Genomic DNA, 111,458 nt, shown 5'->3' on the forward strand with positions numbered 1-111,458 from the left:
GTAAGGCTAGTGGCACAATCCTACATTGGTTTTGTGTAATTTATCATCTATGCACTTTAAAGTGACATAAAGGGCTTCAGAAACCATGATCTGGCCACCACGCTCATCATAATTTGGGTGGTCTAGCCATCTACAAAGTGTCCAAAGTTGATACAGCTGAACTTGTTTGAGGGTAGTAAGTATCACCAGACATCACTGAGAGGTGCTGCCATAGCTGTTACCAAGTCTTCTTGCTATTTCAGAAACTGCTACTGCTTTCTACCTTCCCTCCCTCCCCCACAACTCCAGCTCCCATTCCCTACTTCCCCAGGCTCCACCAAACTCTTCTTCTTCCCCAGTGACCCTTCCAATTCCATCTCTTCACTGAACTCAGGCTGACCCCTGAGGACCCTGTTTTCCTTTCTACCCTCTCAGGTAGAGGATGTATTTTCAATCATACATACTCCAATTTCAGTGTCGGGAGCTGGGGTTGGTGTCTTCCAGGGTGCTGCCTCTGGACCACTACTCTCTTTTTCTTTCTAAAATACTGTAACCTCCTTGAGGTTCACACCGTCCACCCCCTTACCCTGACTCCACTAGTCACTGAAGGCTTTAGCCTCTTGCTCCATGTCTTCCTCTCCATGCCATCATCCTAAGGCACTAAATGTCCTTATGGCTGATCGAAGCAACATCCTGGCTGCAGAGTTCCTTGACGATTATACCTTCAGTGACCTTCTCCCTCCAGCTCAGCACACTCCCAGGGGCATAGCTCTGAGCTTGTCATCATCAGAAACTTCACCTCCTCTGGCATCTCATTCTCTCACCACCACCTTCCAGCTCATTTGCTTAAGTCCCCTCACTGAAATAATTCTCTAGCCTCATTGAGATCTCCGAGCCAGTGGCCTCACCACTTTCTCTATGTCCGTGAACCTCCTCCTATCTTTATTTTCTTCTGTATCTAGCTTAGAGGCCGTAGTTCTTCCTACAGTGTCCTAAATCCATTGTGCCCCTCTTCATTGTCCTTGCCTGGCAAAGCCCCACAGACTTATTTATGCCTGTGCTGGAGTACATCAGTATTACTGGAGAATATGGCACTACTGAGTACTTGGGCATAGCTCTAACTTCGTGTTCTCCAACATTGTTTGGTCTTCAACACTGCTCAGCAGTTTTACCATGCTTTGCTAGAAGCTCCTGCCACTTTCACAAATTTTATTTCCTTTTCTCAGAGCTTTATGCTTCCAACCCCTTTATTCCCAGATAAGAAGCATGGCAGAGAAAACTGATGGACTGAATTTGCACCTGTCCTCTCCTCCCATGTACAGTACAATGGAGCACATGTCCTTCTTCCAATCAAGGCCAGTCCCTCCACACATTGTGCCCCGGATCTCATCCCCTCCTACCTAAGCAGGGGTCCTGTTCCATTAGGTGTACCTTCTCCTTCCCCAATCTTCAACCTCTTCTTCACACCTGGATTCTTCCCATTAGCACTCAAATATATGCTGGAATCCTTCATTACCAATAAAGCCAAGCAAACAAAACTTCCCTTCATTCCACACATCCCTCAAGCTCTTACCTGCTCTTCTTTTATTAATACAGGATTCTTCTTTCTTCTTTCCATTCTGGCTTCCTACTTCACCAGCTTGCAGAAACTGCTCTTGCTGGGACCACCAGTAGCTTTCTTGCTTTATCCACTGTGAAGTTCCTGCCTTCATTGGTCTTGATCTCTTGGCAGCATTCAATACAATTAACCACGTCTTCCTTCTTGAAACCCTCTCTCCTCTTGGCTTTGGTGACAAAAATACTTTTGTGGTCATCTTTATACCTTCTGACTGTTCTTTCTGAGGATCTTTTGCCTGTTCCACCTCCTCCCAAATTCTAAATTCTTGAGTTCTTTGGAAATTCTCATATCATACTCTCCCTTGGCAATTTCAACTTTTTTCCCAAGGCCTTAAATCCATCCCTATCCTGGTTTAATCTTTCCTGAATTCTTACCTTTTCTATCACAGAACTGTCATTAAGTACTTATTAGGGTGATGATCTATTTATCATTTCCTCTGCTAGAACCATAAGCTCCATGAAGGTGAGCAATGTCTTCTTTATCTACCATTCCTATAATCCACTGGGTCAGCCTAGAAAAAAGTGACTGAGCTTCAATGCAAAGTTCTACCTAGTGGGCCTGTGTCTGCCAAAAGAGGAAGCAAACATCTTCCCTCATGGGATTGTCTAATAGTTAGAACTTCTCACCACAGTCTTTTCTCCCAGATTTGCATTCAAACTATCTTTTCCTTAGTGCAGAATAGGAAATCTAGATAATTTCTTTTGCCAAAAATAGAGGAATCCTGTATTAATAAAAGTAAAGTGAACACTGAAGAGTGAGGGAGTCTTCAAGCTTTGAAGCAGTGGAGTGATATGGTGAGTTCTGTATTTTGGAAAGCTAGCTGTCAGCAGTAAGGAGGGAGACTTTGTGGAAGGAGAGAATAGGGGCAGGGGCATTCGTGTGAATCTGTTCCAGGGGAGAGCTTATGAAAGCCCTAGGTCATGGGTGGCATTGAGAATAGGAAGAAAGAGGGAAGGTGAGACTTTTCAGAGATAAAATGACAATTGAATATCAGGGTAGGATGATAGGAAGTGAGAGATTGCCCCGAATCAGAGGATTCTCATACTGACCCATCATCCCCTGCAGTGGGCCCTCACATACATGCTGTTCTTTTTCCTTGGAAGGACCTGCCCCCACATTTAACTCCTTGGAATCCTGTTCCTCCATCATGATCTTTAGAAAGATCTCCTGGATTACTCCAGGGAGAATGACTCTTTCCCTCCTCTTCATCCCCACAGCATTTGATTCAAATGGTCAGTATTACTGCCAGTTGTGTATAACATGAGTGCTTATGTAGTTGACTGTATCCAGGCATTGTGCCATCTCTGATGAAATAGCTACTTCAAACTAAAACAGTTGAAAAAAATCATAAACTGAAAGAAGCATATTTACTGTATTTTCTTGGCTTACAGTTAATTAAAAGCATCTTCTCATCTTTAATTTTTAAACAAAGTTCTGGTGGGGCAGGTTAATAATGCTTATAACTCATTTATCTTACAAGATTTATATAAATGTCTTGGATGAGCCTGGCCTGTTCCTTCCTTTGGTTTTGGAGGAAACAATCTCTTAGTTCCACAATAGCTTGAGGCACCACCTCTGAGCTTCTAAATGACTCATATCCTGAAAACCCATAGTAATCTCATTCCTGCCCTGCTGATTCAATTAACCTGTTTGTAAGCTATTTATGTGTGCATGCTTTAGCCTTTTAAAAGGTGCCAGGCATTTTTAGTCACACTGGATGAAAATAATAACATGGTTTAACTCATATATGATGTGGGTTGGCTTATACAGACTTCTTCATATTTAATGCCTTTCCTAAAAATTCCCAACATTGACTAGGGCTTCAGCAGCCCTTTAGGACCAACGCTTCCATGAAAATACTCAAAATATGTTTGAATACATGTCCCATGTTGTCACCAAGAGCACCCTGCCATCTAATTCCAGTGGAACCCTGGATACCGCAAGACCAGAAAGACTGCCTCCTTGGGAGACAGCTCCCTGATCCCCATCTTCCTCCTCTGAGCAGAGTGTAATCCGTTTCCTGTTCCACCTTTGTCATTTGCATACTCATTCCCTGTGGAGTTTATCACATAAAACCTTGCTATTTTTATTTGTATTCATGTCTTCCTCTTTAGCTGTATCAGAAGCTTCTTAAAGGCAGAGAAAACATTCTCTTAGTGTCCTTCCTACCTGCCCCCCACACCCTCCACCCATGCAAACTGGAATCCTAACACCTTGCTTTGCACTTAGTTGGAGTTCAGGGTTCTAGAAAAGTTAATGAGTGAATGAATCATAAACATATTTTGGGTCATCTTCCCCATGTGGTGCATCACCTGCCTTTGCCCGCTCTGAAACCCTCAGCCTCTTCTCTGCCCACTCCCCCGGCCTTCTACAGTTTCTCCCCATCTGTCTGACATTTATGTCCACCTCTAAAGGGCTTTCCAAATCTGCTGAAACGCTGCTGCCTGCACTATAACTCCCTCTTTTGACTCATTTTTAAAGCCATTTAGTAAGACTTAATTCTGAGGCTTGGCACTCTTCCATTTGGAGAACTGTCCTACCATTTCTGGTTTCTCCAGCCCTGATAACACTGCCCCCTCAACGCTCAACCTATGGCAACTCTGCAAGAAAGCCTTATGAAGTCTCCCTCAGCAAACGAGCTGGTTGTCTTAGAACCAAAAGAAGTTGTGCGCAGTGTCCAATTTACTCCCTAAAATCCCTCTTGGGACTGAGGAGTTGAGCAGAATGTGTCTCGTTCAAGGTTCTTTCCTTATACCATCTTTTCTTGCACAGAGCAAGAAATTTTTTTTTTTTTTTTTGCTTTAGTGATTGCTTGACAGATGTTCCTGGCATTAGTGACCCTAAATCCTAACTGCCTACCATGATTTTGTAGGTGTTTTCACTAACTTCTATCTCCTCTAATGATCACATTGTCCTCTGAATGGTGGGAGGGCAGGCATCATTAGCCCTGTTTTACAGATGCACAGTCTGGGGCCGGAAGAGAGATTTTGTGATTTTCCTAAATTGCCATGGTTTGTAAATGGTGGTGGTGGGCAGAGGCAAGGGTACTTAACCCACAGCTTCCTCAGACTTTCCCACTTTCTCAAACTTTTGTCAAAGTTGTCGTGAGTAGCATTTGCTGCAGCCAACTTTGGTTCCTTAGACATTTAGTCATCCACTCAAGCTGGCTCCCCTATTTTTTCAGATTTAAACTCTTCTAATTGAATAAACCAGATTTACATTTTAAAGGGAAAACCACCCTTATAATCCTCTTACATTTTGTAAATCTTTGTAACATTTCAACAGGCCCTAGCTTAGAATTACAAGCAGCCCGACAGATATGTACGGAGTACCACCTTGTTAGACCTTCTGCCAGACACAGGGAGGTTGGTTCAGGGTGGGAGATGGTGGGGGACACGGTGGGGAAGGAGTGTGGGGAGCAGGAGGGCCTGGAATCCAGTCCAAGCTCCACTGAAGGGACATCTTTTCCAAAGTTTATCCTCCCAGAGGTGGCTTTCTCTAAATCACACGAATGTGCTGCATAGACTAATAGGGGTCCTGCTAGAAGGGGAAGGGGGAGAGAGGCAGGATAGTTTACAATCTAACCTGAGAGTCAAGCCACACACCACAAGTCACATGCACACAGAGGCCTGCACCTAGGTTGCACTGGGATAAAGCCATGCTAGAAATGTCACCAAGGATGTATACCAAAAGCTGACTGTGGTCGTGGGCAATAAAGGAAAACAAAGGCAGGAGAGGTGATTGTAGGCTGGGAAGATCTGGAAAGCTTTATAGAGAAGAGACAGTGATTTGGAAAGCATGCAATCCTAGCTAAAAGGAGGAAAACATCATCCCCTTCCTTGGCAGGGCCCTGGAGTCCTACCCAGTGCCTGCTTAAAGAGACTCCAGCCCTCTGGAAGTAGGTAGGATATAAAATGCCCAGTACAAAGGAGAGGAGAGAGAAGAAAGCAAGGGGCAGAACACTGCCTAGATCTGAGTCTTGTTCTACCACTCAGTAGCTAAGTGAACTTGGGCAAGCTGCTGGTAGATTCTGGACTTCCATATCAGTAGTACCTACCTCCTAGAGCTGGTATACAGATTAAATGAGAATATTACCTACAAAGTGCTTAGAACAGTACCTGGCACACAGTAAGTGCTCAATAAGTGTTAGCTATTATTATGATCACACATGCATGCATGTGTGTGCATTTACTGATATGTACACACAGGCACAAACAAAATGCCTCTGGTGATCCAAAAGTAGTATTAGGATCCATAGATTGAGAGTAATTCTAAAAGACACCAGGAGAGGTCAGAGAAAGAGGACTTGACTTTCATGTGTTGCTGCTGTTTTTACATGGTTTAGCACTTTGGAATAACACTCAGAGGAAAATATGGCAATGAAAATGGTGCTGTTTGGGACTGATCTTATGCCCTGGGCTCAGACACTGGGGCACAGGGTCCAACAAGCCAAGGTCAGTTTGGATTCCCCACACCACAGCCTGGAGGCAAAGCTGCTATTGGCTATGAACTCAAGAGCCAACAGTCTTTTGAGCTGCACCCTTCCCAGAGGTTTTTGTGGTCCAGGCCCTGGAGGTCACAGAGACCAGAATCATTGCTAAGGGAAATTTCCAGGGTGGCTCTCATCACTCTTACAGAGTCACCACCTGCTCTACCCTGCTCCAGACTGAAGGGCACATGGAGGCATGCCCCAAAGTGTAGTTAAGTTGCGGCCATCACCCCCACTTTCTACACTTGGTGAAATCTATACTCTTGGGCAAGCTACTTAATCTCTTTAAGCCAAATTTGTAAAATGGGTATAATAATAAAATCGCTATGGGACTGGTTGTGAGGTTTAGATATAGTAAGGTAACGTTTAGCATTCTATAAAATGTAGCCATTATAATTATTAAACAACCACTGTTGTTTTGATGCTGTAGGCAGAGAGAAGGGGGTGGCCACTGCTGAAAGCACACCTGAAATTCACATATAATTTTGGCGACCATAAAATTTATTGATCATATGGAAAAACTTTTGAGAGTAAAGGGAGTGCTATTAGTGATGGCGCTGGGACAACAGGCATAAATTGGGACTGTCTTGGGTAAACTAATCCATGATTCTCTACCCACTGCCCACCACTCATTTCCAAGGCCACGCTATCTGACTGTACCTCTTTATTCAAAACACAGTTCTTAGTGATTGAAGGAACAAAATAGGAAATCTTTTCTCCTTTTTGACATCTCTGTCTTTTGGAAGGTGTTTATTTTACTGTTTAGGTTAGCTGTCACTGATTGGGGAATGAATATGTGTTAGCCCTCGTGCCCAGTGCTTTAAGGAAATGAGCTCTAAAATCCTCATGACCACTGTGGGAGGCAGGTGCAACCTCTACTGCACAACTATGGAACCTGAGGCTCAGGGAGGTTAAGTAACTTGCCCAACCAAGGTTACAGGTCCATTCAATGGTATGCTGGGGATTTACCTCATAGGCCAAAGCCTATGACCTTTACTGGATCAGAATGTTTAGAGGTGAGTCCAGAATGCTTTGGGGGAGCCCTCACTCCCACCCCTCACCTGCTGGACTTATAAGGTGGGCTGCCAAGGTGTATATCTTCCTCCCATGTGTATGCCAGTTCCCAAACCCTCAGGCCTGAATAACCATTGGCTGCCCTCTGATTTTCACAGAAAGGGGAGCTTCATAAATACAGTTATTAAACCTACTCCTAGTTTCTTTGTAAATAGAATCTTGTGCAGTTTTCCTAAGACCTAAAGAGTATATAGCTAAGCTGGCAGCAGATTTTATCCTTATTTTTTTCCATTTCAATATTCCCAGGGTGGGGTGGGAGCAGGGGTGGGGAGCAGCATCTCTAGACCCGATGCTCTTCAGAGAGAAGCTGTACAGAAACCCTTCTTTCAGGAATGCCCACTTCCAACTCTGCCCTGGTGATACACATGCACTGCCTTACCCAGTAAGTAGCTATTGGTGGAAAGCAGTAACCTTTGAATGCCTGGTTCCATGGGAGCAAAGCTAGGTCTCCCATAAAACTGGGAATGATACTCAGAATTCAGCTGAACTATTTGGGCAACTTTATCATTTCTGGGGCCCTAATTTTCAGGAGGATAGTTCCCACGGTGTAAGAAAATGACTGCTTCCGTATAGCACCAGCGTGGGTATGAAAAGAGCTCTTTGGCAAACTCATTACTCATCCGTCATTACAGAGTCTGTCACCTCCGGGGTGCTTGTCCAAAAGTAATCTCATTACCTACATCCTATCGTAACAAATGCAAGTTTTCCTCTGTATCCCCTGGGGCTGATTTCTTAGGACTACTGATAACAGCTTCCATGTAGATCTTGGCATCACCAGCAGGCAAGTCACAACTTTTGTCTCAACTAAACTTGGGCCCCAGGGACAGTTTTCATCCAGGGGGTGAAGGGTTTCCAAACTTTCAACAGTGGTGTTGATGCCAGTCCTGAGGAGTGGGAACATCAGAATGCCTCCCTCCCCACCCACTTGCAAGCATACAAACTGAAAATTACGTTTATTCTCAAATATTCTGTTAAGATTCCTTTGCGTTACTTTAACTGTTTTTATGGAGACAGGGATTCATTTTTGTGTCCCATGTCATGAGTGACTTTAATGAGAAATGGTAGAAGTCAATTCAGGGGAGCCCACCTGTACAAGGGTCTAGTCCCATACTTCACTTCCATGTCAGGTCAAGAAACCATGTGAGATAAACGAAATTGAGTTATTTGTAGTGAGGTGGATGGACCTAGAGTCTGTCATACAGAGTAAAGTAAGTCAGAAAGAGAAAAACAAATACCGTATGCTAACACATATATATAGAACGTAAAAAAAAAAAAAAAGGGTCTGTAGAACCTAGAGGCAGGACAGGAATAAAGACGCAGATGTAGAGAATGGACTTGAGGACACGGGGAGGGGGAAGGGTAAGCTGGGACGAATTGAGAGAGTGGCATGGATATATATATATATATATATATATATATATATATATATACTACCAAATATAAAATAGATAGCTAGTGGGAAGCAGCCACATAGCACAGGGAGAGCAGCTCAATGCTTTATGACCACCTAGAGGGATGGGAGACGGAGGGTGGGAGGGAGACGCAAGAGGGAGGAGATATGGGGGTATATGTATATGTATATCTGATTCACTTTGTTATACAGCAGAAACAAACATACCATTGTAAAGCAATTATACTCCAATAAAGATGTTTAAAAAAAAAAAAGAAGAAACCATGTGAGAAATTACAGCCCAGCTCTTCCAGAGACCTTCTGCACAGATAATGTCTGCTCCCAATTACTGGAATAATGCTGCATAATTTAGAAAGAGGGAGATTTCCCACTTTTGGTAAGAGCCTTCTCTTCTTAACCATCAGGGTCTTTGTACACACTGTTCCCTCTCCCTAGAATAGGTCCCCCCTTTGCCCTTCTTTCTCCCGGTAAACACCTACTATCTTTAACACTCAGCTTAAGGGGGCACTTGACCTCATCTGGGGTAAACTGAAAGAAGTTTTCTGTTACATAGGACCCAACATGCTTCCTTTGATAAACCTCATCTCATTTTTACACTTACTAGTTCTTTGATAAACCTCCTCTCATTTTTCCACTTACTAGTTCAAGGCCTGCCTTCACTACTGGGTCATGAGATCTAGGTCGACCTGGACCTGTCAGCCATGTTCCTCACGTGCCCATCACCTGGCAGAAGCACAGAAGGCCCTCAGTGAAGGAGTGGAGTATTTGAGAATGTGTCTGGTGCACTGGTGGTGGCATATTAGGACCTTGTAGGGACCCCTTACCTGAGGCTGGAGATGCTTTCTATCTCCCTTTCAAGGGTCACTAGATGGTTCATTTCCGCTTTGCTCCTAAACTCCAGGGGAGTTAGAAGGAGCCTCCAGAAAAATCATGCCTGCCATTTGTATTATATCACTTTATGGTTTATATAGATATTTCATATCTCAAGGCAAGGAAGGTTCTATTATCTCCATTTTACTGGCAAGGAAACTGAAGTCTCAGAGTTGTATAGTAACTTGCCCCAAATCACACAGTACGGGGCAAAACTGTAAAGGGAATTGTTTCCTGCTATGATACAGCTACATTGACAATACAGCATCATAAAAACTGTAACAATGCTATTTATGTCTTACTTCCAAGTTCCAATTGGTCACAGATCATTCAGAGCCTTTTTCAAACTGTCTACCACTTATTAAGGATTCACCCAGTCCCTGTTTGCAAGTTTACCCTGCCTTATAGAAATTTTGATTATTTTATTGGAATTCTCATGCCTGGCCAAAATCTCCCATGTTCTCTGTTCCAACCATTCTCTGAGAAGCCATTTTTATGCACTTGCTTTTCTGCTTGCTTTTCTTTCCTCCATGCCACTGACCTCCATGTCTATACTATGTTTGTTCTTCTGGGTTTCCAAGTATATCTCTTTTCAATATTTATCCCCTGACACTTCCTTTGTTACCATATCCAGCTCTGGACCCCTCCTTAGGTGGTGTCTAGAGCACCTATGACATCAATGATGCTTCTTTAGTGTCACAGGGTGTGGCCTCAGAGCCCCAATGACTGATAAGTTAACTATACTGCATCAGACATTTCATGACCAAACAAGTGATTCTCCTGTGAGCCTAACTGCTCATTTCAATGATAACGCCAAAACATCACTGGAGCCCCTTCTTTAGAACTGCTTTTGGAAATCTGTGACACCTTATTTTTAATATCCTCAGTAAACTTCTGGTTCAAGATGGTGGGTGAAGCACACACTACAGCCTTCCCTTGTCACCCCAAATCTCTGGAATTGATAGATATTTTTAAAATTCACAACTGAATTATAAAACAAGCAGAGGAGCCCTCCTTGGGCCAGAAATTCCGGCAGTATAAAAACTGATGGGATCAACCGATAAAGGAAAGAAATCAAAACACATACAGGAGAGAAGAGTCTCCCTACAAAGCAGGACAAAACCCAATGGGGGTCCTCTCCTGGACAGTGGATAATGAAAGCAGGAGAAAACTGGGGCAACCAGCAGATTGTGAACTGGCCTCAGGAGCTCCTATATATCTTCTTTCCCCTACCAAGCAGCAGCTGAAGTGGGGCTCTGCCCAAAGAAGATTCGGATAGGGAGGGTTGGAGCGGGAGATGCAGGATATGCCCAAGCCCAGAAACCTAACTGCTAAGGTATTCTGACTAGTAGCACGTTCCACTCCTTCCTCACTCTTCCTGAAAACAGATTGGAGTATAATCCGCAGCAGAACATCCAGCTTCTTTCTGTCTTTCCCCAAAAGGTGGCCAAACAGAAGCAGCCAGCTGACTGATAAGGAATTTCAGCCCCAAAAATGAGCACATGATTAAGACTCACCAAACATTTGATGAATGCCAATACCATGGAAGGGAGTTTGTTTCACAAACTGTAAGTAAAAGATGAGTTTATACCCAGGGAAAGAGACTTAATGATCTAGGGCTCTAGAATATGCTGAACTGATAGCGTCAGAGACACCAACAGATATTGCATCCATAAAAAACTAACAGATAATGGACATTAATACTTTGATTTTTGAGATATAAATCTGAATGAATGGACTGAAAAGCCAAATAGATAACAGTTTAAGTGATGGCTGGGAGATTCAGTCAAGGAATTATCTTAGAATGTGGCACAAAGTGATAAAAGAGATGGGAAATATAAAAGAGCAGGTAAGAAACATGAAGGATAGATCTGTAAGACCCAATACTTGTCTAACTGGTGATCCAGAAAGCAAAAATAGTTAGAATGGAGGTAAGGCAGTATTCAAAGAAATATTAGCGGGGGCTTCCCTGGTGGTGCAGTGGTTGAGAGTCCGCCTGCCGATGCAGGGGACACGGGTTCGTGCCCCGGTCCAGGAAGATCTCACATGCTGCGGAGCGTCTAGGCCCGTGAGCCATGGCCACTGAGCCTGCGCGTCCGGAGCCTGTGCTCCACAACGGTAGAGGCCACAACAGTGAGAGGCCCGCATACCGAAAAAAAAAAAAAAATATTAGCGAAGAATGTCCCAGAATTGAAGAGGACCTCCTAAATTCTCAGCAGTATAAAGAGGTCACATACAGGTATCTCAGCGGGGCCAATTCTTCACGCATTGAAGATGGACTTGATTCGGGAAGCACAAAAAAGCCATTTGAAGCCAAGTGTGGTGGAAAAGTTGATCAAACTCAGTTCTTATTGACGATGAGATGTAAGTTAAATTAGATATAAATTTAAAATATTGTTGCAAGGCTCATAAATTAGTTCTGAAGATGCTTGCCTCTACTATTAGCACCCACACAGATAGTTTAGCTAGTAGAATTTCCTGTTTTCTCAAAACTGCCTCTAGTTTCCTGGTATAAGGGTACACATATGCTACTTCCTAGCATAAGAGTATGTAAACAAATTAGAAGCCAGGGAGTCAAGTAAGAGAGCAATGTATCCTCTCATGTATCCTCTCTCATCATCCCCACCCCTACTTTCAGTTCTACCAGTGGATATTAATGCTTCCCAACATGAATCCATCTTCTTTGGTCTCGTTATCTCCAACCACCTCACTCAGTCCTACCTCCAAGCATTGCCAAAGCCCTCTCTTCTGCTCATCATCAAAATCCTAACCACATTTCAAGGCTCAGAACAAGTCCCACCTTTCATACAAAGGCTTGTTTGGCCACATCTCTATGCCAGTATCTCATCATGCTTGTGACGATATCAGGCTTATTAGTTTTTCCTGCTCCTAGCCTGTAGGCTCCCCCAGAGCAGAAAGAGTGCCAGACATGTCTTTTGTGACCTCCGCAGAACTGCTCCAGGTGCCTGTTAAAATGAGAATACCCCCAGGAGAGAAAACAAGCGGAAGGATTAGCCCCCAGAAACTATTTTGGTGAGATGATTTCCTCTGACTGGGGAGAACGAAGTGGGTGGATAGGAAATGTGGGGAAATAACACAGAAAAGAAGTGTGGGTGAAGAGGGGCCCTAGAGTTGTGTTCATGCCACCTCAGCATCTCACATGATCCCCAATTACTCTATGACACCAGGGTCACAGAATCGCTGACCTCTAGACCACCAAGGGAGCTTAGAGACTACCCCATTTCCCGGATCCTCTGAGTACCCAAGAGAGGTGCGGTGACCTGCCAGCAAGCACACATTTCTTCAGTGACCCTCAAGGACACTACCCTAGTCCAGAGCCTCTGCTCTTACCCGCTATTCCCAGGACTGTCCCTTATTAACCTATGCTCTTGTTGGAGACTGAAGACTAATAGCAATAATGACGTTTATTGAAATCTTACTGTGTGCTTCATATAGCTACTCTGATAAGGCCTCAACATGCTTTAACTCATTTCCTCCTCATAGTTACCCCATATCAAGAAACACTTTTAGTTTCACAATTTTTCTGATGAAGAAACTGAGGCAGAGCTGTAGCAGTAAATGCACATAGTGACAGGGAGTCCATCTGAACCCAGGAAAGCAAATGGCATGGACAAGCATGCAGAAGGACCTTTGAGTTTCCCCTGTCAATTCTCTTCTCATTCACTCAACCTGCAATGCCTTTCCCTCAACTTGACGTCTTGTAAAATAATAATCCTCCTTCAAGGCCTGCTCATTAGGCCATACCCAACCTTCCCAGGATAAGTTTCTCCTCTGTCCTGTCATTGTTTATGCCTCTGTTTGAATACCTGTAATCTGACTTATATTAATAGTAATATAGGTGACTCTGTCGGGTCCAAATTAACTCCTTGCGGGCAAGGGCCTCATTTTGTTCATTGCTATATTCCTAGAGCCTAGAACACTGGCTAGGTCACTGCAGATACTACATTTTGGAAGTGAATACAGTAGTCTGCACATGCACTTGCTCTCCATGAGATGGGCTCCTCCGTGGCAGAAGCCCAGAGACCCCACGAGTCTTGATGCCCACTGAGGCTAAGTGCAGCCATGGATAGTGCCAATGTGAAGTGGGCCACAGATGGGATTTCAGGGATCAGACATGTCCCCCATTCTCCCCGTAAATATTTCTCACTGGCTGCATAATCTACCACCATATCATCAAGGCTTCATCTGTAGATTTGGGGTCCAGGTGAAAAGTTAAATGCCCAAAGGAAAGTTCATTCACTTGCAACCTGGAAATCATACTCTACTGGTCAGTGAAGGTGGTTTTGATCTGGAAAGAGCCTCTGGAACATTGGGAACCTGAGGTGCAAGGTGGATGAAGGAACCTGACTTAGGAGTTGTTAATTTTAAGTCTGTGAATGGGCTGCAGTGGGTCCAGAACCCAGTATTGTATTCAAAGCATACTGATTACTGAGTGTGTTTCTCCACAGCTTTCATTAGATTCTCAGAATGTGTCTGGGGCTCTAAAGAGAATGAGAAGAGCTAGAGAAGATGGCCGTTTGCACCTCACGTTCCCTGACATCGCAGATCAGCTCAGGGCACCTGGGCCTACAGATGCCACTGGCTGGCCAAAGGCAACGGTGCTGAAGGAAAGAACCAAGAAAGGTGAAGAGGGCAAAGGCATTGGGGAGGGCTATGAAGGGAAGCTAAGACAAAGGGTAGGAACGTTGGGCATCAGATACACAGCTAGAAGAGGTCATGTGGCCCAATACCCTTGTTTTACAGATAAAGAAAGGAGTTCCAGAGAGGTTAAGTAACCCCAGCATTTGGGGTGAGCTGGTGGCTCCCTTGCCAGAGATTGGCCCTGCTCTAGGCCATCTCTGTGGCCTCACAGTTTGTTCATTAAACAACAGATAAGCTCACAAGGAGAGGCCAGTATTGCTGCTGTTATCTGGCTCTTTCGGTGGCAGCTGCAGGCCTTTTCATTGCTGGAATTCGGCATTTGGAATCAGAGATAGGGTAGGGAAAACATTCCTCTGGGTACATGTGAACACATCATTCTTTGATGACCCCAGGCCTAAAAAGTTTAACTTGCCAACCACTCATTCATTCACTTCACCAACATTTACTGAGCGCTTACTAGGTACAGGCACTCATGGTAGCCTCCTTGGGGGCCCCAGAGAGGAGTGAGATGTGAGGTTTTGCCTTGGAGGAACTTGTGCTGTGGTAATTATGAAAGGACGTCCCACTGCAGAGGCAGCTGGGGCTTCTGTGCAGGAGGTGGGTTTGTTGCTGCCCTTAGAAGGACTTAATGACATCCAGGTAGGTGAGCCAAAGCAAGGTCACTTGGGACCTCGGTGTGGTAAATCTTGGATACCAAGGCTCAGGTATGGCTCTGAATCTCACCATAAGAAAGAGGTTCCGTGGCCTCTCTCACTGGTGGTATTGGGGTTGCCCTGAGTAGCCCCACTTGAGAACCTCCCACTGTTGCCCCCAGAGTCATGAAGTCACATAACTCCATGTGCCAGAGAGACTTTGAAGGCTGAAGAAAAACTGGTGCCCAGTTCCAGGGGTTTCACTTTCACCCTCATCTCAGTGTCCTGAGGTAGAGAGAATTCACATCCTCAACCAGGGCTCAGGGAGGCTTTGGCTCACAGGGCTGTTTAACCACAGAGCCGAGACTTGAACTCAGGTCCATGACCCAAAATCCTGTTGCTGTGAAACTGTCACTTCTGCCTTTTCTCACCTCAGGTTAAAAGCCAAAATTGTACTGAAAAATCCCACTACTGATACCCTCTGATGCCAGACAACATGTAAGATCTTGTACAAATGAGCTGAAAAGTGAAGTGGTAGGAAATCTCTTAGAGAAATGACTGCTGCTGTGGGAACGATACCCAGCCTGGGTATCATTTCTGCCTCTCCATGAGACAGGCTCAGCCTGCTAGTGAGAAAAAGTATGGTTTGGATGTCAGGCAGCTCCTGTACAATAGGCTCTGAAGGCCCCATGGCGGGCCTCTGGTCTTTCAACATCCCCTCCCCTTGTCTCATGGCCTGAAAGGGCCATGATCTAGAAGGCTTTTCCAGCGGTCACTGCTGATTATACCTGAAAACAAACTCTCTTGGGACAGAATATCAGATACAGCCCATTGGGAAGACAACGGATTAGGTATCTGAGGGACAAGAGGGCACCCTCAGAGGGGCAAAGGTGAAAGCTGAAGTAAAAGAGCAGCCAAGGCCTGCTGGTGGTTGGCCAGTAAGCAACTGTGAAGAAAAGCTCATTTCCACAGACATGCACTGAAGTCATGGGACCTCAAAGATGAGTAAGAAAGCCCCAGTCCTGCCTGATGCCCAAGAGCTTTGGGCCTGTGTGCTCACGTGAAATGTGGATTTTGGCAGCCTGTGCATTTACCGGAGAGGGAAACTTGCCTTTCATGCACCATTAATAGTCTTCTCTATGTGTTTGGAAAGCTAGTGGCTGAGGTTTCCCACTGGTGCCCTAAAGGGGAGTCCAGGCCAACCACATAATGTTTACCCCACCAGATTTCCCTTGTTGGTTTCTACAAGCTCTCCTGCTCCAGAATAAGAAATTCCCAGGGACTCACTTGGAAGTGTGTTGGGAAAAATGACTAAACCACCAGTGTCATGACCCCAATGCCAGGGCATGGAAGTCAGATAGCAGAATGTGCACACGGTAAACCTTTCCCACTTTTAAGTGACCACTGGCATGTTACCTTACTTCCCCAGATCTCATGTGGTTGGTTCCATTTTCAAGTGAGAGAACTGTACTACTGGAAGATCTTGGAGATTTTTTCCAGCTCTGACAACCTGTGTTTCCACAATGTAGGAGTTCATGGGCAGTTCTGCCTGTCACCTCAGAGACCTGTGGTCCTCACATGATGTCCTGGCTTCCAGAACCTTCCTCGGAACTTTCCCTACATTCATGCCTGAATGTAGTACCTTGCTCAGACAGGGTCCTTAATAAATGTTTGTTTAATGAAAGTCTCCACAACTCTGAGTTATAGAGTGACTTGGCAGTCGAAAGCAAGAGTATCCCAGGACCCATGTCAAAGGGAAAGCAGGAGGGGTATTTACGCCAGGGAAGAGAAGGCTCAAGGAAGGAAAGGAAAAAGCAGACCTCTCCTGGGAGGCTTGCGGGGCAGAACCAGCAGAGCTGGGGTGACATGGGGGAGACATGAGAACTCCTAGATACGATGCCTGTGGTTCAGTGAGGAGTCAGAGTTTGGGTAAAGAGAGCCAAGAAATAAGGCTGACTAAGGATAAATCTGGAAGCCTTGCAGTAACTGGAAGCAAAAAAAGGGTTTTTAACAGGGAATTGATGTAATGAAAACTGAGTTAGAAAACAATCTGGCAGCAGTGTGCAGGATGAACTGAAAGGGAAGGTCTGAGAGGAAGAACATCAGAGAGGTTACAATGGGGAACAAAATCTGGACAGAGGTGGAAACAGTACAAACTCAGGCAACAGGTTTGTACCGAGCATATGCAAAGGCCTGGACACTGTTCTAGGAGTGGGATACAGTTGTGAAGGAGGTAGACCCAGATCCCCAGCCTTGGGAAACTCATCTTCCAGGAGAGGAAAGAGTAGGAAGGAGATGACTTTTAAGAATTAATGCCTCATTTTATTAGGTAAGGGATTTGAGGAAACATACACATCCAACTCAGAAGGATAAATATAAACGATTTAATCTATTCTCTTTAACATCCCTTTAGATGAAACAATGAATTGTGTAGGGCTGATCCTATAAAGTCACTCATAGTCAGCTTAAGGCCTGACACCAGAGCATGACTAGGCACAGGCAGCTGCAGAAAGGACTCCCACACCAGGTCCAAGCGTGCAGCTCCTTGAAGTTTGTGGCACTTGATTCAGATAATTAGTAATGGCTGCGAATGGGCTGGAGTCTGGATTGGGCCCATGGAGAGGTGTTTTGTTTGGCATCATACCTGAAACTTTGAGAGGAGTTCTGGGCTCTATAACGCCTACCCATCTCCACAGCTGTGTCACCCGTGTAGCCCTTAAAGTCAGTAAACCTTGGGAATGCCAAGAGTGGAATGAGGGTCCACCAGGAATCCCCAATTTGGGGGGAGTTTTCCCAACAGGGGCTTTTGAAAACAATTGGGTATTAGAGATTTCGAGGTAAGTTTTGGAAAAACTCTAGAAGGCAGATTATGGATTTGTCTTCAACTGTCCACTGAGAATAGTCTTTGATCATTAATGGAGCAGAGGGTAGGGTTATGGTCCATTACAAAAATTAAGATATGGGCCTGAAGGTAAAGGAAAATCTTGTTCAGAGACAAGACATTTTTAGGGAATATCCCTAGAACTTTGTGATGACATTTTTAAAAATTAATTTATTTTATTTATATTTGGTTGCGTTTGGGTCTTCGTTGCTGTGCGTGGGCTTTTCTCTAGTTGTGGCGAGTGGGGGCTACTCTTTGTTGCGGTGCACGGGCTTCTCATTGCGGTGGCTTCTCTTGTTGAGGAGCACAGGCTCTAGGCGCACGGGGTTTAGGAGTTGTGGCACACAGGCTTTAGGAGTTGTGGCACACGGGCTCAGTAGTTGTGGTGCACGGGCTTTGTTGCTCCGTGGCATGTGGGATCTTCCCAGACCAGGGCTCGAACCCGTGTCCCCTACATTGGCAGGCGGATTCTTAACCACTGTGCCACCAGGGAAGTCCTATGATGACATATTTAGGCTGGGACAGCGGGTGAATATTCCTAGGGGGTAGGAAAGTAAGGGGAAGGGGTAAGCAAAACAACAACAACAACAACAAAAACCCAATATTTTGAAGTTGAATGACTGGGAAAATGATGCATGAGAAGGTTGGGGTGGGAGGAGGAGGTTAGGAGGAAGTCAATGGTTTTGGTTTTAACCATAAGTGTGGAGTGATGGTGAGGAATCTAAGTGCTGATGTTCATAGGTACTTGAGATATGGAGTTAAAGAAAGAGGATTGGGCCAAGAAGGGAATTGGGGGTGGGGCACCCACACAGCAGCAAGAGCTGAAGTCAGGAAAAGAAACGAGTTCTCAAAAGGAGTATGAAGCAGAGGGCTAAGCTCTTAGGCTGGGAAATTCTCAGGGTTCAGGGACTGCAGGGGAGGTAGGAACAGGTACAGAGGAATAAGAAGGAGCAATGGGAGAAAAGGAAAAGCCTACCACATCAGCCACGGGCAAACCGATACAAGAAGGAGAAATGGCCAAATGGGTCCAAAGCCACAGACTGAGATCAGAAGAACAAAGATGGAGGGGGAAAAAGTATGGATTAAGAGGTGGGAAGGTTGCATGTAACCTCTGAGGGACTGGTATCATGAGTGTAGTGAAAGCAGAAACCAGAAATTAAGAGACAATGGGTATAAAGGAAATGGTAACAGTAGGCATGGGTTACTTATCTGGAAGAAAAAGAAGTTAACCTGCAAAGAGGAGAGGAGGAAGCCAGAGATACAGAAGGAAAATGAGGAGAGGCCTGTATCATGGCAGCCAGGAAAGGAACCAGGCATGTAGTGAGGGGAAGCAGAAAGTGGTTTGGGTTAAAAGAATGGGCTTTCAGCTCCCACAGATTGGTGCTCACCTCCCACTTTACCACGTGCTTTGACATGCTGAGGCTCAGTTTCCTCATCTGTAAAATGGAGGTATAATGTATTGAACTCATTCCAGAAGGTCATTGTGATGACTGAGCCCTAATGCATGTAGAGCACTTGGTGAAACATTCCAGGTGAGAGTGAAACTGATGCTACAGGCATCAGGTCTTGGCCACACTCTTCAAGGGACTGCTGACACCACATCCAGGTTGTTTGTTCCCCTTGTAAAACAGCAGTAACAGTTGTCATAATATTTTTTAAAAAAGAAAAAATTACTTTTTGGAGATTTGTGCCTTTTGGACATTCTCCATCTTCTACCTTCCTCTCTGTCTCTATTATTGTAGCATCCCAGCCATGCCTCCTTGTTCATTAGAGATGCTGGCACTTAGCCATGATCAGCCTCTTCTGGTCTCCTGATAGCTCTTGGGCCAATCCTCCCCAGCTTTCTTTGTAAACTCACCTTTTCTTACAAGATTTATCCTCCTCTATTCTGTCATCAAATTTTGGTGTCCCTTAAGACACCCTTCTCAGTCTATACAGTCTCCATAGCTCATATGTCAGCTCAGACACCTCCCCTGAATTATAGACCGTATATCACCACTTTGATGTTCCAACAATTCCTCCAGCTCAAAATTTCCAAAATCTAAAAGAATTCTCCACACCTCAAAACTGGTCCAGGCTCAGAGAATGGCACACCACCCTTCTAGGTACACAGTCTGGAAACTTAGGAAATATACTTAACACTTTCCTCTCCCTTATATCATTAGATTTAAATCATGAGAGTCATGCCAACTTAGTGAACCTATTTGTCTCTATTTCGACCTCCTAAGACCATGGTGACTCCCTCTCTTACCTGAAAAACTATGGAAGCCTCCCAGCTGCTCTCCTTCACCCACTCCAATACCCCTCCCTCCATCGTATTCTTCCCACTGCAGCCAAAGTGATTCAAATTTTTAAAATGTAGATATGACTTTGCTGATCCCCTGCTTAAAGCCCTTCACTGGCTTCTCACTTCTTTTAGGACAAATCCTAACTTTTCTAATGCACCTGCAAAGCTCTGCAGAGGTGTCCCCTGTCGCCATCACAAGCCCCAATACACCTCATACTGCCCCTGCTCTCTGGGGCCCAGGTCACCAGCTTTCTTCCTGTTCCTTGCTGACCCTTCTTTCTGCTTCGCATCATGCTCACCCTCCCCCTGCTCCCATCCGTCCCAGGCTACCAGTTCCATTCCCCAGCCCCTCCCTGGGACAGGACACTGCAGCCACAGGCCTCCCTGCCCCCAACTGGATGTTCTCACTCACTTGGGGAAACATTCAGTAAAGATCTGTAACTCCTCCTCCAAGACCCTGTCTGTTAGCCCCTGGGGGCTGATCACATCTGTCTTGTTCCTTGCGAGAGCCCCAGGAGGCAGCCCCCTGTCTGTGGGGACCCAAATCAGAAAGTGTGGCAGGGAGAACCAAGGTGGCTGGGTCACATTCCTCTGGGAGTGGGGGCAAGAAAGAGAGATGGACCAGGTGTACTGGAGAGAATGAGAAGAAGGGCAGGCTTGGCACCCGGCCCTCAGACCCTGCTGGATAGGTCGCCTCCATGCTGCAAGGTAGGATTTGGTAGGGTCTGGCCAAGCCGGGCAGCACTTCTGCAAGGTGAGGGCCTGCCTTCCCACCCTGGGAGAGGGTCAGGGCTGTATCAGGGCATCTGGGAGCCCCTTTTGGTACTGCAAGGCCCAGAGTACATCCTGACCCCAAAGCACTGGGATACCCAGTTTCTGCTGTGCCCCCAGCGGACTTTGCCCTGGCTCAGACTGGGGACTCTGGCCTGGCATTTCCTTATCCTGAGGTTGTGGGGCATTAAGGTGTCAGGATATCTGTGGTACACATAGCATGGGAGCAGAGGCCTGGTTCATCTGGAGGCCAAAGCCCCTGCTTAGGGCCAGGCACCTAGCGTGGGATGCCCCAGTGAATGAGACCACTTTGCAAACAAATGCCTGGAAAGCCAGGTATTTGAGATGGCTTTTGAAGGCCTGTGGCACTTTAGGGCCACATGTGTGTATATGTATGTTTGAGGGTGAGGGGAGGGTATTCCTGACACAGGGGATATATAAGTAACCTCTCTGAAGTTCTAGGACCTTCCTCCATTCCTGTACCACACCTCAAAGGCCTATGTTCAACCTGTCTGTGTGACCCATTGGAATGTTCTACTGGACAGGAAAACCAATGTGAAAGGAGGAGAGAATCTTTAAGGATCTCTCCAGCTGTGCATTCAGAGATCTGAAAATCTAACTCCTTTAAAGGGAGTCATTCTGAATAGCCTGGAAATGAACATAAATGACTGAAAAGTCCCTGAATGTTGAGACCAAATGAATCCCATAACAGGCACCAAATGGCATGATTCAGAGCACGGGCTCTGGAGACAGACTCCGTGGATTCCAATCCCATCTCCACGACAAACAAGCTCGGTGCCCAAGGGCAAAATATGTACCCACACTCCAGTTTCCTCATTTGTAAAATGGGTACCATCATACTTAGCTCACAGGGTTGTTTTGAGGATGAATGACTTAATATTTGTAAAGTGCTGGGAACAATGTCTGACACACAGCAAATGCTATGTAAGCGTTAAAAAAAAAATTCTTTTTGGTCTTTAAATACTGCTCTTTTAGGCATCTTTATGACATACTTTTGAGCAAGATGAGGAACCAGGCTTCTTTGCCCCATCAAACTTTTCGAAATACAGGCAGTGCTAACTTTGCACAGTAGTGCAGGACAGTAAAAATGACCATGCAAACTGAAACTATGCAAGGTAATCTTAAAAATCAAGAAAAAAAATACAACTGTACTGTGACCTTTAAAAATTTTGTTGAAACATGAAAAACTCTCTTAGTATAGGTTTTAAGCGTATATGGAAGTGAAAAAAATAGTAAAACCAATATTTTAATACACTGTAATTTAAAACATTAGAAACATTGCAATTCTTAGTGTTTTTTTTTTTTCTTTGTAAAAAAAACTCAGCTAGAGTATTTGAACAGTTCTTGCTGCCTTCTTTTTGTAGAACTTAGAACACTGAGGGAATGTCTTTTCTATGCCTTGGTGAACTGTCATACTCCTTTATAAAGTTGCATCAGCTTCCAACATTTTATACTTTGTGCTTTCAACATTGTAACATCTCTCTGAGAGTTTGTTAAACGTGAAGTTTTTGCCCGCATCACTTCCTCTAGGATATCTTCCTCCTTTTTGTCACAACCACTTTCTTCACCTAAGCTTTTAACACTGGTTTCAGGTTTCATCAATATAAACAGAAACAGTGAGGGTCCTGACTGGCAGAAAGTCACAAGGAGCTTACTCAGAATGACGTAGAATTCCACTCTGGAAATTCAAAACCTAAAAACTCAACCTGTTCAAAGAAGCTGTTCATTAGCAAAGGAACCAGATGATAGCAGACACATTGCTGACATTTCAGTCTCAACTTATATATATTTAAAAAAAGAAAAAAACTGCCCAACATATGTGCAGGCAGTTTTAGTGCCTTGCACTTAACTGTTAATGATTATTTAAATGGTAGAATAATAGGATGAATCAATAGAATGAATCAAGCAACTGAATGAATTCAACTATGTCATGAAATTTCTGTACTTGCCAGAAATGGATCTTTGATTGTGTATCTAAGATCTCATATAAATCAGAAGAGAAATGTAATTATATATTCTTCAGGAACCTGATGAAAGTTACGGTTTCTTTCCCCCATAAAAGTGCAGCTGAGCAGATACAACATTTTACGCAGCATTTCAGGGAGTTCACAGAGCCCCCGAAATCCACTTAGAAGTCCTGGTTAAGAATCTAGAACTCTATTACTACATAAAACCCAGCCAAAGTCTGTTGCAGAGACATTGCAAGTCTTGGGAACTTAGAGCACTTTCCAAGAGAAGGTAATCCTTGGAGTGGTCACCTGGGACCAGGAACTGAATGGAATGGTTGCTCTTTCCTTTACACAAGGCTATTCGTTCTAAGTCTCTTCAACAAACCACCATCCCTGAAACTCTCTTCTGAGAGTATAGGTATTGGAAAACTTTACTGAAAATAAAGACTCAACATTCCATTGTGGAAAAACACAGCAGAGGGGAGTGGCCAAGACTGACGGAATAGGAAGACCGTGACCTCACCTCCTTCCATGGGCACTCCAAAACTGTAAATATTTACAGAGCAACTATCCATGAAAGTGATCTGAAGGCTAGTAGAAAAGATCTCTACAGCTAAAGATATAAAGAAGGAACTATAATAGGACAGGTAAGAGGGGCATATATGGAGTATAGTCAAGACCCATACCACCAGGTAGGTGACCCACCAACAGGAGGATAATTAAAATTGCAGAGATGCCCCCCAATAAACCAGTGGTCTGGGGCTCACACTGGACTCCCCAGCCTGTGGTGGGGGTGGAGGTCCTACGCTGGGAAGACAAGCCTCCAGAACATTTGGCTTTGAAGGCAAGTAGGGCTTGCTTTCAGGAGACCCAGAGGGCTGTGGGAAATAGAGACTCCACCCTTAAAGAGTGCACACAAAGCCTCACATGCCCCAGGACCAAGGGCAGAAGCAGTAATTTGAAAGGAGCTTGGGTCAGACCCAATGGCTGATCTTGGAGAGCCTCCTAGAAAGGCAGGAGGCAACTGAACCTCAACCTGGGGATGAAGACAACCAGCAGCAGCCATTTTGGGGAGCACATCCCACCACAAGGACGCTCGTGCTGGTAAGCACAGTTTTGGAATTCTCCCTCTAGCTTATTAGCACCAGGACCAGGCCCATCCCCACTAGCGCATTGGCACTAGTCCTGGAACCTCCCAGGCCAGGAAGCTAGCTGGGTGGGGACACAGCCTCACCTACCAGCAGGCCGGCAGCCCTAGGAACCCCTGAGCTTCTAGCCACCCTGGGATCTGGCCCTACCCACAAATGAGCTGGCACTAGCCCTGGACCCAGCTTCACTCATCAGGGAGGCACCAGCCCTGGGATCACTTGGGCCCCAGCCCTGCCCATCTACAGGCCAACATCAACTCTGGGACCCCTGGGGCCCTGCAGCTAGAGACCCCAGAACCCATCTCTGCCCACCAGTGAGCTGGCAGTAACTCAGGACCTGGCTTCACCCACCAGTGGGTGGACAGCAGCCTTAGGACCCCCTGGGCCACAGCCCTGGGACCACCAAGGCCCTGAAGCCAGCTGTGTCAGGATCCAGTGTACTCACCAAGGGGCCAACACCAGCTATGGGACCCCTGGGCCTATAGCCAGAGAACCCAGGACCTGGCTCTGCCCATCAGTGGGATGGCAGTAGCTCCAGGACCTGGCCTCACTACTGGGTGGGCACCAGCCCTGGGAAACCCTGTGCCTGAGCCCCACCCACCAGCTGGCAAAACAACAACTCCAGGATCACAGCAGCCCCACAGCCAGCCACGTCAAGACCCAGCCTACCCACCAGCAGGCAGACACCACCTCAGGATGCCCCGGGCCCTGGCCCCGGCCAACAGCAGACCTACAGCAGCTCCAGGTCACCTTGAGCCCCTCAGCCAGCCATGTCAGGATTTGGCTATAAAATATATGTCAAAAACAATAAATTTTGAGGGGAGGGAGAAAATGCAGGGTTGTTAAAAGGCATTCAAGCCTTTAAAAAATCAGCAACTTAGGGCTTCCCTGGTGGCGCAGTGGTTGAGAGTCCGCCTGCCGATGCAGGGGACACAGGTTCGTGCCCTGGTCCGGGAAGATCCCACATGCCGCGGAGCGGCTGGGCCCGTGAGCCATGGCCGCTGAGCCTGTGCGTCCGGAGCCTGTGCTCCGTAATGGGAGAGGCCACAGCAGTAAGAGGCCTGTGTACCGCAAAAAAAAAAAAATCAGCAACTTAAAATGACTATATATATATATAACCATATACAAACCTTTTCGTAACCACAAACTAAACATCTATAACAGATACACACAGAAAAAAGAGGAAGGTATCCACACATAACACTAAAATTAGCCATTAAATCACAAGGGAATAGAGCAAAAGAAGAAAGGAACCAAAAAAAACAAAAGAAAAAAATCCTCACAAAACAAGCCAAAGAGAATTAACAAAATAGCAATAAATACATACCAATGAATAATTATTTTTTTATCTTTTTTTTTTTTTTTGGCTGTGCTGCGCAGTATGTGGAATCTTAGTTCTCCAACCAGGGATCAAACCTTTGACCCCAGCAGTGGAAGCACGGAGTCTTAACCACTGGACCGCCAGGGAAGTCCCCATTTTTTTTTTTTAATAATTACTTTAAATGTAAGTTGACTAACTGCTCCAATCAAGACACAGAATGGCTGAGTGGATATGAAAACAAGACCCATATATATGCTGCCTACAAGAAACTCATTTCAGATCTAAAGAAACACACAGACTGAAAGTGAGGGGATGGAAAAAGATATTTCATGCAAATGGGAAAGAAAAAGAAAGCGAGTGCTTATATCAGACAAAATAGACTTTAAAATAAAGACAGTTACAAGAGACAAAGAAGGACATTACATAATGATCAAGGAATCAATCTAACAATAAGTCATAACAATTAGAGATGTATATGTACCCAACATGGGAGCACCTAAATACATAAAGTGAAATATTAACAGACATAAAGAGAGAAATTGACAGTAATACAATAATAGTAGTGGACTTTAACACCCCACTTACATCAATGGACAGATCATCTAGACAGAAAATCAATAAGGAAACACTGGCTATAAATGACACATTACACCAGAATAACTTAACAGATATATAGAACAGTCCATCAAAAAGCAGCAGAACACACATTCTTTTCTAGTTCATGTGAATCGTTCTCTAGGATAGATCACATCCTAGGCTACAAAACAAATTCTCAGTAAATTTAAGAAGATTGAAATCAAATCATGTATCTTTTCCCACCACAAAGCTATGAGAATAGAAATCAACTACAAAGCAAAAACTACAAAGAAAACAATATAGGGCTTCCCTGGTGGTGCAGTGGTTGAGAGTCCGCCTGCCGATGCAGGGGACACGGGTTCGTGCCCTGGTCCGGGAGGATCCCACATGCCACAGACCGGCTGGGCCCGTGAGCCATGGCCGCTGAGCCTGCGCGTCCGGAGCCTGTGCTCCGCAATGGGAGAGGCCAAAACAGTGAGAGGCCCACGTACCACAAAAAACAAAACAAACAAAAAAACCCACCACAATATAGAGGCTAAACAATATGCTACTAAACAACCAATGGGTCACTGAAGAAATCAAAGAGGAAATTTAAAAAATACCTGGAAACAAAGGAAAACAGAGCAGAAATGAAAGAAATAGAGACTAAAAAAAAAAAAAGAAAATATCAATAAAACTAAGAGCTGGTTCTTTGAAAAGATAAACAAAATTGGAAAATCTTTAGCCAGACTCATCAAGAACAAAGAGGGCCCAAATCAATAAATCATAAAAAGAAGTTACAACTGACACCACAGAAATACACAGGAACATAAGAGATTACTCCCAACAATTATATGTCAGTAAGATAGACAACCTAGAAGAAATTAACAAATTCCTAGAAATGTACAATCTCCCAAGAGTGAATCAGGAAGAAATACAAAATATGAGCAGACCAATTACCATTAATGAAATTGAATCAGAAAAAAAAAAACCTCCCAACAAACAAAAGTCCAGGACCAGATGGCTTCATAGGTGAATTCTACCAAAGAGTTAGAAGATAGTTAACACTCATTCTTCTCAAATTATTCCAAAACTTTTCAGAGGAAGAAACACTTCCAAACTCATTCTACAAGGCCAGCATCACCCTGATATCAAAACCAGATAAAGATAACACACAAAAAGAATACTACAGTCCAATATCACTGATGAACATAGATGTAAAATTCCTCAACAAAATATTGGCAAACCAAAGTCAACAATACATTAAAAGGATCGTATGTCATGATCAATTGGGATTTATCCCAGGGATGTAAAGATGGTTCCATATCTGCAGATCAATCCATTTGATTCACCACCTTACCAAACTGAAGAATAAAAATCGTAAGATCATCTCCATAGAAGCAAAAGATCTTCTGACAGAATTCAACATCCATTTATAATAAAAACTCTCAACAAAGTGAGAATAGAGGGACCATAACTCAACATAATAGGCCATATATGACAAGCCCACAGCTAACAACATATTCAGTGTTGAAAAGCTGAAATATTCTTCTCTAAGATCAGGAACAAGACAAGGATGCCCACTCTTACCACTTTTATTCAATATAGTTTTGGAAGTCCTAGCCACAGCAATCAGAGAAGAAAAAGAAATAAAAGGAATCCTCATTAGAATGGGAGAAGTAAGACTGTCACCGTTTGCTGATGACTTGACACTACACATAGAAAATCCTAAAGACACCACCAAAAAACCAAAAAAAAAAAAAAAAAACCAACAAAAAAAAACTAGGGCTCAACAATGAATTCAGTGAAGTTGCAGGAGACTTCTGCAAGAAATCTGCAGAAATCTGTTGCACATCTATATACTAAAAAGAAACTAACAGAAAGAGAAAATTTAAAAAGCAATCCCATTCACAATCACATCAAAAAGAATAAAATACCTGGGAATAAATCTGACTAAGGAGGTAAAAGACCTATACTTGGAAAAGTATAAGACACCAATGAAAGGAACTGAAGATGACACAAACAGATGGAAAGCTATATTGTGCTCATGGATTGGAAGAACTAATAATGTTAAAATGATCATACTACCCAAGGCAATCTACAGATTCAATACCAGCTAGAAGGGTGGGATAGGGAGGGTGGGAGGGAGGGAGATACAAGAGGGAAGAGATATGAGGATACATGTATATGTATAACTGATTCACTTTGTTATAAAGCAGAAACTAACACACCATTGTAAAACAATTATACTCCAATAAATTGTTAAAAATAAAATAATAAAAAATAAATTAAAAAAACCACACCCATAACATTCTTCAAAGAACAAGAACAAGTAATTCTAAAATTTGTATGGAAACAAAAAAGACCCAGAATAGCCAAGACTATCTATCTTAAGAAAGAAGAACAAAACAGGAGGTATCCCACTCCCTGATTTGAAACTATACTACAAAGCTATAGTCATCAAACTAGTATGGTACTGGTACAAAAAACAGACACATAGATCAATGGAACAGAATGGAGAGTGCAGAAATGACTCACACTTATATGGGCAATTAAGCTACAACAAAGAGCAAAGAATATACAATGGGGGAAAAGACAGCCCCTTCAATAAATGGTATTGAGAAAACCAGACAGCTACATGCAAAAGAATCAAACTGGACTACTTTCTCACACCATATATAAAAATAAATTTAAATGGATTAAAGACTTCAAAATAAGACCTGAAACCATAAAACTTTTAGAAGAAAACACAGACAATAAACTCTTTTACATCAGTTTTAGCAGTATTTGGGGGGATATGTCTCCTCAGGCAAGGATAACAAGAGCAAACATAAATAAATGGGACTACAGCAAAAAATCTTTGGTACAGCTAAGGAAACTATCAGCAAAATGATCACCTACTGAATGGAAGAAGATATTTTCAAATGACATATCCAACAAAGGTTAATCTTCAAAATATACAAAGAACACATACAATTCAACATCAGAAACACAAACAACCCAATTTTAAAATGGACAGAGGACCTGAATAGACATTTTTCCAAAGAAAACATACAGATGGCCAACAGGCACATGAAAAGATGCTCAACATCTCTAATAATCCAGGAAATACAAATCAAAATCACAATGAGATATCACCTCACACCAGTCAGAATGGCTATCATCAAAAAGAGAACAAATAAGTATTGGTGGGGATGTGGAGAAAAAGGAACCCTTGTGCACTGTTGGTGGGAATGTAAATTGTTGCAGCCACTATGGAAAAAAGTATGAGGGTTCCTCAAAAAATTAAAAATAGAAATACCTGTGACCCAGCAATTCCACTTCTGGGTATTTATGGAAGAAAATGAAAACACTAATTCAAAAAGATATATGCACCCGTATGTTTATTGCTGAATTACTTACAATAGCCAAGATATGGAAGCAACCTAAGGGCTCATCAACAGATGAACAGATAAAGAAGATGTGGTGTGTGTGTGTGTGTGTGTGTATAAAATGGAATATTACTCAGCCATAGAGAAGAATGAACTATTACCATTGGTGACAACATAGATGGACCTAGAGGGCATTATGCTAAGTGAAATAAGTTTGACAGAGAAACACAAATACTATATGATTTCACTTATATGCGGAATTTAAAAACCAAAACAAATATAACTAAGCAGAAAGAAAGTCATAGGTACAGAGAAAAGACAGGTGATTGCCAGAGGGGAGGGGTCTGGGGGAGGAAAAATATAGGTGAAGGAGATTAAGAGGTACAAGTAAGTGAATTATGGGTATGAAATGTACAGTGTGGGAATATAGTCAATAATTATGTAATATCTTTCTATGGTGACAAATAACAACTAGATTTACCATGGTGATTATTTTGAAATGTATAAAAATATCAAATCACTATGCTGTGTACCAGGAACCAACATAGTGTTGTAGGTCAATTACACCTCAAAAACAAACAAACTCATAGAAAAAGAAATCAAACTTGTGGCTACCAGAGGCAGGGGGTGGAGGGATGCGGAATTAAATGAAGGTGGTGAAAAGGTACAAACTTTCGGTTATAAGATAAATAAGTACTAGGGATGATAAAGTACAACACGATAAAGATAACTGGGAGGGAGACGCAAGAGGGAAGAGATATGGGGATATATGTATACGTATAGCTGATTCACTTTGTTATAAAGCAGAAATTAACACACCATTGTAAAGCAATTATACGCCAATAAAGATGTTTTAAAAAAGATAATTAACACTGCTGCATCTTATATGTGATAACTGTTAAGAGAGTAAATCCTAAGTGTTCTCATCACAAGAAAAAAATATTTTTTTCTATTTCTTTAATGTTATATCTGTATGAGATGATGGATGCTCACTAAATCTATTTTGATAATCATTTCAGGATGTATGTAAGTCAAATCATTATGTTGAACACCTTAAACTTATACACTGCTGTATGTCAATTACATCTAAATAAAGCAGAAAAAAATATGCTTTCCAAGAAAAAAAAAAAGAAGAGAAAACCACATCAGAATCAGCAAATCAAACTGAAAATTGTCCTGCACAGGAGACCAGCTGTCGTAGGGAGCTCGGTTGCTGAGTGGCACCTGAGCCTACTGCTAGTGGCATCAACTATGTCCTCTCTTTTCCTCCTGCTTCCCCACTTCTTTTTTCTTCCTCTCCTTTTATTCTTCCTCTCCTATTCTTCTTTCCTACTACTTCTGTCATAGGCCCACGTGTACTGCTTCATCAAGTCCATGGTGCAAGATTTAAGCTTCGTCAAAGCCAATAGGAAAAGATTGTCCTGAGTGAATCATGTTGAATTCAATAGACAACCTGAGAATGCCTCAGTGATGCCCATGAAACACCTTCTTACTGAAGAAGCTTACCCTTTGGGGGAAGTAATTTTGAGCAAGGAAGAATATTGGGGAATGCTTTTTTAAAAAATTTATTTGGCTTGAAGGGAAAAAGATTGCCTAAACAAAATCTGCTGATGAAGTCATAGAATGACTCCACCTCTGGAATGAGCTTCAGTTTCATGTATTTTGGTAAGAAATTTGGCTCTCAATTGGGAATTCAGTCACTCTACCCACTCAAGGGCAAGATGATAAGGTTCTATCAGACCAAGCGTCTAAACGAACCTGAGACTCTACCAAGGTCAGAAATGCTGCACTTCAAGCCAAAAGATCTGTCTTGGGCTTGCTTGTTTTGACTTGTAACTATAAATTTGTCTTGTCTAAGTGTCCAATCACATTATAAAACAGAACGTCCATCTCTACAGTACAGCATCCTCTGAAGTAAGAGGAGTCGTAAATGTACATTTTGGGGCATTCTCTAATTTTTCTGACCCTCTGATTTCCACAGGACTTTAAGTTGCTTCCCCTGAGTTCAAGCAATGCAAGATGGTTTTGGAAGTGCTGAACCCAAGGCATTATAACATCACCAGCATGGTGACCGAAGTTGCACCTGTTGCCAGCATTGCAATCCTGCTGCTCACTGGCTTTCTTCTCTTGGTTTGGAATTATGAGGACACATCCTCAATACCAGGTAAGTCAGTCATTTATTTCTGTACCTAAGAAGATTGTTTTCTTGGGCTTTTGATCCATGAGGGTAAAGGAAATTTTGCAAAACGATGAAGAGCAAACTTGGGAAGATGGCTGAAGCCCACGGCACATAAGCAAATGAGGACTCAGGTGAAAAAACTTTAGCGAATTATCTGCACACGTTTTTTGAAAACATTAAAACAATACCTTACATAATCCCTTCCAGTCTCCACTTTGCTTTGGTAGAATAGACTTGGCACTAGTATCCTTTAAAGTAAGTTTAAGATGGAGTGGAGCAAGGTAAAATTCCAGGATTGTTTTTTTTTTCTTTTGATTCAAATTCATTCCAGTTTTGCTCTAAAGGTGAAAAAGTCTCTGGAATGCCTTCTGTACAGATTTCTGTCTCCCTCCCACTTTACCTCATCCATGTCCTCTGCCCTCTCTTTTTTTTGAACTTATTCCTTCTCTTTATCCAATTCTTCATTTTTCTTTTATTCTTGGGCATGGTGGTGATGTTGGTGCCACCATGAGGGCTGGATGGGACCTGGACAGAGGGAGAAAATTGGGGACCACTATAGTTCCCTTGAAAACCTAAAAAAAACTTCCACAAGCTCTGTGGATCAATCAAAAGTAGAGTATAATATAATTATCCAGATAATCCCAGTAGAAACCCCATCCCTCCACATTACCAGATTAACTCAGAATTCTTAGAAATATCAGACGGTTTTTTAGTTTTCAGGGAAAACTCCTCATAGCAGGCATCTGTCCCCAGTTCCATAAGATATCCGATAAGGCTTTATTTCAAGAGCAGAGTCATTACACACTTTCAAGCGTCGTGGGCCTCTTCACAGAGTGATGTCGAGTGGGAGTGTGGCGCTGCTGCAAAGTGCCCTGGGTCTGGATTCTCTATTGTTTTCCAGAGAACTGACTGTCTCTCTGCCCAATTCAGCCTGGTATTTTAGTTTACTTTAAGGCCCAGTGGAATGGAATGTTTAGTTTGTTTTGTTCTCTACTCCTGATGGGGGTCTGAAGGAAGACTGTTCCACAGTCTTTTAACTTGAACCCCTTCCCCACCACTGCTCCTTCCTCACTGGATTTCTCCTCCCCCAGTGGGCACCCAAGTCAGGGTCGATGAAAGGTGGAGGTGAGGAAGGAGGTATTTTTTAACAACTCCCCCCAGATGTTTATGTTGCAGGTGATGGTAGAACTCCCTTGGACCTTTGGGGAGGGGCAAACACAAGAACTGGCATCCCTGAAGCCCTGGACCAGGAGCCTAGGTGGTAGCTCACTCTGTCCACCACCTCTGGGCTGGGGACATCATGCTGTCATACACTGACAGTCTATGACACTATCACATAGTCCTGTGGTTCTCAGCCCTGCCTGAGGAGGATCCCCATGTGGGTTTTTGTTTTTTTAACATCTTCCCAGGTGGCTTTCCTGAGCAGTCAGGGTTGAGAGCCACAGAATGGAGCCCAACCCATTCCTTTGACAGAAGGGGAAACTGAGCCTCAGAGAAGGGCTCTGCCTTGCCCAGGCAAACCACTGTGACAAGTATGAGTAACTGTGGAGTTCAAACTCCTCATTTCATGGGGGAGGGGTTAAAGCCACAGAAGGGAGATGGCTTGCCAGCATCTCAACTGGAAGGAAAGTGGCAATAGGGGGAGCAGAGGAACCACCAGGAAGACCTAAATCCCAGGTAGATGATCATTTTGCTACCAGGGAGCTTCTAGTTCCATGCTTTCCTTGGGAAAATGTGAGGTCTGGTCAGAACCTTCTAGTTCTAGAAACCTCTGGCCCAGGCTGAGATCCCGCAACTCCTGGTTGGGGAAGGGAAGGTGAGGACACTGGCCTTGTTGGATGGGTCTTGCTGACCAATACTTCTGAACTCCTTTTGCCAGATCCCTCCAATCACTGGCTCTCTGGGTTCTTAGCTTTATACATATGGGAAATCTCAGGGTCAGTGAAGCCAAAGAGTTGAGAGGGTACAATGAGCCAAAGCCCTCTAGTAAGTTACAGTTTTCAAAGCAGTTTCACACCCACTTTCTCTTGTGAACCTCTGGGTTCACAAGTGTGTTGATGCCTATTTTACAGATGAAGAAACTGCGACTTAAAGAGGCAAGGTGTCCATAACAAGTAAGTGATGAAACTGGGACTCAAATCTAAGCTCCTGAGAGGCCCTGCATTATCAGGTGATGGGGACAGGGGCGTCGAGGAGTGTGCAAAGGTGACACACATAGGCAGAGGACTTAGTGACAGCGAGGGCCATGAGGGCTCGGAGAGGAAAGAATCATTCCTATTTGGGGGTTTTGTAAGCTTCAATTTGGGGAAACTGACCCAGTTCACTGATCTCTGCCAGGACTACAGTTGCCTGGCACCTGGCAGCTCTCCCTTCCCCAGTGATACAGGGCAATGCCCAACCTTGCACGTGGGTCCTCTCCCCCAGAGGCCCTCTCTGCCCTGGGCACCACATTCTTTATGGGAGCACTGGAAAAAAAGGACATGGCAATAGTCTCCTTTTGCTCATTAAAAATACAGAAAATACACAAATAAACATGTCATCACAGACAGGACAAGAAGTAGGATGTTAGCAGCATCCTGGAAACTCCTCTTGTGCCTTTTCAATCATACCCTCTCTCATTTCCAGAAGTAAATAACCTTCTATTTCTTAACGATCGCTCCCCTGCTTTTTTTTTAATATAGATTTTTCACCTAATTTCATATTCCAAACAACATACTTTAGTTTTGCCTGGTTTTACATGCTTTAGCAATAGAATCCTACATTATTCTTCTGTCTTGCTTTTTTGCTCACTTTTTTGCCTGTGGGTTTCATCCAGGTTGTGGCATGCAGCTGCAGTTCATATGGTATGCAGTTATATGAACACCCCATGGTTTAATCTCCCATTCTACTGTTGATGGACATTTAGGGTGTCTCCAGCTTGGGGCTATTGTGAACAGCGCTGCTATGAACATTCCTGTGCACTGGATTCTCTAGGGTGTACACCCAGCATGGAACGTAACAGCTTCTTGATTAGGACAGAGGGTGGGAGGCCCCAGCTGTTGGCTTCATGGAGGCCATCTCTGCACAAAAATGCAGTGAAGTATTTACTGCTCCTCTGAGGGTGTGCAAGAGACTCCTGTACTCACACATGCCTAGATGAGCATTCCCAAATCTGAGAAGCAGAGAGCAGTGTAATGTGGATACAACCAGAGTATTTCCCTAATATTCTACCAAAATTTCTCCCCCCCACCCCCAGAGCATTCTTCTCTCCAACCGGAAGGTATAAGATATACACGTTAACTGAAAGGATCATATTGTGTGATAATTATTTGATTTTGTGCTTTTTTTCACATTCCTTTTCCCTGCCCAGGATCTGATGGGGACCTAGTTATACTTACCATACCATCACGGGTCCCTAACTTGGAGCTAGTGTCTATACCTAGTAAGATTTCAGGGTTTGTTGGATGAATTAAGTTGAAATACGATTGACTGCTGAAGACTCAAACTCTGATTCTCTTATGGTTAAAACAGTCCGGTTCTCAGCCTTAGCAGAGTTCATCACAATCTCCCTTTTTCAATAGATACAGCTCTTCACTGTCATATTTTAAATTTGATTGGCGGTTTCCAAATACTAAGACTTTCCACATAGCAACAAACATTTAGATAAAACATGGAAAGTGCAGCCTTTCATTTGTATGTCTTTGTGCCTCATGGCCATAGTATATGAAGTAAATCTTTGTTGAAAAAGTCTATTCCCAAATAGACTGGTGTTTGACTTCACATGGATTAAATGTATGAGATATAAGATATTTTTCCATTTTTATCAAAATGTAAATACACCTAAACTATTCTAAATAAGGATGACATTTAAAACTTCATTCTTTACACATGTCTAATAAATTGTAAAAATTCATTCAGGAAACATTTATTGAGGATCTACCATGTTTCAAGCTGTAAATACAAAGTGTTTTGTTAGGGCTTCCCTGGTGGCGCAGTGGTTGAGAGTCCGCCTGCCGATGCAGGGGACGCGGGTTCGTGCCCCGGTCCGGGAGGATCCCACATGCCGCGGAGCGGCTGGGCCCGTGACCCATGGCCGCTGGGCCTGCGCGTCCGGAGCCTGTGCTCCGCAACGGGAGAGGCCGCAACAGTGAGAGGCCCGCGTACCACAAAAAAAAAAAAAAAAAAAAAAAAAGTGTTTTGTTATTATGCATATTTGTATTGATAAAAGGTCAGTATGTCTGATTAAATTTTAAGGAAATATGTATACAATCAAATCAGCTTATTTCTTTTTGAGAACTCAATGAAATTAGTTTAATATAGAGTCCGTCATCTGACTATATAACTGTATAATGTAGTGTTATGAGAACAATCTTAAGATTAAGAACCCTTGATCCAAAGAACTCAAATTCTTATATTGGTTCTATAGACATTAACAAAGAACTTTAAAGACAAAAGAACCTGGTAGTATTTGCTACATTAATCCTGCTAATGCAAAGTTATGGAGTAAACCCTGTTTGCCAAATTTGGGACTGAACTTCCACTTTAGATGAGTCATGCAAAAAGTCAGATTATCTAAGGAGTTCACTGGTGGCCTAATGGTTAGGATCCCTAGCTTTCACTGCCATGGCCCACGTTCAGTCAGGGAACTGAGATCCTGCAAGCCATGCTGCACAGCCAAAGAAAACAAAACAAAACAAAACAAAAACTTAGATTATCTAAATTATTATAGCACTGTACTGTCTCAGACAGTTGTGTGAGTTTTGGCTCCAGGACTATTTCACTGACAGAATGGAATTAAAGGAGTAAGATACAGAAATGGTATAACTTTACAATAAAACTCGTAAAACCACTCCAAACAAGCTTCTGACGAACTTTTCACCACCACCACTAAAATCAAGCTACCAAGTTTGTTCTCTGATACAAGCAACAGCAACTCCCCTGGCTGCTCACCAGATTCACACTCCTCACAATTCTGTCATTGCCTACGTCAGCAAGGGTGTAAGGGCCATGGCTCTTCACTAAAACCACATCACTGGACTCAGACTCTGGTCTAGACACAGATCAGACCCACTGCCTCATTCCTCAGTGCTTAGCTTTATTTCGTCTAATGAGATTTAGCTTAAGATTCTCTTCTTAAACCAAATCCTTTTTTAAGGAAATAAAAAAGGAATGCATGCTTTTTATTTTTTAAACCCATTTGTTTACTTATTTATTTTTAGCTGTGTTGGGTCTTCGTTTCTGTGCGAGGGCTTTCTCTAGTTGTGGCAAGCGGGGGACACTCTTCATCACAACATGCGGGCCTCTCACTATCACGGCCTCTCTTGTTGCAGAGCACAGGCTCCAGATGCGCAGGCTCAGTAGTTGTGGCTCACGGGCCTAGTTGCTCCGTGGCATGTGGGATCCTCCCAGACCAGGGCTCGAACCCGTGTTCCCTGCATTAGCAGGCAGATTCTCAACCACTGTGCCACCAGGGAAGCCCCAGGAATGCATGCTTTTTGTTTGGACATTGTCTTTGCAGGCCATGTTTCTCACAGTTAAAAAGATGACACCAAAACCACAAATTAACTCAAATCCACCCACTCCATTGACTGGTGCTTTCAAACCCAGTTTTCAGACAAAACTAGCAGCCAGACAGATCTGTCAACTTGTCACTTGTCCTGGCTTCCATGCCTGTTACCAGAGGGACTGATCGACTTGTATTTGAAACCCATAGACACCGTTTAACACAGCAAGAATAGACTAGACACCTATTGCAGTTTGTTCAGACAGAAGTGATTGAGACCAAATGGAACTGGTGTGGTGTCAACTGGACAACTTTTTACTCATAGAGCTGTGAAGAGCCTCATGTTAACTTGTGTTGTGGTTTTAATCATTTTGTGTATGTGATTCACCTCTATACATCAGAAGATGTAAAAGGACGTGTAGATATAAAGGAATAAGAACAACAGTAATTTAAAGTACTTTGTCTTTTTGGTGTTACGGAAATACTGACTGTAATCTGATGACTTTCCTAGGTCCTGGCTATTTTCTGGGAATTGGGTCCCTCATTTCCCACTGCAGGTTCCTCTGGATGGGGATCGGCAGTGCCTGCAATTACTACAACAAGACATATGGTGAATTTGTGAGAGTCTGGATATGTGGAGAGGAAACCCTCATTATTAGCAAGTAAGTCTGTTAATAATCAGTGACATATTTTAAAAATCAAGGCTGGGATATTTCCTATTAAAAATCAAACTTATTTTGATATTTTGCCATCTTTGTTTCCAAAGTTATGTTTTCATTACTTAAATAAAGGTGAGTGATTCCCAGGCAAAAATCTAACATTTGAGACAAGTAGAATAACTGGGTCTTGTTTGAAGCCAGAGGTACATATAAAGAACTCTGGGAAGACTGAAAATTATTCAAAATCTCTCTGAGCAGTGAATGTGGAAACTTAGAATACAGGTGATTTGGTTCTGACAAAACACACTTGAGGGAGAGGTATTATCTTTTATGCTTTCCTATTTCCTAAGATTTTGGTCTTAGCTGTACAAGTAAGCATCAAAACAAACAAACAAGCAATAATAGCAACAACAACAAAAAACACCTGAGGAAAAAAATTCTGACTGTATCAATTCGCTGATGTGTTTCTAATGCCAGGCTACTCAGAAACTCTGGGAGGATAGACAGCAGATGAAGAAGCCATTCATACTCTGCTCTCCTATTGGTGACTGTGTGCCAGTGTCCTTGCTGAGTGATTTTACATAAATTAGGAACAATATTGCCTATTAAAAGAAATGGTATTCTCCTGCTCCCCATACACTTAATATTTTCCAGATAACTTTAGCAGACTGAATTTACTCCAGGGTTAACAAAATATGCATTGACTAAAGAACTAGCTTTGTGAAATATTAGTTTTCTTACTGATTGATCATGGAAAATGAAGAGTTTATAAGAGAGCACATATCATAGATGTTCAGCTATCTTTGCTAGATTTTTAGCAAAGCTATCTGCCAAAATGTCTCATGAATGAGTTTTTACATTTATAATCCCTGACAGAGATTTACCCACAAACTAAGACGGACCAGGGTGTTTTACTGATTTATTAGAATTGTTTCTTCAGATACACAGACTATTGCCCAGAAGTAAGTGAAGCATTTCTGGAAACTGCATTGATTTTTTTTTCAGGCCATGATGATATACATCATTTCTGAAACTACCATGGTGAACTCAAAGCCCAATTCTTTGAACCAAATACTTGAAAGAAGGGAGCAGGGGAGAAAAAACATGTTATCCTTCCAAATATTTCTACCTATCCAAGAATGTTATTTTCAACCAAACTAATATCTCGGTTTTTGCCTGTTTTTTTTTTTTCCATTTCACTCAGTTTGGTGGTGTAAAAGTTTGAAGAGTAGCTAAGGCAGACCATGTTACACATCTAACCATAAATAGCTTCAGGTGGAAATGTCATTTCATTGGGTTCACAGTGAAACACCCCAGGGCAGAGGTTCTCAGACAGTGGCCCCCAACCAGCAGCATCCACGTATCTGGGAACTTGTGAGAAATGCCCATTCTTGGGTCCCACCCTGACCCACTAAATAAGAAAATCTGGGGGCGGGGCCCAGCGATCTGTTTCCACGAGCCCTCCAGGTGATTCTGAGGCACACTCCAGTTTCAGATCCACTGCTCTAATGGCAAGGCCAGAGTTACTCTTGGATTTTACTTCTCTTGGTCTATGGAGCTCTGCCTAGCCAAATTTAAGTGAATCTGATATGCTCTCATTTTCAAAATCAACACTTTACTCACTTGTGCAACTGACTAGAGCCTCAAAAATGTTCTGGAACAGATGGCGATTGGGCTTGGCGGACTGGGACACTGCCTTCTGCTCTTTGATCCCCCAGCACAGCAAGTTGCTTTCCAGCCCTCCTCAAGTCAGTGTCTGCCTTCCCTGTCACCGCTTTCCCTCAGATACAGGCAAAGGGACCTGCAGGATATTCATCCAAAAGGATCACGCCTGCAGCTCAGTATCTAGAGCAGCGCTTCTCACCCAGGCTGCACATTAAAATCACCCAGGGAGCTGTTCAAAACCCCACTGCCCAGGCCACAACCCAACTGTTACAGTCTCTTGATGGGGTAGACCCAGGCATCGGTAGTGTTTAGAGCCCCAGGTGATTCCAATGTGCTGCAGAGCTTGAGGGAGGAGAGAAGGTAAGAAGCTTCTGGGGCAGGGGGCCTTTCCCTGGGGTTGGGGAAACACCTAAGCAGGTTGGAGGGGTTTTGTGTAATCTTCTTACCCCTAAGTGTAGCTCAGGTGCTGGGAGTGCAAGACTAGACCTGGAGGGAAGAATGAAGCACGTGAGAAAGGACCAGAGGACCAGGACAGAAATTGCTCTTAGACACTAGGTACTTAGATCACCAGATAAATTCCCAGGAACCCCAAAGGCAATTCCTGTAACAGGACCCTCATTACAGCACAGGTGGCATCTGATCACTCTGCTATCTTAGTTAGGGAAGTGACCTTAGCCACCCTGACAGGGTCAGGTGCTGATTCACGCTGAGGACCTGGACAATAACCCGCCCTGCCCTTCCCCCAGCTCTCCCAGTTCTTTCCCTGTTCTGTCCTCATAGGCTTTTCTCTGGTTGGAGTCTGTGTTCTCTATAATTGCCTCCGAGCCGCTCAATTTTGTTGTTAAGGGCTGAGCTCCCTGTGGGAATAGGACATGTTTGTCCCCATCTCCTTCCCTTGTCTGCTCTTCAGGTCCTTCCAGAACTACCGGTACCTCTTGAAAAGACTTCATTGGACCTCAGAAAGCCTTTTCTTTTTCTTTGAATAGTTTGCCAGATTTTTTCTCTTTTGAAAAGTTTGACATCTGTAGTCATTACAACTGTGCTGAGATTATGCCCCAACTTTCAAGTCAGCCGAGTTCTGAAGTCGGGGGAGCTGCAGAACTTCGGGGGGCGGGACGTCAGGCACAAGTGCTGCCGGGATTCTGCCTGAGCAACTGGGCGCTCTGGGGGGAGCTCCACCTGATCATCTTAAAGTGCGTAAAGTGTGCAAGATTCCCAGGCGGGGATACTCTAAATTACTGAGGGTCTACAGACGTTACGCATGACACTTTATGTCGTGTGTATGTATTAGTGTTTGTAATAGTATCAAAAAGGAGAATGTGGGTAGCATCCATAAAGGGGAGCTAGAACTTAACATGCTAACTGGGGTCAAATTTGCACATCAGTTAGCCATTTATATACTAATTATTGTTATAGTATTTGTATGCCTGTTTTAATCATGTATAAATTTACAGGGAATTCATTCATTTATTTTGTAAGCATCCACTATTGAGAATTTATACTAAGCACTGGATGATCCTAATCTATCATAAGTCATTATTGGCTCTCCATTAATTCATTAAATAAATATTTATTAAGAACTTATTATGTACAACAGGTTATCATGAACAAATCAGCCCCAAATCCCTGCCCTTGTAGAGAAATATATTGTTACAGTGTTAATACACCAACAATAACAGGGTAAAACATAGTATAGCAGTAGGGTGAATGACTGTCTTGGTTTACTTGGGACCAGAGGATTTCCCACGTTGTGGGATTTTTAATCTAAAACTCAGATAGACCAGGATGGTTGTCCACACTATTAGCAGGTAGATATGGGCTATACAGAAGATAAGGTGGGTGGAGCAACTTCGGGATGGGGAGAAATCAGGATTCCATTTCATATATTTTGACTTGACTTGCCTAGTACCGCCAAACGGGAAGTTAAGAAGGAAGGTCAGAAACTAGCAAAGGAGGCTGAGAAGGACAGCCACACAGAGAGGGGAAAACCAGGAGAGTGTGGTGGTCTGAAAGCCAGGCGAGAATGCATGTCAGGGAGGATGGAATTGTCAACTCTCCAGATAGTGCCACATGACTGGACAGAGATGTGAGCATTGCATTTAGCACCAGGGAGGTCATGGGTGACCTTGATAAGGGCAGTTTCAATGGAGTTCTGGGGGCAAAAGTCTGACCACTGTAGAGAATGGGGAGAGAAGAATTGGAGGCAGCAGGTACAGACACTCTTTCCAGGAGTTTGCCATAAAGGAGGCAGAGAAATGGAACAGAGCTGAAAGGGATGTTTGGTCCAAGGAGCTTTTATTTGTTAAGATACAAGATATTATGACATGTGTGTTTTGATGGAAATGATGAGTTACAGCGAAAGTGTTGATGCAGCACACAAAAGGAGTGTGCCAGGTGAGATGACAAGGGGGCCCAGGTAACAAGTGGACGTGGCCTTGAAAAGGGACACGCAAGTTCATCCACAGTAACAGGAGGGAAGGCTGAATATATGGGCACTGATCCTGGTGGTTGGACTTGCAGAGGTTCCAGTTGCTTCTGTTTTCTCAACAAAATAGGAAATGAAGTCTGTAGTTGAAATAAAGGTGAGAAGTACAACACTGGGGGACAGAGGAGACAGGATATAACAGTCATCCAGGAAAGCGAGAGAGTGACTGGACTTGGGAAATGTAGTAGAATTGCCAGCTGCACTAAGGGCTCACTTGAATTGAACTGAGACCTGCCAGTGTGTGTGTGTGTGTGTGTGCGTGTCCATGTGCATGTATGGTTTTTTCCCTGGCCCCATTCAACTGCCAGGTGCAAGCACAGAGTAAGCTAAACTGAGAGTCGGATTTAGCCAGGGTTGAGGTTTTACCAGGCAACTAGGACAAAGTAAGCAGAGGGTCAAGGGACTTGAGGATGCATGGAAGGGAGAGACTCTAATGATCGACAAGAAAATAGTTTTCCAACTTTCTAGTAAGAAAAGTTCAAATGAACAGGAAAGTTAGAAGAGCAGTCCTCCCCCATTTTTCCCCATGACCTTGACCTTCTGAAAAGACCACATCAGTTGCCTTACAGGATGTCCCACATTCCAAATCTCTCTTACTGTCTCATTATGGTGTCATTGAACATATTCTTCTATTCACGATATTGCTTATAAACTGAACACTAGGTCTATAGGCTCTATTCGATTCAGGTTAATTGTTGTGTAATAATACGTTCCTGTTAGTCCTACGCAGTTCACATTGCATCACATCAAGAGACCAGGGAAGGTGTTCCCATATTAGAGATACTAAATTTGGTCAGCTTAGGGTGGTTACACTCAGACCTCTCTGTTACAAAGATTCTTTTTCTCTTGCAGTGACCTCAGTATCAAACCTGGGTAAGGATATTAGAGGGCAAAGGACAGGGAAAATGTGGTAAGATTGATGGAGTGTAAGTCACAAGCACAGAACAGGTCTACACAAGGCAAGTGTTTATAAAATTTTGGTACCAAATATTCCATTGATTGTCTCCCTTTTATTCCTAGTACTCATCAATCTTGAATCTGACCACAGGTGTCTGAGTTCTTTAAACTCAGAATGGGAGGGTGGCTTTTTCTTTACCACCTAAGGACTTACCTCCTGGCTACTTTTCATTTTGAAGAGACAATAGGTTTGCCATCGTTGGAGATGTCTTTTGACCTCAGTCACATTTCAAGAAGAATAATGACCCCCAGGGATCAGGCATCTTATACTACCCACTGTTCCTTCTGAGGTTGGGGACTCACACTGTCTCTCCTCAGTGGTAAGAAGTCCTCACTCTCCCAGTCAGTCAGTCAGTCAATGTAACATCTCCCTCACCTGGTGTTACAGGCCGGCCTGCATTGTGGGAAGGAGGTCTCTACTATTCTCCTTAATGTCAGGAGAGCTCTGGGCTGGCATCCCTAGTTCATCACCAACCTTCCCTTCTTCACTTTCCTGATTTACTCCAGTTAGATAAAGCCTAATTTTCGTAAGTGATCTTGTTTTAAATTGTTTGTTCTTAGTCACACTTGGCTTGCTGTGTATATCACTTCTGTCTTGCCTATTTTGTTCTTTGCCAAGTCAGAGCCTCTATCTCAGGATAACTGAGATGTTGGCGCCCCCTAAAGAACACATCGATTTTAAATGGTAGTTCTTTATTAACTAACATTTAACTTAGTTTAAATTTGGGTTCAAGTTTTTAATTGACCAGTAATTCCTCAAAACATATGGACAGACCAATGTGTTTTATGATATACTCAAAAGCTCTAAAGGTCAGAGCAGAAAAATAGTATTGTTTGTCAACTCATCACTTAAAATTTGTAGATCTGAGTTTGTGAGTATAGAGTATACAAATTACTTACTTTCTGCTTTAATTATAGAATGAGGTAGTGGAAGGTAAGAAAGCTAGAGGCCTGAAATCTATTAATTAATAAGAATTTCAGTCTTTTGTATAGCATGGTGTTTCCATACAGGACAAAATTTTGGCTAGTTGGTCAAATTAATTCCCTGGAATACAAATAGAAGCATCTGGATTTTTGTTTTTTGCTTTTATAGCTGCTAGGAAGATAAAAACTTGTCCAAAACTTAGGGTAATTTGAATATTATCTGGAATTATATCAAAAGTATATTTGACTTAGTAGAAAGTATTTTGATTTGAAAATAAGATTTTCTTCCTGAAATATATATCAAGTAAATAATTTATTCATATAATAATTCTGTCTTCATTTCACAGAACTGCCATTATTTCAGGGCCTTTCTTTTAAAGTTTAAATGGGAGCTTGGAATCCATCACAAATGTGTGGGTTTGGCTAGTACTTAGCCCACAGCATTATCTACTCAGCCAGAGCTGAGCTCTTTTAGCCCAGGGTCTCCTATGGCAATATGTCCTCACAGGCATTTACTGAACAACCTCATTAAGGCAAAGTCATCCGTTTAGGAGCCAGTTGCAATTTGGATAGAGAGGAGCTAGTGAGAAGATGGCCACCCTAGCCCAGTGCAAGAACAGTTACGTAGGTTATAGTAGCTACTCCCCATCTTTGAGGGTTATGTGTTCAGAAGACACCCATAGTAGGAGAATTTGCAGTTGAGAAACAGAATTTTAGTACAGAAGTGGCGAGGAAGAACTAAAGTTGTAGTGAACACACGAAAACGTGTACAATATTTACTTCACCAAAATAAGGGAAAAAATAACAACTAAAATAAAGTTAACACCAGAAATATGTTATGCATCTTGAATTTGCACAGTTGAGCACTGTGCAATTCCTTCCATCTTCTATCCCCTGCACACCAGATTCTCCCTCATTTGCAGTTATCAAAAAGATATTTATAAATATATTTTACTTTCCTGCTATAATATACATATTTTCTGTTTATTCCTCTGCCCAAATGTTTGGTTCCTTTCTGATGTCATGATTTGTGTCTCTGAACTGCACTCTGGCCTTGGAGACATGGGATAATGGGTAATCCTCATGTGGGAAAGTTCTGGAAGATCTATTTTAACTTCCCTAGCAGACCTAAGCAGGTTAGCTCTCGAGCCTTGAAATTAAGGGTTCAATCACTTTAGCTCTGCCTATGGCAGCTCCTCACCAGAGCATACAGGATGGGCAACTTTTATATACTTTCTGGCTCCTGCCCTGTAAACATGGCCAAAACACAGACTAATGCATTGGCTTTCTTCATTCATGTCTCCTGTAGCTGCACTGCAGAAAACCTCTACTCCTTCTCTGCTCTCCACTCTTTTTATTTCCCAAACTCCACTTCCTTTTTCTGATTATCTCCAAGAAAAATGCCTATCAATTTAAAGCTACTCGAGTGGAAATTTTTTGAAGTTGCCGAACTGCCATGCTTACATGTTACTAAGGGGAATTTGCACTTGGCCATGTGGTCCATGTATAAACACTGTAATCTGAAGAGCCTGTTGTCCTGCCCCACAGAGGAGTCTGGATAACGTGCTTGGAACAGCTTTGCCAGCATTGGGAGGTGGAGGGTGATACATGAGACCTTGTCTGTGCCTGAGCACAAACCCTGTGGTCCTATTGTCTACTCAGCAGCAGAGTCAGTCGAGGGCCCCACACCTCAGAGGTGGCATTACCAGGGTCATAGGTAAAAAGGCTGGAACTTGGAGGGAGGTGGCTGAGACATGACTTCTCTTTCCTCCCTCCCTCACCATATCTAGGTGCCCCTGTGGGTAAGGATTTTGGGGTGGCTGTCTGCACCTCCTTCTGCCCTGGTCTGTCTGCCGTGTATCCTCACTGAACTGACTTTCCTCGTTACCTTTAGATAATCTTGTTTGATTTCTCCAAGGGGTGTTTGGTGTTCAGTCTTCGCCTATAATACAAACAACTGGCACTTATGAAAAAAATGGACATACAAACACCACATGTCCGGCTTATATCTTCCTATGCTCTGATAAACTCCAGCCCGTCTGTGTTCATACCCCCTCCATCTCACTCATCATAAGGAGGGTCAACCACATAGCTTATTAAGAAGGACATTTTGGACTTCCAGCTTCCTGAGCAGTGCTCATCATGGTCACAGACACCACTTAGCCCTCACCCAGGTAGCCTGCTTCTGTCTAGGCCCTGCATGAACCTTTTCCAACCACAGCCCCTTTCCACAGGAAATGCAGTCACCTGCAGAATTTCTTAATTTTTCTCTTGGTAGATGAAAATTAGTTTATACCACCCACACTTGATTCTTAACTTCATGAGTTCCCAACAGACATTCTTTTCTTCTAAAGTCCCTCTTTTACTGAGCAGTGAATGAGGAGTCTCTCTCCTCCCCAAATCCTCATAAACATAGGTTCATCTCAGCTGTTTCCTCTCAAGCCTTCCCTGTGCTGCTTGCATCCACTATCTAATAAACCCACCCCACCTTTTATCCTGAAGAGAATAACTATCCATTTATGCTTTCAATTATTTTAAAATATTATTCATTAATTTTATTCAGGGCATATTTATCACATATGTACATTGGCAGATCTAATAAAAGTAAGCAAAATAAACAATGTGAAATCAGGGGCTTTTATAATTATTAGCATTTTTACATTTTATAGTAGCTTATAATATAGGTGTTATTATTTGTGTCAGTATTGAAAATAAAGGGAATAAATGTTTTCCCCAATGTCATATATATGGTAACTATTGAGGTCAGGATGCAGACCCATACCTTTTGGGGGTGTTTTTGAGTTTAGTCTTATTGAAGTAGAGTTGACTTACAATGTTTTGTTAGCTTCAGGTGTACAGCACAGTGATTTAGTTATATACATATATATATATATATATATATATATATATATAGGCAGACCCATATGTTTTGTTTTGGGTTTTTTTTGACTTTAGTCTTTTTAAAATTTTTGATTGAAGTAGGGTTGACTTACAATGTTTTGTTAGCTTCAGGTGTACAGCCCAGTGATTCAGTTATATATATTCAGTTTTATATATATATATATATATATATATATATATATATATATATATATATATACACACACACATTTTCAGATTCTTTTTCCTTATAGGTTATTACAAAATATTGAGTATAGTTCCCCATGCTATAATGGTAAGTCCTTGATGGCTATCTATCTCATATACAGTAGTGTGTATATATTAATCTCAACCCTCTTTCGCCTTTGGTAACTGTATGTTTGTTTTCTATGTCTGTATCTTTCTGTTTTGTAAATAAGTTCATTTGTATCCTTTTTTTTTTTAGATTCCACATATAAGAGATATCATATATTTTTGTTTGACTTACTTCACTTACTATGATAATCTCTAGCTCCATCCATGTTGATGCAAATGGCATTATTTCATTCTTTTTAATGGCTGAGTAATATTCCATTGCATATATGTACCACATCTTCTTTAACCATTCATCTGACGATGGACATTTAGATTGCTTCCATGTCTTGGCTACTGTAAATAGTGCTGCTGTGAAAACTGGGGTGCATGTATCTTTTCCAATTATAGTTTTCTCTGGACATATGTCCAGGAGTGGGATTGCTGGATCATATGATAACTCGATTTTTAGGTTTTAAAGGAAACTCCATACTGTTTTCCATAGTGGCTGCACCAATTTACACTCCCACCAACAGTGTAGGAGGGTTCCTTTTCCTCCACACCTTCTCCAGCATTTGTTATTTGCAGACTTTTTAATGATGGCCATTCTGACTGGTGTGAGGTGATACCTCATTGAAGTTTTGATTTGCAGTTCTCTAATAATTAGCAATGTTGAGCATTTTTTCATGTGCCTGTTGGTCATCTGTATGTCTTCTTTGGAGAAATGTCAATTTAGCTCATCTGCCCATTTTTTGATTGGTTTTTTTAAATTGAATTGTATGAGCTGTTTGTATATTTTGTAAATTAATCCCTTGTCAGTCGCATCATTTGCAAATATTATCTCCCATTCTGTAGGTTGTCTTTTTGTTTTGTTTATGGTTTCCTTTTCTGTGCAAAAGCTTTTAAGTAGGTCCCGTTTATTTTTTTAAATTTATTTACTTTTTAAATTTTTTGGCTGCTTTGGGTCTTTGTTGCTGCACGTGGGCTTTCTCTAGTTGGGGCGAGCAGGGGCTACTCTTCATTGCTGTGTGCAGGCTTCTCATTGCGGTGGTTTCTCTTGTTGCAGAGCATGGGCTCTAAGCATGTGGGCTTCCGTATTTGCAGCACACGAGCTCAGTAGTTGTCACTTGCAGGCTATAGGCGTGCAAGCTCAGTAGTTGTGGCACACAGGCTTAGTTGCTCCGTGGCATGTGGTATCTTCCCAGACCAAGGCTCGAACCCATGTCCCTTGCATTGGCAGGTGGATTCTTAACCACTGTGCCACCAGGGAAGTCTGGTCCCATTTATTTTTGTTTTTATTTCCATTAATCTAGGAGACATATCTAAAAAGATATTGCTGCAATTTACGTCAAAGAGTGACCTCCCTGTGTCTCCCTCTAGGAGTTTTATAGTATCCGGTCATACATTTAGGTATTTAATCCATTTTGAGTTTATTTTTGTATATGGTGTTAGAGAATGTTTTAATTTCATTCTTCTACATATAGCTGTCCAGTTTTCCCAGCACCACTTATTGAAGAGACTGTCTTTTCTCCATTGTATACTCTTGCCTCCTTTCTCATAGATTAATTGACCATAGGTACGTGGGTTTATTTCTGGGCTTTCTATCCTGTTCCATTGATCTATATTATTGTTTTTGTACCAGTACCATACTATTTTGATTACTGTTAACTCTGCAGTATAAACTGAAGTCAGGGAGCCTGATTCCTCCAGCTCCGTTTTCCTTTCTTAAGATTGCTTTGGCTATTCAGGGTCTTTTGTGTTTCCACACAAATTTAAATTGTTTTCATTCTAGTTCTGTGAAAAATGCCATTGATAATTTGCCATTGCAATGAATCTGTAGATTGCCTTGGGTAGTATAGTCATTTTAACAATATTGATTCTTCCAGTCCAAGAACACAGCATATCTTTCCATCCATTTGTGTCGTCTTCAATTTCTTTCATCAGTGTCAGTGTCTTAATAGTTTTCAGAGTACAGATCTTCTGCCTCCTTAGGTAGGTTTATTCCAGGTATTTTATTCTTATTGATGTGATGGTAAATGACTTTTTTCCTTAATTTCTTTTTCTGATCTTTCGTTGTTTGTGTATTTTTGCAATATCTACAAATCAATCAGTGTGACATACCACACTAACAAACTGAAGAATAAAAATCATATGATGGGCTTCCCTGGTGGTGCAGTGGTTAAGAATCCACCTGCCAATGCAGGGGACATGGGTTCGAGCCCTGGTCTCAGAAGATCCCACATGCCGCGGAGCAACTAAGCCCGTATGCCACAACTACTGAGCCTGTGCTCTATAGCCCAAGAGCCACAACTCCTGAAGCCTGCACAACTAGACCCTGTGCTCCACGACAAGGAAGCCACCGCAATGAGAAGCCTGCGCACCACAACAAAGAGTAGCCCCTGCTCGCCGCAACTAGAGAAAGCCCGCGCAGAGCAATGAAGACCCAACACAGCCAAAAATAAATAAAAATAAAATAAAATAAATAAAACATTTTAAAAAGTATTAAAAAATCATATGATCATCTCAATAGATGCAGAAAAAGTATTTGATAAAAATTAACATCCATTTATGAAAAAAACTCATCAGAAAGTGGGCATAGAGGGAACCTACCTCAACATAATAAAGGCCATATATGATAAACACAAAGCTAACATCATACTCAATGGTGAAAAGCTGAAAGCATTTCCTCTAAGATCAGGAACAAGACAAGGATGCCCACTCACCACTTTTATTCCACAAAGTTGTGGAAATCCTAGCCACAGCAATTGAAGAAGGAAAAGAAATAAAAGGAATACAAACTGGAAAGAAGTAAAACCGTTACTGTTTGCAGATGACATGATACTATACATAGAAAACCCTATCCTTTCAATTATCCAAATTATCCACTCTTCCTTCAAATGCCGTAGCCTTACTTATAAGCAGTCTTAATAAAACATCTTCACACCAAAGTGAGCTCCTCTGCAGAAGAATTCTGTGCCACTGTCCTAAGAAGACAATATTCTCTTCAAACATAGAGGCCCCATGACATCTTCAGCTAGGATTTTACAACATGTTATAATGCTCATTGCCTTATCGTGCCCCAATCAGAGTAGGATTTGGGGCAGGAAGCAAGACCTGAAGGAGGACATGGGTGGGGAGGGGCTGCCTGCTCCTTCCTAGTTGCTCTGAAGACCCAGCTCAGGCCTTAAGAGCCAGGCCTGGGGGTGGGAATAGAGGGCAGAGCAGTGGAAGAGGAACCAGGAAGTTCAAGGAAGCCTGGGTTCCTGGCAAGGTCCCAGGGTTGCCACAGCAAGGGCTATCTAATGGCTCAGCGTGTCCTATGTCCTGGGAGAACTCTGTGACCCTGGAGACCTTGATGAATCACGATGGACGCAGAGCCCCAAGACAGCTGCTGTCACCACCACAGAGAGCCTTCCAGGCCCAGCCCAGCCAGCCAAGCCAAGGGCCAGAGGTGCCCAGGAGATATCATTCAGTCCTAGAATGATACTCCCCTGGAGGGGCCAGGCCTGATTAGGGCCTCTGGGGGACGGGTAGTACAAGGCAGAACTGCTGCTTCCAAAACTAAAGAGGTAAGACTTCAGTTATTCCAGCAACTTCCTATTATGAGGCTCACTTCTGCATGGGGAACACTGTCTAGAGAGGGACTGCTTGGAGGCTGGAGGCCCTCAGGAATATGGTGGTGTGGAGGGTTCAGTTTCTTACAGGCTTGCAGCTCTGACCACAGTAGTGGGTAATATTTTTGAGACTAGGAGTTAAAAAGAAGGGGAAATAATGAATAACTGTGTGTGTGTGTGTGTGTGTGCATGCGTGTGTGTATTGATCTTTAGTGATGCTCAAACAGGGAGCTAGTAGGTAGAAATGTTTCAACTGCCGAAGGAGGTTCTTGTGCTAACACAGGTGCTTATTTAATCTGAACACTAGAATTTATGCATTTTGTCAAGATCAACATGCATTTGCTATGAGAGCCAAGTGGTAGTCAAACTCATTACCGTGAGTTCTCTGGACCCTTAAAAATCAACACCAAGGTTTGCTTTCTCTGCAGGTCTTCGAGTATGTTCCACATAATGAAGCACAGTCACTACACATCCCGATTCGGCAGCAAACTTGGGTTGCAGTGCATCGGCATGCATGAGAAAGGCATCATATTTAACAATAATCCAGCACTCTGGAAAGCCGTTCGACCTTTCTTTACAAAAGGTATTCAGGTGCTGGGTATAGTCTGCTCTTCTGTCTATGAATATGCCTGTCTTAAAATCATTTTTAACTTCTGCTCCTTCACAATTTTGAAATAATAAGAGCTAACATTCATTATACATGTACTACATAGTAGGCACTGTTTTAAACACTTGATACTTTAATGCCACAGCAACCCCGTGTGGTGAATACTCTTATCACTTACATTTTACAAATGAGAAAACTGAGGGATAAAGAGGTTAAGTACCTTACCCAATTTCTACCATTAGTAAATGGTAGCAAAGAAGACAACCCCAGAACCCACATATTTAACCACTTCAATTTTGTTCTTTCTGTTTTTACATCCATTTCATGGATGTAAAAAAGAATTAGCACTCTATATACTTAAGGTCACTTCAATTAGTGTGCATGTCAGTTAGTGTGTCAGCCATATCCTTGATTTACCATAGCCAACATGTTTGCTGAATCATTGGCTGACTTCCCTATGTTTTAACAGAAAGCAATTTGCAAATAAATTAGAGAATTTTAGAACTAGAAGAGCTGTATATGTCATCTCTTTCAGCCTCTGAGTTTTATACTTAAGGAAGTACATTTCTAGAGAGCTTGTGATTTTTCCCCCAGGCAACATAGCCAGATATAGATGAACAGAAACTGGACCCCAAACCTCCTTATCTAGTGATTTCCCTCTTTACTATATGCTGCTGGAATGGAAGCCTTTGGGAAATAATCATGACCAATCTTTGACATTAACATCAGAGAAGATGGTCATGTACTAGAAACCTTATCATTGATGGAATCTGGCACTAGATGGGTTGTAGGTCTGACCAGGGACCATGGATATTCTTCCCTCCAGCCAGCCTCTGTAGTGAACCTAGATGCCTCCTGTGTGGCTGCCGAGACGGGGAAAAACTACGCCTGTCCCAGTCTAGTGGTGATCCCCCTCCACAGAGCTGCCCATCACCAAGACTCAGCACAACTCTGGCACAGATTCCACTACCTTAGTTTCCAATTGCTGCTTAACAAATTGACACAGACTTAGTGGCTTCAAACCATACATTCATTACCTTACAGTTTGATGGGTCAAAAGTCTGACATGGGTCTCATGGGGTGAAAATCAAGGCCCTGATATGGCTGTGTTCCTTTCTGGAGGCTCTAGGGAGAAAGTGTTTCCTTGGCTTTTCCAGCTTCTAGAGGCTGCCCACATTCCTTGGCCTGTGAGCCTTTCAGGGATATTACGTTCTGTTTATATGTTTGAAATGTGGCTTCAAGCTCTTGAACATAGAGGCAAATCATACATCAGCCTGGGAGTGATAATCAAAGCCATCCCTTCCATGCAAAGGATTGATTCATGAAGGAATCATCTGTCCCACTTCTGGATGTAACAGTCACCCAGGAAACAGCATCCCTACCTTTCATATCTCCAAGTCCTTCCTAAAGTCAGAAAGTATGCTGCCAGCCCAAACTTCTTTTTTATACGTGTGGAAATGCTTAGACTCTAGGACCACTCACCAGGTCTCCTTTCTTATTTGCAAAGTGTGACATCAGGGGCTTCTGCAGCACAGTTGATTTGTTTTGTTGGAGGATCCTAACAGCAAGTCTGAATAATAAAAGACATTAAAAAACTAATTACTCCTAAAGAAAACTTAAACTTAGAACAAGGAGAAAAAGGATTTTAAGAGTTAACACTCATGTTAGACCACCTACCATCATGACTCACTAGTGCAAAGACGGTCAGGAGGAGAGCAAAGTAAGAGATCAGAGCCAGTTCACTCTACCGGGTTTCATTCATTCATTCCTCTATTTGAAAAATACATAATATATTGAGAGCTACCACGTACTACAGACTCAAAGTACAACGCTAACAGGTTGTCACTGCCCTAAAAGAGTTCCCAGTCCTGTGAGGAAGACTGCTCAAACAACAAAGATTTGTTTTGCTGTTAGGACACTGACTGAGTACAATAAATCTGGATATAGATTGAAGAGAAACTGATATTAAAAGAAGGGTATGTTTGGTAATTTAGAAGACTAGCATTTTACACATATGACCTATAATTAAACAGGAAGCACCTTAGATCAAAAAGGTAAGATCCAATTTGAATAGTTCTATAGCAATATTCTACCACCCACTGAAACATAAAATATTACCCTGACCAAATCCAAACTGTCTTTAGAGGGAAAGGTATATAATAAATATGGAAAATCGCTGATTGGTGATTTATGATCATAAGTACTAAATATTTCATTTGTAATCTCACAAATGATATGTCATCATATGAAGAAAAGTTCAGTTTTGAATAGTTTGTTTTAAAAATATTTATTTATTCATTCATTCATTCATTTTTAACCATAAATGTGATAACCTGCTATAGAGAAAAATAAAAGAATACAGAAAAAGTATAAAGAATAATATGAAAATCTCCACCCATAATAAAAATGTGGACAATTAAGCTTCAAACACAAAATGCCAAAATTGCCTGATAGTTTGTGCCCTGGAGTTGGAGGCGGCTCACTCTGACGTGTACCCTTCAGCTTTGTCTGGCCCCGGCCTGGTGCGCATGGTGACCATCTGTGCTGATTCCATCACCAAGCATCTGGACAGGCTGGAGGAGGTCCGCAACGAGTCGGGCTATGTGGATGTGTTGACCCTCATGCGGCGCATCATGCTGGACACCTCTAACAAGCTCTTCCTGGGGATCCCCTTGGACGGTACTGAAATTTTCATTCTTGTGACTTGACATTGGGCCCTTTATTAAACAGGGCATGAGAAGGATAACAGACTCAAGTAAAGATATGCTCTTTTGTACACTGCTCTTCTTTAAACCTTTCTAAGTATTCCTAAAAATTGTTCCTGGTATGTCTGCCTTGTTCACTTATATGATCATAAATATCTATAGCAGGGGCCATCTTCTATTTCATTTGTATCTATCTCGCCTCATTGCTCTAGGAAATAGGATTCTACCCACAGCTGAAACTTAACAGATGTGATCATTTGATTTGGTCATAAATATATCCTACCACCAAACCTATGTATTTAACCATTACCAACCATTCTTTTGGGCATGATATATACATACACACATGTATATATGTATGTATGTGTGTGTGTATATATATATATATATATATATATACACACACACACACAAACACATATACACATTCTATCTATCTATCTACACATACATATAAGTGCACATTCATGCCTCTCCCTCAAAGCTACTAGGTATGAAAACTTTGACTCTATCTATACAGTGATAAGGGTACAGAGGCTGCTGGAAATGATGATGATAACTAACATTAATTTAGTGTCTACTATGTGCCAAGCAGTATAAAAAGTTGCTTCACATAAACTTTGTCACTTAGCATTTATAACAATCCTGGCAAGATGTCTCACTCAAGAAACTGCTTTCCTCACTATATTACAGAAACAAATATTAAACACATACAACTCGACGGCCAACAAAAGAACAAACAATAGTCATGTGGATCCACTAAATTCTGCTGCTGTCAGCTTAATGTAATTTCTCCTAACTTGATTTCTAGCAGTGTTCATTGATTCATACATTCATTCAACTAATATTTATTGATTGCCTATTTCATGCCAGGCTTAGGTTCTGGAGATAGACTAGCTGGACAAGACGAAGTCCTTGCCTTCAAAGAGTTTACATCCTAGTGGGTACATGGACAGTAAAAAACTATCTATCTAATAATATATTAGGCTATGATAAGTGCCTTAAAAAAAAAAACAAAGCAGGGTAAAGGGCTAGAAAGTGAAGGGGGAGGTCAGTGGGAGGCTGAAGCTCTTGTGGAGAGAAAGGGTGGTCAGGAAGGCCTCTGTGGAGAGGATGTCTGAAAATAGCCCAGATGAAGTGTGACGATGAGCCACGTGCAGATCTGAAGGAAGAACATCACAGGCACAAGAACAAGGAACGAGTTTCACACTTGCCCAAACCAGCTGAGCTATCACACCTGCTCCCTGATTGACCACATTTGGACAAGCAGACAAGCAATAAGCCCTCCCTTTCTCTGCTCCACTCTCCTCGCCTCATCTCCCCGGCTCTTTAATGATTCCTTACCAGAGTCATAGGAACCCCATCTGATTGACATTAGGATGGGAGCCCCATTCACTCTGAAAGTCACAGCCTCTTGCCTTATCCCCTTTCACACATGGACTCTGAAAGTCCTGTTGGCCTGTTCCACGTACATCTCTCCTAAGATATGACAGGTACCTATCTCAGAAGTCCCTGCTCTTTGGTTCCCCACTAGCTTTGATTCTTAGGAGGGATCAAGTAAAGGGAATTGTACAGCTCTCTGTTAACTTATGGATGCAGATTGCGGTCTAAGAACCTTCATAACCCATACAGACTTATGTGTATTTCCCTCTGCTCACCGGGTTCTTGTTAAACTCTCATTTGGCCTGAGGGACTCAGTGCACCGAAGAGGAAAGGACATGGCCCTGAGGTCAGACAGAATCGAGCTCCAGCCTAGGGACTTCCTGCCACTCTGGCTGTATGATGTTGGGCAAGCTTCTTCATTTCTATGAACTGCAGTTTCTGCATCTTCATGTCTCTTCCCTTCTCTTGTGTATAATTTGAAAAAAACAGGGGTTTTCTTTTTTCTAGTATTCAATTTAATTCAAGAACATCCGTTAAGATCTGACTGTGCACAAGACTCAGGACAAGGCACTGAAGATTCCAAGATGGATTCCACCCTCTGAACCGAAATATAAACAACAGAGTGGGGAGGCTTTTTGCCTTTCCAGGCACCAGAATTGAGGCCATAACAGCATTAATTACTTATTTCAAACGGTCAGGTAAACAGAAGGTGTTGGCAGCTCAGCCAAGGAGAAGCGTGTGAGATTCTAGGCTGTCTCTCTAGTACAAACATGAAAACTGGCAAATCTCTGGTTAACGTGGCCAATTTTGATGCCAAGCAGAATAAATTAATGTTGATTTGTTTAGTGGCATTCCCCTGGCTGAAACACCCAGTGAAGGTGGAACCTTGATCTGCTTAGAGTCCCAGATGGTAGGAGAGTCTACAGGGGATCTTCTCTGAGCAGTGTACCATTCTTGGGCTCACATTTTTGCTCATCTGTTCTGATCTTTTTCTGTTTTTCCAGAAAGGGCCATCGTGGTTAAAATCCAGGGTTATTTTGATGCATGGCAAGCTCTCCTTCTCAAACCAGACATCTTCTTTAAGATTTCTTGGCTATGCAGAAAGTATGAAAAGTCTGTGTAAGTAACATATTTTGGAATATTTATTGCTGCGATTGGATTGATCTGTGTTGTGTCTTAGTTATTGCTGGCCTCTTCAGCAAGCTTTCTCCTCTCCAGACCGCAAGGGAGCTGTTAAGTTGCCGGTGAAACACTTCTTACAGCAATCTAGCAGCATGTGGCCAGACCACACAGGAAAGGAAGACTTTGGCCCAGGGCAGTTTTCCCCTAGGAGGCTGAGAGCTCCATCTCTGGAACTAGGACACTGCTGTGTATTTTGAGTTGAAGAGAAGGGTTGGCTGAACCTATCCTTATGATTAGTCAAAATTCTCTTTGCATGTCTGGAAAAATGGAAACATAAATCATTTTATTGTTGTGTTGCTTCTGAATGAATTTAACTTAATTCAATTTGTCAGAATTGACAGTAGTTGCAAGAGAATTTTTTCATGATGAACTTTTTTAAGATGTGTTGTTTGTTTAGTTATGCATCTTATATCTTGGGGGATACTAAAACTGTCATTAAATGGTTTTGCTTTGGTGTCAGACTAGTCTAGCAGAAGACTAGACAAATGCCCAATGGCCTATTGGATAATCAGTGGGTTTTTAGAGTGTTGTTTCCAGCCACTGTACTTGCCACCTCTAACCGCCAGTGGAAAGCACAGAGGATCTAAAGGTAGACAGACCTGGTTTGTATCCTATCTCTACCACTTAGTAACCAAACGTCCTTGGGAAGTTCTCTGAAAATATAACATACCCTCCGTGGTGGCAATACAGGTTAATGAGATCCTCTATGTAGGGCAACCAGCACAAAGCATGACACATAGTAGGCAGTAAACATGTTAGTTTTCCCCACCCCTCTGTTCATATCTTTCCCAGATGTCCCTGACTATCTTAAATTCTCCCCCAAAGTTCCCAAAGTTGTTTGAAGAGCTAACTTCATCCTGTTTGCGTGTTTTGAAATTCAGTAATATTAGTCTCCAGGACGTCAGCTTGATGTTGCTTTATGTATTTCAAGCAGATGATGAGTATTAGGTGGATGATTTGGACACCTGGTCCTTTACACATTTCTCTTTGTTTCTCCCAGAGCTTATTGTGATTTGAATCGATAAGATAAATGGTTCATCTCTTCACTGCTGTCAGAATTTGTGGCCGTCTAAAGAGTCTTATTGGTCCACAGTTAAACTTGGTCATTAGTTTAGCTTCTGTATGGTCAGCAGGCCCATAGAAACTTACTGCATGAGACTGTATAACAGTTTCTCTTTGGTTTCTTTAAAATTATCTTAGCAACTTTCCTCTCTCTGTAACATTTGCCAATGGTTAGTGAACTAGGTAATATCTCCTATGACCTAAAGCAGTAAAGACCTAGAGAAATTCTTTTGCAATACCCTTGCAATGTGCCAATACTTTTATGTTAAGGTATGAATGACATTTAAAATTATACTAGTTTCGGTTGTACAACATGATTCAATATTTGTATCAATATATTCTGAAAAATGATCATCACAAAAGTCTAGTTAACATCTGTCACCATACATAGTTACAAAACTTTTTCTTGTGATGAAAACTTTTAAGATCTTAGCAACTTTCAAATATGCAACACAATATTATGAACTATAGTCACCATACTGTACATTACATCCCCATGACTTATTATTAAAGCCAGAAGTTTGTACCTTTTGATAATCCCCATCACCAATTTCGCTCCCACCCCCAACTTCTTGCCTTGGTAAACAACAATCTGTTCCATGTATCTATGATTTTGCACTTTTTTAAAGATTCCACATGTGAGAAAGATTCCACATACAAGTGAGAAAGACAGTATGCATCTTTCTCTATCATGCCAATACTTTAAAAAATATATTGGATCTAGCCTTTCGGTAACAGTTTTTAACCTTTAACTATAGGTTACAGCCTTGATTTTGCTACCAGTACCTAGACATGTTGGCTAACTCCGGTTCCTTAATATGAAGTGTAATGTATACGTAATTTATGGATATTTGCAAAGAATTAAGTATAAATTCAGTTATTCATGAGAACTAATGGCTTCAATTTAAATAGATTGTTTTATTTAAACAAATGGCAAATGAATCCATTTTTTTAGCTGTCTTAACTGAGTACAAGTAGATTATATTTTTACTTTTATTTCCAGCAAGGATTTGAAAGATGCCATGGAAATTCTGATAGAAGAAAAAAGACAGAGGATTTCAACAGCAGAGAAACTGGAAGACTGTATGGATTTTGCCACTGAGTTGATTTTTGCCGAGGTACAGACCTGCACTAATCATAATTCCCACACAACATACATGTATGACTGTGTATAGGTGTCTTAAAATTTCCTCTTGTTAATTGTTGCATGTTTCTGTTTTTAAATATTTGGTTTAGTATTTCTTTTTTAAAAAAATTTATTTATTTATGGCTATGTTGGGTCTTCGTTTCTGGGCGGGGGCTTTCTCTAGCTGTGGCAAGCAGGGGCCACTCTTCATCACGGTGCGCGGGCCTCTCACTATCTTGTTGCGGAGCACAGGCTCCAAACACACAGGCTCAGTAATTGTGCCTCACGGGCCCAGTTGCTCCACGGCATGTGGGATCTTCCCAGACCAGGGCTCGAACCCGTGGCCCCTGCATTGGCAGACAGATTCTCAACCACTGCGCCACCAGGGAAGCCCTTGGTTTAGTATTTCTATAATGCCCAACCCAAACTGCCCACTATCAGACAATCAGATTAGACTGAACTTTAAGATTTAAATTTCTGTGTCTGCACAATATAAAATATGAAAACAGGGGAGTGCAAAGACACTAAATACATAGATAAATGTCTAAATTGTTCAGCTTTGAGCTGAAGATTATTAATGAAAATGTCCATTGTCAATTCCAGAGACTTGTTATTTGTGTAATTTCATTTTGTTGAGGTCTGTTGATCCTTGAGTGCCACCCGCCCTCCTGTTTTGAACCTTTCACTTTTCCAATGTTTCTCATTTCAATTGTTCAGAAACGTGGTGACCTGACAAAAGAGAATGTGGACCAGTGCATATTGGAAATGCTGATCGCAGCGCCAGACACCATGTCCGTCTCTGTGTTCTTCATGCTGTTTCTCATTGCAAAGCACCCCCAGGTTGAAGAGGCAATAATGAAGGAAATCCAGACTGTTGTTGGTAAGAATTTATCAAGCAAACAAAAGAGATTAGAAAACAATTCCTTCTGAGTATCAGCTTCTAGGTCCTAAAAATCTTATGTCAAAATCTTTATTAGAATCACCCAGAGAACAATAGAGCAGTTCACTGTGTCATATTTTCATTATGCCAGACAGGTTTCTGTGTAAAAACACACGCTCATTGAAAAAATTCAAATAATAGATGTATAAGGCAGAAAGTAGTATCTCCTGATCCCTTCCACTCTCCTTCCCATTCCCCAGGGGGAATCACTGTTAATATTTTGATGTGTATTCTTCAAGGTCTTTTTTGATGGGCACATAAACACATATATGCGGGGTTTTTTTAACATCTTTATTGGAGTATAATTGCTTTACAATGGTGTGTTAGTTTCTGCTTTATAACAAAGTGAATCAGTTATACATATACATATGTTCCCATCTCTTCCCTCTTGTGTCTCCCTCCCACCCTCCCGATCCCACCCCTCTAGATGGTCACAGACCACTGAGCTGATCTCCCTGTGCTATGCAGCTGCTTCCCACTAGCTATCTATTTTATGTTTGGTAGTGTATATATGTCCATGCCACTCTGTCACAGCTTACCCTTCCCCCTCCCCATATCCTCAAGTCCATTCTCTAGTAGGTCTATGTCTTTATTCCCATCTTACCCCTAGGTTCTTCATGACCTTTTTTTTTCTTTCCTTAGATTCCATATATATGTGTTAGCATACGGTATTTGTTTTTCTCTTTCTGACTTTTCACTCTGTATGACAGACTCTAGGTCCATCCACCTCACTACAAATAACTCAATTTTGTTTCTTTTTATGGCTGAGTAATATTCCATTGTATATATGTGCCACATCTTCTTTATCCATTCATCTGTTGATGGACACTTAGGTTGCTTCCATGTTCTGGCTATTGTAAATAGAGTTGCAATGAACATTTCGGTACATGACTCTTTGGTGGGAATGTAAATTGATACAGCCACTATGGAGAACAGTATGGAGGTCCCTTAAAAAACTAAAAATAGAATTACCATACGACCCAGCAATCCCACTACTGGGCATATACCCTGAGAAAACCATAATTCAAAAAGAGTTATAAGCAGTTTGATTTGTGTTTTAAAAAACACGGGATCATCCACAAGGATTTGCTACCTTATCAGTGACAAAAGGCTTTTGAGGGTCCACCCAGGGAAATGGCTATCATTTTTTGCAGTGTTTCTGGGTTTCAAGCAGCCCGTTCTTCCAGGTGGTGGCAGAGGGAGGAGGAAAGGGTGATGATAGCAGAGGCAGGGGAGCGATCAGTTTCCCTCCCCCACCCTCTCCTCCTCCTCTGCAGGAGAGCCTCCAGGTCCCTGCTCAGCTCTTCCCCACTCCCTGCTCTGCCATTGCTTCAGCATCACTCTGCCACTGCTTCGGATATCCCCACCCTTCCCTGGAGACACTGCCACGTTCAGAAGAAGTCAGAATTGCTTTCTGGAGAAAACAGAATGCCTTATTTGGAGTGTGCTTCACATAAGTAATCTCTTTAGGAACACATTTCAGACATATGCGAAGAGGTATCAGTAATGATATAGATTTTTCTTTCTTGACTTTACAGAATCCCTGGGAAACAACCTATTTTGCTGTATAAAGGCATCATATTATTAAAAAATTGTTATCTTATTTATCTTTAAAACCATTTGAGTGCTGCTTGAAACAGATGACAAGGGGAAATTTCATACACGGATTAAATATGTGAAAGGGTTCTGCAGACGCATTGCCATAGGAGGGCCACTGCCTGGGAAGGTAGATAGCAAGGAGTCAGAATGACATCTGGGTTTCAAATTCTGGAATGTTTTCTCAAGCACCCTTTTCAGGTTATGGGTCCTGTGCCAGCTGCAGGGGCACCGTGGTGAACAAGCCAGTGCCACCCCTGCAGTCCTGCGGCTCTCAGTCTCGTGAGAAGAAGAGAATTCAAGAAACAAGCTCAGTGGAGTGAGAGTCACAGAATGATGGGGGTACAGGCAACACAGGGGAAATTGCTCTTGAGATCATAAACCTTTAATACAATTTCCTTGAGAGGTGAAAAGTGCTTGTGCCCCATGATGTTCCACTGATGCTTCAACAGACCTCTGCACAGATGGAAAGTCCAAACAACCACTAGCACATGTGTACGTGTTCCCGCTAGACCTGCATGCCTGGTAATTACTTCCAAGGGTACACCTTTGGTTACCTGCTCCATCATCTACCCTCTACCTCCCCACCCCAGATAAACACAGCCCATTAAACTCTTAAGTGTACAGAGAGCAGTATGTGAGGGGCTGGGTGGTTAGAGTTCTCTAAGTGAGACCACTCCTGAATAACAGAGTTGCACAGGAGACAGAGCTGCCTCAGGACCCTGGGTTGATTCTGATCCTGCAGAAGTGATACCCCATTTGAGGGTGCTTTGAAGTTTTGCCAATTCTGAGAGTAATCTGAACCTCTCTGACGAGTGTGAGGCCAAGCTGAGACGAGGGATCCGTCAATCCCCAGTTCACCCAGAGCTGATCTGAGGCACTCCTTTTGTTGTGGTGGGGAGAGGGGGTTCTTGCCACACTACCACACCAGGTTGTTCTTGATGAGGTGAGGAGGAGAGACTATCAGTGATATTTTCTGACAAATGACTGCACAGGATACCAGAAGAGAAAATTTCTTTGAACCTGATTAAACTCACCATCTCACTTTGACTAGAGAAGGAATGAACGTCTTCTAGAATTTAGTGTAGGGGACAAAACTCAAGAACCACAGAGGCGGCAGATAAATAAATGTTTGAAGCAGTTTGGGTAGGTCTACATGATACTGCAGAGCCATGTGGGAATGTGGGTCCCATTTTACCTTTTTTTTTTTTCTAGAAATTTAGACTTTAATATGAAAAGCCCAGGTGTTAAGATAATTGACTTCAAATCTGAATTTTCATAAGACACTCTGTGGACCAAACATAACATATTTAATGCAGGTTGCTGGTTTATATTAGAATTATAGATATAATTTTTTTTCAACCAAGAGCAAACTGTTCTATGGAAAGCGCAGTATTTTTAATACCAATCGTATATTAAAACTAACATGACCTACTTTGTCCTTTTTATCTGATCCCACAGGTGAAAGAGACATAAGGATTGATGATATGCAGAAACTAAAAGTGGTAGAAAACTTTATTTATGAGAGCATGCGGTACCAGCCTGTCGTGGACCTGGTCATGCGCAAAGCCTTAGAGGATGATGTCATCGATGGCTACCCAGTGAAAAAGGGGACTAACATTATCCTGAATATTGGAAGAATGCATAGACTCGAGTTTTTCCCCAAGCCCAATGAATTTACTCTTGAAAACTTTGCCAGGAATGTAAGAGCCCTTCCTTAAAACTGAGTGTGCCACTCTTGAAAATGTCACCTCTTAAATGCTCTCTGTTTCTGTGTTTGCACCATGTATATTTCATTCTATTTACTCATTCTCTTCACACCTCACCAGGAAAACACATTTCCCCTAGCTTGGAACACGACCACCATGTCTGTCCTCAAGCCAAGGAGGCTGGCTCTCCAGCTCTCAGAAATGTCTTCATGGAGGCCACACAATAGGTCAAAAGATGAATAATTCAGGCCCTTAATTTGCTTAAAATGAGGCAAATTTTCTTTAACCAACCCATTTAAACTTAACTTTTCCATTTAAACATCACCTTGTCACCATGTAGATTCAGCCGTAGCATCATCTAAGTCAAGGAAATCCACTTCTGCTTCAGATGGAAATCAAGTGAGAAGAAAAGATTTGGTTTTTGCAGTGGGCCTTTGGTTTATCAAATGGCCCCACAAGCACTAGGCCTCATTCTATATAAGACTTTGTACTTAAAAGAGCCTCAGCTGCTTCTTTTTCTGTAACTGAGGTGTACTGGAGATTCTGCCTCCATTATGTCAATTCTAGGCAATGATTTTTTTAACCTGAATTATCCTGATAGTTCCCTCTGTGTCCCCTTTTTCCATTTGCATATGGAAATATGATCTTAGTTAAACCAGCTGTCTAATTCATTCCATTTCTATATAAGCAACCCACGCCATGTTGGCAATTGATCAAAAATAACTTACTGAGCGTGTATTAAGTGTCAGGCACTATGTGAGTCCAAATGGGGACAAGACAGGCAGAGGTGTCCCATTAAATATTTGTATAACTAAATATATTTAGATCCTTGGCACTAATATACAGGGAATCCACACCTTTGCCTAAACTTGTCCTTGTCATCATGTTATATGCCCTGGCACAAAAACAATCTTTGCCTCGATGACTGGCAGAACAGCAGTAAAGCCATGGTCTTCCCACAGAGCTAGTTGAGTGTCTACATGAAAAGCAAAACAGGGGATTGTTTGAAGTTGTGTCCGTATCACAAAGGGTGAATCAAACTGGAGGGAGAAAGAGGCTTATCTGAGTTACAGTCATTCCTCTCCGTGAAGGAGCAGTATGGCCAAGTCGCCGAAACCGAGCATTCTGACTCACAGTGTTTTCAGGGTGAATCAAACAGATATGCATGACTCTAGCCTTTACTTCTCGGGCTAATTGTCTGATCATTTTCCTAGGTTCCTTACAGGTACTTTCAGCCATTTGGCTTTGGGCCCCGGGCCTGTGCGGGAAAATACATTGCCATGGTGATGATGAAGGTCACCCTGGTCACACTTCTGAGAAGCTTCCACGTGCAGACATTGCAAGGTCGATGTGTTGAAAAGATGCAGAAGAAAAATGACTTATCCTTGCACCCAGATGAGACCAGCGACCTGCTAGGAATGATTTTCATCCCAAGAAATTCAGACAAGTGCCTCAACCACTAAAAAAGTTTGGTCAGTCCCTGCCCTGGAGCACTTCTCAACAGTATTCCACATGGAAACCACCCACCTTTGCCAGGTAGTCCTCCTCCCATGAACAACCGTGGCCTCTGGCCTTTTATACACTTACCTCCTGTGGGGTGTTAGCGAGCCGGGAGACGCCGGTCATCTGAGCGCATCCAAACCAGAAACCAGACTGCAGGAGAAAATACGGAGGCCAAGATTTGTGCAGGAAACTGCAGCCCTAAAGGCCTGTTCCACAAAACATGCTTTGGGAAAGACAAGCCATCAGCAAGACTCACGCCCGACTCCTCACTGTCCTGCCCTGAGATGGGAGCTTTGTAATGACTGGGGCAGAAGCATTCAAGTCAATTACAAAGGCCAGGCTAACACTGGGTACCTAGGGCTAAACACACCCACTAGTGTGAATAAAGGGCTTTTGATTTTGTTTTCGGTGGGTTGGGGACCGCAATATTCACTCTTTGGAGAAATGCTTACAAATTCAGCATGTGACTTTTCCTATGAATTATATTCAATTAACTCTTGTTTATCCACATGTGATTTGTCTGTGGCAAAAGTTAAATTGAAGACTACCCTTTCCCAGTCTCTCAATTTATTCCTCAGCCACTTACCTCTGATACAATAGGTATAGATTCAGGTAATACAAAGTAACTTATTAATAGCCTGAGTAAAATATATAATTAGTATCATTTATCTGCTGTAGGAAAAGAATTCACACAATGCATTTCAAATTAAAATAAAATTCCTTTTTTCATGTTTGCATTGTTGCTTAGCTCCAGGAGTACAGTAACTAAGAAATAACTTCAGGTAATGGCATCTATTAATTCTTACCACAGCTTCAGTGATCTGGCGGAGGGAAGTCTCTGAATCTATATCTAATTCTACAACCCAGTGAGTTCAAACTTCTAAGGAGTGCTCCTCATATACCATAATCCTTCTCCCTCAACATTTCTCCCCCTCTTTCTTTCCATGACCCCAAAAGCCAAAAGCAACAGATCAGCAGAGAACATGGCTAGGGTAGAACCCCTGCAATCACATTTTATCCTACCTCAGATTTAACAGTTACCTTAGAGATCTAACATTTATCTAGTTTATTGGATCACTATATAGCCTTGGAAAAATGCACACCTTGGAATTTTCTGTCCAGGGCGAATCAAGTAGATGAGTGAAATTTCCAAATACTACTTTCCTTGTGTTATACTGATATCACTATAAGAGTGTATCTGCTGAATGCCACTTAAAAACTAAAAAACTAAACTCATTTACAAACATGTAAATGTTTTTCATTGAGTCAACCTGAATATTCTTCTTATCCTGCTGCTTTGCAATAGGGCAACAGCTGAGTATAAAATGAGAGTGCAAACTCCTGAGAGTGGGAGGTCTTTCCTTTCTTTTGGAAGCCACGCCCATCCCCCATTCTTTCTCCCCATATTTACTTTCCAGATCAACACTGAATTGACACTCTGGCTCAGAGATATTCTAACTGACCCAGAAACTAAGTAAAGGGGAAGCAGGTATCCTAAGAATTCAAGGATGGGCATTAGTAAAGAAGCAAATATTTGAAATTGGAATTATCTGGATCATCTATATGATGTAAACATATGTGAAAATATATCTGTGTATCTGGATATGTCTGTAGTCAGGTCTAGATGAGTATCCAAACAATTCAGATCCCTGAAAGAAAAGCAAGGATTTTAGACTTAGTGTGTCTTCGTTAATTCACTTGGTGATTATTAACAAACGGTTTACTTTGTCCTTGGCTGGAGCTACACAGTAGAGAAAAACAGACTTTGGAACAGTGTACTTCATCCATCTAATTCCCTTGAACATCTACTGTATTTAATGTGCATATATGTAGCCAAGGCCACAGTCTGTCTATACAAAGTGAATTGGAAGGTGGATATAGCTGTATATAGATAAATGCAGATACAAAAATATGCTAGGGGAAAACAGGGGTGTGGGGGGGAAGGGGAAAGGGAAAGTACTAGTTTGCATGATCTAAGCAAACTCTCCCAGAAACAAATTATCTGGGCAATTGTTCAACTTGTCACTCTGTTTGTCCTGTATTGACAAACCTCATATGTTTGTACAGGCTTAAGGAATTTGGAATATCATTGACATTTCAGTGGGCTGATGAACATATATTTGAAAATTCTGTTTTCTCTTCAAAATTTTGCCTCATTGTTAAATACTTAATTGTCACTCTGAATGTGCTGTGTATTCTGTTTTCACCAGCTCTCAAAGAACTAGGATGTATAAATTATTAGTGACATGAATGCATACGAGGGCTCTATCATTTTTCAAATTGTGAGAACAACTGTAGTCTCCTGCCTTTGGATGTTCTAGAAACCCCCTTCTGCCTTCATTGACATCTTACTCCTCCCTCCCACAAGTGGAAAATCATCTCATTCAGAAAGATCCCACATAATGGGAAATGCCAATTGGAAGTTGTCACTTTTTATTTCTAAGCAGCACCCCTCACCATTCATGGTGCTAATATTCCATAGAAGTGTGTGGCATTGACCCACTGGAAAGAATGTTAGCTGGGCCCTCCTCAATCTCCTGTATTAGTTGGTCTCTGGGACTGAATCTCTCACCTGTATTTGCAAAAAGACTTGCTAAATTAAACTTTGTCAAAGTAAGGAGTTGAATGTAATTTGCAGTAGTTTCAGTTGGACTTAGCTCAAAAAGCAAAGTCAAGAGCTGAACCCTCCATGGCTCAAGGCAAACAAGATATCACTCATTCCCTTACTGCAGCTTTTAGCAGGTTTTGGCTCACATTTAGGGAGTCACTGCCATACCCTGTTTCCACCAGGTCAACAGACAAAAGGAGTACATTTAGATAAGGCAACCTGGTCATCAAGCCCTGCCCATTAGGTATACCTGCCTCTTTCTCTTCCACCAAGAAAGCATTTCAAAGTACAAGTCAAAATTATTATAAGAATATAAGTATAAGAATTACTGCAAAAATAACCTTAAATCTACTCTAATTATAAGCCAAAGCAAATGCTTCACAAACCTTAGTATTTTAATTTATTAATAAAACACTTCTTGTAACAAAGTTCTTAAGTTATGAGACATGGAAGTTCAGCCTGTGGCCCAGGTGATTTTTAAAGTTCCTTTCAGCTCAACGACTCTGTAAAAAAGGAGGTGGTGAAGACTTGAATCTGGGCTCAGCCATTTCTTAAATGTATGCTTTGGTCGAACTGTTTAGTCTTTCATACCTCACTTTTCTCATCAATCCAATGGGGATAATAAATTCTTCATAAGGTTGATGTGGCAATTACAAGGGATAAATTTATGTGAGCTCTCAGCAGTGTCTGGTATAGGGAAACCTCTCAGTAAGTCTTGGGCCTGAAAATGATGATGCTCAGTAATTAGGCTGATCATGACACCCTGAAACCTCTTTTCATGCAGTGGAGGGGGAAGAAGATGTGCCAGATGCTTCAACATTACGATCCCATTTTAAGCTTCATGACAACTCTCACATTAGTATGATTGCCCCAGGAAGCCCCACATTGTTGATGACAAGACAGAGGCCCAGGGATTTGGGGAGACTTGCCCTCAAGGACCCAGCCAGTAAAGGAGCTGGATTCTAGTCCATTTCTCATCCCAAAGTCTTGGCCCCTCCATCATGCCACCTCTTTGCAGCAGGACTCACTGCTGGAAGGCTGAGGAGTGTAGTCCCAGGTTCCTGGCTCTCCCCCAGGTGGTGTTGGGTAAACCCCTTTCAAGCCTTGCTCATTCCCTGCCTCATTACCCAAGGAATCTAAGTCAGGAAGTACTTTCGTTACTTCGTCCAGAAAATCTGGATGATTCTACCTGCCTTACCCACTTCCATGCATGTTTGGAGGCTCTTTCTCAAGAGAGGTAGTGCATGGGAAAGCGCTGTAAAACTTCACTTAGTGTAAGGTGGTAGTATTAACGTGTGGATTCCATCAGCTGCCTCAACTGGAAATTATCAGATTCCATTAAGCTATTACCTAACCACTAGGAACACTTCTAGTTTTGCACAATTTCAATTCATGTCAGATGTGGTACTGCATGAAAAAATTAGACAGTGGAGAAAAAAGTAGCAATTTACTATTAACACACAAGAGGCAAACCAGACCTCATGATGGCCATAAAATTCTCTCCATTTAGGCCAAACTGGCAAGTTCTAAGAAGCCCATTGTGATGGAGACAGCTGTTAGGCAATCTCTTTGGCAAGGATGTTAGCTATGAATGAAACAGTCACTCATCTGGTTATTTCCAAATGGCCAGGTGTTTGGCATGGAGGAGACCCAGCCAGACACAGGCACGGAGGCTTCCTCTTCTAGCCTAGTGCAGCTTGGATGGATGAGGAGGTGAGAACACTTCACTTTTCTGCCTCTTTCCCATTCCAGTTTATTGTGACATGTGTTCATTCTTTCAGACCAAGAAAAACAATAGTAACTGTACTTACTTTCTTATTATATTAAGTCCTTTACATAATCATTTCACTTAATTCTCTCAACAATACTGTGAGGCAGGTACACCCCCATTTTACAGATAAATTCTGCCCTTCCACCCATTTATATTCCTTTGCTACCTGCTTCATAGAGTTTATCAAACCTACCCACACAAACCCCAACACACAGGCTTGGTGTCTCAAGTTCTCTTATCAAAACCTGCCCCCCCCCGATTTTTTTCTTGATCTGCTAAACTTATCTACCCATGTTATAAAGCATAGCTAATATTCAAAATGTTTTCCTCCTTTCCAACATAGGTTTTTGTTTTTCCAAGGCATTGCCTGAAAGAATTATAAGCACCAGGAAGCAGGGCGTGTGGAAGGAGAGGAGGGAGGAGAGGAGGTGCTGCCTTCCAGATACCCCTAAAATAATAGCACCTACTTCACCCACACATGAAGCTGGTGCTACCTATACAGTGGTGTCTAGAAGAGTGAGGCACCTATGATCAGGCCAACTGTAAACAGAGCCTGTGAGAGAAAAGGAGCACGTCTCACCCAAAGGCCTTGAAGTTCAATGTTCTAAAATACAGTGCCACCCAAACCAAAGTCATCCATGAGCTGGATCAGGCTCACTAGTACCTCCTTTCCCAGTGGAAATTAACACTTTCCCTAGACACCAACACTTTCGTTCAGGCAAGCTTACCACCTTCCCCAAACACAGCTTGCTGCTTTTACTACTCATAGTGCTCTAGAAACAACCAAAAACAGGCAAACAGAAATCAACTGTCACTTTGGAGAAATCCCTGCCCGTGATGATGCAGGTGTGGGTGGTATTTCTTTGTGTGTTGTTTTTGAGGCAAGTGTGAAGGGGAAAGAATTGTTATAAATGGTTAATGTGCCACAACTAATAGCTTTCCATCTCCAAGGGCTTACCATGGACCATGACATTTACGGTCTCTAACATTAAACCCTTTCACATCCATCATTTCATTTGTACCCCTATGCACCCATTCTCCCGAACACTAAGTAAGGAAGGCAGAGAAGTCGCCATTTTTCTGATGAGGAAACTGAACCACATGAAGGTTGTATGGTTTGTCCAATGTCGCACCATAAGTGCCACATCTAGGATTGCCCCCCAGGGATTCCAGCTCCAAATCCAGCAGCTGTTTGATGTCACCTGGCCAAACTTCCCTTCATAGCTGTGCATATTCTGAAGATTATTTGGGTGTCTTCTCAGCAATATGAACCTCAGCAGATCTATCTGTAAATATGGGTTAACCAAGGTAATCGAAGATGATCTTATCTCAAGATCCTTAATTACATATGAAAAAACTCTTTTTCCAAATAAGATCAGTTTCACAGGTTCCAGAGATTTGGATGTGAACGTATTTGGGGTGCCATTTTTCAACCCACTACGCCCCACTCCCCAGCACATGACTGGCACTTCTCAGTTTCTAGAGAAATGTTTCCTAAGCTTGAACATCTGAGTCACCTGGGGATTTTGTCACTAAGTACGTGTGGGATCCTGACTCAGTAGATGTGGGTGGAGCCTGAGATTCTGCATCTCTAACAGGCTCCCGGGTCATGCTGATGCAGACCTAGGTGGTCCAAGGTGAGCAAAGAGTCTAGTAGTGAGGTTCATAGAGAAGCAGTAGCAGCACCTGGGAGCCTGTTAGGATGAAGACTCTCAGGCCCATCCCAGACCTGCCGAGCCTGAATCAGCATTGCAACATGATCCCCAAGCACTTTGGTTGCAAGTTAAAATTCCAGAAGCACTGATCAGGTAAGGTTTTTATATTCCTACTTCACACCCAAGACCTCACTCACCATACTCTGCACCTGTGCTTATAGAGTCTTCATTCCTGTTTGGTCAGGTCTTCAGTTCCCTGCATGGCTGTAACTCCCCTCGGACCCTGAGGGGAAGGCCTTGGAAGGAAATGCACCCCATCCTCCCCTGTACTCGTTCTGTTGCACAAACAGTCCACTGAAGCCCCAAGCCAAGCAGCCACTTGCCCCAAGGCTGTGAATACCACACTGTATGATTCCAAAGAGCCACAGCACTTGCGACGCTCACAGAAGCTACCAAAGGGCATCTTGTCCTTCTCAGAGAAAGTGCTACAAAACTCTCCTGGGAATCCTGGACTTTCTTCCTGGTATAGGGATCAATTCCACGTGCTTTCTCCACCCTTCTGATGCTCACAGCAAACTCTTACAAGGAGTCAGACAATGCAGATATGTCCCTTCATGCCTCCCAATATATTGAGAAAAAGGATCCCACAACAAAAATCTTCTCTCAGGCATCTTCCATCATCACTTCTGTGGTTTCTTTGCTCAGGAAGTTTTCCCTGAAAAAGAGCCTGCTCCCTCCACTGGACGTGCGCAGTCAGGCAAAGGCTGAACTTAGTTGAACCTAGACTAAAATCCTAGCTCTGCTATTTATCAGCTGTGTGTTGTGGGGCAAGTGGCTTAACTTCCCAGAGCCTAGTTTGACCCATTTGTAAAAGTGAGTATAACATATGCCTCCCAGGATCCTTTGATTAGACAGAGACTGGAGTACTGGATAGAACCACACATGGAAGGGGCAGCGAAGGGGCTCAGAGAGTGTCCATGATCTTTCTTTGCTCTTCCTTTGGTCCTCTCTTCCCACGGCCCTTAGGAAAATGGATGGCCCAGTGCATCTTTCCTTCTTCTTCCTCCACTTCTCTCTTCCAGGCTCAGTGTCTTTCAGATAGTTCATTTTGAAGAAAAAACGGTCCTAATCTTGTCCTAAGAGGTCTATCTATACTCATTTCCACATCAAAATTAAACTATGTCAACTAAAAACAAAACCGCTGAAACCAATTTTGTAGATGTCCAGAACTGAATTAAGTTTTTCCTAATGCTTAAGTAACTACCGTCTTGCAACAAAAATAATTTATTCTTGCCCTATTACTCATTTCTTTCTTTGATAAACTTATACTGAGCACATGCTAGGTAGCCAGTTCCTGTTCTAAGTGCCTGTTTCCTTTTACCTATATGTTGAACAGAAAATAAGTTAAGAGATAATGAGTAAGACCATTTCAGATAGTGGTAAGAGCTGAGAAGGAAATAAACCAGGTGATGAGATATAATGGGTTTGGGGGCTCTACTTTAGTGTTAGATGGTCGGGTAAATCATCTGAGATATTTAAGTTAAGATCAGGTTGACAGAGTAACCAGTCAAGATCAGGAGAAGAAAGTTCTAGATAGAGGGAACAGCAAGTAAGAAGGCCTTGGGTGGGATCAAGCTTGGAGTAGTTGAGGGCTCACAGGTGGTATGACTGCATTCTCATGATCAGAGAGGAGCATGAAACAGGTGAAAATGATGAGGAATGAAGATGTTATGGACGGGATTGTGTCCCTCCAAAACTCATGTGTTGAAGCCCTAAACACCAACGTGACTATATGTGACAACAGGATATTTACCAAAGTAATTAAGGTTAAGTGAGGTTATAACTGTCATTATAAGAAGAGATACCAGAGAGCTCATTCCACCACATGAGGACACAGTGAGAAGGCAGCCCTCTGCAAGCCACGAAGGGGCTCCTCACCAAGAACTGAATTGACCAGACACTGATCTGGGACTTTGAGCCTCCATAACCATAAGAAAATTAATTTCTGATTTTTAAGCTACCCAGGCTGTAGTATTTGGCTGTGGAACATTGAGCTGAGACAGCAGACCATGCTGGGCCACAAGGGCCACAGTAAGAAGCTGGGTTTTAAGCAGGGGGTATGTTGAGTCCAGCTCATTTCAGCTCATAAAAGTGAATTGTTCTGTTTTCAGGAATTTTGTGAGCTATTAACCATCAAGTTGGTATGTTTATATTGGCCATAATGGGAGTATTTACAACATGGAAACTGGCAAATGCTACAAATCAAGGCTCTTATCTTTCCTCCCAAAACCCCCTTCCAAGAAAACGAGTTATCAAATACTAATGAAGTATGTGCAATTTAGGTACAATAGGAAGTCAATACAGGGTTTAGGCAGGAAGATAAGTTGATCTAATTTACTTTTTGAAATAATCACTCTGGCTGCTGTGTGGAGAATGGTTTCTGGGGGGATGAGAGTGGAAGCCAGGGACCCAGCAATTTCACTCCTGGGTATATATCCAAAAATCCCCCAAAACACTAAGTCAAAAAGATACATGCACCGCCCCCCCTCCAATGTTCATAGAAGCATTATTTACAATTGCCAAGATACGGAAGCAACCTAAGTGTCCATCAACAGATGAACGGATAAAGAAGATGTGGTACGTGTATATACAACAGAATGCTACTCAGCCATAAAGGATGAAATTTTGCCACTTGCAGCAACATGGATGGACTTGGAGGGCATTATGCTAAGTGAAATAAGTCAGACAGAGAAATACAAATACTGTATATCACTTATATGTGAGATCTAAAAAATATAACAAACTAGTAAATACAACAAAAAGAAACATATAGAGAACAAACTAGTGGTTACCAGTTGGGGAGGGGTGGGGGCAGTGGGAGGTGCAAACTATTGGGTATAAGATAGGCTCAAGGATATACTGTACAACATGGAGAATATAGCCAATATTTTGCAATAACTGCAAATAGAAATTAACCTCTAAAAATTATATAAAAAGTTTAAAACATTTTTAAAAGAATGAAGAAAAAGAGTGGAAACCAGGGGACCCAATGAGAAGGACTCAAATCCAGATTTTCTGACCCCAAGTCCAGTGCTCATTTTATTGTCACAAATGAGGTCTGTACTTAGTATTCTCTTCCAGAGCCTATAGAAACTCTGCTCCTTTTGCCTTTTGTTATAGTGTCCAATTCCCTAAACCGTCAATCAGCAAAAAGCTCTCCTCTTCACCAAAAATTTACCATTGGGCATTATCAAGATGGCAGAGTAGGAGGATGGAGAGCTCACCTCCCCCCACAAACATATCAAAAACACATCTACATGTAGAACAATTCTCATGGAAGACTAACTGGAACCTGGCAGAAGCACTCCTATCAACCAAAGCTGTAATAAAGATCTCCATGTGACCGAGTAGGATGGAATAAAAAGGCTTTGGATTGCACCTTGTGCTCTTGGGCGGGATCTGTAAGGAACAGAAGGTCCACACAGGTGGACTGGCACCCAGGGGAGTGAGCAGGTTGAGCCACAATCTAGGCATCTGAGTTCTGGGATCCCGCACGGAGGAGACAAGCCCCCTTGCCTGCTGGGAAATCCACTGAGACAGACAGAAAGGCTGGAGAAGCCTAGACACTACTCATGAGGAGTGTGTACATGCTGGCTTGCTAACAATCAGGGTAGAGAGAGCCTTGCACTGGCGGCTGCAGCCTCACTGTACTTTCCAATCTGAAGAGGCAAAAACCCTGGCCCCTACTCACTCCACAGCACAACTTGATGTGAGATTTGAGCAAAGATTAGGCTCAGCTATGCAGAGACAGCCTGGAGGGCCTGGGGTGTGATCCGGGTGGAGCTGCAAAGCCCACTGTCAGCACATGTATGGGGCAGTGGGTGGGTATGCAGTGGACAGCATCAGTGCACACGGAGTGGCACTACAATAATGTGCATCAGCTAAGTGCTAAACCTCCAGCAGACAGGCACTGGGAAGGAGTCTGCAGTGGTTATTTTCCAGGCAGAGTGCCTGTCCACTCCACAACATGGCTTAGTGTTAGATCTGGAGCAGACAGGTCATGGGAGAAGTCTTCCACAGAGGCAACCCAGATCTCAAGTGGCAGCGCAGCCATCTCAATTCCTGCAGCCACAATGCCCTGACCCCCTGCCCCAGCTTACTCCACACCACAGCCTTGTACTAGATCTGGGATGAACATAACAGAAAGGGGCGTGACTTTGGGCAGCTTCTGAGTGGAACCACAGAAGCCTACACAGGTGGCACATAAGTCCTCTGTGACCACGTGGGCCTCACTTGCTTCAGCAATCATCTCCTTTGGGGCAGGGCAAATGGAGCACTCAAGGGCAATGGAGCCTGATCAAACCCAACCCTCAGGGCTTCTACTCCAACAACTATTGAGCAGACCCTGCCCCTGACATGGTGGTGACAACCATGGAGCAAACAGGAATACCCACCTCACATCCCGTATAGCCTCTCGATACTACAGTATCAACCACATACCCTATCAAGGGGCTAACAGCCAGCACACTCTGAGGAAAGACATGGCTGGCATCTGCACCAAAAACAGCCCTCACACCAAAAATATCAGATACACGCAGTCTACACAGGTATCCTCTCACAAAAAAACACCACTTCAAGACCACGATAATAACTGTTTCTCCTAAATTCACAGAGACAGAGAAAGTTAAGTAAAATGAAAAGACAGAGGAACTACTCCCAATTAAAAGAAAGAGAAAAATCACCTGGAAGAACAAATAATCAGATCTCACCATTCTACTAAACCCTGAGTTCAAAAAAGAGGTAATTAAATTGCTAAAGTAATTAAGAAAGGTTATCAATAGAAAAGCAGATCACTGTAACAAGGAACTAAAAACTATAAAGATGGACCAATCAAAATTAGGCAATTCAATTGCCAAGATTAAAAATCAATCTAGGAGCAATGAATAGCAGACTAAATGACACAGAAGAATGAACAAGTGATCTGAAAGATAGGATAATGAAAATCACACAAATGTAACATCAGACAGAAAGACAGATGAAAGAAAATGAGTGTCAACTGAAAAAAAAAATGTGCAACCTAAAAGTTGAGACTTGTGTTTTATTTGGCAGACAAAACTGAGGACTTAGGCCCAGGACGCAGCCTCTAGATAGCTCTAAGGGACTGCTCCAAAGAAGTAAGGGATGAGCCAGGATATATAGGAGTTCTTGAAATAAAGACCAGGTAGTCAGAACTTCAAAAGATTGGTATTAATTAAAAAAAAAAACAGATACCTTAAGTTAATAAACTCAGGACTTTTCTATGTATGGGAAGATGCAAGAGTCTGGGCTCATTGAAACTATTTCTTTGATACGCTCCTTAGCTATCTAGGACCAGTATCCTGTTCTTTCCAATCCTGAGTCTCCTCAGGGTGCACTGATGAGGGTCGCTGCAGTGGCTGAGGGCTTGTCAGCAGGCATCCCTTTTGTCTCCATCCTGAGTTCCCTCCAGGCTCACCGTCAGGGCATGGGTGGGGGGGGCTTGACAGCTGCAACACCCTTTGTTTACTGATACGGCAGAAGACATTTTTTCATTCACAGAAGCAACATAAGAGATGTAAGAGATAATACAAAGCATGCTGACCTACACATAATAGGGGTTCCAGAAGGAGAAGACAGAGAAAAGGGGATCAAAAATGTATTTGAAGAAATTATAGGTGAAAACTTCACAAACCTAAAGGAGGAAACATATCTAGGTACAGGAAAAACAGAGGGTCCCAAACAAGATGGACTCAAACAGATCCACACCAAGACATATCATAATTAAAATGGCAAAAGTTAAAGAGAGGATTCTAAAGGCAGCAAGAGAAAAGCAAAGTCAGGTACAAGGGAACCTCCATAAGGCTATCAGCTGATTTCTTTCCAGAAACTTTGCAGGCCAGAAGGGAGTGGCATGATATATTCAAAACTCCTGAAAGGGAAATACCTGAACCTAGAATACACTACCCAGTAAGATTAACATCTAGAATAGAAAAAGAGATAAAGAATTTCTCAGACAAGTAAACACTGAAAGAATTCAGCAATATTAAACCTATGCTAAAAGAAATATTTAAAGGTCTTCTCTAAATAGAAAAGAAGCAAGTAACTATGGAAAAGGGAAAATCACAATAGGAAAGGTAAATATATAAAAAGATTGAAGATCACTTAAGTAAGCCAATACATAAAGAACAATACAAAAATTGTAAAAGCGATTATAACTACAATTAATAGTAAAAGGATAAGCATAAAGGTGTAAAATAGGACATAATATCACAAAATACGGGAGGGGAAGTATACAAACGTACCTCTTTTAGAATGGGTTTGAACTTGAGTGACTACCAGCTTAAAGCAAATAGATACAGTTATGGGTCAACATACTTGAACTCCATGGTAACCACAAATCAAAAACATATAAAAGACTCACAAAAATAAAAAAGAAGGGAACTCAAGCATACTACAAAAGAAAATCATCAAACAACAAAAGGAAAAACAAAAAGAAATGAACAAGGAAGAACTACAAAATCAAATGGAAAACAAGATTTAAAATGGCTAAGAGTACCTACCTATCAATAATTACTTTAAAGGTCAATGGACTAAATGTTCTGATCAAAAGACTTAAAGTATCAGATTGGATTAAAAAAACAAACAAACCAAGAACCTATAATATGCTGCCTACAAGAGACTGACTTGAGGGAGAAAGACACACACAGACTGAAAGCGAAGGGATAGAAAAAGATATTTCATTCAAAGGGAAATGACAAGAAAGCAGGGGGAAGCAATACTCTTATCTGACAAAATAGACTTTAAAACAATGACCATAAAGAAAGACAAAGCAGGGCATTATATGATGACAAAGGGATCAATACAAGTAGAGAATATTACACCCATTAACATATATGCACCCAGTATAGGAGCACCTAAATATGTAAAACAAATACTAACAGAGACAAAGGGAGAAACTGATAGGAATACAATAATAGTAGGAGACACTAACACCCATTGACATCAAGGGACAGATCATCCAGACAGAATATTAATAAGGCAACAGAGGTCCTAAATGACATTACAGACCAGTTAGACTGAATTGTTATCTAGGACACTACATCCAAAAAAATACATATTCTTTTCAAGTGCACATGGAACGTTCCCTAGGATAGACAACATACTAGATCATAAAACAAGCCTAAACAAATTTAAAGGATAAAAATTATTTCAAGCATCTTTTCTGACCACAATAGTCTGAAACTAGAAATAAATCACAAAAAGAAAAATGGGAAAAGAACAAACACAGGGAAACTAAACATGCCAGTGAAAAACCAGTGGGTCAATGGTGAAATCAAAGAAGAACTCAGAAAATACCTCAAGACAAATGAAAATGAAAACCCAAACTTACAAAATCTATGGGACACAGCAAAAGCAGTTCTAAGAGGGAAGTTCATAGCAATACAGGCCTTCCTCAAGAAACAAGAAAAATCTCAACAACAACAACAACAACAACCCTATCACCTAAAAGATTTAGAAAAAGAACAAACAAAACCCAAAGTCAGCAAACGGAAGGAAATAATTAAGATCATCAAGAAAAAAAAGGAGGCTTCCCTGGTGGCGCAGTGGTTGAGAGTCCACCTGCCGATGCAGGGGACATGGGTTCGCGCCCTGGTCCGGGAAGATCCCACACGCCGTGGAGCGGCTGGGCCTGTGAGCCATGGCCGCTGAGCCTGCGTGTCTGGAGCCTGTGCTCCGCAACGGGAGAGGCCACAACAGCAAGAGGCCCGCGTACAGCAAAAAAAAAAAAAGAAAGAAAGAAAGAAAGAAAAAAGGGAAAGGGCTCAAATCAGTAAAATTAGAAATGAAAAAGAAGAAGTTACAGTAGACACCACAGAAATACAAAGGATCATAAGAGACTACTACAAGCAACAATATGCCAATAAAATGGACAACCTAGAAGAAATGGACAAATTCTTAGAAATGTATGGATTCCCAAGACTTAACCAGGAAGCAACAGAAAATATGAACAGACCAATTGCAAGTGCTGAACTCAAACTGTGATTTAAAAACTTCCAACAACAACAACAAAAAGTCCAGGACCAGACTGCTTCACAGCTGGATTCTATCAAACATTTAGAGAAGAGTTAACGTTTATCCTTCTCAAACTATTCCAAAAAATTGCAGAGGAAGTAGTCCAAAACTCATTGTATGAAGCCACCATCACCCTGCTACCAAAACCAGACAAAGATATCACAAAAAAAGAAAATTAGAGGCCAATATCACTGATAAACATAGACACAAAAATCCTCAAGAAAATACTAGCAATCCGAATCCAACAATACATTAAAAGGATCATACATCATGATCAAGTGGGATTTATCCCAGGGATGCAAGATTTTTCAATATTTGCAACTCAATCACTGTTACACACCACATTAACAAATTGAAGAATAAAAACCATATGATGATCTCAATAGATGCAGAAAAATCTTTCAACAAAAATTCAACACTCATTTATGATAAATACTCTCCAGAGAGTGGGCATAAAGGGAACCTAGCACAACATGATAAAGGCCATCTATGACAAACCCACAGCTAACATCATACTCAATGGTGAAAAGCTGAAAGCATTTCTGGTAAGATCAGGAGCAAGACAGGGATGTCCACTCTTGCCACTTTTATTAAACATAGTTTTGGAAGTCCCAGCCATGGAAATCAGAGAGGAAAAAGAAATAAAATGAATCCAAATTGGAAAAGAAGTTAAACTGTCACTGTTTGCAGATGACATGACATAGAAAATCCTAAAGATGCTACCAGAAAACTACTAGAGCTCATCTATGAATACGGTAAGGTTGCAAGATACAAAATTAAAACACAAAACTCTATTGCATTTCTATATACTAACAATGAAACATCAGAAAGAGAAATTAAGGAAACAATCCCATTTACCATCGCATGAAAAAGAATAAAATACCTAGGAATAAACCTATGTAAGGAGGCAAAAGACCTGTACTCTGAAAACTGTAAGACACTGATGAAAGAAATCAAAGATGACACAAACAGATGGAAAGATATAGCATGTTCTTGGATTGGAAAAATCAATATTGTCAAAATGACTGTACTACCCACAATCTACAGATTCAACGCAATCTCTATCAAATTACCAGTGGCATTTTTCACAGAACTAGAACAAAAAAATTTTTTAATTTGTGTGGAAACACAAAAGACTCTAGCCAAAGCAATCTTGAGAAAGAAAAACAGAGCTGGAGGAAGCAGGCTTTCTAACTTCAAACTATACTAAAAAGCTAAAGTAATCAAAACAGTATGGTACTGGCACAAAAACAGACATATAAATCGATGGAACAGGATAGAAAGCCCAGAGATAAAACACATACCTATGGTCAGTTAATCTATGACAAAGGAGGCAAGAATATACAATGGAGAAAAGACAGCCTCTTCAATAAGTAGTGCTGGGAAAATGCGACAGCTTCATGTAAAAGAATGAAATTAGAACACGATACACAAAAATAAACCCAAAATGGATTAAAGACCTAAATGTAAGGCCAGACACTATAGAACTCTTAGAGTATTACAGGCAGAACACTGTTTGACATAAATCTCAGCAAGAGCTTTTTCGATCCACCTCCTAAAGTAATGAAAATAAAAACAAAAATAAACAAATGTGACCTAATTAAACTTAAAAGTTCTTCACAGCAAAGGAAACCATAAACAAAATGAAAAGGCAACCCACAGAATGGGAGAAAATATTTGCAACCTAAGTGACCGACAAAGGATTAATTTCCAAAATATACAAAGAGCTCATGCAGCTTAAAAAACATAAAGAACGCAATCAAAAAATGGGCAGAAGATCTAAGTAGATATTTCTCCAAAGAAGACATACAGATGACCAAAAAGCACATGAAACAATGCTCAACACTGCTAATTATTAGAAAATGCAAATCAAAACTACAATGAGGTACCACCTCACACCAGTCAGAATGACCATCATCAAAAAGTCTACAAATCATAAATGCTGGAGATGGTGTGGAGAAAAGAGAAACCTCCTGCACTGTTGGTGGGAATGTCAATTGGTGCAGCCACTATGGAGAACAGTACGGAGGTTCCTTAAAAAACTAAAAATAGAACTACCATATGATCCAGCAATCCCACTCCTGGGCATATATCTGGAGAAAATCATAATTTGAAAAGATACGTGGCCACCAATGTTCACTGCAGCACTATTTACAATAGCCAATAAATGTCCATCAACAGAGGAATGGATAAAGAAGATGCAGACATATATACAATGGAATATTACTCAGCCATAAAAAAGAATGAAATAATGCCATTTGCAGCAACATGGATGGACCTACAGATTATCATACTAAGTGAAATAAGTCAGACAGAGAAAGACAATTATTACATGATATCACTCATATGTGGAATCTAATTTTTAAAATGATACAAATGAACTTATTTACAAAACAGAAACATTTTTATAGATATAGAAAACAAACTTATGGTTACCAAAGGGGAAACACGAGGGAGAGGGATAAATCAGGAGCTTGAGATGAACATACACACGCTACTATACATAAGATAGGTAACCAACAAGGACATACTGTATTGCACAGGGAACTCTACTTAATATTCTGTGATAACCTATAAGAGAAACGAATCTAAAAAAGAATGAATATGTGCATATGTATAACTGAATCACTTTGCTGTACACTTGAAACTAACACAATGTTGTAAATCAACTATACTCCAATAAAATTAAAATTAAAAAAATAGAAAAGATCAATAAAACTTAGAGCTAGTTTTTTGAAAAGATAAAACTGACAAACCCTTAGCCAGGATCACCAAGAAGAAAAGGGAGAGGACCCAAACAAACTAAGAAATGAAAGAGGAGAAATAACAACTGATACCACAGAAATACAAATAATTATAAGAGAATACTATGAACAATTATATGCCAACAAATTGGACAACCTAGAAGAAATGGACAAGTTTCTAGAGACATGCAGCCTGCCAAAACTGAGTCAAGAAGAAATAGATAATTTGATAAGGCCAATCACCTGAAGTGAAATGGAATCTTTAAAAAGAAAAAGAGAAAGAAAAAAAACAACTCCCTGCAAACAAAAATCCAGGACTGGATGACTTCACTGGAGAAATCTACCAAACATACAGAGAACTTGTACCAATCCTTCTCAAAATATTCCAAAACCCTGAGGAGGAGGGAATACTCCCAAATTCATCTATAAAGCCACCATCACCCTAATATGAAAACAAGAAAGAAAGAGAGAAAGAAAGAAAGAAAGGAAGAAAGAAAGAAAGAAAGGAAGGAAGGAAGGAAGGAAGGGAGAAAGGGAGAAAGAGAGAAAGGGAGAAAGGAAGGAAGGAAGAAAGGAATAAAGGAAGGAAGGGAGGAAGAAAGAAAGAAAGGAAGGGAGAAAGGAAGGGAGAAGGAAAGAAAGAAAATTACAGGCCAATATCTTTGATGAATACAGATGTAAAAATCCTCAACGAAATATTAGCAAACTGAATCCAACAATACATAAAAAGGATCACAGACCATGATCAAGTTGGATTCATTTTAGTGTTGCAATTATGGTTCAACATATAAAAATCAGTGTGACACACCACGTTAACAAAAGAAAAGGCAAAAACCACATGATCACCTCAATAGATGCAGAAAAAGCATTTGACAAAATTCAACACTCATTCATGATTAAAACTCTCACCAGTGTGGGAACAGAGGAAACATGCCTCAACATAATAAAAGCTATTTATGACAAACCCACAGCCAACATAACACTCAACAGTAAAAAGCTGAAAGCATTCCTACTAAAAGCTGAAAGCATTCCTACTAAATTCAGGAACAAGACAAGTACGCCCACTCTCACCAGTCCTATTTAACATAGTGTTACATGTCCCAGCCACAGCAATCAGACAAGAAAAAGAAATAAAATGTACACAAATTGGAAGGGAAAATGTAAAACTGTCACCATATGCAGATGACATGACACTGTACAGAGAGAACTAAAGTCTTCACACAAAAACAATTAGAACTAATGAATGAATTCAGCAAGGTAGTAGGATACAAGGTTATATACAGAAATCTGTTCCATTTTTTTACACTTATGATGAAATGTCAGAAAGAGAGAGTAAAAAAGAAATCCTATTTAAAATCACACCCCCCCCAAAATACTTAGGAATAAACTTAACCAAGGAGATGAATGACAAATAAGCTGAAAACAATAAAACATTGATAAAGGAAACTAAAGATGATTAAAAGAAATGGAAAGATATCCCTTGCTGTTGGATTGAAAGAATTAATACCGTTAAAATGGCCATACCATCCAAAGCAATCTACAGATTTAATGCGATCCCTATCAAAATATCTATGATATTTTTCACAGAATTAGAACAAATGATTCTCGAATTTATACAGAATCACCAAGGGCCAATAATTGCCAAAGCAATCCTGAGGAAAAAGAACAAAGCTGGAGGCATAACCCCTCCAGATTTCAGATTATATTACAAAGCTACAGTATTCAAAACAGTGTGCTATTTGCACAGAAACAGACATATAGAGATCAGTGGAACAGATAGAGAGCCCAGAAGTAAACCCATGCACCTAAGGTCAATTAATCTATGACAAAGGAGGCATGAATATACAAGGCAGAAAAAACAGTCTCTTCAACAAGTGGTGTTAGGAAAGATGGACAGCTACTTGTAAATCAATGAAATTAGAACATTCTCTCACACCTTATACAAAAATAAACTCAAAATGGCTTAAAGACCTAAATATAAGACATTAAAACTCTAAATATAAACCATAAAAGTCCTAGAAGAGAATAGAGGCAAAACATTCTCTGACATAAATTGTAGCAGTATTTTCTTAGACGAGTCTAATCAAACTAAAAAAGCCTCTGCACAGCAAAAGAAACCATGAACAAAATGAAAAGGCAACATATAGAATGGAAGAAAATATTTGCAAATGATGCAAATAAAAAAAGGGGTTAATATCCAAAACATACAAACAGCTTATACAACTCAGTATCAAAATAACAAACAACCCAATCAAAAAAATGGGCAGAAGACCCAAACAGACATTTTTCCAAAGAAGACATACAGATGGCCAACAGACACATGAAAAGATACTCAACATCAGTAATTATTAGATAAATGCAAAAATCAAAACCACAATGTGGTGTCACCTCACACTGCTCAGAATGGCCACCATCAAAAAGTCTACAAGGGCTTCCTTGGTGGCGCAGTGGTTGAGAGTCCGCCTGCCGATGCAGGGTACACAGGTTCGTGCCCCGGTTCAGGAAGATCCCACATGCCATGGAGTGGCTGGGCCCGTGAGCCATGGCCGCTGGGCCTGCACGTCTGGAGGCTGTGATCCACAACGGGAGAGGCTGCAACAGTGAGAGGCCTGCATACAGCGAAAAAAAAAAAAGTCTACAAATAATAAATGCTCAAGAGGGTGTGGAGAAAAGGGAACCCTCCTGCACTGTTGCTGAGAATGTAAATTGGTGCAGCCACTATGGAGGACACTACAAGGTTCCTTTAAAAACTAAAAATAGAGCTTCCATATGATCCAGCAATCCCACTCCTGGGTATACATCTGGAAAAACGAAAACTCTAATTCAAAAAGATATATGCACTCCATAGTTCATAGCAGCACTATTTATAATAGCCAAAACATTGCAACAAACAAGTGCCCATCAACAGATGATTGGCTTAAGAAAATATGGAATACACAATGGAATATTACTCAGCCATTAAAAAAGAATGAAATATTGACATTTATAGTAACATGAGTGGACCTAGAGAATATTATATTTAGTGAAGTAAGTCAGACAGAGAAAGACAAATACTATATGATATCACTTATATGTAGATTCTAAAAAATAATACAAATGAATGTATATACAAAACAGAAACAGACTCACAGACATAGAAAACAAATATAGGGTTACCAAAGGAGAGAGGGGGGAAGGAGGGACAAATTAGGAGTATGGGATTAACAGATACAAACTATTAGACATAAAATAGATAAGCAACAAGAATTTACTGTATAGCACGGGTAAATATATTCAATACCTTGTAATAACCTATAAAGGGATTTAATCTGAAAACATATATGTAACTGAAACACTTTGCTATACATCTGAAACTAACACAATATTATAAATCAACTATACTTAAATAAAAAATGACCATTAATGTTAGGCTTCTCAATTGAGACCCTCAAATGAATCGGAACCTCAAAGACCCTCAGAGAGTCAGGGCCTTCAAGAGCATATGGCTCAAGCCTTGTCTCCACCCCCAACTCTACTCAATGTAGAAACTGAGGCCTAAAGAAGCTTAACGGCTTCCCCATGATAGATAGATGGGTAGGGAAAGAGCATAAGGGACACTGGCTCCTTGTCCAGTGTTGTTTCTGCTACATGGAAAGGCTGAGAGACACCGAATGCAGAAATCTGTCCTGCCATTCTTACTGCAGGTGAGACCAATAATAAATGACAATGGCAGGAAACTTTTACAAACTGAAAATTAATAAAAAATTGTAACTTAGGACAATCATTGCTTACTCCTACCCTGGAGAGCACTAAGATTGAACTTTGGCTGCATCTTTTGTATAGATCAGCCCTTGCCCTGCTCCTCTTAGCCTCGTTTGCCTTCTTGGATGAATCATCTGTGACTTGGTCTACATGACCAGAGCTGGGACATTTCCAAGAGAATTGCTGGATGCAGGTACCTACAAACAGGATCATTTTAATCCTTTTGAGTCCAATGCTGCCCCAGCTTTTACATTCCCTTCATCACAACCTGTTAAGTCATTTTCAGTTTTCCAGTTGGCTACTCATGATATGCATTCTGATCGGCACTCTCTGAGACCTTTATGAGTATGTTCCCTGTCAGGCCACTTGGGTTAAAAGCATTTAACAACAGCAGGGGTAGAAACAGCTCTTATAAAACAACCTGCTTTTTACTCAGTCTCAGGAAGATGTACCCTCAATGCTGATACTTTCTCAAAGCTTCTAGCTGTTAACGATATGAATGCAGGTAATTTAAAAGTGGCCATAAAGGCAGTCAAAGAAGCTTCCCTCTGTTAATCACAAGAAAACAAAGGAAATAAAAAAAGAGTTAATCAACCCACCCCTTTCAAAAGACCTTGCAATTATAGACCATGGAAATAAAGGTAACTTAAGTTCATTAGGATGAAACAATTGCATGTTTTCTTGTTAGGAATTAATCATATCTCAGGGATTCAGGAGAAATTCTTTACATGATTTTTACTGTTTTCATGGACTTAAGGAATGTTATTGCTGGAGCAAAAAGATCTACCATCTACAAACCCTAAAGGCTTAGAGGTTAAGAATTCTGCCTAAGGCCACACAACTCATGGACACCAAGACAAGGAAGGAACTCAGTCTCCTGGTTCTCAGCCCAGTACATGCTCACTCAACTGTCATTTTCCCCTCCAGAAGGCTCAGGCTACACTCTGCACAGCATGTTGCACTGTTCGCTGGTGGTACTACCAGCCCAGGGATGGGGGTCTAAATTTCAGTTCAGCACTGCATCTACTTCCTGGAGTCATCTGCCTGTCCTCAGTTCCTAGCCTGACCCCAGTGCTCTGGTCCTAAAGCGTAAAGCAAGACAGTGTCTCAGAAAGGCTGTGCTAAGTGAGGCAGAAATGGCAAAGGACATTCTGCCCACTGACGAATGCAGCTGACTGCTTCAACACTTCACTCCAAAAACATCTGGATGTGGGCCAGACTTGGTCTACTTGGCCTATATTCTAGTTATTCTTTTCCCCATGAACTATGGTTCTATTAATTACAGGGGAAATTGGAGGAAATAAATTGGCACATGAAGTTTTCAAGTCTTCCTTGTGTTATTAAGGAACTGGAATCAAGCTAGTGGTACTAATACACTGATGAGATGCACAGATGTGGAGACACAAGCTTAAACCTCCCTTTTTTTCTTTTCCTTTAAAAATTCTTTTTACTCTGGTAAATACACTTAACACAAAATTTACCTTCTTAATTATCTTTAACTGTACAGTTCAGTGATATTAAATATTAATTACATTCACATTGTAGTGCAATCATCACTAATATCTCCTGAACTCTTTTCATCTAACAAACGTGAAATTCTATACTCAATTAACAATGACTTCCCATTTCCTCCACCACCCCCAGCCTCTGACAGCCATTACTTTACTTTCTTTTTTTCTTTTGTTTAAAATTTTATTTTTTTATACAGCAGGTTATTAGTTAACCATTTTATACATATTACTGTATATGTGTCAGTCCCAATCTCCCAATTCATCACACCACCACCACCCCCTGCTACTTTACCCACGTGGTGTCCATACGTTTGTTCTCTACATCTGTGTCTCTATTTCTGCCCTGCAAACCAGTTCATCTGTACCATTTTTCTAGGTTCCACATATATGCATTAATATACGATATTTTTCTGTTTCTGACTTACTTCACTGTATGACAGTCTCTAGATTCATCCACATCTCTACAAATGAGCCAATTTCATTCCTTTTTATGGCTAAGTACTACTCTATTGTATATATGTACCACATCTTCTTTATCCATTCGTCTGTCAATGGGCATTTAGATTGTTTCCATGACCTGGCTATTGTAAACAGTGCTGCAATGAACACTGGGGTGCATGTGTCTTTTTGAATTATGGTTTTCTCTGGGTATATGCCCAGTAGTGGGATTGCTGGGTCACATGGTAATTCTATTTTTAGTTTTTTAAGGAACTTCCACACTGTCCTCCATAGTAGCTGTATCAATTTACATTCCCACAACAATGCAAGAGGGTTCCCTTTTCTCCACACACTCTCCAGCATTTGTTGTTTGTAGATTTTCTGATGATGGCCATTCTGACTGGTGTCAGGTGATACCTCAATGTAGTTTTGATTTGCATTTCTGTAATAATTAGTGATGTTGAGCATCTTTCCGTGTGCTTCTTGGCCATCTGTATGTCTTCTTTGGAGAAATGTCTATTTAGGTCTTCTGCCCATTTTTTGATTGAGTACTTTACTTTCTGTCTCTGTGATTTTGGTACCTGTGAATCTAATACCTCATATTAGTGGAATCTTACAGTATTTGTCCTTTTATGACTGGCTTATTTCAGTTGGCATGATGTCTTCAATGTTCATCCATTTTGCAGCATGTGTCAGCATTTCCTTCTTTTTTAAGGTTCAATAAGATTTCATTGTAATATACCATATTTTGTTTATCCATTTATCTGTTGATGGGCCCCTGGGTTGCTTCCACCTTTTGGCTACTGTGAATATGCTGCTATAAACGTGGATGTAATAGAACAGGGAGATCAGCTCAGTGCTTTGTGACCACCTAGAGGGTCGATAGGGAGGGTGGAAGGGATATGCAAGAGGGAGGAGATATGGGGATATATGTATATGTATAGCTGATTCACTTTGTTATAAAGCAGAAACTAAGACACCATTATAAAGCAATTATACTCCAATAAAGATGTTTATTTTAAAAAGTGGGTGTATAAATATATCTTCACGTCCCTACTTACAATTTTTTTGGCTATATATACAGAAGAGAAATAGCTGGATTATATGGTAATTCTATTTTTAATTTTTGGAGGGACAGCCATACTGTTTTCCATAGTGGCTGCACTATTTTACATTCCCACCAGCAGTGCACCAGTTTCCAATTTCTACACGTCCTCATCAACAATTTTTAATTTCCATTTTTTGATAGTAGCCATTCTAATTAGTTGAGGTGGTCGAAACCCCACTTTTAATCCATAATCTTCTACTGGATTCCTTCTTCTGCCTCTGCTCAGAGACTTGGCCTTCTAGAGAAGGGACTCAAGTTGGGAATTCTCTCAGTGCTGGTATCTGGTCTACAGAGTTCAAGAAAAACCAACACAAACGTCAGCTTTTCTTTCTTAGTAAGGGCTTTACCTGTCTGATTTAAATACTTGCCTCAGGGCAGATGTTGAAGGACCACGGTGGAGAAAGTAGCCTATGAAGATGGAGAATGTGGGATGAAGAACCTAGAAAACACACTGAGTACGGGGAGGCTGGTGAGAGGACCAGGGTGGGTCATGGGATGGGAAAGAGGAAGGACCAGGAGGTGCTGGCTGAAGGTGGTTATCCCGGACCCTCAGAAGCAGAGTGTGCTGAGACCTGGTGCTGGCCAGACTTTTGCAGGACACAGACAAGCACAGGGAAGTTAAACCATAAACCACAGGACTGTCCGAGTATAAAACAGTAAATGGAATTATTTGGGAACCCAGTTATCCTCAGAAGCCTTGGACAGACTTTGAACATTTATATATTTTTCCAACTATTTGCTCCATATAATTTTCAAGTAATTCTCTTACTTTTGCTTGAACTGACATAGCTTGAGGGTGACCCTAAAATTATATTGTCAGTTAATGCTCTCCTAGAAGATTCCATTTGAATTATTTCCCTATACCTCAAGTTATTAGACAATATAATGAAAACATTTATTAATGTCTATCAAGACCAAGGGTTCTCACTAGCTACCTGGTCTTCCATCCTTCAGGAGGCTGATTACTTCCTCCCAGGGTGCTGGATGTCACACCTAGATTATATCTCTATTGTGGTTAGTCTTTTAAAACTTGGCTGGTATCTGTGAATTTGGTGCTTTATGATGAAGAAATAGGTGCCCCTAATGCTGTGCTGAGGAAGGTTCCTGTCTGAGGCTCATCTACGGATGCTGGGGCCAGTGCTGCTCCATCCTATGCTGCAGCCTCAAATCCCTCACCACGGAGCAGTCGCATTTGTGTGAAATGTCTTTGCTGCATGTAATTTCAGTGATCCTGCCAGACAGAATGTGATTCAGTGTAGCCCAAGGGGCTATCACTTCTGGGAGGAAGAGACGGGAACGCCGGGCAACTGTGTCCAGGACACACAAGGGATGTGTGGAAACTTCCTCTTTGACAAAAATCAACCCCATCAGGGCATCAACAATTCTTTTCAAATGTTTCCCAGGTGACTAAGTGAACAAAGCCACAACCTTGCATGACTTTACAACTCCCCTGAAACATCGTCACCATGGAGTTGTAATTACAGTGCACTACACTACTTCCCCCTTATCCTGGGGAAACAATCCACCACCCCTAGTGGATGCCTGAAAACTCAAGACAGTGCTGAACCCTGTATGTGCAATGCTTTTTTCCTAGGTATACATACGTGTGGTAAAGATTAATTTATAAATTAGGCATAGTAAGAAATTAATAGTAACTAATAATAAAATAGAACAAATATGATAATATCCTGTAATAAGAGTTATGTGAATGTGGCCTTTTTCTCTCTCTCAAAATATCTTGTACTTATTTTATGACTTTTCCAATTTAATAAGCATTTACCACACATTGTGGCCGTAACTTTTTGTTTGCTTCTTTATTTTTGGCTGCGTTGCATCTTTGTTGCTGCTCACAGGCTTTCTCTAGTTGCAGTGAGCGGGGGCTACTCTTCATTGTGGTGCACGGGCTTCTCATCGCGGTGGCTTCTCGTTGCGGAGCATGGGCTCTAGGCACACGGGCTTTAGTAGTTGTGGCACACAGGCTCAGTAGTTGTGGCGCACAGGCTTAGTTGCTCCACAGCATGTGGGATCTTCCCGGACCAGGGCTCGAACCCGTATCCCCTGCACTGGCAGGTGGATTCTTAACCACTGCCCCACCAGGGAAGCCAAGTGGCCAAAACTTTTGCAGTTTGAGATCAGACAGCAAAACTAGCATGAATTTCTTTTTCCTTCTTCACAATTTCACAGACAGAAGATTCTTTCTTACCATAGATCTTAGAAACCTCAGCATACATTTTTTTTCTTTACTTAGTAATCTGAAAACTTTCATATGAAGGGAGCACTTTACATCTTTTCTTTGGTATATCCGATTTGCTAGCATTGCTACTCTTGCACTTGGGGACTTTATTGAGGGTGATTTTAAACCCTTTTAAAATAAGGGTGATTTTAACACAAGTATCATGATAACATGATAGTGGATGGAAACTGAGGCAGCTGTGAAGTGATCAATGGGCCAGGATATGCTGGACAAAGGGGTGATTCATGTGCTGGGAGGGATCAAGCCAGACAACCCGAGATCTCATCAAGCAATCAGAATGACACTCAAGTTAAAACTTATGAATTGTTTGCTTCTGGAATTGTCCATTTAATATTTTCAGACCCTGGTTGACAGCAGGTACCTGAACCTACAGAAAGCAAAACCTCTGATAAGGTAAGACTGCTGTACCTTGTAATTTTATTGTAACAATCTTAAGCAGTGTTTAAATCCTTAGTGGTGTTCAGAGTCTTTGATTATTTTAGATGGGCCATCGAAAGCATTAACAGTTCAAAGTGTGCCATGAACACAGAAAGTTGGACAATTTTTCTGATATTGTAACTATGTTCTACTTTAAGTAGGAAAACAATACTTCTTGTGATGCTGAGAGCTGAATACCATTCCTCAGAGCTCCCTGGCTGTCAGCATAAACAAACATATTTATTGTGACTGTGTTTTGGTAAACGTGATGTTGACAAATAAAGTGCTAATAATTTTCTTCTTTTGTACCTTGTAGAAACTCCTTAAAAAGCCCAATCTCTATTGTAACTATGAACATTAGTTTTATCTCCATAGAATCCAGAAGTAAGAATTTACAAGCTGGAGTTCACGATGAGATAAACACAGATATGGAGAGTCAGCTTTTAAACATTTTACAGCAATGTGACACAGCCACATTATTTAAGTACATGACCAGAGGACTTGTCTCAGTGAAGAGACAGAGACTGATTTAAGCATTTTTCATTTCATTTTTGAATTTATTTTTGTTGTATTTTTTTTTTTTTTTTCGGTACGCGGGCCTCCCACTGCTGTGGCCTCACCCGCTGTGGAGCACAGGCTCCGGACGCGCAGGCTCAGCGGCCATGGTTCACGGGCCCAGCCGCTCCGCGGCATGTGGGATCCTCCCAGACTGGGGCACGAACCAGCGTCCCCTGCATCGGCAGGCGGACTCTCAACCACTGCGCCACTAGGGAAGCCCAATTTTTGTTGTATTTTTTAAGTATCAGACCATCATGGGTTGAAATTAAGAAAAATAATTTGTCCTTCACCACAGGTGCCCTACCTTAGGCTCTATCTGGGGATGAATAAATGTGTATGCTATATATGTGCTCAGTAAAAAACAATTTTTGGATGTTCCTGTTTTCCCAGATAATGACAGTAGTAACTCTGTGAGCCAAAAGGTGTATGCTGGAACCATAAATTGGAAACTACCAAACTGTCTATCATTCATAGACTGGAAAATAAATTACATTTTCATATAGCAGTGAGATGAGCAAACTACAGCTACATTCAATATGAATCTCAAACAGCATGTTAAATGAAAGAAGCCAGACACAAAAGAATGCAGATGATGTGGTTGCCTTTACATAAGGATCAAAGGCAAGTGGCACTACGGTGTTAGCAGTTAGGGTGGTGGTCACCCTTGGGGTCGTGACTGGCAGACAGCACAAGCTGGTTTCTGGGGTGCCAGTCAAGTTCTGTTTCTTGATCTGCTGCTTAAATGCATATGCATTCACTTTGTGAAAATTCACTGAGCTGTGCCTTTTTCTACAAGTTTTATATTACATTTCAATAAAAAAAATAAAAACAAACAACAACACAAGCAGATCTTGGAATCTTGACACAGCAGGTTTCACGGAGAGCACTGAGACACATGGCACCCACCCCAGTGCCAAACAGGGGTAGAGGGACCAGGGAGTGAGGTGTGACCACCAACTCCATAGCTGACTTCCTAGGGTAATCAGCCAAGTCACTCATGTCAAGATGTGGTTGGATTAAAGAAACTAAGCAGGGATTTCTCTGGGGGCGCAGTGGTTAAGAATCCGCCTGCCAATGCAGGGGACACAAGTTCGATCCCTGTTCTGGGAAGATCCCACATGCTGTGGAGCAACTAAGCCCATGTGCCACAACTACTGAGCCCACACAACACAACTACTGAAGCCTGTGCGCCTAGAGCCTATGCTCCACAACAAGAGAAGCCACTGCAGTGAGTAGCCTGCGCACCGCAACGAAGACCCAACGCAGCCAAAAATAAATAAATAAATAAATAAATAATTTTTAAAAAGAAACTAAGCAGTGCCATGGCACCTTCATTTCCTGAGTGCAGGCTGAGTGTTGCAGCAGAACCAGCTGGCCTGGGTTTGAATTTCGGCTCCACCACATGACTGAACAGCATAACCCTGGGTCAGTGCCTTAAACACCCAGTGCCTCAGTTTCCACATCTCTAAAATAGGGGTAGTGATAAGTCTGACTACATTAAATTTGGATCCACATCCCACACAGAGTTAGCAAGTAAGGGTTTGGTTCTATCTATGTACCAGGCACTTTAATCCTTACATCCATTGTAAGAAGTGGACTCAGTGAAGGAGGGATTTCAATGAGGCCACATGCCTAGTAAATGCAGAATTGAGGTCTGAACCCCAGGCTTGCCTGGTTCCCAGCCCACAGTCTAAGGCTTCCTGACAAAGAGGGAAAACTCTCTCTTAGAAACCAGGAAATGGAAAAGATGACCAAGAAAATCATTCAAGTGTGAGGAAACATGTAAGATTTTGGAATAAGTAAAGGAAATTATTGGATAGCCTTTCAATGGGATGTTAGAGCCTTCTCAAATTATTCGATTCTATGAGGGCTTCATGCCTTTTTTTGCCTTTAGTTACTTTACAACTCTGAAAATTATAAATAAAGGATAGCAATACAAAGAATTCTTGACTAAAGACATGAAAATAAATTCTGGACCCCCCAAGAAAATAATACAGCAAGTTTCAAGTCCATATACAAAGTTACTTCAACATTTCTTTACCCCATACAAACCTGTGGTCTTTTGAATTCTTCTTTGAACCAGTTACAATATCTTATAAGTGCCCTCATTCAATCAGTGAATTTGATAAAATCTTTCACGTGTGTTTGTTTTATGTTTGCATGAGAATCATGATTTTAATTTTTTTAATCCTCTAACACACAGAGGAGGACAGGTTCAGGTTTGTGCCCCAGCGTCTTCTGAGGAAGGTACACTGTTTGCCATAAATACAGTATTTTAATGGACACCCAAGTAGCCTATCTTTATTTATTTAATTTTTGTCCTCGCAGTGCAGCTTGTGGGATCTTAGCTCCCCAATCAGGGATTAAACCCAGGCCCTCAGCAGTGAAAGTGCCAAGTCCTGACCACTGGACCTCCAGGGAATTCCTATAAGTAGCCTATTTTTAGATTCGGCCATGAATGCTTCTATTTTATGAAAGTCTGTATTTTTTTAACTGACATAAGTTTCAGCCTAAAGCCACATCTCTTTGAAATATTTTCTAGATTTTTGTCCTTACAAATTAATACTTTGTCTCTCATGCTATAATTCCAGTCAAAGATGTCCACAGTCTGAGAAACATCTACACTGGACAAGTATATTATTAGACATATCAGTGTTCAGGTTGAGGTTTTCCTTTGGAAAATAACTTGTATATTGCAGCTGGAGGATGTTTCCTGAGCTATTATGCCACTAAAACCTCCTAATGAAGAACAAGAAATGAAATAGTTGGATAAGGGTGTGGGCACTATAATGTGGACCAAGGTGAAGGACCTAGAAATATGGATGGAGGCTGCCTTGAAATGACTGAAATTCTCTGTCCAGAGAGTCAGGAATGGGGAGGTGAAGAATTTATTGACCATGCATCCAGGAGTAGAGGGTAGGCTCAGCCCTCTTGGATGTTCCAATCCAGACCCTGACCATCCTAACAGAGATTCCTGAGTCCTTGGAATACACCGGGGCCTCTCTCAGCTCCCCATCATGGAAGGAGGGCCAGAGAGTGCAGGTCACAGTGCCACTCCCCACCTATGCTCAACTGAAGATGCATCCCTCTCTAGGAGAAACCAGCTGAGACATCTGCCCCTGCCTGAAAGTTCTGGGGTCTACCACCCCCGCCCTCATCCGAATTTAGATATTCCCTGGTCCTGGCTGTGTACGGCCCCTGAGATGTTCCATGGTGCTGTTTGAAACAAAGGAACAAGAAGTTTTTAGGGCTAAGGAACACATTGTGCTCACCAGGAGGCCCCAGCAGCTCCTAATGGAATCAGTATGGGCCATGACACAGACTCCTTCATTTTAATTCCTGATCTGCTACCAACTGTGATATCGTAAGCAAGTTGCTTCACCTCTCTCATGAGGCCCACATTTCTTCATCTATAAAGTGCAGATAATACCGTATACGGGTGTGGTGGCCATACTGAAAGTATGCACAAAGGAAAGTACTATGAAAACACCCAGTACAATTATTGGTCTGGCAATATGTTGATGCTAGCCTTGAACAGTCTAAAAATAACTTTCTAAAAATAAAAAAAGATGCTAGGAAAATTTTTTGAAAATTCATCTTTCCACTTGTATGATTTTCATAAAAACTCTGGAAGTGTTAACATGTAAACAATGCCAGATACTCATTTTCTTTATAAATATATCAGCTTTACAAAACAGAACAAACCCAAATAAATTATATGCACATGATTAATTATAAACCTTTTGTCTCACTGATAAAAGCTCATCGAAATGTGAATTAGGAATGTAAGGAGCATCCTTGAACTTTCTGATCCATTTCTTCAAGCTTAATTTCAAAAATCTTAAGAACCATACATTCTCCCTCCCTGAACTAAATTCAAAGGAAGAGAGAGAATGGAGAATGAGCCAAACCCCAAGACCTGGGGATGTCTATGGTTAAAAAGTTGGGGAAGAATGCTCCAAGTCATTGCCATTCAAAAAAATAAAAATTAAAACTACTAGAATAGCTAAAATTAAAAGGACTGAAAATACTAAATGTTGATGAGGATGTGAAGCAACTGAAACTCTCGTAAACTGCTGGTGGGAGTTTAAAATGGTACAACTTTGGAAAGGTTATTTTCTTATATAGTTAAGGATGTACCTATTGCACATCTGCATCAAAGTGTTTGCTCAAAAGAAATGAAAATGTATATCCACAAAAAGACTTGCGTAAGAATATTCATAGCAGTTTATTCATATGGTCAAAAAAGAACACAACCCAAACTAATACCCCCAGGAAAACAGATAAATGAACTGTGGATAAGATACATACTACTCAGCAATAATCATGAACAAACTACTGACAGATGATGTATGAATTTCATAGACATTATGCTGAGTGAAATAAGCCAGTCATAAAAGAGTAGACAATGTATGAATTTATTTACATGAAGTTTTACAAAAGACAAAACTATCTATAGTGAAAAAAAATCAGAAAAGTGGTTTACTCCGGAGAGGCATGAGGGGACTTTCTGGGGTGATGGGATGTTCTATGCCTCAGTAGGAGGAGTATGTGTGTGTGTTCCTGTGCCAAAATATATCAGATTGTACACTTATGTGCATTTTACCCTATATAGATTTTACCTAAAAAATGACTGAAAACAAACGCTGAACTACAGTTAGTAGACTTCATTTCTCAGTTCATGGGTTAGTAACTCTGAAACTACTTTCTGTGTATCCTACTTTTGAACAGATGAGTAAATTTTTTAAGAGGACTCAGGGTCAGATTTCTTACTATCAGAGAAGAGTTACAAACATGGATAAAGGAAACATTAGCATGTTCCCTGAGGTTATAGATTGAAATTGGAGGTATCCGTATGAACTCAAGCTTTTTAACAGATAAATAGGTATATTAACAATTTTCTAGCTCAGCCCACTGAGAGCACTTAAAGCAATGACACCCCAATAGCAATGAACACATCTAGCACTTATGTCTTGTTTTCTAGCTACCATTCTTCACTAAAATGACCAGGGCTCCTTGGAGAAAAGCCTTGTATTCCAGAACTGGATCATGAAAAGCACAAGATGAGCCTGGGACAACTTTTTGTACCAGAAACTAAGGAGATGCTCAATGAGTACTTGGGAAAATGACCCAGGATTAGCTCAAAGGATCTTCTACAGGACAAATCTGCAACAACTTGAGCATCAGTAATAAAAGTGTGTTATATTCAAATGTATAAAATAAGAATCCATGAAAGCACACTGTTATGAACAGATACATACATATATACGTAGGGGAACAGAAAAGCTCTTCCTTATGGAAAAATGCTAATTCAGAAATACAGAAGGAATGGTAGAATTAAAAAATCATCAAAGGACACTAAAACTAGTTTGATAAGGGTGAAAACTTAATGAGAAACAGATATTTATCTAGTCTCAAAGTACTTCCTTACAAATTATTTACTTCTTACAAAGGGAAAAATGGTAACTTTATGGTGGAGAAATTTGGCAGACGCCACCTGTTCCAGTTACTAGGGCTACATAATAAATTATCCCCAAACTCACCACCATTAATCAGCCATTTATTATGCTCGTGGATTCTGGGGTTTAGGAATTTGGACAAGGTACATCAGGAATGGCTTGTCTCTGCTCCATGATGTTGGAGTTCTCAGCTGGAAAACGTGAAATCTAAAGGCTGGGATCATTCAAAGGCTCCTTTACTCACATACATCACGTACTTGATGTCTGTCACTGGGAGCTTCAGATCTTCTACGTGTGGCAAGTTGGGCTTCCTCACAGGATGGTGGCTGCCTGGATTCACTACTGTATAGTTACTACTTCTCACTTTGTTATTAATAAGTAGCTTATAGGGAGAGAGTTTGAAACTGTATAAATACTCTGTATCTCAGTCATGACTTTTCCACTCTTTAGCATCTACTGATGATTTTTGCCTGCAACAATTATAGTTGTAGTATTGTTGCAAACTCTGTTTTTTTAATAAATTTATTTTTGTCTGTGTTGGATCTTTGTTCCTGCGTGCGGGCTGTCTCTAGTTGCGGTGAACAGGGGCTACTCTTCATTGCAATACGCCGGCTTCTCATTGTGGTGTCTTCTCTTGTTGTGGAGCACAGGCTGTAGGCACATGGGATTCAGTAGTTGCAGCACACGGGCTCAGCAGTTGTGGCTCTCGGGCTCTAGAGTGCAGGCTCAGTAGTTGTGGCGCATGGGCTTAGCTGCTCCATGGCATGTGGGATCTTCCCAGACCAGGACTCGAACCTGTGTCTCCTGCATTGGCAGGCAGATTATTAACCACTGCAACACCAGGAAAGCCTGCAAACTCTATTTTTAAATGCCAGTTTACTTCACAGACATCTACATTTCTTCAAGAAGTCCAAAATCCAAACAGAGTATAGGTTGAATCTTGGAAGCATAGAACTCATTTGTTTGGCTCACTAGACTTCATCTTTGATAAAGCCCCTAGTTTTTCTAGTTGGACAATCTCTGTTAATCCAAAAGGCAACCAAAAAAGACATCTCATACATTTAATTGCATTTCTATTATTAAACACTGAAGTTGAGCATCTTTTCATATTTAAATCATTTATATTTCCTTTTTTAATAACTATTTGTTCTTATCATTTATCCATTTCATTTTTACTTGCAGGATTTTTTTTATATATGAAGAAGTAATTATGGAACAAAGAATTATATTATGGAAGATAGCTCTTTATCAGTTAAACAGGTTGCATTTTTCTCAGTTCTGTTTGTCCTTTCTCCTTTAATTTTGTTTGAGTATTCTTTCTTTTTGGGGAGGGGGGACCACAGCAGAGTTTTAATAGGTACCACTTTGGACATTTTTTTTCTTGAATTTTTGAATTTTATTTTATTTTTTTATACAGCAGGTCCTTATTAGTCATCAATTTTATACACATCAGTGTATACATGTCAATCCCAATCTCGCAATTCATCACACCACCCCCACTCCACCCCTCCGCCGCTTTCCGCACTTGGTGTCCATACGTTTGTTCTCTACATCTGTGTCTCAATTTCTGCCCTGCAAACCAGCTGATGTGTACCATTTTTCTAGGTTCCACATATATGCGTTAATATGCGATATTTGTTTTTCTCCTTCTGACTTACTTCACTCTGTATGACAGTATCTAGATCCATCCACGTCTCTACAAATAACCCAATTTTGTTCCTTTTTATGGCTGAGTAATATTCCATTGTATATATATACCACATCTTCTTTCTCTATTCATCTGTCGATGGGCAATTAGGTTGCTTCCATAACCTGGCTCTTGTAAACAGTCCTGCAATTAACACTGGCGTGCATGTGCCTTTTTAAATTATGGTTTTCTCTGGGTATATGCCTAGTAGTGGGATTGCTGGGTCATATGGTAATTCTATTTTTAGCTTTTTAAGGAACCTCCATACTGTTCTCCATAGTGGCTGTATCAATTTACATTCCCACCAACAAAGCAAGAGGGTTCCCTTTTCTCCACACCTTCTCCAGCATTTGTTGTTTGTAGATTTTCTGATGATGCCCATTCTAACTGGTGTGAGGCGATACCTCATTGTAGTTTTGATTTGCATTTCTCTAATAATTAGTGATCTTGAGCAGCTTTTCATGTGCTTCTTGGCCAGCAGTATGTCCTCTTTGAGAAATGTTTATTTAAGTCTTCTGCCCATTTTTGGATTGGATTGTTTATTTTTTTGATATTGAGCTGCATGAGCTGTTCATATATTTTGGAGATTAATCCTTTGTCCATTGATTCATTTGCAAATATTTTTTTCCATGTTGAGGGTTGTCTTTTCGTATTGTTTGTGGTTTCCTTTGCTTTGCAAAAGCTTTTAAGTTTCATTAGGTCCCATTTGTTTATTTCTGTTTTTATTTCCATTACTCTAGGAGGTGGATAAAAAAATATCTTGCTGTGATTTATGTCAAAGAGTGTTCTTCCTATGCTTTCCTCTAAGAGTTTTATAGTGTCTGGTCTTACATTTAGGTCTGTAATCCATTTTCAGTTTATTTTTGTGTATGGCGTTTGGGAGTGTTCTAATTTCATTCTTTTACATGTAGCTGTCCAGTTGTCCCAGCACCACTTATTGAAGAGACTGTCTTTTCTCCATTGTATATCCTTGCCTCCTTTGTTATAGATTAGTTGACCACAGGTGCATGGGTTTATCTCTGGGCTTTCTATCTTGTTCCACTGATCATTTTTCTGTTTTTCTGCCAGTACCGTTTTTATCATAAAATAAAATGTTTGTCTTGATTACTGTAGCTTTGCAGTATAGTCTGAAGTCAGGGAGTCTGATTCCTCCAGCTCTGTTTTTTTCTCTCGAGACTGTTTTGGCTATTCAGGTTCTTTTGTGTCTCCATACAAATTTTAAGATTTTTTGTTCTAGTTCCATAAAAGATGCCATTGGTAATTTAATAGGGATTGCACTGAATCTGTAGATTGCTTTGGGTAGTAGAGTCATTTTCACAATACTGATTCTTCCAATCTAAGAACATGGTATATCACTCCATCTGTTGGTATCATCTTTAATTTCTTTCAACATTGTCTTATAGTTTTCTGCATACAGGTCTTTTGTCTTCCTAGGTAGGTTGATTCCTAGGTATTTTATTCTTTTTGTTGCAATGGTAAATGGGCGTGTTTCCTTAATTTCTCTTTCAGATTTTTCAACATTAGTGTACAGAAATGCAAGAGATTTCTGTGCATTAATTTTGCATCCTGCAACTTTACGAAATTCATTGGTTAGCTCTAGCAGTTTTCTGGTGGCATCTTTAGGATTCTCTATGTATAGTATCATGTCATCTGAACACAGTGACACTTTTACTTCTCCTTTTCCAATTTGTATTCCTTTTATTTCTTTTTCTTCTCTGACTGCCATGGCTAGGACTTCCAAAACTATGCTGAATGATAGTGGCGAGAGTGGACATCCTTGTCTTTTTCCTGATCTGAGAGAAAATGCTTTCAGTTTTTCACCATTGAGAAAGATGTTTGCTGTGGGTTTGTCATATATGGCCTTTATTATGTTGAGGTGGGTTCCCTCTATGCCCACTTTCTGGAGAGTTTTTATCATAAATGGGTGTTGAATTTTGTCCAATGATTTTTCTGCATCTATTGAGATGATCATATGGTTTTTATTCTTCAATTTGTTAATATGGTGTATCACCTTGATTCATTTGCGTATACTGAAGAATCCTTGCATCTCTGGGATAAATCCCACTTGATCATGGTGTATGATCCTTTTAATGTGTTGTTGGATTCTGTTTGCTAGTATTTTGTTGAGGATTTTTGCATCTATATTCATCACTGACATTGGTCTGTAAGTTTCTTTTTTTGTAGTATCTTTGTCTGGTTTTGGAATCAAGGTGATGGTGGCCTCATAGAATGAGTTTGGGAGTGTTCCTTCCTCTGCAATTTTTTGGAAGAGTTTGAGAGGATGGGTGTTAGCTCTTCTCTAAATGTTCGATAGAATTCACCTGTGAAGCCATCTGGTCCTGGACTTTTGTTTGTTGGAATATTTTTAATTACAGTTTCAATTTCATTACTTGTGATTGGTCTGTTCATATTTTCTATTTCTTCCTGGTCCAATCTTGGAAGGTTATACCTTTCTAAAAATTTGTCCATTTCTTCCAGGTTGTCCATTTTATTGGCATACAGTTGCTTGTAGCAGTCTCTTAGGATGCTCTGTATTTCTGCAGTGTCTGTTGTAACTTCTCCTTTTTCATTTCTAATTTTATTGATTTGAGTCCTCTCCTTCTTTTTCTTGATGAGTCTGGCTAATGGTTTATCAATTTTGCTTATCTTCTCAAAGAACCACCTTTTAGTTTTATTGGTCTTTGATACTGTTTTCTTTGTTTCTATTTCATTTATTTCTGCTCTGATCTTTATGATTTCTTTCTTTCTGCTAACTTTGGGTTTTGTTTGTTCTTCTTTCTCTAGTTCCTTTAGATGTAAGGTTATATTGTTTGAGATTTTTCTTGTTTCTTGAGGTAGACTTGTATAGCTATAAACTTCCCTCTTAGATCTGCTTTTGTTGCATCCCGTAGGTTTTGGATCATCATGTTTTCATTGTCATTTGTCTCTAGGTATTTTTTGATTTCCTCTTTGACTTCTTCAGTGATGTCTTGATTATTTAGTAACATATTGTTTAGCCTCCATGTGTTTGTGTTTTTTACATTTTTTCCCCTGTAATTGATTTCTAATCTCATTGCGTTGTGGTCACAAAAGATGCTTGATATGATTTCAATTTTCTTAAATTTACTGAGGCCTGATTTGTGACCCAAGATGTGATCTACCCTGGAGAATGTTCCATGCGCACTTGAGAAGGAAGTGTAATCTGCTGTTTTTGGATGGAATGTCCTATAAATATCAATTAAATCTATCTGGCTTATTGTGTCATTTAAAGCTTGTGTTTCCTTAATAATTTTCTGTTTGGATGATCTTTCAACTGGTGTAAGTGAGGTGTTAAAGTCCCCCGCTCTTACTGTGTTACTGTCGATTTCCTCTTTTAGAACTGTAAGCAGTTGCCTTATGTATTGAGATGCTCTTATGTTGGGTGCATACATATTTATAATTGTCATACTTTTTCTTGGATTGTTTCCTAGATAATTATGTAGTGTCCTTCCTTGTCTCTTGTAACATTCTTTATTTTAAAGTGTATTTTATCTGATATGAGTATTGCTGCTGCAGCTTTATTTCATTTCCATTTGCATGGAATATCTTTTTCCATCCCCTCACTTTCAGTCTGACTGTGTCCCTAGGTCTGAAATGGGACTTTTTAGACAGCACATATATGCGGCTTGCTTTTCTATCCATTCAGCAACCCTGTTTGTTTCGGGTGGAGCATTTAATCCATTCACGTTTAAGGTAATTATTGATATGTATGTTCCTATGACTATTTTCTTAATTGTTTTGGGTTTGTTTTTGTAGGTCCTTTTCTTCTCTTGTATTTCCCACTTAGAGAAGTTCCTTTAGCATTTGTTCTAGAGCTGGTTTGGTGGTGCTGAATTCTCTTAGCTTTTGCTTGTCTGGAAAGCTTTTGATTTCTCCATTGAATCTGAATGAGATCCTTTGTGGGTCGAGTAATCATGGTTGTAGGTTCTTCCCTCTCATCATTTTAAGTATATCATGCCACTCCCTTCTGGCTTGTACAGTTTCTGCTGAGAAATCAGCTGTTAACCTTATGGGGGTTCCCTTGTAGCTTATTTGTCAATTTTCCCTTGCTGCTTTCAATAATTTTTCTTTGTCTTTAATTTTTGCCAGTTTGATTACTATATGACTCGGCGTGCTTCTCCTTGGGTGCATCCTGTATGGGACTCTCTGCACTTACTGGACTTCGGTGGCTATTTCCTTTCCCATGTTAGGGAAGTTTTCAACTATAGTCTCTTCAAATATTTTCTCGGGTCCTTTCTCTCTCTCTTCTCCTTCTGGGACCCCTATAATGCAAACGTTGTTGTGTTTAATGTTGTCCCAGAGGTCTCTTAGGCTGTCTTCATTTCTTTTCATTCTTTTTTCTTTATTCTGTTCCACAGCAGTGAATTCCACCATTCTGTTTTCCAAGTCACTTATTCATTCTTCTGCCTCAGTTATTCTGCTATTGCTTCCTTCTAGTGTAGTTTTCATTTGTTATTGTGTTGTTCATCTCTGTTTATTTGTTCTTTAATTCTCTAGATCTTTGTTAAACATTTCTTGCATCTTCTCGATCTTTGCCTCCATTCTTTCCCCAAGGTCCTGGATCATCTTCACTATCATTATTCTGAATTCTTTTTCTGGAAGGTTGCCCATCTCCACTTTATTTAGTTGTTTTTCTGGGGTTTTATTTTGTTCCTTCATCTGGTATATAGCCCTCTACCTTTTCATCTTTTCTATCTTTCTGTGAATGTGGTTTTTGTTCCACAGGCTGCAGGACTGTAGTTCTTCTTCCCTCTGCTCTCTTCCCTCTGAGTATTCTTCTTATGCACACTTTTTTGTTATATCTATGTAGTAGAATTTACCAATTTGTATGTGTGTGTGTGTGGTTTATTAAAAGATCCTTTCACATTCGGCTATTATGAGTCAAATCACTCATACTTTCACATACTATATTTATTATTTTATTCTTCTTGGGATTTCTTGGTCTATCTGGAATTTAATTTGGTGTTACAAGTGATTTAGAGATCCAACTTGTTTTTCATATAATGATCTAGTTGTCTGAACACTGTTAAATGAATAAGTTATATTTTCCTTAACTGATGCAACTTTAATAATGTAATAAATTCCCAATATGTATATGCCTTCCTTTCTATTCTATATTAATGATCTAGTCATGTAATTTTACCATGTTGTTTTAATTATTATAGATTTATAACATAATATTTGGTATGACCAGTACCTTTTCATTTACAGTTTTCTACAATTTTTCTCTCCAAGAATATGTTTCTTTTTCATGTGACCTTAGATTCAATTTATATGCATAAAAAGGTCAATTTTGTCATGAAAGTAATTAAGTTTCGATTAATTTTGGGAGACTTTACATCTTTTGATATGGATATATCAGTATGAAAGTCTTCTCAAATATACAGAATCTCAAACATAGCAGACCTTTTTGATGCTCAAGGCTTCTTCTGTATCCTCCTTTTTGGTGTGCCTAATTTAGCGTTTTAAATGTGCTTTTGGTGTATATCCATTTATATGATTACATTTATTTAGGGAGGTATTTTACCTGTTTTGTCACTATTGCAAGTGAATTCTTTTCTTCCATCCTGTCTTCTGATTGCTGCATCTTTATGGTTAAATGTTTATAAATAGTTAAAAGAGTTCATAAATTCCCTAATGATATAAATTCATAAATTTATATCACTTAACAGAAGGAAGAGAATTTAATTTCTTTCTATACAAATCACCAACACACTTAGTAGAAAATGAATCTAGGTCTACAAAAACAAAAGACCATTTTGTGTCCTCTTCTTTTTTTTTTTTTTTTTTCTGCGGTACGCGGGCCTCTCACTGCTGTGGCCTCTCCCGTTGCAGAGCACAGGCTCTGGACGTGCAGGCTCAGCGGCCATGGCTCACGGGCCCAACCGCTCCACGGCATGTGGGATCTTCCCAGACCGGGGCATGAACCCATGTCCCCTGCATCAGGAGGCGGACTCTCAACCACTGCGCCACCAGGGAAGCCCTGTGTCCTCTTCTCATCCAATCTTAAAACATCTTCATGAGGGAGATGTTATGATAATCCTCATTTTACAAGAAATATGAGACCAGTGCAGTTTGATGGCTCACCACAGCTCCACAAAATCAATGATTCTGTTCAGGCAGCTTACACAACCTTCTAGGTCTTCAACTGGTTCAAGAAGTCACCCCTACCACAAGGCTTTCATCCTTGTGTTTTGTGTGAAAATCTATGTAGGAAGAAAGAGGAAAACAGTGCAGTTTCTTTCAAACCTCAGAAAAGGCAGAAATAAACTTCACAAAATCCTGGAACAGAAGCTGAGGCAGATGGACAGAACTCAGAAAGAGAGCCAGCTAGAACTCCTGGAGGGATGAGCTTCTCAGGAAGTCAGGCAGGACAGTGCCTGGTTAGAGAAAAAAACAGTCGCTACATTTGTTTGTATGTTTATTCTGAATGCTTTTTCCACTCCATATATATATATATATATATATATATATATATATATATCTTTGGCAAATTTTCAACTGTTTTATATAATGAAGTTTTGTGTGGTGTTTTACAAAGAGAAATCTATTTTTATGGAGCTAGAATATGGTGAGGCTGATTTTGTAGCTTATCAAAAAGCAGGTGCTCTGCAGGGAGGCAAGTGAGCCTCTGTGGACACTTAGTGAACATTTCTAAATGGGAAACAGCAAAGGAAGGTTCCAAGTGACAGCCACTGAGAGGCCAGGGCAGTCTGAGCAGGAAACCCATAGTCGTCATTTCTGAATAGAAGCACATGGTATTTGAAAGATCTTGAAAAATTGCTTGCAGTATTTAAGGTGAAGCAACACAAATAGAACAGGAGCTCTCACCTGATCTATGTGCCATGCGTCTCTTCTGCTCTGCAATATGATTTCCACATTTTCTCCTAACTAGAGTGCTGCTTTGTTGACCTATATATCCGTATTCAGTGTACGGACCCTGTGAGCTGACCATACTCTGTTCAAACCTGATTTACTTGATTCTTCCACCTTCAAACCTGCCTTCGCCTGTGACACGTGCCCTCCTTGTTCTCCAGCTACTACAGCCTGTCATCCAAGACTATCATTTTTGCTTTCAAAATAAATTAAACCTTTCTCCTCCAGCTAGATCCCAATCCTGGCTTTTATCCCTGAATTCTGGATTCTCTCACTTATTAAACACATTTTGACTGGGCACTACTGCTGATATATTCAGCCATAGCACTGGGCACAGGGTAGATAAATGAGGGCGGTAGCACCTGTGGACACGGGAAAGGGCGTACTGACAGAAGGTTTCAGGTGAAACTGCAGCTCAGGTCAAGAAGGATGAGGAGCTTCCCTGCTGGGCTTCCTGACATGAACTCTTTCTAGTTCAATCCACCATGCCTTCTCTTCAGCCTGACTGCTCTCCTTCATTCCTGACTCAAAGCTTTCAAGTTCCTTCCTTCATCCATTCAGCTCATGCACCAAGTCTGTATGGCTCTGCGCTCAGAGATACAGATGGGATGAAATCCAGCCCCTGGCCTTAAGAGCTCAGCAGAAGAAAGACCAGCAGACCCACAATTATGGAGAGAGAAGCCTGAAGCAGGAATAACTGGTGTTCTGGGGTCTCAGAGAGGGCATGAGAAACTCTGCTAGGCAATGGAAAGAGCTGGTCTGAAAGATGACCCTGAAGAAGTTTATCGGCTAGAGGTGGGCTAAGGTTAGGCAGAGAGCATCCCAGGCACAGGGAGCTGCAGGTGGAAAAACACAGAAGAATGAACAGAGGGCTCAGGGATAGTAGTCCCTCTGCACGGTGGGAAAGGAGGTATATGGTTAGTGTGGTAATGACCCAGATTCCAACCACACCACTGGATGTGATGGCCATATGTTCCCTCCGCCATGTGGATTTATCATCCCTGAGGATGCCTGAGGCCATAACAACTAATAATAAGTTTTCAAATGAATGAAATCCCATGCAGCCACTTCTGACTCTCATCTCACATGCCGCTGCACGGACATGGTTGGGCTTGTACGGGGCTCAACAGTCACTGTGAGTCAGGCTCTGGGATCAGGGCTCATATTCACAAGTCACAGTGTGGAATGAAGGAGTATAAGTTGTAGAACTGAGGCACCTATTGCCCTAGCTGCAGGAGTGCTGGCATCTTATGGCTCAGATTAATTTTTCTCTAGGACTTGCTCTCATTTGAAGAGAGTGAACTCACCCAAAGCCATGACCCCTTCCCATAACTCACATCTAGTGATAACCCACATCCAGTGATAGATGCAAGGAACAAAGCCTGGGTCCCTTACCTTGATACAGAACAACTCTAAGGGACCACTCCAGCTCCAGGGCCTCCCATGGGACTGGCTGACCTTGTCACTCTGCATGGCAGCTCAGCTCCCTCTTCCTAATCCTGCTTCCTTCACTCCACCATAGGTGTTCATGCCAAGAGCACTCCCAACGCACACAAATCTCTGTCTCAGAGTCTACTCTCCAGAGAACCTGATCCACAACAGATACCCTAGGCAGCCTGGTTCCCATTCAAACAAGAGCAGATAGTATTAACATAGTTTCAGAAAGACTGTATCAATCTGAAGGAAGTTGGTCAGCCATGGAAACCAGGTAAGGTAGTTGCTGGCAGTGCTCACTCATGCACGTGCTGGAAGAAGGGGCCTTGTCAGGGCCTCATAAGTTGTGTTCCACCTGGAAAAACATTTCTCTCCTGGGGAGCTGGATGTGTAGGGATACTGCATCTGGTGCCATTAGATGAACCCACATCCTATAACCAAATCCTCTTTCCCGTTTCTCATGCTCATCAAGAAGCAGTGTGATTCTCATCTGCCCTTCTGTGTACCTGCAGACAGAGAGTGCCTGGATGCATGGTCCATCTGGCAGTTACACTTTCTTATTTTCAATTATCACATTGATATTCAGGCTTGGAGTCCACCACTTGAAAATTCCATCAGCCTGAGTGGACTGACGGGTGCTGAGAGAGTGGGGAAGATATATGTGGAAGCCCACAAGGCAGAGCCTAAAACTTGGATGACAGTCAATCCACCATGGTAATGCCCTTCTGGGGATCTCTTGGTACACAGTCAACTTCTTCTTATGATATTTTAGCCTAGACTTTCAAATGTCCATAGACTTAACTCAGAGGGAACACAGAAACAGTTCTGCTTTCCCAGTGCAGCCCCTTCTCAGACCAAACTCACTAGGAAACAAACGTCTTTTCCTTCAGATATCAGGGGAGATGGCTGTTGGGAGGTTAAAGAGCTTTTTCACAAGCAAAGGAAAGGAATTGAGAGCTTCCCCTGGAGTGAGCAAGGACCAAGGCCCTCCTGTGAGGAGATACGGTTGGTATATTAAAGCAAGATTTCTGTAAGTAGAGATGATTTTGCTGGTAACTGCTTTCTGAGTTCACTTTAAACCTCAACAGTAAATTGATTGATGTTGGTGAATAAAAATTCACATTTTAAGGCAAGACTAGATAAATTTCAACATAAAGCTTTTTCTCTGCCCTTTGGCCCCTTTTCTCCTCTGCAGTGTTCACTGTACATCTGCATTATGCATTAACCAGACCTCCCCAATGGCAAAAATACCTGCTTAACCATAAAGATCACTTTTTCTTCTTCTGACATCAACCAGGTAACTCCTTAGAAGATAACATTCTTTCCTCAACGCTGTAAGGTGTCACAATGACCCACTACTCACTTTTTACCTGTGGATATCTTGGTAATTTTTATGTACAATGACATTATATCATTTCCCTTAAAGATAGCAGTTGATGATCACACTGGTCAGATGACCTGGGGAGATACTGGGTCATACCTAACAGAAGTTCTTAGCTTAAATACTTACTTGTGACTCTATTAATATTATTAGCTATATTACTTGTACTCTGCCTCTTTTAGAAGATGATTATTTCTTGCATTACCAAATGTGTGATTGAGCCTCAGATACTATTATTGATGATTAGATGACTTGAATCTATTGACCAGTCCTATAAGATCAATGATTTTAATAGTGTAACTCCAGATATGAGAAGAAGCAACAAGACAGAACCATTTCTTGGACCATAATGGACTAGTAAGACAGGCAGTCCAGAGGCTTTTGGCTACTGTTAACAGGGCCTAGTCCAGTAATAAGTGGCCTATCAATGAAATCCTCACCTGACATGGGCATAAACATTCCTAGCCCCTTGGGACAAATTGGTCATGAAATGCCTCCAAACCTTGGTTGAAATTAAAACCTAAATAAACGGAAGGGACTGTAGAAGAATGTTACCCACCATCCAGTTCTACAAGAATTAAATTATTAGCCACTGCCATCACTGACATGCAATGTACCCTGAAAGGAATTCAGGGTGAGGATCAGGGTGAGGCACCCTATGCTAAGGGAAAACTGACAGAACAAGACTTTAGATAGTTGGATATTTTCAACAGAAAATTTTTATGAACCCAGTTTCTTATATCTTCCCATAGTTAGAAAAGCACTGAAGCCATTAACTTTCTTCCTCATGAATAGTAGCAATCTTCTACTGAGATGACTGCTTCATTTCATGTACACCTTTGCCAAAATCCCAAGTACACTGACCTCTCCCTGTACCTCTTTTAAACAGTTCTCAGAGTTCTTGGAGCGACTGTCTACTGGGTTATTATCCTCAGGATTATTGGCTCGAATAAAATTTTCCATCTCTTTCTTAGATCGACTATCGATTAACTGTTTTCACTGACAAAACTCTAAGTAAATAAGGAGTCAAAATTGTGTCTGCCCAGCTGCTTGATGCCTAAAGAACATCCACTTAGCTTCCAGTCCCTGAGAGCAGGAGACCAGGCTAATACCTTCCAGATACTGTCTTTGAAAAATGGAATTCTGGATGGACATTTCCTGTCTCTCACAATCTGGTGTTTCTTTGTGGGGAGAGGGGTATTCTCCAAGTCTCTGCTTTTGAAAACTGACTTCAAAATGGAATTTAGGAAATCACTCTCATCTCTACACCACCTCTATCTCCTCCCTAATCTCTCTCCTCAACACCACATTACATCCTGCTCCTATATGGCGTGTGGGGTCCCCAGAGGTCTACTGGAGGAGAACATGTACCACCTCTCGTCATTTGGTCCGTTGAGGTGACTTTCTCCTGGACAGGTGTCTTGTGTCAGCTGGACCTGGTGACATGATGGTAGAGATGCCGGCAAGGCCTGTCTCAGAGTGGCAGTGCTGGTGGATAGCTCCTACTATCTCCCCAAGGCCCTCTCTTGCTACTTAGGCAAAGGAGGCTCAGGGAGTGTTGTGAGCAGAGCCCAGAACTGATTCCTAGACCAGGGCCCCTTCCACCAGGACATTTGCTGGGCTGTTTCACTCATGCACTAATCAATCACACATTTAGACAACTACTTAATCCACAAATGTTCACTAAGCCCCTACCATGGGAAAGCACAGAGCCTGGGTCACTAAAAGGAGCAGGAAGAAGTATGGGTGCTGGTGGGGGGAGCCATAGATGGGCACATGCAGAAGGACACGATGTAGACCCTGCAGTAGTAGCCCGTGCCTGCAGGAGGCTTTAGCTCCTGTGTGACAGAAGAGGATTCGAAAGGTCATATGAAGGGCCAGGGGAAACATCCCCACCTCACAACTTGGTAGAGGGCTCCAGGCCCTTGGAAGAGAGGACAGGCATTGCCAGCCAGGACCGGCTTCACAATCTGTGGGACCCAGAGCAAAATGAAAATCTGAGGCCCTTTGCTCAAAAAAAAAAAAAAAAAAAAAAGTATTAAGATCAAGACAGTAAGAGCAGAACATTAATCCAAGCATGGGGCTCTTCTAAGTACAGGACTCCATGTGACTTCACACGCCCATGGAGCTGGCCCTCATGCTACTCATATTTACCATTTCATTCACAAAGCCAAGGAATGTCAGACCACCCAGTACCTAATCCAGGCAACTCCTGAGCAAAAAAGGAAGCAGAGGCCCAGAGAAATGAAGTGACTTGTCCATGGTCTCACAGCTGGTTACTGGCAGCCAAGTCTCCTTGGAAAACAGCTACACCCTGCTTTGCCAATCAGAATTATATCCCATAGATTTGTCTACCTGCTTGTTTACTTCCTACTGTAATGCTGGCTAGGTATAGGATAAAAAGAAGAAAATATGCTCGTTTGTACATAAAATAAGGCCCCCCCAAACCTGAAGGCAGAACCCTTTATCTGCCCCAGATTCTCTAGCCACCACTGCTGGCTCCTCTTTCTGGGGAAGCAGCCCAGGTCCACCCAGGAAGTCTCTCCACTGTCCAGATGCTCAGGCATGGCGCATGGCACTCCACCACATGACTGGCATCTTTCGAGGGTCTCCTGACCATCCTTGATGAGGGTGAGGGGAGACAGAGCACAAATCATGACCTGTCACCGCTGAAAGGACCACGGAGATGAGCAGAATAACACTTCCATTCTATAGATCAGAGACCTGAGGCCCAGAGAAGGGCTGTGGAGAGCTGGGAGAAGAACAAAGGTCTGCTGGTAGAGAGCTCCCCAAATGCCAGTCTTGGCTCAGAAACTGTGTGTGACCATATTGCTAGCTGTACTTCCTTCTCTACAACATTGCGAGGTAAGCAGAGAAGAAAGACAAGAAGGTGTGATGAAAGTGGCTTCTGAGCCAGACAGACCTGGACAGTTCTGCTGCTTTCCAGCTGTACAAGTTTTGCTATCATGGAAATACTAAGTCTCAGTTTCCCCATCTAAAAAATGAGCATAGAATGTACCCCACACATTGGATGCAATGAGATGGCCTAAGAGGCCCTGATCCTGCCATTATGGTATGTGCTCAACCAAGGTTGTGTCCTGCCCACCCTCCCTCTCTTCCTCTGCATCAGGAGTTCCAGCTGGGGCCACATTGGAAACCTTTCATGGGTGGTGTGAGGTGAAGCATCCCAGCATCTAGTTGCATCTCCTGAAAGATATGGACCTGAAGACCTTATGAGAAAAGACTTTAACCATGTATACAACTGGGGTTCTGACTCACTGGCAAACTAGGGTTCAGTGGGAAGCGACAGGGAGAAGCAGAGGGCTCCTCATTATGGATCAGCAAAGGCCTGGCATAACATCAGACACACCCAGAATGCCCAGAAATCTTTGAGGGAAGAGGGAACCTTGAAATAGCTGCTAAGACCCTGTGCACCAGCAGGGGAAGTTAATAAGTAGTAAAATCCATGAGTTCCCATTAAGGGGGGTCTCCTGGTTACTCAGGCTGCTGAGGCCTGCAACTGCCTCCACCCCACACAATGCCATGAAGAAGCCTACAGGGGCCCCTATGGGTGGGGGACTCCAAGGATTGCCCATTGGCCATTTCTGTCACCAAAGCTGCTCCTTTCCAGCTCACTACTCATGCGCCCTCCTCCATGTAACTTTCATCCCCTCCTGCCTTCACTCCTGCTGACTCTCATCTTAAAAGCCCCTTTGTAC

At 41.5% G+C, this 111,458-nt stretch overlaps 1 protein-coding gene across 1 annotated transcript; it reads left to right on the forward strand.

Annotated features, from left to right (window-relative positions):
• Positions 1 to 14,705: 14,705 nt before the first annotated feature.
• LOC116749060 (aromatase) lies at positions 14,706 to 64,381 on the forward strand. The gene is made up of 10 exons (XM_032623002.1): positions 14,706 to 14,742; positions 31,021 to 31,203; positions 37,212 to 37,362; positions 50,604 to 50,758; positions 53,285 to 53,461; positions 55,875 to 55,989; positions 58,118 to 58,232; positions 58,958 to 59,120; positions 62,238 to 62,479; positions 63,700 to 64,381. The coding sequence occupies exons 2-10, from the start codon at positions 31,059 to 31,061 to the stop codon at positions 63,946 to 63,948; spliced, it is 1,512 nt and encodes a 503-aa protein (XP_032478893.1). The 5' UTR covers positions 14,706 to 14,742; positions 31,021 to 31,058; the 3' UTR covers positions 63,949 to 64,381.
• Positions 64,382 to 111,458: the final 47,077 nt, after the last annotated feature.

Source organism: Phocoena sinus, chromosome 2, assembly GCF_008692025.1.
Source record: "Phocoena sinus isolate mPhoSin1 chromosome 2, mPhoSin1.pri, whole genome shotgun sequence".
Lineage (NCBI taxonomy): Eukaryota > Metazoa > Chordata > Mammalia > Artiodactyla > Phocoenidae > Phocoena > Phocoena sinus.

Bases quoted from the DNA above. Each gene is read 5' to 3' on its own strand.
- LOC116749060 (XM_032623002.1), top strand. From the start codon at position 31,059: ATGGTTTTGGAAGTGCTGAACCCAAGGCATTATAACATCACCAGCATG. The intron at 58,233-58,957 runs GTACAGACCTGC...TCAATTGTTCAG, and splicing joins CTGAGTTGATTTTTGCCGAG to AAACGTGGTGACCTGACAAA. The intron at 59,121-62,237 runs GTAAGAATTTAT...CTGATCCCACAG, and splicing joins GGAAATCCAGACTGTTGTTG to GTGAAAGAGACATAAGGATT.